General features: G+C 37.9%; 4 protein-coding genes and 2 non-coding genes across 13 annotated transcripts; all 6 read right to left on the bottom strand.

Annotated features, from left to right (window-relative positions):
* Positions 1-27,671: 27,671 nt before the first annotated feature.
* Positions 27,672-30,903, bottom strand: muc13a (mucin 13a, cell surface associated). The gene is made up of 7 exons (XM_066650287.1): positions 30,845-30,903; positions 30,710-30,754; positions 30,512-30,561; positions 30,129-30,184; positions 29,987-30,039; positions 28,041-28,483; positions 27,672-27,779 (listed from the first exon to the last, which is right to left on the bottom strand). Exons 1-6 carry the CDS (start codon positions 30,882-30,884, stop codon positions 28,401-28,403), a joined length of 327 nt encoding a protein of 108 aa, XP_066506384.1. The 5' UTR covers positions 30,885-30,903; the 3' UTR covers positions 27,672-27,779; positions 28,041-28,400.
* A 16,941-nt stretch (positions 30,904-47,844) lies between these two features.
* On the bottom strand, positions 47,845-69,622 carry LOC136687451 (mucin-2-like). Of its 8 annotated transcripts, none has more exons than XM_066661862.1 (20): positions 69,485-69,622; positions 61,645-61,703; positions 61,510-61,554; positions 61,312-61,361; positions 60,928-60,983; positions 60,786-60,838; positions 58,855-59,298; positions 58,482-58,595; positions 57,544-57,657; positions 56,416-56,529; positions 55,483-55,596; positions 54,549-54,659; positions 54,173-54,358; positions 53,677-53,825; positions 53,515-53,579; positions 53,267-53,406; positions 51,683-53,172; positions 50,628-50,689; positions 49,621-49,763; positions 47,845-49,534 (listed from the first exon to the last, which is right to left on the bottom strand). In XM_066661862.1, the coding sequence occupies exons 2-20, from the start codon at positions 61,682-61,684 to the stop codon at positions 49,407-49,409; spliced, it is 3,618 nt and encodes a 1,205-aa protein (XP_066517959.1). In that variant the 5' UTR covers positions 61,685-61,703; positions 69,485-69,622; the 3' UTR covers positions 47,845-49,406. The 8 variants fall into 8 exon arrangements, with proteins under 8 accessions (XP_066517959.1, XP_066517957.1, XP_066517955.1 ...); XM_066661860.1 differs by having other exon boundaries at positions 54,549-54,662; positions 55,483-55,593; XM_066661858.1 differs by having other exon boundaries at positions 54,549-54,662; positions 61,645-61,715; positions 69,485-69,574.
* Positions 69,623-87,754: 18,132 nt separating this feature from the next.
* Positions 87,755-87,837, bottom strand: trnal-cag (transfer RNA leucine (anticodon CAG)). The gene has a single exon. It is a non-coding gene; the product is annotated as a tRNA-Leu (tRNA).
* Positions 87,838-89,085: 1,248 nt separating this feature from the next.
* Positions 89,086-89,168, bottom strand: trnal-cag (transfer RNA leucine (anticodon CAG)). Its single transcript has one exon. It is a non-coding gene; the product is annotated as a tRNA-Leu (tRNA).
* A 1,514-nt stretch (positions 89,169-90,682) lies between these two features.
* LOC136687483 (adipose secreted signaling protein) lies at positions 90,683-105,690 on the bottom strand. Its single transcript, XM_066661937.1, has 6 exons — positions 105,590-105,690; positions 98,701-98,808; positions 97,570-97,706; positions 95,783-95,933; positions 93,813-93,938; positions 90,683-92,304 (listed from the first exon to the last, which is right to left on the bottom strand). Exons 2-6 carry the CDS (start codon positions 98,717-98,719, stop codon positions 92,207-92,209), a joined length of 531 nt encoding a protein of 176 aa, XP_066518034.1. The 5' UTR covers positions 98,720-98,808; positions 105,590-105,690; the 3' UTR covers positions 90,683-92,206.
* A 461-nt stretch (positions 105,691-106,151) lies between these two features.
* btr01 (bloodthirsty-related gene family, member 1) lies at positions 106,152-116,592 on the bottom strand. Its single transcript, XM_066661874.1, has 8 exons — positions 116,360-116,592; positions 114,358-115,011; positions 113,604-113,699; positions 112,357-112,590; positions 110,437-110,584; positions 109,571-109,612; positions 108,627-108,653; positions 106,152-107,800 (listed from the first exon to the last, which is right to left on the bottom strand). The coding sequence occupies exons 2-8, from the start codon at positions 114,982-114,984 to the stop codon at positions 107,256-107,258; spliced, it is 1,719 nt and encodes a 572-aa protein (XP_066517971.1). The 5' UTR covers positions 114,985-115,011; positions 116,360-116,592; the 3' UTR covers positions 106,152-107,255.
* Positions 116,593-120,901: the final 4,309 nt, after the last annotated feature.

Genomic DNA, 120,901 nt, shown 5'->3' with positions numbered 1-120,901 from the left:
ATGGTTGTTTTGTAACAAAAAACAATACATTGGTGTATGTATTATTAATAAATGTACATATTAAGTATGTTAAAAACGTTTATAAATATGATGGTGTGGAGCCTCCACAGTGTTCCTCAGTGGTGCAGTTGCCTACACACATAAACCCCACTTTTCTATGTCACATAGAGGTGGGCTCAAGACCCGAGAACGTTCATTATGTTGTTTTTATATAACAGCAACTGAAGCTCTCAGTGATGAAACACTGATTTCAGTAAAGTACTGTAAAGTATGTCGCCTCTTCTGATATATATTTGTAGTATATACCAACTTGATAACATCATTTTACACACACACACACATAAATGGTACAGTTAAGAGGCCAGTTGCACTCTTTTTCATGCTTTGTTTGAAATGTTGACCTCTGAGTGAGTCCTGTAGTAATTAAAAGTTTAGAGCAGGTGGGAAATCTGTGAGAAAACAACTGCTTTGTTTATGCCTTAATCTCACACTTAAAAACGATGGTTCTGCAAGGGTTCTTTAGTAAAGAAATTGGTTCTATATAGAACCCTGAACACTGGAAGAACCTTTGTATGATTAAAGGTTTCTTTGCATCATGAAAGGTTTCTTTGCATCATGAAAGTGTACTTGGAGAAAGTGTTACAGATGGTTCTATAGAGCACCTTGTAGAAAAGTCTTCTTTATGGCACCAGAAATGGTTCTTTGTTACAGGAATGCCAGTGCAGTGTATAGCTCCTCAGACCCCTAGTGTCCCTCACAGACAAGAGAGTAGTTAATATTGCTCTTTAATTTTTTTATGTACTGGTTGTATAATGAGTAACCTATTTCACTTTTATAGATCTTGAGTGATCCTTACTGCATCCAATTCCTTCTACCTATTCCCTACTTCAAAAAGGCCTCCCAACTCCCCCACAACTCCTCATCCTAGAGGTGGGGAGTAGAAAATGTAGTCTGTCCAACAGGGTTCTGCAGGAAAAATGATGTGTTGTGTATTAAGTGAGGTATTTAAAACCAGGGTTTAAATGGTGACTGTTTATTAAGACCAGGGTTTATATATTCAAATAGTTTTTGTAACTGTTATTAAATTAAATATAAACATTTAATGTATGTATATGCTATATTTTTTTCTTAGGTAAACATTATATATATATATGAGTACCCCCGTTGGGCTCTAAACGTGTGAACACATGCGCATTAACACGTTATTAAAAATTTGTGTGTTAAAATTTTGTGTGTGGTAAAATTTTGTCGTGATAATGAGACCAAAAATGACACGTTTACACGCTTCTTAAGGTTTTCGCCAATGGGAGGACCCATGGTACATCTTTGTATCTTGCAACTGCTTGCTGTAATAAAGGTTTTCCATTTTTCATCAATTTTTGAGAGACATCCCATTTTTTTCTACAATATGCATAATAGGGGCGGCACGGTGGCGTAGCAGGTAGTGTCGCAGTCTGTGAGGAGTTGGTGTGTTCTCCCCGTGTCCGCGTGGGTTTCCTCCGGGTGCTCTGGTTTCCTCCCACAGTCCAAAAACACACGTTGGTAGGTGGATTGGTGACTCAAAAGTGTCCGTAGGTGTGAGTGTGTGTGTGTCTGTGTTGCCCTGTGAAGGACTGGCGCGCCCTCCAGGGTGTATTCCCGCCTTGCGCCCAATGATTCCAGGTAGGCTCTGGACCCACCGTGACCCTGAATTGGATAAGCGGTTACAGATAATGTATGAATGAAAATGCATAATAGGACTTACATCAGACACTGTAGCTGACACAAAACATAAATCCTTTGTGAACATAGTCCCTATGTTTAATCTGAATTATTCATAATAATAATTTATACAATAAAAAAATAACAAAGTTATTCAAATAATAATGAGCTAAGCGCTAACCTATGGCTACATTGAGCCCTAGGTGAGCAGTGTGAAGACAGCAATACTAGTAAGCTGATTCCCATAGCAACTGGAAATTTATTTTTCACAATTAAAGGCTCTGGTGTTTAATACCTTAAAAATTGTAAACATGCATATTATATAGCGTAATTACTTCCGGCCACGTTTATTACAATATTGGAAATCTTAGCTAACTGTAAAAAAATAGAAGTACTTTACTCACTCAAATCAACATTTTTCAGGAGTCAAATATGTGTAGATTAATATCCAAGACTTGCTTGACTTTGAAAGAAAATATATTTTTTAGATAAAAACGCTTTTGTTTAAGTAGGTGTCAATACTGCTATGATTATTGGTGTCCCCTTACTTAAGCCACCAGCTTGTGACAGTCAAACGAGACAGTTGCTACCACATTCAGTGGTTTTGAGAGGTTCACAATGAGATCATGTTTGTCCTGTGTTGGTATCCGTACTCTACATGTAAGGATTAAAATGGCGGTAAATTTTCCCCTCAGAGAAAAGGAAGCTAACCGGTAAGCTAACTTTTACACAGAGGGAAATATCTGTCGCGAAATGGAAATGGGTTGTGTTCTACATGCAGTTTTGCACACAAAGAATTACAACACTATTAGAGATACTTAAATATTGTTTACATATGTGATTTCTTGCAAGACTGATGTTTAAATGCTCTACTAAGGCTTGAACTTATGTTTTATTGTTTTACCCAATGCGATTGGCAAAGAGAGAGCGAAATTGCACCATATACGGCAGTGGCCGGAATTAGGAGGAATACTGATAACTTCATAAAATGCTCTAAAGCTTTTCATAATTTTATATCAAACAAGCATCACTATTCTATCACACTATGTGTGTGACACATACTGAGGTGTAATTCATTCACATTGATAAATTATATACATTATTTTTATAGCATACTGCTAAACAATACAGTGTCAATACAAACCCATAGTGAAATGAACTTTCCATATCCTCCTCTCTCTGTAAACATGTATAATGTGTTTAAAGATACATTAATTAACTCATGATTTATTTAATTATGTATATCTACTTCTATATATACATTAAAAATGTGAGAGGATAAATCTCCCCTGACAGCAAGGAGAAGGAGAAGTTGGAGGTCCACTACTGTTGTGAACAGTGTTTTCTGGATGGACCGCTGGTGATTAAACAGAATTTTAGACAAAATGTATTAGTTTGTTATTAAGGGTGATCTGATATTTAGTGGGATTCAGTCTAACCTGGTTTAAAATAATTGAAAAACAAAATTGTCTACCTGCTTTTCTTGATTTTTGGCTGGCCTGCAGCTTAAGGTTTTACCAAATATATTTGCAGCCGGGACCGGGTGCTCCAGCTTCCTCCCACAGTCCAAAACACACGTTGGTAGGTGGATTGATGACTCAAAAGTGTCCGTAGGTGTGAGTGTGTGTGTTGCCCTGTGAAGGACTGGCGTCCCCTCCAAGGTGTATTCCTGCCTTGCGCCCAATGATTCCGGGTAGTCTCTGGACCCACTGTGACCCTGAACTGGATAAGTGGTTAAGATATCTTCAAATAAAATATAATATCTTGAACTTATTTGCCTTCTGCATTTCTGATATCTTATATGATAATTCTGGTTAGTCAGAATGTGATTTTAGATATTTTAAATTAGTAGTCAAAACGTAGCTGACTTACATAGACCATTTTCACACCACGTAAAAGTTTTTTGATTTTACAGTCAGTGTAGTCAATTACAAATACTTGTAGTTGTGGGATGCTTTTTGGGCTTATTTCTAAAATGTAGTTGATTTTGTGCTTGCTTCACAGAGATAATGTCCATGAAAATAAGCCAAACGTGTAATATTTCCAAGGTATGGAAGTCATGTTCATGTGTTGCCATCTATTGCCGACAGCATGCAATTACTGCACCATTTAATGTGGAACAGAAAATCCGAATAAGAAACCAACTTCTGCGTTGTAAATTTTTTTTCTGTATTTCCTCCAGTCCCTGATCATGTAAGTAAACTTCAAGATTTATGACTCATCAGATGATGAATTAGCTGACGTCATTAGACAACATTTTGACTAGTCATAGTATAATTGTAGATATCATAAATGTTCTTACTGTTCTTACCGACTGTTCTTACTAGTCAGATTATACAGGTATCTTAAATGGTGATTCTGACCCGTCAAAAACAATAGTCACTAGTCAAAACTCTATTGTACATATTCAGTATTTAAATAAAGATTGTCAGAGAAAGTGATTTAATGTTTAAACGGCTTGCCATACCATGCGTGTGTGCTGTGTCTGTGAGACAGTTAGAGATTGTGACATTATCAATGATGGTAGTTACAAACCAGATTCCAAAAAAAGTTGGGACACTAAACAAATTGTGAATAAAAACTGAATGCAATGATGTGGAGATGGCAAATGTCAATATTTTATTCGTAATAGAACATAATCTGAGTAAATGTAACAATTTAAAGGAAAAATATGTTGATTCAAAATTTCACAGTGTCAACAAATCCCAAAAATTTGGGACAAGTAGAAATAAGTGGCTGGAAAAAGGAAATTGAGCATATAACGAACAGCTGGAAGACCAACATGTCTTGAAAACATGACTGGGTATAAAAAGAGCTTTTCAGAGTGTCAGTGTCTCTCTGAAGCCAAGATGGTAAGAGGATCACCAATTCCACCATTGTTGCGCAGAGAGATACCCAGCGTAAAATAGCAAAGACTTTTAAGTTATCATCATCAACCGTGCATAACATCATCAAAAGATTCAGAGAATCTGGAACAATTGCTGTGCGTAAGGGTCAAGGCCGTAAAACTCTACTGGATGCTCGTGATCTCCGGGCCCTTAAACGTCATTGCACCTCAAACAGAAATGCCGCTGTCAAGGAAATAACAGAATGGGCTCAGGAATACTTCCAGAAAGCATTGTCAGTGAACACAATCCACCGTGCCATCGGCCGTTGCCAGCTGAAACTCTACAGTGCGAAGAGGAAGCCATTTCTAAGCAAGCTCCACAAGCTCAGACGTTTGCACTGGGCCAGGGGTCTTTTGGAGTGTAGCAAAATGGAAGACTGTTCTGTGGTCAGATGAGTCACGATTTGAAGTTCTTTATGGAACACTGGGACGCCATGTCATCCGGACCAGAGAGGACAAGGATAACCCAAGTTGTTATCAACGCTCCGTTCAGAAGCCTGCATCACTGATGGTATGGGGTTGCATGAGTGCTTGTGGCATGGGCAGCTTGCATGTCTGGAAAGGCACCATTAATGCAGAGAACTATGTTCAGGTTCTAGAACAAAATATGCTCCCATTTAGACGCCATCTCTTTCAGGGAAGACCCTGTATTTTTCAACAAGATAATGCCAGACCACATTCTGCAGCAATCACAACATCATGGCTACGTAGGAGAAGGATCCGGGTACTGAAATGGCAGCCTGCAGTCCAGATCTTTCACCTATAGAGAACATTTGGCACATCATAAAGAGGAAGGTGCAACAAAGAAGGCCCAAGACGATTTAATAGTTTGAAGACGATTGAAGAGGCCTATATTAGACATGAATGGGGGAGCATTCCTATTTCTAAACTTGAGAAACTGGTCTCCTCTCTCCCCAGACGTCTGTTGAGTGTTGTAAGAAGAAGGGGGGATGCCACACAGTGGTAAAAAAAATGGCCTTGTCCCAATTTTTTGGGGATTTGTTGATGCCATGAAATTTTGAAACAACATATTTTTCCCTTAAAATGATACATTCTGCCCTGTGAAGGACTGGTGCCCCCTCCAGGGTGTATTACTGCCTTGCGCCCAATAATTCCAGGTAGGCTCTGGACCCACGGCGCCCCTGAATTGGATAAGCGGTTACAGATAATGAATGAATGTATGATACATTCTCTCAGTTTAAACTTTTGATCTGTGATTTGTGTTCTATTCTGAATATAATATTAGATGTTAGCACCTTCACATTATTGCATTCAGTTTTTATTCACAATTTGTTTAGTGTCCCAGCTTTTTTGGAATTCGGTTTGTAAATGCAACACTTTAGTATTTGAATCCATTTTTCATGAGCTAACCTCAGAGATCTAGGACTTTTTCTCTCAAATATTGTTCACAAATTTGTCTACAGTTGTGTTGGTGAGCACTTCTCCTTTGCCAAGGTCATCCATTCACCTTCCAGGTGTGGCATATCAAGATGCTGATTTGACAACATGACTATTGCAGAGGTGTGCCTTAGGCTGGCCACAATAAAAGGCCAGTCTAAAATGTGAAGTTTTATCACGCAGCACAATGCTACAGATCACAAGTAATCACACCAGCCCAGGCCTTCCACATCCAGCATCCAGCAATCACTGCTCCGCGTGACTGTCTATGAGGAGTTTGGCATGTTCTCCCCGTGCCCGTGTGGGTTTCCTCCAGGAGCTCCAGTTTCCTCTCACGGTCCAAAAACAAATGTTGGTAGGATTGGCTACTCTAAAGTGTCCATAGGTGAATGTGTTTGTGTTCCTGCCTTGCTCCTGACCCATTGCATCTCTAAACTGTTACAGATATTAATATAACATAATTGTTACAGACAATGAATGAATGAGTGAATCCAAAAAATGAAAATATATAATTGTCCACAATGTCTTGCCTTGGTGAAGCATTAAGATTATTCTCCATTGGAACAAAGAGGACTGAACCCCTGAAAAACAACCCCATATTATTATACATGTAGGAGATAAAAAGGCTACAAAGCTATTGGTTTCCAAGAACTGTAATATGAATAAAAACATAAATAATATACAATAAATACAATAAAATAAGAATAAAAATAACAGATGGTGTGCAGTAGGTAGCATAAATATTATGCACTGAAAAATCCAATGCCATGTTAACCGAAAATATAAACAATAGTGTATTGTAAGCTAAGCAGTGTGAAAAGGGTAAGGTATAGAAAATGTGTTTGTGCAGTATAAACAGTGTCATTCACCTATAAAAAAATGCATATATATATTGCTGCTATTTTGAAAGCCACCATATTGAATTAGAGCCAAGGTTTTCCAATGGGAATGTGGTCATGTAAAAGAAGACCAGAATTGTCTCAGAAATCGACTGCTGCAAAATCAGAATTGCAATATCTCTTGTGGTTCAAAAGTTATGAACACAAAGTTTTAGCTGGTTAAAGGCTCGACCAGACCTTAAATGCTCAGCGCTACTTGACAATGTTAAAACAAACATGTTACCATCCATTCTGACAGAAGATGGCTGTTTCCCCTGTTATTTACAACAAGGTGAGGCTCCACAATACTACTTAAAATGGTATTTTACCTTTAAAGGGTATCCTGCATCATTTGACTGACCCTGTATATAAGTCTAGATAAAGTGGCAATGAATACTAATATTTAAATGGCCAGCTGAGGCTCAGTGAACCTACAGTGGTCCGGTGCCCAATGTCCTGGTTCAGCGAAGAGGAGTTGTAAAGTGTATTCGCTGTTAGAAGAGCTGAAGGTACTATGTTGTCAGATCTCTGGGTCCACCTCCAACCCAAAACCATCTGCAGAACAGTCCAAGACTGAGTGAGAATTCCTGTTCAGCTTGTTGTTGCCTCCCCAGTTGACTGCAGAAAAGAAGACAGCACGTGCCACAATAGACTGGTAGATGATTGCTAGCATCTTGCTGCACATGTTAAAGACCTTGAACTTATTCTTGTACACAGCTTCTGTGTTGGATATCCCGTCCAGTTTATGGTCAAGGAGGACACCCACTTCAAATTCTGACCCATGATGGCAACTACTCTAATTGTGGTTCCCTTCCTCCTGAATTTCACCACTATTTCTTTGGTCTTGATATCTGACTCATACTGGAAGTCAGTGGTGTAGAGGATGGAAATGAAGGGCAAGAGCTTGGTTCTTTGTTGTCTTCTGCTGCTAACCAGATTATCAGATTAGGTATAGGGATTATTAAATCAGTAACCTGCTGCACAGACTGTGGATGGCAACATTGTTAGTTTGTGACCAATCATGGGCATGTCCACCTGCATTTGCTCCATTTTATTTATTTATTTGTTTTTTTTGTTTGTATTATCATAGGGTGGCATGGTGGCGCAGCAGGTAGTGTCGCAGTCACACAACTCCAGGGGCCTGGAGGTTGTGGGTTCGATTCCCGCTCCGGGTGACTGTCTGTGAGTTGGTGTGTTCTTCCTGTCTCCAGGTGCTCTGGTTTCCTCCCACAGTCCAAAAACTGTTGGTAGGTGGACTGGTGACTCAAAAGTGTCTGTGTTGCCCTGTGAAGGACCGGTGCCCCCTCCAGGCTGTATTCCTGCCTTGTGCCCAATGATTCCAGGTAGGCTCTGGACCTTTCTTTTTTAATTTCGTTTTTTTTGCTCCAGCAAGACAGTTTAAATGGTAGTGAATGCAGTAGAGAAATAAAGAAAGTGATATAAAGTAAAATCCATCATACCACCATGTCTGAAGTCTGCCACCATCATTCCACTGCCCAAAAAGAACACCATGAGCGACCTTAATGACTACCATCCAGTCGCACTCACACCGGTTATAATGAAGTGCTTTGAGAGACTGGTTCTACAGCACATCAGAGCCACTCTCCCTCCCAGCTTCGATCCACATCAGTTTGCTTACAAAGCAAACAGGTCCACTGAGGATGCCATCAGTACTACCCTTCACACAGCACTCACACAACTGGAACACCAGGGAAACTATCTAAGGATACTTTTTATAGACTTTAGCTCCGCCTTCAATACGTTCATCCCTAGCAGACTGGTGACCAAACTCATAGACCTTGGACTTTCTCAATCCACATGCATCTGAATTAAGGACTTCTTAACAAACCGCACCCAGTCTGTTAGATTAGGCTGCCATCAGTCCTCCAGGGTAACACGCAGCATTGGAGCTCCACAGGGCTGCGTGCTGAGTCCTCTCCTTTGCGCACTCTACACCCACGATTGCACCCCCACCCACTCCAGCAACACAATCATCAAGTTTGCGGATGACACAACCATGGTGGGACTCATATCTGGTGGAGATGAGACCGCCTACAGGGATGAAGTCCTGGGACAGGCGGAGTGGTGTGCAGAGAACAATCTCTCCCTGAACTCCACCAAAACAAAAGAACTGGTCATTGACTTCCGGAGGAAACGCATAGACCCCACACCACTCATCATAAATGGGGACTGTGTGGAAAGAGTCCCTTCCTTCAGATTTCTGGGTATGCACATCTCTGAAGATCTCTCCTGGACCACCAACACCACAGCTGTGGTTAGGATGGCACAGCAGAGACTCCCTTCAAGAGAAGCTGCTGGTGTCCTACTACCGCTGTGCCATCGAGAGTGTGCTGACCTACTGCATCTCAACATGGTACAGCAGCTGCTCAGTGGCAGAAAGAAGAGCTATACAGAGAGTGATTAACATGGCCCAGAAGATCATCGGCTGTCCATTGCCCAGGCTGGAGGATCTGTTCCTCTTCCAACAGTTGCCCTCAGGAAAACGCTTCAGGTCCATCACATCCAGGACAAACAGACTGAACAACAGCTTTTACCACAGTGCTGTACGGGAACTGAACACACAAACCTCTTAAGCCACTCAGGGCCTGTGCAATACACAGCAAACACACGCACATTAATCTCTTCTACTAATCAGGGCTAGTGCAATAATTTGTTATTTATATTGTAAAAAAACTGCACGTTTCTACTGTTTTTGTTTGTTTAAGCACTTTAAGAATTGCTGCTCAATTTCGTTGTACATGTGCAATGACAATAAAGGCTATCTATTTTCTTATTTCACCTTAATTGGTGCAGTAGTTGCATTCTGTCGCCGCTAGATGGCAAAATACGAACACAACTTCCATACCGTAGAAAAAATACACGTTTAACTTAATTCCACGGATATTATCTCTTTATTTTCAAAGTGTTTCAACATTCTGAAATGCTCACTGAAGACACAAAATAACAGAGTAATGATATTCTTAAGATGAATACATTTTACAGTGGAAGTTTTATATAATTGCCCTATAAACATAGCACTGGACATGATAGAATGGGGGAAAATTGCTTATTTGGCTACATTTATTGGACATTATCTCAAAATTGTCAAAGTGTCCCAAAAATCTGAAAGACTCACTGAAGACACAATATAACAGACTATTATTATCCTGAATATGAAGAAGGGTAGACTCCCGACCACCGCGACCCTGAACTGAAATAACAGTATCAGACAGTGGTGAATGCTGGTCTTTCAAGGAGGGGAAGCTCAATTTCGGCCTACATCATAAAATGTGTCGATTTATTTATACGTAAATTTTACCCTCCGTTCATTTTAAAGAAAATGATCTGTGACCCTGTCGTACCAACAAGGCGTCTTTTCCAGGGACTTGACCCTTGTGTCCTCTCAATGGCCAGCAGAGCTAGACTGCTTAAACGGCCTTGGCCCATGTGAAGTGTGTCCGCCTGTGAGTGCTTTGTGACGGTGGAGGGGCTCAGCAGCACCCGCTGGACAGAAACTGCGATAGAAGTCAGAAAGAGTGATAGAAGCCAGTCTCCAAACACAAGCAGCTACAAAAAACCCACCAGAAATAGAAGCTCTATTTGTCACTAGTCGTTTTTAACAAAGAAAATGCCGCTAAGAGGACTTAGAAAGTCTTCAACTCAGAACAGAATGAAAATGTAATGCTCCCTCGGATCTTTACACCAAAGGATCGCTGATTCGCTCATTTCGCTGTCAATCAAAAAGGGATTCAGCCTCAGACAGATCATCCAATCATCATGCAGAAGCTGAGCGTCCGGGCCAGCCGAGGCCAACCCACTGCCCCATAGACCCCCAGAGACGCTGAGCATCCGATGGGCGGGACAAAGCCCAGCATTTATCCAATCACTCGTCTCGTTTCGCTGCACTTCACTGCTTCGCTATTGAACTCGTGGACGCTCAGCGTCCAGACTGTTTAAATCACTATGAAGGGAATGATTGAGAGGAAAGCCGCGTCTTTACCAGTGATAAGAAGCTGATTCTGAACAAAAGTTGAGCGCGTTGTAGTGCATATTTATTCAATGACATGTACATACAACAGTATATATTTGAAAACTTATTTTTTGACATTTTAGGGGAAGCTGAGCTTCCCTTGCATCTGGTATCAGACTATGATTGAATGAAATTTACAATTGTCTAATTTATTTAAGTAACATCAACTTCTGTCTCTTAATCAGTAGCTTAACATTATAACACCAGATACAACATTAACATCAATGTTAAAAAAAAAAAAAAAAACAGAAAATTGGCCTAATTATTAAACTGTACTTCTGTTTCTCACTTTTCAATCTGTGTGAAAATGAGCAAAGGCAGGTGCAAGGGCGTAGGAATGAGTTTGATATTGGTGGGGGAACATTTTTGCTGTTAGCTATAAGCTGATTCCTATGTGGATAAGGCAGTAAAATACTGCATTTATAATTATAATGATGTGGAACAGCATTGGATTAACGATAGAGAGCGAGGTCCCAACAACACACTATGGAACCTTACATACTACACTACAGAAAGCACCGCTAAGGGTGGCATGTGTGTGTGTGTGTATACAGAGTGGGCCATTTATATGGATACATCTTAACAAAATGGGAATGGTTGGTGATATTAACTTCCTGTTTGTGGCACATTAGTATATGGGAGGGGGGAAACTTTTCAAGATAGGTGGTGACCATGGTGGCCATTTTGGATCCAACTTTTGTTTTTTCAATGGGAAGAGGGTCATGTGACACATCAAACTTATTGGGAATTTCACAAGAAAAACAATAGTCTGCTTTCATTAGTTATTTACAAGTTTCTGACCACTTATAAAATGTGTTCAAGGTGCTGCACATTGTGTTGGATTGTCAATGCAACCCTATCTCCCACTCTTCACACACTGATAGCAACACAGCAGGAGAAATGCTAGCACAGGCTTACAGTCAAATCAAATCAAATCACATTTATTTATATAGCGCTTTTCACAACTGATGTTGTCACAAAGCAGCTTCACAGAATTCCAGTAAGACAAAGATTTGACATGAAATGTAAAAACAAATGTAAAACCCTCAAGTGAGCAAGCCAGGGGCGACAGTGGCAAGGAAAAACTCCCCCAGCTGAGGAAGAAACCTTGGGAGAAACCAAGGCTCACAAGGGGTGACCCATCCTCCTCTGGTCAATCTACTGGTGATGATAGTTAGTAGTCCATGAGAACTTCAGTGTAGGGACAGCTTCAAGGCACTTGGTGGTTGCTGGAGCGTGGGCAGCTGGTCTGAAGCATGGAGGAGGGTCTCGACAGTCATCCATCAGTGTCCAGACAGACAGGTGGGCAGTTGTTTACTCGGAAAGATGTAAAGGGATGGAATTAGTTTTGAACTGTTTTGTGTTTGTAAAGTAGAAAATATGAAAATTTCCAGAGTGTGGCTAATGACTCCGGCAGATCTGACTATGACAGCTTTAACTAAAAGGAGAGAACCAGGAGGACACACAGACACGGGAGCATCCTGAAACACTGGCATCCCTCCGCTCCACCGTCAACAAACCTGAGTGATCGCGAGAAGCGGCGGGACGACAGCACCAGCGTCTCAGTTTACTATAATTCCCTGTGTCCATGGACCCCCCGGATCTGCCGCCTTTATCTATGGGGGAGTATTAGCTACCAAAAAATAAACTAAACAAATGAGTTTTTAGCCTAGATTTGAAGATTGCGACTGTGTCTGAGTCCCGAACATTTTCTGGAAGATCATTCCAGAGTCTGGGGGCTTTATAAGAAAAGGCTCTTCCCCCAGCTGAGGCCTTCTGAATTCTGGGAACATTTAAAAATCCAGTATTCTGTGATCTGAGTGAACGTGGAGGCTCATAATAGGAAATTGTATCTTGAAGATATTCAGGAGCAAGCCCATGTAGAGCTTTATATGTTAATAACAAAATTTTGTATACAATGCAGAATTTAACAGGCAGCCAATAAAGTGATGATAAAACTGGGCTGATATGTTCAAATTTTCTAGTTTTAGTGAGGACCCTAGCTGCAGCATTTTGAACTAGTTGAAGTTTTCTTAAATTGCTGCTGGTGCATCCTGACAGTAGTGCGTTACAGTAGTCAAGCCTTGAAGTAATAAAGGCATGTATTAATGTTTCTGCGTCCTGAAGGGATAAGGCATTTCTAATCTTAGCAATATTGTGAAGATGCAAAAAAGCTGTCCTAGTGATACTACCTATGTGTTGATCAAATGATAAATCCGGGTCAATTATGACACCAAGATTTTTTGCTGCTGAACCAGGTTAAACTGGAAAGTCAGCTAGATTTAAAATTAAATCTGATAATTTATTTCTTGCCACTTTTGGACCCAAAAGCAGGACCTCTGTTTTGTTGCTGTTTAGAAGGAGGAAGTTACGCAACATCCAGCCTTTCACGTCTTTTACACAGTCCTCTATTTTCTTTAATCTGTGTTTGTCATCGGGCTTGGCTGAAATATACAATTGTGTGTCGTCTGCGTAACAGTGAAAGTTAATGTCATGGTTTCTTATAACTGTGCTTAGCGGTAACATGTATAATGTAAATAATAATGGTCCTAAAATTGAGCCTTGTGGAATTCCAAATCTTACTTTAGAATAATTTGAATTTAGATTGTTTACTTTTACGAATTGATAACGTTCCGTTAAGTAAGATTTGAACCATAATAGGGCTGTCCCTGTGATTCCAACCATGTTTTCTAACCTTTCTATGAGAATATTGTGGTCTATTGTATCGAAGGCTGCGCTTAGGTCAAGAAGCACCAACAGGGATACGTGGCCTTGATCAGAGGCAAGAAGAAGATCATTTGTTATCTTGACTAGAGCTGTCTCTGTACTATGATGTTGCCTGAATCCAGATTGGAATTTTTCATATATATGATTCTTATGTAGATATGAACTAAGTTGTTGGGCCACAGCTCTTTCTAAGATCTTGGACAGAAATGGCAAATTAGAAATAGGCCTGTAATTAGACAGTGTACTAGCATCAAGATTTGGTTTCTTGATCATAGGTTTAATAACTGCTAGTTTAAAAGCTTTGGGTACATGGCCCAGACTAAGGGATGAGTTTACTATAGTTAAAAGAGGATCAATAATAGCTGGTAGTACTTCTTTGAGCAACTTTGTGGGAATTGCATCAAGTGTGCAAGTTGTACAGTTTGCGGAGGTGATAATCTTCTCTAGTTCTAATTGTGGGAGTGGGTAAAAGGTTTCAAGTCTTTCTTTTACAGTTATATTATGTTTTATATCATTCACATCGGGTGGCAGCCAGGATGGATTTGATCCTGTGGCTTGAGTTTGTTGTCTAATATTCTCAATTTTATTATTAAAAAAGTCCATAAAATCTTTACTGGTGAGAGTTGCTGGAATTAGTTGTTCAGAACCTGCTTGATTTTTTGTAATTCTAGAAAACACACTAAACAGTGCTCTCGGATTATTTTTATTATGGGAGATCAGCGAGGCCAGATATGCTGAGCGAGCTTTAGTGAGGGCATTTCTATACTCTATAAGGCTGTCCTTCCAGGCAGAATGGAACACTTCAAGCTTGGTTGATCGCCATTTCTGCTCTAGTTTTCATAATGTTTGTTTTAAAGTACGGGTCTTATCATTATACCATGGTGCGAGCTTTTTCTGTCTTATACTTTTATGTTTAAGTGGTGCTACCTTTTCTAAAGTAGATCGACAGGTATTTTCTAGGTAATCAGTTAGTACATCTAGGTCCATTGGGTCTGATGGAGTTGGAACTGGGGTCGATAGTTCTGGTAGGTTTTCTATAAATTGTAGGGCGGTAGATGGTTTTATTATACGCCTTGTAGAATAGCGAGGGTTCTTACATATATTATGGCTAAAACGTAGCTCATATGAAATTAAGTAATGATCGGAGATTGCTGAGGATTGCGGTAAGATATTAATTTTATCAATGTTAAGACCTAGTGTCAGAACTAAGTCTAAAGTGTGGCTGCAGTAGTGTGTAGGCCCTGTTACATTTTGAGTAATACCAATAGAGTCTAAGATTGAGGTAAATGCCTTTTTTAGTGGGTCACTTTCCTTCTCAAAATGGATATTGAAATCTCCTACAATTATAACTTTATGATTGCACACCGCTAGGTTTGTAGCAAAATCGCTGAATTCTTTCAGAAATTCTGAGTAAAGCCCTGGTGGTCTGTAAATGTTGCATAATAAAAATGCGTCCTTTTTTGTGACCGGATTTGTAATAATAGTGGAGAGAACCTCAAAAGAAGAGAAGGTGTCACATTGTTTAAGACTAATTTCTAGGGTATTTTGGTAAATTACACATACTCCACCTCCTTTGCCTGATACTCTTGGGCTATGTGCATAATTATAGCCTAGGGGGGTGGCTTCATTTAGTGCTAAATATTCATTTGGTCTAACCCACGTTTCCATGAGACAGAAAACATTGAATTTATGATCACTTATAATATCATTTACGATGAGTGCTTTTGAGTTTAGTGATCTTATGTTGAGTAACCCAAATTTTAGTTCTGAGGTGTTGTGTATGATTTAACATTGTTTAGGTTGCTGAAACAGGCTGATTTTGTTTTTCTACTTTTACATTTAGTTCGGGGGAAAGACACAGTCTCAATACAGTTGAACATGGGTGACGCCTCAAGACAGTTCGCAGACGGTCGGTTTAGCCTGTCTGTCTGCGGCCTGGTCCCGGCTCTGGATTGTCAGCAGCTATCTACACTACTCTGTAGATCGGACACCGTCTGGGCCAGTTTAATCACCTCTGTAATATTACCCTTAGTTACCTCAGACTGCCGCAGACGAATATCATTGGCCCCTACATGAATGACTACCCTTGAATATCTCCTATTAGCTAAAAGTCTAAGGTTGCCACTAATATCCGGCGCTCTGGCTCCCGATAAACAGCTAAGTGTTACTGCCGGCGCCCCTAAAGGAGTAGCTAATTTCACGTGTCGAACAATAGAGTCTCCTATAACCAGAGCACTCTTAACAGGCTCCTCAGCGGGTGCTTCGCTGAGCAGGGCAAACCTGTTTGACACGCGAATCAGAGGAGCGTGGTGTCCCGGTGGGCTAGCTTTGGCCTCAGCGTTAGCATCAGCCTTAGCTTTCCGGCTATGACGTCGAGACGTCACCCATTCACCCCGCTGTGAGGGCTCTAACGCCGGAGTCATGGGGGTGCTAACACTCCCTAAGGCACCCGGAGTTGCTAACACTGAATCTCACTGTTTATCCCTTAACAATAATAAGCTCCGGATGCGCACTTCTAACTGGTCCACTTTATCCACCAGAGAGCTAACTAGCTGACACTTAGTACAAACACAACCACTATCTTTATCGCTAAAGGTGGAAAAGGGGGTTAAACTAAACATGCCACACTCTGAGCAGGCAAAACAGCCAGTAGTAGCCATGGAATTGCAGGTACTTACCGCTTTTAGTTGATTTTAGTAACTTACACCAAGAACGTTACTCCAGGGTCCGGTGGCAGTTTTAGTGCCTCTGTAATGAATATTCCTGTGGAGACAATCTAAAAGATAGATCTATGGATGGTTAGTAGGTTATAAAAACAGATATAAATATAGAAATAACAGTGGAAACGAGTAAACCGGAAAACCCGAGCGATCTACAGCACCTGAAACTACAGTATCCGTAGTTTCAGGTGCTGTCCCATCTAATGCTCTTATATTATGTTTAAATGCTATTAATGAATCCATTGTGAGTGGATGTTTTTTACTGAGTAAGTTTTATGGGCAAAACAGAAAGGCATTAAAAAAGACAGGCTCATTAATAAAGAAATGCTCTTTCTTTATTAATCTCATCTATTCTATTCTATTAATCTATTTCTTTAGATTTCTTTTGCCCCACCTGCAATACCTACACACCCCACACTTTAAGAAACACTGGGCTAAACTAACAACATACGGTGTAGTGGCACCATTATATTATATCTTTGAAATACGACTGATTTAACAATTTCTAATTGCGCATGCTCATTTTAAGGTCAGTCAGTCAGGCTACCTGAAATACCTTTCACAGTAATGTTATCTGAGATGGTGAAAAAGAGCACATGACCGGGGGGGGGGGTGGGGTTATGACCTCTCGACCCTCGCTGCCGTTGTATGCTTAGCTGAACCTATGTGTGCTTTTAGGTCCTTTACACATTTATTTGCTACACATGGGAAAACATGGGAATTTCTTTTTTAATTCATCTGAATTAGCTCTTTTAGCACATAGCTCTATTTGTTTTGCTGACAGCACGGTGGTGCAGCAGGTAGTGTTGCAGTCACACAGCTCCAGGGACCTTGAGGTTGTGGGTTCAATTCCGGGACTGTTGCCCTGTGAAGGACTGGTGCCTGCTCCAAGGGTGAAGTTTTTTTTTAGTTTTTTTTTTTTTGTTGTTGTTCTCTGTTAAATAAAGATCTGCTTGCGCGTATGTCTGCCTCCTCGTTTTCCCTGCACAGCCGTGACACCAGGGGTAATTAGATTGGGAATTATTACTGGTGGTGGTTAAACGCAACATATGTTGTCCATTTCTGCCAATGTGTTGTTAATTCATATATTTATGCACATTCAGTATTTGCCTTTGTGTTTCTTTAGCCACACACTCATATAAACATATTTGCCATCTCTTCAAAACAGCATCTCAGCTCTCAAGCTCTCACAACCTCAATTATTGTGGAACTGTGCAGTGAATCCAGTCAAGTCTATGTTATGGCTATGCTGTATTGAAGACAACTCAGTAAAGTCTGTTGTTCACTCTATATCCTGTCTCTAGACTCTTGTGTTAGCCAATGCCCCATGCTCCACAGGCTCAGAACAGATATGTAAATGTATTGTGGAGAACACAAGATGCAGGAGGTGTGGATGAACACATGCTACTGCCGAATGTAACCTGAAAAAACCATACCATCTTCTAATTTAGCATGAAATGCATTCTAAAGCCAGTAGAAAAGATGGATGTATGCTGAGCTCTGCAGTAGATAACTTTACTGGAATCAACCTACTGATTGCAGTTGATTCTGAAAAATAAACATTTATTTAAAGTAACTTTAATTGTAGGCAGCCTGGTGGCGCAGCAGGTAGTGTTGCAGTTACAAGCCTCCAGGAACCTGGAGGTTGTTGGTTTGAGTCCTGCTCCAGGTGAATGTCTGTGAGGCATTTGGTGTGTTGTCCGTGTGGGTTTCCTCCCACAGTCCAAAAACACACGATTGTAGGTGGATTGGTGATTCAAAAGTGCCCATAAGTGTGAGTGAATTGTGTCACCTTGTGAAGGACTGGTGCCCCCTCCAGGGTGTGATCCTGCCTAGCGCCCAATGATTCCGTGCAGGCTTCAGACCCACGATTACAGACAATGAATAAATGACAACTTGGGGAAATTACATGATTACTGTACATTCACTAACAAGAGCTGCAAATTACAATGCAATGTTTCCTCTTCTAGTGTAATGTTATTTCCAAAATAGTGCATCTCTTGAGTATACATTTCGGCTAATTAAAGTGTGTAACATATGTCTAAATGATGTATTTTCTTTAATTTTGTGTTTAAATTCCACTAATTTTCAGGAACCTCCATTCACAGACACCACCTCCCTCACACACAGTGGCATCTTAATAAAGATGTGCAGAGCAATAGCTAATGATGTCACAGATCAGCCAAATATTCAACCCTTTTTTAGGATCTAGGGACATTATGAGGTAGCATATGGAAGCAAATCTGTGTCATCAGACTTTGAAATATCACCACATTTGAATTTGTAGCACTGAATTTTTGCACTGAAATTATGCTTCTGAATTTTGTTGCTTTTGAATTTAAGTCTTCAGATTTCCACCTCTGAATATTTTGCTTCGCAATTATGCATCTGAATATAATTGTTCTTGAATTGAGATACTAAAGATATAACAATATAACAGACTATTAATATTCTGAGGATGAAGAAATTTTACAGTGGATTTTTTTTGTAATGGCCCTATGAACATAGCATGTGATATGACAGAATGTGGAAACATGAACTGTGGGGATACAGTCATGTGAAAATTAGAACACCCCATGAAAGCCTTTGTCTTTTAAAACATATTTAAACATATGTATATTTGACTTTCATTTGAATAGCACTGAGAGATGGAGCTTATACAAATATAACTGAAGAAACTACTTATAATCATTTTGAAACACTTTGTAAATAAATAGATAATGCCCAATGAATTTAGCCAAATGCACATTTTCCCCACACATTCTATCATGTCCAATGCTATGTTTATAAGGCAATTACTATTACATAAAAAATCCACTGTAAAATTTCTTCGTATTCAGGATATTAATAGTCAGTTATATTGTGTCTTCAATGAGCCTTTCAGATTTTTTAGACACTTTGAAAATAAAGAGATAATATCCGCGGAAGGAATCTAAATGTGTAGTTTTTCCACGGTATGGAAGTTGTGTTCGCGACAGAATGCAACTACTGCACCATTTATGGTGAAAGAGAAAATCCAAATGAATCGATTGCTTATCCTTTGTATCCCGGATGTGTACTCTGAATTTTTAAATTGTATTTTGGCATCTGAATTTGGTCAAATTTGAGCAACTTCAAAATATATTGTTTGAATTTTTGAGCTTGAATTTTTTTTTATCTGAATTTATTAACCTTGAATAATAACAGTGAAAACGTGTTCTTGAAAATTCACGAGTTCAATTCAAGAGCAATTATATTCAGGTGCATAATTGCAAAGCAAATATTCAGAGGTGGAAATCTGAAGACATAAATTCAAAATAAAAAAAAATGCATAATTTCAGTGCAAAAAAGAAAAAGTGTTACAAATTCAAATGTGGTAATATTTCAAAGTCTGATGAGACAGATTTGCTTCCATAGTAGCAGTTCTTCCCCCAAGTCATAGTGTATCAATATTTCATTATTCTATGGATGTGGAGACAGATAGCACAGTAAAATGTAAGAATAAGCAAGACTAAGGAAAATTTAACCCAATAGTGTATGTATGCCCCCACTAAAACAGGTCTAATGACATCAGTGTGACCATCATCTTATTTCTACTTTGTGTCTGGTCCAATTGTACAGCACAACACACCACCAACACATCAGTGTCACTGCAATGCTGAGGACAGACCAATAACCAAATCATACCTGCTCTGTGGTGAAATACATGTTGAAAGCAGGCAAACAAATTATGCAGAGCAACCGATCAACTCCAGATTGTAATGGTAGAACTTCAAAGTGCTTCTGTATGGTCAGTGGAGCACAGTGAGTGTAGAAACAAGAAGGTGGTCATAATGTTATGGCTGATTGGTGTAAATTATATAAAGGTTATGTAAATTCCTGACCATGATAACTGGCTTGTGTGATTTGTATTGTCGTATAATGCATCATGTGTAGATGAGCTGAAGAAGGCAATAAAATACATATTCCTTTGTCTGGATGGAGAAAAGATTCCCAGAAATGTTGTAGTTTCCCATCAAAAAAGGATCAGATGCATAATATATGTTATTTGTTTTATATATTACTCTGATATGATGCTTCTGTTCATCATACATGCCAGTTTTCACATCTTTCATTTTACCATTTCAGAAACATATATAGTCTTGGTTTTTTACATAGTAAATAGGACCTAAAGATCATAGCATTATATATGTCAGATTGTACCACCCAGAAATATAAAAATAAATTACTAATCACAGACTTATTACATATATACAGGCACAAAGGTTCAAAATAAGAGCACTGGTTGTTATGGACATATATTATTGCACTGCAAAAATTAAGGCAAAAGTAGCCTGAACACTTTCTTATGGTCTTGAACATCCAAGTCCAAAGGCTAGATGAGACTCAAATAATCACACTTCAATGCTGTCAAACTTGGTTCTACAGTACTGTTCTCAAAATATTTACATGGTATGTTTATAGTTTATTTATTTTGTGATGTTCTATAAGGGTAAAGCCAATTCTGTCTACACCTGTTTTATGCGACTGGAATAATACACCACAAGGAGGCATATATAACAAATTTGCAGCCACATCTTCTAGATTAAAGAAGATGAACAATAATAAACATATTTTTTCATCTTTTTGCAGAATTATAAAGATTCTTAATACAACAATCTAGATGCTTGAACTTGTTTCTTTCAAGGGTTAATGTTTTAAATTTGTTAAAATGTTATTATACGTTATTATAATTTTGCACAAACTGCCTCAATCCACATCTCATGGTTAAATTATTGATCTAATTTTGGGTTCAGTTTGGGTATAAAATCTAATGGCACTATTTCATTATATAGCATTTTCTGAAATGTTTCGAAGATCTTGTGGAAGCTCAGGGCAAAGTAAACAAAAATAAGCTACAAACTATTTGACTGCTGCAATTAGCTAAGTATTTCACCTAGGAACTATTTTTGTCCAGATCAGTGCTACATAATCTAAACGCTAAGACATGTCATGAGCACACACTCTATGGCCAAGAGTTTGTAGACACCTTGCCCAATATTTCTTCTGAATTCAAGGGTAATTATAGGGAATTGGTCCTAAGACTAAATATTTTTGACATTGCTCTGAGAACCTGAATGCATTTAACCACAAAAACATAAATGAGGTCAAATGCTGATGTTGGAGGACTAGTTCTGGATCATAAAACCCACCCAAAACTATCTCAAATTTGGTATGGAATTACACAATTTCAGAGAACACAGCACCCCTGATTTGTAGCCCATAGGTTTCATAATTGGCACTTGTTTTGTACTGAAGCAGAACAATCTGTGTACACATCTGAACACCTGTATAAATTAAACGAGTGTCCTTAAAATTAGTGGAGTTTACAAGTTAGAAGAGCATACCTTCATAAATAGTGTTATATACTTCTTTGACATGTTCTGTGCTACATAACAAATTTGGGAATTTTGATATTCTAATTATATGTACTAAAGGTACAATCTTAAGAATGTTCTATATATTTGTTGTGTTAACATACATTTGTTTAAAAAAAATAGGGGTTTTTCTTAATCATTCACTTTTTGGAGGTATTAAAATGGCACTGAATGGCAGTGAATTCGACTATATTATAGTCAGATCAGTACAGACTATATTAATGAAAGGTTATGTAATAATACAAATGCAGTTGCGACAAACAGTGCCAATGCTGAATAGATAAGCATCTCTGGAGAATTACTGGGACTGGTGGTGGTGGTGCTGCTGGTATTTAATGGTGCTGTGGGGAAAAAAAAACTCCATTATATTTACAGTTTTATACATTTCTTTTATAAAGCTGGGCTTGAACATGAAAAAAACACTTACGTGCAGTAATAGAGCCATTTACAAGATTTAAGCTTGTATGATTACCGAGCCAGGCATCCATCAAGGTTGAAACAATCGCGTTATTGGTAGGTAGAGTTGAATTGTCAAAGATGAGCTCTGAATCCACAACAACTGATCCTGGCCTGTGGGTGAAATGCAGTTGTCATGTGAATGGATTTGAAAAATAATAAAATATCTTGGGTCATATTACAGAAATTTATTTTGTCCTAACTTAATACTGGATGGTCAAAAAAATATATACATTTTCCAAATATTTCATATTAAAGAAACAAATCTTATTTATAATTTCCTAATCCCAAATTTAAAAAATGAATACAATTTAAAACTATGAATAAATGAATCAACATTAGAACAGCTTAAAACTAAACAGGTCATCATAAATAATTAAGGCTGGTGTTAGATATGGGCACGGGTGGGCTCATACTGGAAGCATGGCTTCTACTTATGATGGTTGGTGGACGATCCAAAAGAGGGTCCGAACCACAAAACCAACATGACTGATACTTTAGACTGCTTCTGTAGAAGTAGTAGTAGTAGTAGAAGAAGACACTACTAACCATGTCCCAATATTAAAAAAGGCTTTTGATACTCATTGTTATGTTGAAACCATATTTATGGTTATACACGATTTATGTTTTAAATCAAAAGCCATGAAGCAAGAAAATGTCCTTTTAGCCTGTCTTGATACAGATTCAGATTAATAAGCTGTGTTTACTATTGGTGTCTCTGGTAAAAGATCCTATAAGTTTCATTTACTATTTACACAGATCAGCCATAACATTGTGACCACCTCATAATTTCTACACTCACTGTCCAGTCTCTCAGCTCCACTTTTCATGCACCTTACAGTTCTACAGTTGAAAATAAACTCATAAAACTGAGGAAATATTGCTCTGTAATAGATGTTGTCCTAAACCTGAGCCTAACTAAATTCAGTAAACCTACAGTTAGGATATATCTGTAATATGGACCCTCAATTTAAAAATGTGTACAGATTTCCAGTTGAGATAGGATTAAAAATTATACTTAAATAAAGCCTCTGACAATGCACCGACTGTATGTTGAATATTGTGCAGAAACAATTATATTGATCTGATTGAAAGGTGAACATGAAATATGTTAGTGTATATAGTTCATGTGAGTTTACATACATATGTTATATATATATATATATATATATATATACATATATATATATATATATATATTAGTCCTGTTGATCTATTACAAACATTTAACTAATTTCTCGCACAATTTTCTGAAATTAATTGCTATTAAATCATATTGTCCCTTAATAATGGATACTTAAATGTAAAACAAATGAATCAATGTAATATCAACACAGAAATGATATTAATTAGTGGTGTCAATCTATTTAAGAATGTAATCACACCAATAATGTTAAAATGTTAGCACTTAAGGTACATAAATGTGTAACGTGATATGCATGATGACCGGGCAAGAGTGCAGTTTTTTGCACTTTATTATGATATGTCAGTATATATTTTGTGACGTTTGAAATAGAATCTTCTTTAATGTCAGAAAGAGTGTTCTGATATTTAATGCAAATTTCTGAACTCAAAAGTCGGGACGCTGTGTTTAAATTACCAGACAAAACCACTAATACATGTGTAAAAATAGTTAATTACAGTCTTAAAATTATGGTTCTTCAAGGATTCTTTATTCAAGGAAATGTTTTTTATATATACCCCTGAATATCACAAAGGGCTCCTTCAGCTTTACATTCAGATTGATGGAGAATGTGCTTTAGATGATTAGAGAAGCATTTGAAGTGAAGCTAGATACAATAGAAGAACTATTTTAGTGCCATACAGAACCCTTCTCTAAAAGGTGCCCTCTATATATATATATATATATATATATAAAACCCTCTAAAGCACATTCTCCATCAATCTGAATGTAAATCTGATGGAGCCCTTCATGATTCAAAGAACCCTTTAATAATTAAAAAAGGTTCTTCGAGTTTTCAAATTTCTGTATAGAACCATTTTCTTTATGTCACGCCATCGTCCTGTCATGTCTGTTTTCCCTTTCATGTGCTCTCTTAGCACATGGCTCTGTTTGTTATTGTCTATGTCTCCGCCCATGTCCCTCCTTTGTTCCTTCTCCTCGTCGGTGTCTCATTTGTTACCCTGTTTCTCCGTCATTGTTTTCCACGTCGTCGTTTCGTTTCCAAGTCTAGTCTGTCTCTGCTGTTCCTCGTTTCGTTTTCTCTGTCGTGATTTGTTTTCCAGTCATCGTGTTTCCTTTCTTTTGAAGTCTGTTTTTCTTTAAATAAAAGTCGCTGTATTTTTAGCGAGTGCGTCCACCTCTGTCAGTCCGCCCTCCGCGAGTCCTGACACTTTACTAAAAATCCCTTGAAGAACCATCATTTTACTTGTGTACAGGAGGAATTTGTGGCCAAATTAATTAGTATGAAAAAATTCAATTCCTGCATTCAATAAAGAGTGTTAATGGTGTTAATGCGTTAATAAATAAATTAATTTATTGTATGTATGTGTGTGTGTGTGTATGTATGTGTGTATATTTACCTGAATTTCAACAAAAATAGCTAAGGATATGAAACGAGGAGATGAGGGGTTTGCAAGGTCACTTGTAAACACCATATCCAAACTGAAAGTGAGAATGACCACTTTTTCAAATGGCAATGGAGGATGAATAGGCACTAATATTGTTGTACTAGGACTAGTTGTTGTTGTAGTCTTTGTCGTAGTTGATGATGATGGTATTGTGGTTGTTGGGGTCAGTGTAGTTGTTGTTGGAGTCAATGTAGTCATTGTTGGGGTCAGTGTAGTTGTTGTTGGGGTTGTAGCTGTGGTTGGAGTCAATGTAGTCGTTGTTGGGGTCAGTGTAGTCGTTGTTGGGGTTGTAGTTGTTGTTGGCATCAGTGTAGTCATTGTTGGGGTTGTAGCTGTTGCTGGGGTAAGTGTTGTCATTATTGCTGCAGTCACTGTTGGGGTCAGTGTAGTTGTTGTTGGTGTTGTCGCTGTTGTTGGAGTCAGTGTAGTCATTGTTGAGGTTGTAGCTGTTGCTGGTGTTGTAGCTATTGCTGGGGAAAGTGTAGTCGTAGTTGGAGTTAGTGTAGTCGTTGTCGGGGTTGTATCTGTTGCTGGGGCAAGTGTAGTCGTTGTCGGAGTTGTAGCTGTTTCTGGGGCAAGTGTAGTCGTTGTTGGAGTCAGTGTAGTCGTTGTTGGGGTTGTATCTGTTCCTGGGGCAAGGGTAGACATTATTGCTGTAGTGGTTGTTGGGGTCAGTGTAGTCATTGCTGCTGTAATGATTGTTGGGGTTGTTATATTTGTTGTAGATTGTCGTGCTGAGACAAAAAGAGAAACATTCAAAACTCAATTATACAGCTGACATTCTTAATTAATGTCATGTCATTCTTAAAGGAAACAACTTAGACTTACAAATATAAACAGGGCCATTTAAAAGTGTCAAGTTTATCTCTCGAGTTTTCCAAGCAAAGATCAATGTATTAATGATTTCCCCATCAGTAGGAATTTCGTTGTTAAAGACAAGTGTTGAATTCACAACAACTGATCCATTCCTGTTGGTAAACAGTGTAGACACAATTGATGATTTGAAACTGAAAGAAAATCTGTACTTAAAATGTTTGTCTTGAAAAGGAAGGGAAAAAAAAACATGATACACTCACGAGAAGCCAACAACATGGGACATTTTGTAGATCTTTGGGTAATGTCTTGAATAAGCAATGTTAACCTAATTGATAGAAACATATTTTAGGATACAAAGGAACTGTTACCTCCCCTAATAACAACAAATTGTTATTTTATCTTTCACATAAAAACATTTACCTGACTTGTAACATTACTCTCCAGTTCTTTAAAAAGATGTGATGTTGGATCCAGAAACTGAATCACAAATGTCATATTAAGACTGAAAATCATATTCACTGTTCTTTCAATAGCTGGCGATGAATTTGTGGCTGTTGTTGTTGTTGTTGTTTCTATAAAAGACACAAATGATTACAAAATTAGGAAAGCCTGCTGCAAAAACTAATTTCATTTGTTTAACTGCAATAATCCTACATCTATAGATATCAGTTTTGTGAATATATAGTAAGTTGTGATTCTGACTTAATTCATAAATGACAAAGGGTGCTAAAGGCACTTTTCTTATATTAATGATATTCAGTCACTCTGATGTGGATTATTATGTAAGAGTGGGCTCATGGCTAATTGCTGGAGAAAATGTGCTCATTGAGCCCAGTGAGGTCACTGGAGAAACTGTGGATATTGCTGTAGTTATTGTAGCAATTGGTGTCACCATAGGTGTTGATACGTCTGGTGTACTCATACCTGTGGTCAATGATCCAGTTAAAGTTGTCAAAATACTTGTTGGAGATGTTGCTATATCTGGAAGTGTTGAAGATGCTGTGGTGTCTGGACTTGTTGGAGATGTTGTATATGGACTTGCTGAAGATTCTGTGGAAACTTGCACTGAAGTAGCTGTGGAAATTTCGGGTTCTTGTGTAGGAGATGTTGCTGTTGTGACAAGAAAAAAGTCAAATAGTTTAAGCCTCCTTTTAAATATTTCAAATAATTTTTTCAAACATAACAGAGTTTAAATATCTTCCATATTCTTCATTATTTTTAAAATATTTTCTTAACTACTATTATCTTCCAATGATGATTTGCCACTGGCACTGCAATGTAGTCGAAGCAAGACTATAGACCATAGTACCCGGGCTTGTTGAAGATGCTGAAGTACCCAAGCTTGTTGAAGATTTTGTGCTTTCTGTGACTGTAGAAGCTGATGTTGTTTCAGGTTCTTGTGTAGACGAATCTGTTTGAACAGCTGTGACATAAAAGAAGTCAAGGAGTTTAAGTTATCTGTTATAATTACACAGTTCAAATATACCACTTAATTTTTTTTGTTTTGTTTAATATTTTCACATATGTAATATTTTTGTACAATTTTGGTGGGAGAAACACGTTATGACATTTTAGTTATACTGGGAATTTTGATCATTCTCACTATAACGAAAAACATTAATACGTCCCTAGGCTCTGTAAAAGTAGTTAATTACATTCTTAAAAATGATGGTTCTTCAAGGGTTCTTTATTCAAAGAAATGTTTTTATATATAACCTTGAACATCATGAATGGCTCCTTCAGATTTACATTCAGATTGATGGAGAATGTGCTTTAGATGTTTAGAGAAGAATTTGAAGTGAAGCTAGTTACAATAGAAGAACCATTTTTAGTGCCATACAGAACACTTCTCTAAAAGGTGCTATATAAAACCCTCTAAAGCATTCTCCATTAATCTGAATGTAAATCTGAGGGAGCCCTTCATGATTCAAAGAGCCCTTTAATCATTAAAGAAGGTTCTTCAAGTGTTCAAAGTTCTGTATAGAACCATTTTCTTTAACTAGAGAACCCTTGTAGAACAATCATTTTACGTGTGTACAGGAAGAAGACTATAGACCATAGTACCCGGGCTTGTTGAAGATGCTGAAGTATCCAAGCTTGTTGAAGATTTTGTGCTTTCTGTGACTGTAGAAGCTGATGTTGTTTCAGGTTCTTGTGTAGACGAATCTGTTTGAACAGCTGTGACATAAAAGAAGTCAATGAGTTTAAGTTATCTGTTATAATTACACAGTTCAAGTATACCACTTAATTTTTTTTTTGTTTAATATTTTCACATATGTTACATTTTTTGTACAATTTTGGTGGGAGAACCACGTTATGACATTTCAGTTATACTGGGAATTTTGATCATTCTCACTGTAACGAAAAATACACTCACAATAGAAGTCAACAGATATTTTTATTAGAATAACCACTTTTTACAATCAGCTGACTACTCACTGGTGCTCTCTGTGGCAGTTACTGTTTGTGGTGATGTTGGGGACACTTTCTCTGATGTATCTGTAGCTGCTGATGTAGGTGTTGTCTGTTGGGACTGAGTGACTGTAGATGTAATTTCAGCTGTTGTAGACTCCAGTGTAGCACTAGTGTATTCTGGGGTAACACTAACAGTTGTTGATGCTGTTGCTGTTGTTGTTGATCCTGATGCAAATGTGGTGTCTGGATTTGTAGTCTCAGTTGAAAGTGTTGTGACTACACTGTTTACCTCTGCTGATGTGGGGGTATCTGTAACCAGTGTTGTAATTGCTGGTGTCTGCATTGTGACTTTGGGTGATTGTGTTGTGCTGGTTTCTACTGGTATTACAGTAGTTGTCTCCCTTGTGGGGTGAGAACTTTTGTTGTGGATGAAGTTGTTGCAGGTGTAATCGCAGCTTGCTTTACCCCTGAATGAAAAAAAGCATTAAAAATTATGATAATAAAAGATATTGTCATTGTCCAATCAAAAACATGTATCTCCATTTTTTTCTCCATATGTGACTATGGTCATGTGCACATCGACTTCAGACACTGAGTTAACTTCTGATTATTCCTTATTTTCCCCCTTAAAAGTTAATAGCAGTTAATATTTTCCCCCTTAATAGCAGTCACTGGAATTTACCAATTTTTCAATCTGGTATTTAACTTTCAATATGAACTTAAATGGTGCTTCAAAGAAATTTAGGGACCTACAGAACTTTTCTCTTCACCTTAAATGGTGTAGAACTGTTATCAATTTTAGCTTAAATGCTGTATGGCTTAAGGTGGAATTGAACATTTTCACACATGGAGCAGATGGAGTTAGAGAAAATTAAAAATAATGAGAAATTAAGGTTGTTTGCAGCCCATAAAAATTCACTCTTCTCCGGCGCTGCTAACAGTGTTTGAAACCCTCTGAGCTCTATGAGAAGGGTGTGAGTCTACCCAAATGTGCAGACACTGACCGTCATGCCCGTGTCGTCTAATTTAATACCTTAGAAGGAACTCTGAGTTTAAGCTGTTTTTCTATGTAAGATAATGAATGAAACTTATCGCCATTGTATACCACAAGGCATGGCAGCAGCAATTTTACAAAAAAACGACATACAATTTTTATCGTAAAGAATACCTGCTCAGACCTGGATTTCCTTGTATAATTATGTGCTAACTACTACAGGGAAATATTCTTAACATAGCAGTGATGCCAAAATGGCAGTGGAACGTCACTGGGTGTTGTGCCTGAATGAGGGTAACAGGCACAGCAGCATTGCTGGGATTTTTAAACACTTCAGTGGCCCTAATGGGCTAAGAAAAATAGTAGACCTATCAAAGATTATGAAGATTATGCATAGCAATGATTTTGGAATCATGTCCGTTTTGACAGATATTTGCTTTTTGGAATCAGCAGATACACAAATATATCACATATGAACCCATATTACCCAAGTTCTTCCCCAAAGTGCACAGATACACTATCAGAAATTTTGTCACTGTGGTGGTACCTTTTGCTGTGTCTGTGGTGGTCCCCTGAAGGGCACATATCTGTACTTTTAATTAGGGAACATAATTGTACCTTATTTTATTATAATTGTATATTTTAAAATTGTGTTGGTTTCATATGCCTTATTTCATCCCCAGGACTTTTTATTGTTGTTTTTTTTTATATGACAGTTCTATAATGAAGAATTATAAACCTGTATCTCTTCTTATGGAGAAGAGAATGTAATGTAGCTTTAAGGAACAAAACTGGACTTTTAAACACTTGTTCCTTTAAAGGTACATTTACAAATTGTACCTTTAGTGACAAATATGGTACCTCTACCGTACCTTTTGTTCTGAGAGTGTATGGTAAGTAAAACAGATGTTCCAGGTAAACAAAGTGAATTTTTAATGGACCATTAAACAAGAAGTTCACTTAGAACAAAGCTTACCTAAAACAACAGTTGCATACCAATACCTTCTGGAAATCACATATGGTCCATCCCTAAATAAGGAATAAGAAAGAAATTATTAAAGTATATGTAAATCCTGCAAAGTGTTGTCATATGCTCAAGATCAGTAAGAGCATATTACCTAAAAGTTTGAACATCTGTTTGATTGGCCACAGGCCATGATTCCACTGCAGTAGTCTATAAGAGACAGAGCTCAAAAATTAATTTTGAAATATAATAGAGTAAAGATGTCCAGAGAAAACAGAGATATGCAACTTTGTGAAAAAAGTTTGATTCAGTGTACTGTTAATATGGCTAAATGACACCTCCACGTCTTTCATTATGAATAAATCTACATAGCATATTTTAATGTGAACTCCCTTAAGGGTCTAGGCCTCACTACCAGATCTAAGCATTTATATCATCTTTCATGAACTAACAGTTAATATATTGTGTTATTCATAAACATGTCTTTTTTTTTTGCTTTTAAAACATTTTTGGAACAAATAATTATAATTTCAGTACGTTTCTTAGGATCCGGATGACAGCTGGTGCTGATATATTCTGACTTGTATCTATGTATTGGGGACAAAAACAAACAAAAATTCATACAATATTTGCATTGACAATAATGTATTTAAATAGGGAGCATGAACAGATGAGATTTAAGACTTTGAACTTTTTTGCATCAACATTAAATATACTTAAGCTCATTTCTCTTACCTAAAATCTGTGCTTGATCTAATTGAGCCACCATCGCTAGTAGTCCTAACAAAATAGGGAAACATTCTTTATATTCTTGTGGTATGTAATAAATAAATGTATTAAAATTGTAGCATGAAAGCGACCTATTCTTACCTATTATAACTGCTAGGACCCTCAGGGGACCCATTTTCATTTTAGTGTATTCCTTGTTCCTGTAAAATGAGCTGTTATTAATATAACATGATTAGGAATTTTATATGGATTCTGTCAAATGTAAAGAAAAATTCTTTAAATGTCCAAAATTCTGTTGCCACTATTTATAATGAGTGAATTCTCTTTGAACACCTATGTTCAACTGTGCACACAGTCTCCACAGCAAAGCACCACCAATAAAATAGCATTCTCTGGAGCAGTTGCTCCTAAGGTCACCTTGTTCAATGCCAAGTGTCCCCCAGAGGGAACTGCCTATGGGCCAGTGTAAATGCACTCTCAAGAAAAAGACAAAAGACAGAACAAATCCTCCAATCTCATTACCTGCCCTCATCAATTCTGTCCTCACTAAATACCAATGAATCCTCAGGGAGATTAATTAGATGATAGTTGATGTCAAATGGAATGCTATTCCATATATATAAGATAAACCCGTATATATAAATTCCGTATATATGAGATAAACCTGACTTCTTTTTAAATATATATATATATATAGTTTTTAAATAAAAATGTTCATGTTTCATGAAAAAGTTCATGTTCAGTTTTTTTTTTATTATTATGTTAAGTTTAGCAAATGAATAGTAATCTCTCATTACGGTGTATACATTGTAGAAAATGTGAACTCATATATTTGCTCTGAAACTGTTAAAAACAAACAAAACATATTTAACCAGGGTGAACATACCCTTACAAATGCAAAATATATTTAGCTGTATTATTTAATTAATATTTTGAATTATTCTTAAGATTTCCAGTATATATACATCATTTAACCTGGTTAATATTGTAACTTTATGAACTAAAATAATACAGATACATTTTTGAAAAACTATAAAAAAATAATACTGATAAATAAAAAAGAATTGGCTTCTCTAATAACTGTCCTAGTGTGTGAATGAATGTGTGTGTGCCCAGATATGGATTGGCACTCTGTCCTGGGTGAAATCCTAGTGCCCGATGCAGTCCTCCATGCAGGTCGTTCCTGGTCGAGAGTACGCTGTGCGTGTTTGGCTGCCGCTTCTCACCAGTGTGTGTGTGGATAGAGTGTTCTGAGCATTCTGAGCAGTGTGAATTGTAAAGCGTCCTTGGGTGTTTAGAAAGGCGCTATATAAGTGTAACGATAGATAGATAGATAGAAAAGGGAACATGTGTTATGAATACTATGTACTATGTACAAAAATACCCTCACTGTCAGTTGTATAAAGTATAAAGCAAAGGGCACATTGTAAGTTAAAATAGACTTGGGTGACCTACATGAAATGTCTAGATTTGATGTCTGAAGTGTACTGTAAAAAAGCAATATGAATGTTGCGTTTAGCTACTTTAAGGTGCATGCATTATTGACAAAGGTGTTTAATTAGTAACACAGTGTGTATAATCTCCATTACAAATCCTGCTGATCAAGTAGATATAACCTTAAAAAATATTATGCTTTCCCTTCACTAGGTTATCAAAGGGGTACAATACAAAGTTCTCCTGAAGGTACTTGCACGTTCTTCTAAAGAACTCTTTCTGTTCTTGGGTGTTTTTGTATGTCTATCACTGTGGTAATGTAAGATGAACAGCATAACTTCCCCAGTGTCACAGCTAGTTGCCTTCCAATTACATGAATGTTCATAGTCCCATTTTTACAGAAATGTGACTTGATGATGGAAATATGGATAACTTTAATATTTGGTGCTGGACTGAGAAATCCTGTAACCCCTGGTTTCCTCTTTCTCTCTCATTAGATTTTGGAAGCTTTTTACTCTCACAAAATGTAAAATGTGACATTGATAGACATTATATTTCAGAGGAGAAATTAGTCTCAAGACCAAACAAACTTGCATTTCTCGCTAAGCAGTGATATCCAAGTGTTTAAAGCTGCAAAATATTTGACAATGCTGTCTATCAGATATGATCCAATGAGACAACTCAATTCAACACTGTTTACTTATATTTTGTACCTATCCAATACCGTACCCAGAATCATCGGGCACAAGGTAGGAGCACATCCTGGAGGGGGCGCCACACACACACACACACACACACGTGTTTGACATGAAATGTAAAAATGTAAAACTCCCAGGTGAGCAAGCTAATAGCAACAGTGGCAAGGAAAAACTCCATCAGCTGAGGAAGAAACCTTGGGAGGAACCAAGGCACACAAGGGGTGATCTATCTTCCTCTGGTAATAATATCTACTGGTAATAATAATAATAATAATAATAATAATAATAATAATAATAGTTAGGAGTCTGTGAAAACTTCAGTGTAGGGGCAGCTCCAAAGCACTTGGTGGTTGCTGGAGCATTGGAAGCTGGTCTGAAGCGTGGAGCAGGAGCTCGACAATCATTGCCATTGACAAACAATGCCTTGCTCAAGGGCCCTTCAGCTGTGGATTGAGGGAGGAGGACAGTTCTGTTCTTTCACTCCCACCACCTCCAATTTCCTGACATTTGTTAGATTCCCACAACCTTTCTGTCCTAAGCCCTCTTCTCTAACCATTAGGACACAACTGCCCACAAATACTGATTCCTTACCCACTCTGCGGTTGAGTTTATCATAGCGGTGTTGTGCCGAATTCAGCACCTCCGCCGCGAGATGCATCCCCGGTATATTTAGTCCTAAGGGAGGTTAATCGGCGTTTTATGACAAAACGGGCAAAATATCATGTTCATTTCCGTCAAAATAAAAATAAATCGCCTTTTCCCCAGTAGAAACACTCTAGATATTGAGATGTAAAAAAGAAAAGGTCGCTTGTAAATAATAAAATGATATAATCTACATGCAACACTGCTTTTTCTTTCGTGTACGTTCATTTTCTGACCACAATAAAACTCCTACATATCCTGTCGCAATTTTTATGGAATATTTAAACACTGGAAATAAATAGGAATATAGGACAAAAGCAGCGAATTGTAAATAAAATTACCACTTCATTACTGAACTTGCTAAAATGAAAATGTACACATGCTGCCACTGCCTGAACATAACTGCAATATTAACAGTTGAATTAGAAAGAAATGTACCCAATTTTAATTCTGGCTACATTTCTGTTTTTGCCATGGAACTTATACAGGTATTTTATATTGATTCTATAGGTGTACTGACAAAAACAAACCATATTTGTGTGTACAGAAAGAGAGTTATGATGGGGTGCTTTTTAAGGCAGTCCATCTACATGAAAAGGCACCCCCTCTTAAAAATGCTGTGTGTTTTAAAGTAGAAAGAAATAAGCACTTGATTCAAATAAGATATTTTTTGAAAAATACAACCACACATTTATTTTATAATATAAAACAATATATTATGAAAGAAAATATATTATTTAAACTGCACATGCAAATAAACATTCGAATCTAGAAACAAGTTCAAGCAAACTTGTAGCATAATAATATATTATTTTAATGACAATATATACAAAAACATGTTAATAAATAAAAAAACAAATATTTAAACTATTAAAAACTATTATAACAATCAACAGTTAAACAATTTTTTAATTATCTTAAAGTACTTTTATCTGAAAATGAACACAATACTGTATACATATATACATACCTTACATTTGCAAATAAACTAACTTTAAAAGATTCAAGTATATTTAACCAAAAAAACATGAGATGTTAGAAAGAAGAACACCCCTATTTGCATGCTGGACACATGTAGTCTCTATGCAGTGTAGCCAGAATTAAGCAGGGGTGCCTTTTCAGGCAGATGGACTGCCTTAAAGAGCATCCCCCTGTAACTGTCTTTCTGTACACACAAATATGGTTTGTTTTTGTCAGTACACCTATAGAATCAATATAAAATACCTGTATAAGTTTCATGGCAAAAACAGAAATGTAGCCAGAATTAAAATTGGGTACATTTCTTTCTAATTCAACTATTAATACTGCAGTTATGTTCAGGCAGTGGCAGCATGTGTACATTTTCATGGATGTAACATTTTAGCAAGTTCAGTAATGAAGTGGTAATTTTATTTACAATTCGCTGCTTTTGTCCTATATTCCTATTTATTTCCAGTGTTTAAATATTCCATAAAAATTGCGACAGGATATGTAGGAGTTTTATTGTGGTCAGAAAATGAACGTACACGAAAGAAAAAGCAGTGGTGCATGTAGATTATATCATTTTATTATTGTGGTATGGTTGACAGGGAGCGCTAAAGAGGGTATTATTGTCGCCACCTGGTGGGTTGGATAGGACGATAAAAGCCCCAGGATCACCAATAATTTTCACTTCCGCTTTCGATCAACCAAGGTGGTGTGTGTGGGCGTGCAGCGTCGTCGCGGCGGTGGAAGCTGAGTCGTATTTCTCTGGCTGAATTGGAAGCCAAGTGTCCGAGTTCTAAGCAGGTTTCTATCCTTGCTTGACTATCCAGCGAGCTATAGGGTAGATGGTGGTTCGAGGCCACGGATAACTGACTTCGCCGTTAAGGCTTACACTTGATTGCAGTTGCCTGAACGTCATTGTTCCGGTGCTGGTTGATCGCACTTTGCAGCAGCTAGTAATTGACCGCGGTGGCCTGAATGTCACACTTCCTGTTCCAGTTGATCGTGCTTTGCAGCCTCTAGTGGGGCCAGGCCTGGTTGCCTGTAGGCCACTTTTCTTTTGTTTCTTTTCTTTTTTTTTTCCTCTCCCTTCTTTTTATATTACTTGCTTGCCTCTCATGCCAAATTTTAGCAGTATTGTATTGTTTTATTGAGCCATCTGTACTGTTGTCTTTTAATTTTCTTCTCTTAGTGGACCATACGCCCACTACTTTTACTCAGTGTTACTAGGGGTTGCCCTTTATGCCCATTTAGTGTTTAACACGTTTGAATAAGTCTTAATTGTGATGGCCCTAGAGTAATTATTGGTGTTCTGCCCCAAGGTTTAAGTTTGAGTATTTTTGGTTTCTTTCTTTTTGTGAGTGGTTTATGTTTAGAGGTGTTTTCTTTGTTTTGTTTCCTTGAGGTAATTAACTGGAACTCCTTCATTACTCTGTGGGCATCTTACTACTAACTTTTTAGGTGTTGTCAGAGGTATTGGGCTGAATGGGAGTGTTCCTGGTGTTCACTATTGAATTCAAGACTCGTGTTAATGTGAATTGATTTTTATACTGTGTTGACTGAATAAAGTGCCTTTTGTTAAGCAGCCTTATCACTCATTTATTTGAGAAACCTGACAGGGGTCCCCATACCCTTTAGACAATTGGGGTGGCGTAGTCGTGGTTACTGTATGTGGCGGTAAGCTCTTTTATTTTATAGAGGGTGCATAGTAGTAGCCCCTGGAGCGTGCGCCCCGCCACATTCTTGGCGTAGTCGGCAGGATCGTGATTAGATTAAGGCTGTTTGACAGGTGTGTGGTCAATAGTATATGGTGGCTCAGTATTTGGCTTGGCAAGTAGAGGTGTTTGGAGGGAGAGGAGAAGGAGGAGGGACGGAGAGAGCGGTGGTCACGGCTGGACTGAAGCGTTGATGCCAACAGAAGACTTTCGCCATCCAGAAGGAGCCTGAGGACCTGGGGATTGGAGCTGAAGCCACTTACACCTACAGATATATATATATTTTTTTTTTCCTTTTCTCTCTCCTTTGTTTTTTTTCTTTTGGGTTTTGGTTATAGATTTAGTTTTCTTTTTTTTTTGAGAGAGTATATTCCTTTAAAAAAAAATATATATATATATATATAATAATAATGGCAGATGAGAATTTGGCAGATCAGCTTAAGGCCCTTACCGAGCTAGTTCAGCAGCTCAGGACAGAAAATACTAGACTCAGAGAGGAGGTAACTCAGAGACCTGTAGCCGCAAGGGTAGATAACGCGGTTGAAGGTACTTCCAGGCAATCATATACTTCTAGTTCTGTCCAGGGGAACTCTTCGATTGTGGGTGGAGTAGTAGAACGTTATGTTTATGTGCCTAGGGACAGAAAATGTCCCAGGTTTTCTGGAAACCCGGCAGTAGATTCCCTTAAGGTGGAGGAATGGATAGAAGAGGTTCGGCGGTATTTGATATTACGTCCTGGGTCTAGGGGTGAGCAGGCTTTGAGCGTACTTGACCTGTTGGATGGCGAAGCAAAGGCAGAAGTTAAGTTTCGTCCTGACTCTGAGAGGGAAGGACCAGAAGGGATTTTTAGTATTTTAAGTAGTGTGTATGGGTGTTCACAGTCATGCGTTAGTCTGCAAACTCAGTTTTTTCAGCGGCGACAACGTGAGGGCGAGTCATTAAGAGTTTATTCCCATGCCTTAATGTCACTAATGGAGGCTGTGAAGCGTAGGGATCCTTTATGTTTTGCCAGTCCTGACATTACCTTGCGCGATCAGTTTATTGAACATATACGTGATAGTTCACTGCGAAGGGAGTTACGGCGCCAGGTCCGTGTAGACTCCGAGGTGACCTTTTTGGATATTCGTAGCGAAGTAATTCGTTGGGCGGAGGAAGGCGAATCTTTCAGCCATCGCCCCCGAGTACACTCTTGTCACACCCATTTAGTAGCTGAGCGCGAGGGAGATGTAAATGCTGTTTTGGTTAACCGTTCAGGCGAACTGACAGACCTAAAGGAGAACATACGGAAGCAACAAGTCCAGTTGGATGCTATCATGCAGCGTCTCGAGTCTGCCCCTTTAGTCCCTAGGCCCCAAGGTCACCAGATTAACCGCCATTCACGGTATCGGTTTCAGGCCGACGGTAAGCCAATATGCCTACGTTGTGGTCAGCCGGGGCACATTGTTCGTTTTTGTAAAGCAGAGGCCAGTGTTGGACTAAGAGTGGGGGAAGCAGTAGACCGGGCTACCGTTCAGCAACAGGAAAACTAGTACCCCCCGATACAATAGCCCAGGTGTCGGGAGGGGAGGAACAGGGCTTTGGACTTTCAGGATCAACAAGGTTAGTTGGTGAATGCCCTACAGTGGAGATTGAGATTGGGGGAGTGGTAGTGCCTTGCTTATTAGATACCGGGTCAATGGTAAGCACAGTTACAGATCAGTTTTTTAATGAGTATTTACGAGGTCACTTGCAGCCATCCTTGCAGTCATGTCCATGGTTGCAGTTAAAGGCTGCTAATGGACTAGATATTCCATACTTGGGGTATCTGGAAGTGGACGTGTGCGTGGCAAGGTTTTACCCCGTATGGGTATTTTGGTTACTAAAGGTTCTAGTGAGTCTAATACTCTTCTCTCTAAGAACGCTATTCCGGGGTTGCTGGGGATGAATATAATTAGTCAGTGTTATAACGAGCTGTTTTTACAACATGGGCCGGCACTGTTCCGTTCCCCAGAGGTCCAACAGGCTGGTAGGGTGTGGCAAAGAGCATTTTCGCAATGTCAGCATTTGGAGCGTACTTGTCATGGGGGTAGGGTAGGCCTGGTTAGAATGCAGCGTGGCCCTGCTGTTCGAGTACCAGCTGGCACTATGAAGTTTGTGCCTGCCTTGTGCCATGGTGGTCTGGGGCGTGTTCTTTCTTCTGGGATGTTGGAGCCAGCATCCATTGTGGATGGCCATTTGCCCGGTGACCTTCTCATCCCTTCAGCCTTTTTGACTGTGGAACAGGGAGTGATACATGTGCCTGTGGTGAATGTGAGTTATCAAGATAGGTGGCTTCAGCCCAAGGTGGTGCTGGGGGAGCTTTATGTACCTAAATGTTTTTCTAGTGGTAGTACCGTGCAAGTCCAGAGAGATGAGCAGCAGCAAGTGGTGACAATTCAGTCTGTTCAAAGGGATGATGGGTTTGGCATTGATTTTTCCCAATGTACTTGGCCCTCTCTTTCTGATCAAGAACAGGAACAAGCTCGAGCGGTTTTGGAGAAGTATCGTGACACCTTTAGTCAACATGATGGTGATTTGGGATGTACTACACTGGTTCAGCATACCATCCCTCTTGTGGATCCTATTCCAGTGAGGCAGAGGTATCGGCGCCTTGCACCTTCGCAGTATGATCTAGTGAAAGCCCATATACAAGAACTGGTAGATCGTAAAGTAGCGAGCCCTAGTACAAGCCCTTATGCATCGCCCATAGTGGTTGTTCAGAAGAAGGATGGGTCCATCCGTTTGTGTGTCGATTATCGTCAACTTAATGCTAAGACGCGCAAAGATGCTTTTCCTTTGCCTAGGATCGAAGAATCCCTAGATGCTTTGAGTGGTGCTAAGTGGTTTAGTACATTAGATTTGGCCAGTGGGTATAACCAGGTGTCAGTAGCTAAACAGGATAGAGAGAAAACTGCCTTCTGTACACCTTTTGGCCTGTTTGAATTTAACAGGATGCCATTTGGTCTATGCAATGCGCCGAGTACGTTTCAGCGATTGATGGAACGGATTTTTGGCGACCAAAGTTTCCATTCCCTGTTGTTGTATCTAGATGATGTGGTCATTTTCTCTCCAACTGTCGAGCAGCATCTCCAACGTTTGGATATGGTACTGGGCAGGTTGCAACAGCATAACCTAAAACTGAAGTTACAGAAATGTAAGTTCTTTCAGACGGAGGTCGGTTATTTGGGGCATGTTATTTCCGCTGCAGGTGTGTCCACTGACCCGGAGAAGATCCGGGTAGTAGAGGACTGGAAAAGACCGTCGACGGTTAAAGAGTTGCGATCCTTTTTAGGTTTTGCCTCATATTATAGACGGTTTGTGGAGGGGTTTGCTCATTTGGCGGCTCCCCTGCATCGACTTGTGAGTGCCATACAGGGCTCTAAAAAACAACCCAGGCCTAGAGTGCAGGATCCCCTTGGGCAACATTGGGATGAAGCCTGTGAGAGGAGCTTTTTAGGTCTTAAAGAGCGACTTATAAGTGCACCTGTGTTGGGATATGCTGACTTCACTCGCCCTTTCCATGTAGAAATTGATGCGAGTCATGCTGGGTTAGGGGCAGTGTTGTCCCAGGATGTAGATGGGCAGCGACGGCCAATTGCATATGCCAGTCGTGGGTTGCGACCATCGGAGCGAAATATGTCAAACTACAGCACTATGAAGTTAGAGCTGTTGGCTTTAAAGTGGGCTGTAACTGAAAAATTTAGGGAGTATCTTTTGGGCAATAAATGTATCGTCTATACGGATAACAATCTGTTGAGTTATTTACAGTCTGCAAAACTGGGGGCAGTAGAACAGCGGTGGGCATCCCAGTTAGCATTGTTTGATTATGAGATCAAGTATCGCCCAGGCGTGGCCAATCGCAATGCAGATGCCTTGTCTCGGTTGCCTGTCCCTTCTGAAGCTTTTTCGGGGGGGTTGGTAGGAGGGGTTTCCATTCCCCTCGAGGTAGCTCATCAGGTAGGTGGCTTAGAGAGACGCGACCTGTTGTGTCAGACAGTAGATGCAGTCCCTAGTCGCAGTAGGGCTGACCTTAAGGTGTTGCAAGTGGCTGACCCATGTATTGCCGCGTTCTTGCAGTATTGGAAGCAAGGACGGAAGCCTACGGTACTAGAGCTAAGAAGGGAGACAGAGGGGTTGAGGGAGTTGGTTAGGCAATGGCCTAGGATTATAGAGAATGAGGGTGTTTTGTACAGACAAGTTAAATTTCCATCAGCAACCAACCCAGTCTTTCAGTTGTTGTTGCCTAAGGCACTGCAGGGTGAGGTGCTCACCGGGCTACATGACCATCACGGTCACCAGGGTATAGAGCGCACTACGGACCTTGTGCGGCAGAGGTGTTACTGGCCTAAGATGAGGCAAGATGTGAGGGATTGGTGCCTTCAGTGTGACCGATGTTCCGTGGCTAAGGCCACACGCCCTAAAGTAAGAACTTTTATGGGTAGTTTATTGGCCACTCGACCTTTAGAAATTGTGGCCATCGATTTTACCCTTTTGGAGCGGGCTAGTAGCGGACAAGAGAATGTGTTAGTAATTACAGATGTATTTTCAAAATTTACCCAAGCATATCCAGTGCCTGACCAAAAAGCCAGTACGGTGGTGAGGGTGTTAACCGAAAGGTGGTTCTATGTGTATGGGGTACCTCAAAGGATCCATTCAGATCAGGGTCGTCGCTTTGAGGGGGAGTTGTTGCGACGCCTTTGTGAGCTCTACGGCATAGAGAAGAGTCGGACTACACCTTACCATCCGGAAGGCAATGGGCAATGCGAGCGTTTTAATAGAACTCTGCATGATTTGCTTAGAACTTTGCCTCCTGAAAAGAAAAGAAAGTGGCCGCAACTGTTACCACAGTTAGTGTTTGCTTATAACACCACGGTGCACCAGTCTACCCATTACTCCCCATATGAATTAATGTTTGGGCAGAAACCACAGCTGCCCATTGATAGGTTGTTGGGGAATGGTTGTGAGGAAGGGGAGGGGAACATTGATCTTTCTGATTGGGTAGCCCAACATAGGGAGCATTTGGCTGAGGTGTACGTTAGAGCAAAAGAACATTTAGAGGAGGCAGCAGCATATCGGAGGCGTAATTATAATGCACCAGCACCCCTACTTGCTCCAGGCACACGGGTTCGTTGTAGGAATCATTTTCAAGGTAGGCATAAGGTACAGGATCTCTGGAGTTCTACTGTTTTTGATATAGTGGAGTGCTTAGATCATGTGGGGACTCTGTATAAGATTAGGCCAACAGGGACTGAGGAAGGTTGCAAAACAGTGCATCGGTCAGAATTAAAGGTTGTGACCACGGCAACAAATTCACTAACACCAGCCGAAAAGGTTATTGTAGAACCCGGGTTAGCTTGTCATCAGGAGGTAGGTTTAGATGATTCAGAAGAAGAGAGTGTATCGGGAGAGGTATTGGTGGGTGTAGGGCCCCCAGTAGCTGATGTGGTTGGGAGAGTGACTGAGCCTCGTTTAGGTCAGGTAGTGGAACCTATCCAAGAGCAGCAGGGGTGTACAGTTAGCGCATCTGCTATCCCCTTAGCTCCTCAGGTGCCGTTGATACCTGAACATCAAGGGCCGGAGTTTTTACCTGTTCCTATGTTGCGGCGTTCGGCTCGTAGCACTGCAGGCCAGCATCCAAACCCTTTCCATCTCCCTCGTGCACCTACATCAAATGGTGTTACTGGTTTAGTCACATCTGGCCCCGTTCTTACCATTTTTCGGCCATGGCAGTAGTGTTCTGGTGGGGTAACTAGTTCACCGGGACGATGAACTTTGAAAGAGGGGGGTGAATGTGGTATGGTTGACAGGGAGCGCTAAAGAGGGTATTATTGTCGCCACCTGGTGGGTTGGATAGGACGATAAAAGCCCCAGGATCACCAATAATTTTCACTTCCGCTTTCGATCAACCAAGGTGGTGTGTGTGGGCGTGCAGCGTCGTCGCGGCGGTGGAAGCTGAGTCGTATTTCTCTGGCTGAATTGGAAGCCAAGTGTCCGAGTTCTAAGCAGGTTTCTAGCCTTGCTTGACTATCCAGCGAGCTATAGGGTAGATGGTGGTTCGAGGCCACGGATAACTGACTTCGCCGTTAAGGCTTACACTTGATTGCAGTTGCCTGAACGTCATTGTTCCGGTGCTGGTTGATCACACTTTGCAGCAGCTAGTAATTGACCGCGGTGGCCTGAATGTCACACTTCCTGTTCCAGTTGATCGTGCTTTGCAGCCTCTAGTGGGGCCAGGCCTGGTTGCCTGTAGGCCACTTTTCTTTTGTTTCTTTTCTTTTTTTTTTCCTCTCCCTTTTTTTTATATTACTTGCTTGCCTCTCATGCCAAATTTTAGCAGTATTGTATTGTTTTATTGAGCCATCTGTACTGTTGTCTTTTAATTTTCTTCTCTTAGTGGACCATACGCCCACTACTTTTACTCAGTGTTACTAGGGGTTGCCCTTTATGCCCATTTAGTGTTTAACATGTTTGAATAAGTCTTAATTGTGATGGCCCTAGAGTAATTATTGGTGTTCTGCCCCAAGGCTTAAATTTGAGTATTTTTGGTTTCTTTCTTTTTGTGAGTGGTTTATGTTTAGAGGTGTTTTCTTTGTTTTGTTTCCTTGGGGTAATTAACTGGAACTCCTTCATTACTCTGTGGGCATCTTACTACTAACTTTTTAGGTGTTGTCAGAGGTATTGGGCTGAATGGGAGTGTTCCTGGTGTTCACTATTGAATTCAAGACTCTCAAGTTGACTGAATAAAGTGCCTTTTGTTAAGCAGCCTTATCACTCATTTATTTGAGAAACCTGACAGGGGTCCCCATACCCTTTAGACAATTGGGGTGGCGTAGTCGTGGTTACTGTATGTGACGGTAAGCTCTTTTATTTTATAGAGGGTGCATAGTAGTAGCCCCTGGAGCGTGCGCCCCGCCACATTATTTACAAGCGACCTTTTCTTTTTTACATCTCAACATCTAGAGTGTTTCTACTGGGGAAAAGGCGATTTATTTTTATTTTGACGGAAATGAACATGATATTTTGCCCGTTTTGTCATAAAACGCCGATTAACCTCCCTTAGGACTAAATATGCCGGGGATGCATCTCGCGGCGGAGGTGCTGAATTCGGCACAACACCTGTTCGTTCGCGACCGACACATCACTAGGAGGATCTGCCTCTCGCTCCGGCTGAGAGAGAACTCAGTGTTTTTACATCGCCATAACACTGTAACCTCAGAAATACAGAACAAAACGCGTCCCGTATCGGTCCCAAAGAGAAAGCAAATTTTAGAGTCCAAATTCAGGACGATTCCGTAAGTTACAGGATGGTTGACAAATCTATGTGTGCGTATTCTGTCAAGAAAGCAATACAGACCGATAGCCAACAGCGTCAAACAGCAGCAGCTACCCCAGGTCCTCATGCACCCAAGGTTCATTACAGTGTTAATATACCCTGCTGAGAAATCCAGCATAAGACCCAGTTTTATCTGGTAGCTGGTTTTAGATGTCTTGAGCTGGTCTTTGATGGTCAAGGTGGTTGGAAAGCTGGTCATTTAGGCAAAACATACCCTATATTGGTAAGCTAGCTGGCATTTAGTCCAGCTAAACCATCAAATATATATGGAAACATACCCTAAGCAGGTTAAGATTTAAGCTGGTTAACTAGCTAAATCAGCATGACTAGCTTGAGCTGGTCATGCTGTTTGTTTCAGCAGGGTATACAGAGAGAACTCTTGTTGAAAAAAAACATTTTTTGAAGAAAGTGATCTGATGCTTCTTAGCTATGTTCTCCTGCTACTGTTGACTTCATTGATATTGAAGAATGTTATTTTGTGTTAAGCGTTAAGTTGAATTAAGAACAAGAACTCTGTGTATTGTTTATTAGCCTTTGTAGCTAATTCCCTAAAATCTCCAGGTGTCACACCCTTGTCCTGTCTCATGCTTTCCTGTCCTGTTTTTGTTTTCCCCACCATGTGCTCATTATATCCCAGAATCAGTGATGTGTGAGAGACTCTATCTGGGGCCTAAGCTATGAATTCCATCATTTGTTCACTGTGACCCCTCTGAGTTTGCCAGGCTCAAGATTGCCTTGGAGAACTTACTGCCAGCGCATGCAACAGAGCTATTTAAATGGCAAGTGCTGGTAGACCACCTCAAGTTAAATGAGGCTTGGCTCATGGCTGAGTCCTACTAAACTCTGCCACACTTTATTCAGACACAATAAATGAGAAATTTGGTCAGCCACATCAGATAGCACTTCAGAGAATAGCAAAGTTCTTAGACATTCCTGATATAAGGCATGGTGACACTGAGGCCTTACAGCAATTTGCACTACAAATCCTAGCTCTTCTCAGCATGTTAGAGACTCTGGGTCCTGAAGGCGATGCAGAGCTGAAGTGCAGGTCACATGTAGGACATTTGCTAAGTAAGCTGCCTACTGAGTTGCGATCAGACTTTTGTAGACATCTGTACTACCAACGTGGAACAGTTTACACCTTACCTGACTTTTTACATTGGCTGCTGTATGAGGCCTGGTGTCAGAGCCATACCAAATTCCCACTGGCCAAGACTTCTGAAACCCAAATGAGACAAAATAGATGGAAAGATAAGCATCAGTCAGCCTCCTTCAGATCAGTCACAATTCTTCATGGTGCTAAAGCAATGACAGAAACACACAGGATAGAGCCTCACAGGCAAGCCTCAATCTCAAGTAAGAAAAGTGTTAAAGTGCAGCCGTATTGTCTGTACTGTGAATATTTAGAGCACTTCCTTAGCCAATGCTACCTGCTCCAGACGCTCAGTCAAGAACAGATATGTAGATGAATTGTGGAGAACATAACATGCTGGAGGTGTGGATGAACACACGTTACTGCAGAATGTAACCTGAAAATCCTTCATTTTAATTTAGCATGAAATGCATTCTAAAGCCAGTAGAGAAGATGGCTGTATGCTGAGCTCTGCAGTAGATAAACTTTACTGGAATCAACCTACTGCTTGCAGTCAAGTCTGAAAAATAAACATTTATTTATAGTAACTTGTGTTGTAGGCGTCATGGGACCTGGAGACTGTGGGTTCGAGTCCTGCTCCAGATGAATGACTGTGAGGCATTTGGTGTGTTCTCCCTGTGTCTGTGTGGGTTTCCAAAAACACATGTAGGTAGGTGGATTGGCAACTCAAAAGTGCCCATAGGTGTGAGTGAATGTGTCGCTCTGTGAAGGACTGGTACCCCCTCCAGGATGTTATCCTGCCTTGCACCCAGTGACTCCAGATAGGCTTGTGACCCTGAACTGGGTAAGTGGTTACAGACAATGAATGAAAAGTGTACACAACAATTTTATCTCATGTGAAATTCCATAACCACTTTTGGTTCCATAAAGATCTATTTTTGTTTAAGAACTGCATGTGTGAAGAACCTTCTAAAGGTTTAAAAATCCACACTACAAAAGGTTCTTTGAGCGGTGCTATAGAACCACCACCTTCCATAAACAACCATTTTTGCTGATATATTTAAATAGGTAAAGAACCTTAAGACAGGCTGATGGATTTTTAAGCCTTTAAAAAGTTCTTTACACATGCATATCTTAAACAAAAATAATTCTTTATGGAACCAAAAGTGATTCTTCTATGGCTCAAAGTACCTTTTGTAGCACCTTTATTTTTAAAAGTACAATCAAACTTGATGTAAACTGACCTGCAATAAAATTATGACTACACAGGGGCCTACCTAGAAATTAATAGGGGGCTTTGGTTGGGTGGGTAAGTCGCCCCACATAATAATAATACAAAAACACCCCAATTGTCCACATTATGAAACTGGCATATACATTTTTAACACATAGGACAACTTGGGGTGTGGCAATCACACAGTTCCAGGCACCTTTGAGCTTGGTGTGTTCTTCCCGTGTCCGCATGGGTTTCCTTTGGGTGCTCCGTATTCCTCTTTGTTCAGCGTCCTGAGTCCGTTCCTTAGTTCAGTCCATGTGTTCTGTCTGTCACCGTTTCGTCTATGTCGTCTCGGCGGGAATCATAAATACCTATGTGTACGCTGCTAGTCAGCCGTGTTGTGCTGTGTGTTTTTGTTGTGTATATTGAATTCTGTGTGTTTTCTTGGTTTTGACTTTGTGACATTCCTACTTCGACTACGAGTTTGTTTTTGCCCCTTTTGGTTACGGACGTTAGTTTGTCTGTTATTTGTAAAGTATTGTAAACACTGTGTATATATTTCACCAGAGCAGGGTTGTCTGCCGTGTTTATGGAGTGGATTTTGTGTGTATTTTTGTATATACATAGGGAGTAAGGTAAGACATTGTTTTTTGTTTCCTTTTTGTTTCACTTAGGTAAGTTAGAGTTGTCTGTGTGTCAGTCAGGTGGGGCGTTTGTTTGTTATTTTTCTATTCATTATACATTCTGTATTTCCGTTTGTGTCCTTTTTGTCCACATTCACATCTCTGTTACAGTTATTCCTTTCCCATACATTAATCCCAACACACACCTCATTCTGTTACGGCTCAACGCTAGACTGGGTCGTAACCGTGTGTGTCGCCCTGTGAAGGACTGGCACCGCCGCCAGGGTGTGTTCCTGCCTTGTGCCCAATGATTCCGTGTAGACCCGTGTAACTTGGGGAAATTACTTAAGTACTGTCCATCCACTAACAAGAGATGCAAATTAAGCAAAGCTACAAGCAATGTTATTTGCAGTATTTACACTACCCAAATACTGAGAATATTCATACTTTCAAATTTATATTCATACTATCAAATGTATGTTCTTATATTGTCAAATATTAACTTTTGCTTTTTGAGTAGGCTAATGTATTGTTCATTAATTATTGTTTCCTCTTCTAGTGTAATGTTATTTCCACTATAGTGCATCTCTTGAATATACATTTCTGTTAATTAAAGTGTGTAACAGATGTCTAAAGGATGTATTTAGGATGTATTAAAGGATGCACTCATTTTCAGGAACCTCCATTCACAGACACCACCTCCCTCACACACAGTGGCATCTTAATAAAGATGTGCAAGCGATAGCAAATATAGCCACAGATCAGCCAAATATTCAACCCATTTTTTCCAGGTTTTAGGGACTTTATGAGGTAGCAGTTCTGAATTATTCTGTGAATGTGGAGACAGATAGCACAGTAGAATGTGAGAATAAGCAAGGATAAGGAAAATTTAACGCAATAGTGTAGGTATGCCTCCACTAAAATAGGTCTAATGACATTATTGTGACCACCACCTTGTTTCTACACCCACTGTCCTCTCAGCTCCACTGTCCATAAAGGAGCCCTTGTGTCTGGTCCAATTGTACAGCACAACACACCTCCAACAAATCAGTGTCACTGTGATGCTGAGGATAATCCAATAGCCAAATTATACCTGCTCTGTGTTGAAATACAAGTTGAAAGCAGGCAAACAAAGTATGCAGAGCAACTGATCAACTCCAGACTGTAATGGTAGAACTTCAAAGTGCTTCTGTATGGTCAGTGGAGCTGAAAGAAGGCACAGTGAGTGTAGAAACAAGGAGGTGGTCATAATGTTATGGCTGATTGGTGTAAATGATATAAAGGCTTCCTGACCATGATAACAGGCTTATGTGATTTGTATTGCCGTATACTGTATCATAAACATGTATAGATGAGCTGAAGAAGACAATAAAAGAAATATTCCTTTGGAAGGAGAAAAGATTCCTCGAAAAGCTGTAGTTCATAATATATGTAATTTATTTTATATATTACTCTGATGTGATGCTTTTGTCCACCATACATGTTAGTTTTCACATCTTTCATTTTACCATTTCAGAAACATATATAGTCTTGGTTTTTTGCATAGTAAATAGGACCTAAAGATCATAGCATTATATATGTCAGATTGTACCACCCAGAAATATAAAAATAAATTACTAATCACAGACTTATTACATATATACAGGCACAAATTTCTAAAAAAATTCCATTGGTTGTTATGGACATATATTATTGCACTGCAAAAATTAAGATTTCTAAAGGCAAGAGTAGCCTAAACACTTTCTCATGGTCATAAACATCCAAGTCCAAAGGCTAGATGAGACTCAAATAATCACACTTCAATGCTGGCAAACCTGGTTTCATGGTACTGTTCTCAAAATATTTACGTGGTCTTTTTATAGTTTATATATTTTGTGTTGTTCTATAAGGGTAAAGCCAATCCTGTCAACACCTTTCTTATGCGACTGAAGAAATACACCACAAGGAGGCATATTATGTTCAACCAGAATGATCAAGCTTGTTAATACAACAATCTACATGCTTGAACTTGTTTCTTTCAAGAGTTAATGTTTTAAACCTGTTAAAAATATATAATTTTGCATAAACTGCCTCAATCCACATCTCACGGTCAAAATATTGATCTAACTTAGGTTTGGGTTTAAAATCCAATGACATTGTCTCATTATATAGCATTTTCTGAAATGTTTCAAGGATCTTGTGGAAGCTCAGGGCAAAGTAAACAAAAATAAGCTACAAATAAATTGACTGCTGCAATTAGCTAAGTACTCCCCCTAGGAACTATCTTTGTCCAGGTCAGTGCTACATAATCTAAAAGCTAAGACATGACATGAGCATACACTCTATGGCCAAGAGTTTGTAGACACATCCTTGCCCAATATTTCTTCTGAATTCAAGGGTAATAATATGGAATACGTCTTAAGACTAAATATTTTTGACATTGCTGTGAGGACCTGAGTGCATTCAGCCACAAAAACATAAATGAGGTCAAATGCTAATGTTGGAGGACTAGTTCTGGATCACAAACCCCTCCCAAACTTATCTCCAATTTGGTATGAAATTACATAATTTCAGAGAACACAGGACCCCTGATTTGTAGCCCGTAGGTTTCATAGTTGGCACTTGTTTTCTATTGAGGAAGAACAGTCTGTGTTCACGATTGAACACCTGTATAAAATAAACAATGAGTGTCCTTAAAATTAGAAGAGGGTACTTCTCTGAGGACCTAATTACTTCATAAATAGTGTTATATTCTTCTTTGACATGCTCTGTGCTACATCATAACTCAAAACATTTAAAACACATTTAAGAAATACACAACAATTCTGGGAATCAAATAAAGGTATCAGCTTAAGAATGTTCTATATATTTGTTGTGTTAACATAGATTTGTAAAAAAAAAAAAGGGGTTTCTCTTAATCATTCACTTTTTTGGAGGTATTAAAATGGCACTGAAAATTGTGACTATATTATAGTCAGATCAGTACAGCCTATATTAATGAAAGGTTATGTAATAATACAAATGCAGTTGTGACAAACAGTGCCAATGCTGAATAGATAAGCATCTCTGGAGAATTACTGGGACTGGTGGTGGTGGTGCTGCTGGTATTTAATGGTGCTGTGGGGAAAAAAAACTCCGTTATATTTAAAATTTTATACATTTGTTTTATAAAACTCAGCTCAAACACGATAGCAAACACTTACTTGCAGTAATAGAGCCATTTACAAGATTTAAGCTTGTATGATTACTGAGCCAGGCATTCATCAAGGTTGAAACAATTGCGTCATTGGTAGGTAGAGTTGAATTGTCAAAGATGAGCTCTGAAGACACAATGACTGATCCTGGCCTGTGGGTGAAATGCAGTTGTCATGCGATTGGATTTAAAAAATAATAAAATATCTTGGGTCATATTACAGAAATTTATTTGGTTGTAGCTTAGTTCTCGATGGTCAAAAACATATATAATTTTTTCAAATATTTCATATTAAAGAAACAAATCTTATTTATAATTTTCTAATCCCAAATTAAAAAAAAACTATGAATAAACGAATCAACGTTAGAACAGCTTAAACGTAAACAGGTCATCATAAATAATTAAGGCTGGGCATGTGCAGGCTCATACTGGAAGCATGGCTTCTACTTATGATAATTGGTGGACGATCCAGAAGAGGGTCCGAACCACAAAACCAACATGACAGATACTTTAGACTGCTTCTGTAGTAGTAGTAGTAGTAGTAGAAGACACTGCTAACCATGACCCAATATTACAAAAGGCTTTTGATACTCATTCTTATGTTGAAACCAATACCTCATTTTAAATCAAAAGCTATGAAGCAAGAAAATGTCCTTTTAGCCTGTCCTGATACAATAAGATTAATGAGCTGTGTTTATTAGTGTATGCGGTATAAGATCCTATAAGTTTCATTAACTATTTACACAGATCAGCCATAACATTGTGACCACCTGATTTTTTCTACACTCACTGTCCAGTCTCTCAGCTCCACTGACCTGATAGATGCACCTTACAGTTCTACAGTTGAAAATAAACTCATAAAACGGAGGAAATATTGCTCTGTAATAGATGTTGTCCTAAACCCGAGCCTAACTAAATTTAGTAAACGTACAATATTAGTACATATCTGTAATATGGACCCTCTAATTAAAAATGTGTACAGATTTACAGTTGAGATATGATGAAAAATATACTTACGCAAAGCTTGTGACAATGCACCGTCTGTATGTTGAATATTGTGCCGAATAAATTATATTGATCTGATTGAAAGGTGAACATGAAATATGTTAGTGTATATAGTTCATTTACATACATATGCTATATATTGGTGCTGTCTATTTCTATCTATTTCAAACATTTAACAAATTTATTGCACAATTTTCTGAAATTAAAACATATTGTCCCTTAATAATGGATACTTAAATGTAAAATAAATGAATCAATGTGATATCAACACACAGAAATGATATTAATTAGTGGTGTCTATCTATTTAAAAATATAAACACACCAATAATGTTAAAATGTTAGCACTTAAGGGACATAAATGTGTGACCTGGCAAGAGACAGCACTTTAAAGAGCACTTTATTATAATATCTCAGTATAGTTTTGGTGACTTTTGAATTAGAATCTCCTTTAATGTCAGAGACATTAAATACATATTTCTGAACTCAAAAGTTGGTACGCTGTGCATAAATCACCAGACAAAACCACTAATACGTCCCTAGGCTCTGTAAAAGTATTTAATTACATTCTTAAAAATGATGGTTCTTCAAGGGTTCTTTATTCAAGGAAATGTTTTTATATATAACCTTGAACATCATGAAGGGCTCCTTCAGATTTACATTCAGATTGATAGAGAATGTGCTTTAGATGGTTAGAGACGCATTTGAAGTGAAGCTAGTTACAATAGAAGAACCATTTTTAGTGCCATACAGAACCCTTCTCTAAAAGGTGCTATATAAAACCCTCTAAAGCATTCTCTAATGTAAATCTGTAGGAGCCCTTCATGATTCAAAGAAGCCTTTAATCATTAAAAAAAGGTTCTTCAAGTGTTTAAAGTTCTGTATAGAACCATTTTCTTTACTAAAGAACCCTTGTAGAACCATAATTTTACATGTGTACAGGAGGAATTTGTGGCCAAATAAGTTAATTAGTATGAAAAAATTAAATCCTTTCATTCATTAAAGAGTGTTAATGGTGTTAATGCATTAATTAATTTATTAATTTATTTATTATATGTGTGTGTATTACCTGAATTTCAACGAAAATTGCTAAGGCTATGAAACCAGGAGATGACGAGTTTGTAAGGTCACTTGTAAAATCCTTAATCAAACTGAAAGTGAGAATGACCACTTTTTCAAATGGTGATGGAGGATTAACAGGATTAACTGTTGTTTTTGTTGTAGCCGTTATTGATGTTGTTGTAATAATTGTTGTTGTCATTTTCGTAGTTGCTGATGATGATGGTGTTATGGTTGTTGTGGTCAGTGCAGTTGTTGGGGTTGTAACTGTTTTTGGAGTCAGTGTAGTTGTTGTTGGGGTTGTAGCTGTTGCTGGGGCAAGTGTAGTCGTTGTTGGGGTCAGTGTAGTCATTGTTAGGGTTGTAGCTGTTGCTGGAGCAAATGTAGCCGTTGTTGGGGTCAGTGTAGTCGTTGTTGGGGTTGTAGCTGTTGTTGGAGTCAGTGTAGTCGTTGTTGGGGTCAGTGTAGTCATTGTTAGGGTTGTAGCTGTTGCTGGAGCAAGTGTAGTCGTTGTTGGGGTCAGTGTAGTCGTTGTTGTGGTTGTAGCTGTTGCTGGAGCAAGTGTAGTCGTTGTTGGGGTCAGTGTAGTCGTTGGGGTTGTAGCTGTTGCTGGAGCAAGTGTAGTCGTTGTTGGGGTCAGTGTAGTCGTTGTTGGGGTTGTAGCTGTTGCTGGAGCAAGTGTAGTCATTGTTGGGGTCAGTGTAGTCGTTGGGGTTGTAGCTGTTGCTGGGGCAAGTGTAGTAGTTGTTGGGGTCAGTGTAGTCGTTGTTGGGGTTGTAGCTGTTGCTGGGGCAAGTGTAGTCGTTTTTGGGGTCAGTGTAGTCGTTGTTGGGGTTGTAGCTGTTGCTGGAGCAAGTGTAGTCGTTGTTGGGGTTGTAGCTGTTGCTGGAGCAAGTGTAGTCGTTGTTGGGGTCAGTGTAGTCGTTGTTGGGGTTGTAGCTGTTGCTGGAGCAAGTGTAGTCGTTGTTGGGGTCAGTGTAGTCGTTGTTGGGGTTGTAGCTGTTGCTGGAGCAAGTGTAGTCGTTGTTGGGGTCAGTGTAGTCGTTGGGGTTGTAGCTGTTGCTGGGGCAAGTGTAGTCGTTGTTGGGGTCAGTGTAGTCGTTGTTGGGGTTGTAGCTGTTGCTGGGGCAAGTGTAGTCGTTGTTGGGGTCAGTGTAGTCGTTGTTGGGGTTGTAGCTGTTGCTGGAGCAAATGTAGTCGTTGTTGGGGTTGTAGCTGTTGCTGGAGCAAGTGTAGTCATTGTTGGGGTGAGTGTAGTCGTTGGGGTTGTAGCTGTTGCTGGGGCAAGTGTAGTCGTTGTTGGGGTCAGTGTAGTCGTTGTTGGGGTTGTATCTGTTGCTGGGGCAAGTGTTGTCATTATTGCTGTAGTCGTTGTTGTGGTCAATGTAGTCGTTGTTAGGGTTGTAGCTGTTGCTGGGGTCAGTGAAGTCATTACTGCTGTAGTGGTTGTTGGGGTCAGTGTAGGCATTACTTCTGGGGTTGTTGTTGCAGGTTGTCGTGCTGGGACAAAAAGAGAAACATTCAAAACTCCATTATACAGCTGACATTCTTAATTAATGTCATGCCATTCTTAAAGGAAACAACTTAGACTTACAAATATAAACAGTGCCATTTATAAGTGTCAAGTTTATCTCTCGAGTTTCCCAAGCAACAATCAATGTATTAATGATTTCCCCATCAGTAGGGACTTCGTTGTCAAAGACAAGTGTTGTATTCACAACAACTGATCCATTCCTGTTGGTACACAGTTTAGATACATTTGTTAATTTGAAACTGAAAGAATATCTGTACTTAAAATTTTGTTCTTGAAAAGGAAGGAAGGAAAAAACATGATACACTCACGAGAAGCCAACAACATGGGACATTTTGTAGGTTTTTGGGTATTTTCTTGAATAAGCAATGTTAACCTAATTGATAGAAACATATTTTAGGATACAAAGGAAAACTGCTACCTCCCCTAATAACAACAAAATGTTATTTTATCTTTCACATAAAAACATTCACCTGACTTGTAACATTACTCTCCAGTTCTTTAAAAAGATTTGATGATGGATCCAGAAACTGAATCACAAATGTCATATTAAGACTGAATATGACATTCACTCTTAATTCAGTGGCTGGCGATGAATTTGTGACTGTTGTTGTTGTTGTTTCTATAAAAGACACAAATTTTTAAAAAAATTAGGAAAGCCTGCGGCAAAAACTTATTTCACTGGTGTAATAATCCTACATCTACAAATATCAATGATGGGAATATATAGAGTGTTGTGAAACTGACTCAATTCATAAGTGACAAAGGGTGCTAAAGGCACTTTTCTTATATTAATTATATTCAGTCACTCTGATGTGGATTATTATGTAAGAGTGGGCTCATGGCTAATTGCTGGAGAAAATGTGCTCATTGATCCCAGTGAGGTCACTGGAGAAACTGTGGATACTGCTGTAGTTATTGTAGCAATTAGTGTCACCATAGGTGTTGATAAGTCTGGTGTACTCATACCTGTGGTCAATAATCCACTTAAAGTTGTCAAAATACTTGTTGGAGATGTTGCTATATCTGGAAGTGTTGAAGATGCTGTGGTGTCTGGACTTGTTGGAGATGTTGAATATGGACTTGCTGAAGATTCTGTGGAAACTTGCACTGAAGTAGCTGTGGAAATTTTGGGTTCTTGTGTAGGAGATGTTGCTGTTGCGACAAGAAAAAGTCAAATAGTTTAAGCCTTCTTTATTTCAAATAATTTGTTTATTATAGTTTAAATATCTTCAATATTTTTCATTAGTTTTTTAGAAACATTTTCTTAACTACTAATATCTTCCAATGATGATTTGCCACTGGCACTGCAATTTAGTCGAAGCAAGACTATAGACCATAGTACCCGGGCTTGTTGAAGATGCTGAAGTATCCAAGCTTGTTGAAGATTTTGTGATTTCTGTGACTGTAGAAGCTGATGTTGTTTCAGGTTCTTGTGTAGAAGAACCTGTTTGAGCTGCTGTGACATAAAAGAAATCAATGAGTTTAAGCTGTCTGTTATAATTAAAGCTGACTACTCAGTGGTGCTCTCTGTGGCAGTTACTGTAATGTAATATCAACACACAGAAATGATATTAATTAGTGGTGTCTATCTATTTAAAAATGTAATCACACCAATAATGTTAAAATGTTAGAACTTAAGGAACATAAATGTGTAATGTGATATGCATGACGACCGGGCAAGAGATAGCACTTTAAAGAGCACTTTATTATAATATCTCAGTATATTTTTGGTGACTTTTGAATTAGAATCTCCTTTAATGTCAGAGAGAGCATTCTGATATTTAATACATATTTCTGAACTCAAAAGTTGGGACGCTGTACATAAATCACCAGACAAAGCCACTAATACGTCCCTAGGCTCTTTAAAAGTAGTTAATTACATTCTAAAAAATGATGGTTCTTCAAGAGTTTTTTATTCAAGGAAATGTTTTTATATATAACCTTGAACATCATGAAGGGCTCCTTCAGATTTACATTCAGATTGATGGAGAATGTGCTTTAGATGGTTAGAGAAGCATTTGAAGTGAAGCTAGTTACAATAGAAGAACCATTTTTAGTGCCATATACAACACTTCTCTAAAAGGTGCTATATAGAACCCTCTAAAGCATTCTCCATCAATCTGAGGGAGCCCTTCATGATTCAAAGAACCTTTAATCATTAAAAAAAGCTTCTTCAAGTGTTCAAAGTTCTGTATAGAACCATTTTCTTTACTAAAGAACCCTTGTAGTACCATCATTTTACATGTGTACAGGAAGAAGACTATAGACCATAGTACCCAGGCTTGTTGAAGATGCTGAAGTATCCAAGCTTGTTGAAGATTTTGTGATTTCTGTGACTGTAGAAGTTGATGTTGTTTCAGGTTCTTGGGTAGATGAACCTGTTTGAACTGCTGTGACATAAAAGAAATCAGTGAGTTTAAGCTGTCTGTTATAATTACAGCTGACTACACAGTGGTGCTCTCTGTGGCAGTTACTGTAATGTAATATCAACACACAGAAATGATATTAATTAGTGGTGTCTATCTATTTAAAAATGTAATCACAACATTAATGTTAAAATGTTAGCACTTAAGGAACATAAATGTGTAATGTGATATGCATGATGACCGGGCAAGAGATAGCACTTTAAAGAGCACTTTATTATAATATCTCAGTATAGTTTTGGTGACTTTTGAATTAGAATCTCCTTTAATGTCAGAGTGAGCATTCTGATATTTAATACATATTTCTGAACCGAAAAGTTGGTACGCTGTGCATAAATCACCAGACAAAGCCACTAATACGTCCCTAGGTTCTGTAAAAATAGTTTATTACATTCTTAAAAATGATGGTTCTTCAAGGGTTCTTTATTCAAGGAAATGTTTTTATATATAACCTTGAACATCATGAAGGGCTCCTTCAGATTTACATTCAGATAGATAGAGAATGTGCTTTAGATGGTTAGAGAAGAATCTGAAGTGAAGCTAGTTACAACAGAAGAACCATTTTTAGTGCCATACAGAACCCTTCTCTAAAAGGTGCTATATAAAACCCTCTAAAGCATTCTCCATCAATCTGAGGGAGCCCTTCATGATTCAAAGAACCCTTTAATCATTAAAAAAGCTTCTTCAAGTGTTCAAAGTTCTGTATAGAACCATTTTCTTTACTAAAGACCCTTGTAGAACCATCATTTTACATGTGTACAGGAAGAAGACTATAGACCATAGTACCCAGGCTTGTTGAAGATGCTGAAGTATCCAAGCTTGTTGAAGATTTTGTGATTTCTGTGACTGTAGAAGCTGATGTTGTTTCAGGTTCTTGTGTAGACAAATCTGTTTGAACTGCTGTGACATAAAGAAGTCAATGAGTTTAAGTTATCTGTTATAATTACACAGTTCAAATATACCACTTAATTTTTTTTGTTTAATTTTTTCACATACGTAACATTTTTTGTACAATTTTGGTGGGAGAACCACATTATGACATTTCAGTTACACTGGGAATATTGATCATTGTCACTATAACGAAAAATACACTCACAACAGAAGTCAACAGATATTTCTATTAGAATAACCACTTTTTACAATCAACTGACTACTCACTGGTGCTCTCTGTGGCAGTTACTGTAATGTAATATCAACACACAGAAATGGTGTCTATCTATTTAAAAATGTAATCACAACATTAATGTTAAAATGTTAGAACTTAAGGGACATAAATGTGTAATGTGATATGCATGGTGACCGGGCAAGAGATAGCACTTTAAAGAGCACTTTATTATAATATCTCAGTATAGTTTTGGTGACTTTTGAATTAGAATCTTCTTTAATGTCAGAGAGAGCATTCTGATATTTAATACATATTTCTGAACTGAAAAGTTGGGACGCTGTGCATAAATCACCAGACAAAGCCACTAATACGTCCCTAGGCTCTTTAAAAATAGTTAATTACATTCTTAAAAATGATGGTTCTTCAAGGGTTCTTTATTCAAGGAAATGTTTTTATATATAACCTTGAACATCATGAAGGGCTCCTTCAGATTTACATTCAGATTGATAGAGAATGTGCTTTAGATGGTTAGAGAAGCATTTGAAGGGAAGCTAGTTAAAATAGAAGAACCATTTTAGTGCCATATAGAACACTTCTCTAAAAGGTGCTATATAAAACCCTCTAAAGCATTCTCCATTAATCTGAATATAAATCTGAGGGAGCCCTTCATGATTCAAAGAACCCTTTAATCATTAAAAAAGCTTCTTCAATTGTTCAAAGTTCTGTATAGAACCATTTTCTTTACTAAAGAACCCTTGTAGAACCATCATTTTACATGTGTACAGGAAGAAGACTATAGACCATAGTACCCAGGCTTGTTGAAGATGCTGAAGTATCCAAGCTTGTTGAAGATTTTGTGATTTCTGTGACTGTAGAAGCTGATGTTGTTTCAGGTTCTTGAGTAGATGAACCTGTTTGAACTGCTGTGACATAAAAGAAATCAGTGAGTTTAAGCTGTCTGTTATAATTACAGCTGACTACACAGTGGTGCTCTCTGTGGCAGTTACTGTAATGTAATATCAACACACAGAAATGATATTAATTAGTGGTGTCTATCTATTTAAAAATGTAATCACAACATTAATGTTAAAATGTTAGCACTTAAGGAACATAAATGTGTAATGTGATATGCATAATGACCGGGCAAGAGATAGCACTTTAAAGAGCACTTTATTATAATATCTCAGTATAGTTTTGGTGACTTTTGAATCAGAATCTCCTTTAATGTCAGAGAGAGCATTCTGATATTTAATACATATTTCTGAACTCAAAAGTTGGGACGCTGTACATAAATCACAAGACAAAGCCACTAATGCGTCCCTAGGCTCTGTAAAAATAGTTAATTACATTCTTAGAAATGATGGTTCTTCAAGGGTTCTTTATTCAAGGAAATGTTTTTATATATAACCTTAAACATCATGAAGGGCTCCTTCAGATTTACATTCAGATAGATAGAGAATATGCTTTAGATGGTTAGAGAAGAATCTGAAGTGAAGCTAGTTACAACAGAAGAACCATTTCATACAGAACCCTTCTCTAAAAGGTGCTATATAAAACCCTCTAAAGCATTCTCCATTAATCTGAATGTAAATCTGTAGGTGCCCTCCATGATTCAAAGAACCCTTTAATCATTAAAAACGCTTCTAAAAGTGGTCAAAGTTCTGTATAGAACCATTTTCTTTACTAAAGACCCTTGTACAACCATCATTTTACATGTGTACAGGAAGAAGACTATAGACCATAGTACCCGGGCTTGTTGAAGATGCTGAAGTACCCAAGCTTGTTGAAGATTTTGTGCTTTCTGTGACTGTAGAAGCTGATGTTGTTTCAGGTTCTTGTGTAGACGAATCAGTTTGAACAGCTGTGACATAAAAGAAATCAATGAGTTTAAGTTATCTGTTATAATTACACAGTTCAAATATACCACTTAATTTTTTTTGTTCAATATTTTCACATGCGTAACATTTTTTGTACAATTTTGGTGGGAGAACCACATTATGACATTTCAGTTATACTGGGAATTTTGATCATTCTCACTGTAAAAAAAAATACACTCACAATAGAAGTCAACAGATATTTTTATTAGAATAACCACTTTTTACAATCAGCTGACTACTCACTGGTGCTCTCTGTGGCAGTTACTGTTTGTGGTGATGTTGGGGACACTTTCTCTGATGTATCTGTAGCTGCTGATGTAGGTGTTGTCTGTTGGGACTGAGTGACTGTAGATGTAATTTCAGCTGTTGTAGACTCCAGTGTAGCACTAGTGTATTCTGGGGTCACACTAACAGTTGTTGATGCTGTTGCTGTTGTTGTTGATCCTGATGCAAATGTGGTGTCTGGATTTGTAGTCTCAGTTGAAAGTGTTGTGACTACACTGGTTACCTCTGCTGATGTGGGGGTATCTGTTACCAGTGTTGTAATTTCTGGTGTCTGCATTGTGACGTTGGGTGATTGTGTTGTGCTGGTTTCTACTGGTATTACAGTAGTTGTCTCCCTTGTAGGAGTGAGAACTTTTGTTGTGGATGAAGTTGTTGCAGGTGTAATCGCAGCTTGCTTTACCCCTGAATGAAAAAAAGCATTAAAAATTATGATAATAAAAGATATTGCATCTCCATTTTTTTTCTCCATATGTGACTATGGTCATGTGCACATCGACTTCAGACACTGAGTTAACTTCTGATTATTCCTTATTTTCCCCCTTAAAAGTTAATAGCAGTTAATATTTTCCCCCTTAATAGCAGTCACTGGAATTTACCAATTTTTCAATCTGGTATTTAACTTTCAATATGAACTTAAATGGTGCTTCAAAGAAATTTAGGGACCTACAGAACTTTTCTCTTCACCTTAAATGGTGTAGAACTGTTATAAATTTTAGCTTAAATGCTGTATGGCTTAAGATGGAATTGAACATTTTCACACATGGAGCAGATGGAGTTAGAGAAAATTAAAAATAATGAGAAATTAAGGTTGTTTGCAGCCCATATAAATTCACTCTTCTCCGGCGCTGCTAACAGTGTTTGAAACCCTCTGAGCTCTATGAGAAGGGTGTGAGTCTACCCAAATGTGCAGACACTGACCGTCATGCCCGTGTCGTCTAATTTAATACCTTAGAAGGAACTCTGAGTTTAAGCTGTTTTTCTATGTAAGATAATGAATGAAACTTATCGCCATTGTACACCACAAGGCATGGCAGCAGCAATTTTACAAAAAACGACATACAATTTTTATCGTAAAGAATACCTGCTCAGACCTGGATTTCCTTGTATAATTATGTGCTAACTACTACAGGGAACTATTCTTAACATAGCAGTGATGCCAAAATGGCAGTGGAATGTCACTGGGTGTTGTGCCTGAATGAGGGTAACAGGCACAGCAGCATTGCTGGGATTTTTAAACACTTCAGTGGCCCTAATGGGCTAAGAAAAATAGTAGACCTATCAAAGATTATGAAGATTATGCATAGCAATGATTTTGGAATCATGTCCGTTTTGACAGATATTTGCTTTTTGGAATCAGCAGATACACAAATATATCACATATGAACCCATATTACCCAAGTTCTTCCCCAAAGTGCACAGATACACTATCAGAAATTTTGTCACTGTGGTGGTACCTTTTGCTGTCTCTGTGGTGGTCCCCAGAAGGGCACATATCTGTACTTTTAATTGGTGAACATAATTGTACCTCATTTTATTATAATTGTATAATTTAAAATTGTGTTGGTTTCATTAGCCTTGTTTCATCCCCAGGACTTTTTATTATGTTTTTTTTTTATATATGACACAGTTCTATAATGAAGGATTATAAACCTATATCTCTCCTTATGGAGAAGAGAATGTAATATAGCTTTAAGGAACAAAACTGGACTTTTAAACACTGTTGTTCCTTTAAAGGTACATTTACAAATTGTACCTTTAGTGACAAATATGGTACCTCTACCGTACCTTTTTTTCTGAGAGTGTATGGTAAGTAAAACAGATGTTCCAGGTAAACAAAGTGAATTTTTAATGGACCATTAAACAAGAAGTTCACTTAGAACAAAGCTTACCTAAAACAACAGTTGCATACCAATACCTTCTGGAAATCACATATGGTCCATCCCTAAATAAGGAATAAGAAAGAAATTATTAAAGTACATGTAAATCCTGCAAAGTGTTGTCATATGCTCAAGATCAGTAAGAGCATATTACCTAAAAGTTTGAACATCTGTTTGATTGGCCACAGGCCATGATTCCACTGCAGTAGTCTATAAGAGACAGAGCTCAAAAATTAATTTTGAAATATAATAGAGTAAAGATGTCCAGAGAAAACAGAGATATGCAACTTTGTGAAAAAAGTTTGATTCAGTGTACTGTTAATATGGCTAAATGACACCTCCACGTCTTTCATTATGAATAAATCTACATAGCATATTTTAATGTGAACTCCCTTAAGGGTCTAGGCCTCACTACAAGATCTAAGCATTTATATCATCTTTCATGAACTAACAGTTAATATATTCTGTTATTCATAAACATGTCTTTGTTTTTTTGCTTTTAAAACATTTTTGGAACAAATAATTATAATGTCAGTACGTTTCTTAGGATCCGGATGACAGCTGGTGCTGATATATTCTGACTTGTATCTATGTATAGGGGACAAAAACAAACAAATATTCATACAATATTTGCATTGACAATAATGTATTTAAACAGGGAGCATGAACAGATGAGATTTAAGACTTTGAACTTTTTTGCATCAACATTAAATATACTTAAGCTCATTTCTCTTACCTAAAATCTGTGCTTGATCTAATTGAGCCACCATCGCTAGTAGTCCTAACAAAATAGGGAAACATTCTTTATATTCTTGTGGTATGTAATAAATAAATGTATTAAAAATGTAGCATGAAAGCGACCTATTCTTACCTATTATAACTGCTAGGACCCTCAGGGGACCCATTTTCATTTTAGTGTATTCCTTGTTCCTGTAAAATGAGCTGTTATTAATATAACATGATTAGGAGTTTTATATGGATTCTGTCAAATGTAAAGAAAAATGCATATGTCCAAAATTCTGTTGCCACTATTTATAATGAGTGAATTCTCTTTTAACACCTATGTTCAACTGTGCACACAGTCTCCACAGCAAAGCACCACCAATAAAATAGCATTCTCTGGAGCAGTTGCTCATAAGGTCACCTTGTTCAATTCCAAGTGTCCCCCAGAGGGAACTGCCTATGGGCCAGTGGAAATGCACTCTCAAGAAAAAGACAAAAGACAGAACTAATCCTCCAATCTCATTACCTGCCCTCATCAATTCTGTCCTCACTAAATACCAATGAATCCTCAGGGAGATTAATTAGATGATAGTTGATGTCAAATGGAATGCCACCAACATACATTTTTTAAAAATTATAAAAAATAATACTGATAAATAAAAAAAGAATTGGCTTCTCTAATAACTGTCCTAGTGTGTGAATGAATGTGTGTGTGCCCAGATATGGATTGGCACTCTGTCCTGGGTGAAATCGTAGTGCCCGATGCAGTCCTCCATGCAGGTCGTTCCTGGTCGAGAGTACGCTGTGCGCGTTTGGCTGCCGCTTCTCGCCAGTGTGTGTGTGGATAGAGTGTTCTGAGCATTCTGAGCAGTGTGAATTGTAAAGCGTCCTTGGGTGTTTAGAAAGGCGCTATATAAGTGTAACGATACATAGATAGATAGAAAAGGGAACATGTGTTATGAATACTACTTACTATGTACTATGTACAAAAATACCCTCACTGTCAGTTGTATAAAGTATAAAGCAAAGGGCACATTGTAAGCTAAAATAGACTTGGGTGACCTAGATGAAATGTCTAGATTTGATGTCTGAAGTGTACTGTAAAAAAGCAATATGAATGTTGCGTTTAGCTACTTTAAGGTGCATGCATTATTGACAAAGGTGTTTAATTAGTAACACAGTGTGTATAATCTCCATTAAAACTCCTGCTGATCAAGTAGATATAACCTTAAAAAATATTATGCTTTCCCTTCACTAGGTTATCAAAGGGGTACAATACAAAGTTCTCCTGAAGGTACTTGCACGTTCTTCTAAAGAACTCTTTCTGTTCTTGGGTGTTTTTGTATGTCTATCACTGTGGTGATGTAAGATGAACAGCATAACTTCCCCAGTGTCACAGCTAGTTGCCTTCCAATTACATGAATGTTCATAGTCCCATTTTTACAGAAATGTGACTTGATGATGGAAATATGGATAACTTTAATATTTGGTGCTGGACTGAGAAATCCTGTAACCCCTGGTTTCCTCTTTCTCTCGCATTAGATTTTGGAAGCATTTTACTCTCACAAAATGTAAAATGTGACATTGATAGACATTATATTTCAGAGGAGAAATTAGTCTCAAGACCAAACAAACTTGCATTTCTCGCTAAGCAGTGATATCCAAGTGTTTAAAGCTGCAAAATATTTGACATTGCTGTCTATCAGATATGATCCAATGAGACAACTCAATTCAACACTGTTTACTTATATTTTGTACCTATCAAATACCGTACCCAGAATCATCGGGCACAAGGTAGGAGCACATACTGGAGGGGGCGCCACACACACACACACGTGTTTGACATGAAATGTAAAAATGTAAAACTCCCAGGTGAGCAAGCTAATAGCAACAGTGGCAAGGAAAAACTCCATCAGCTGAGGAAGAAACCTTGGGAGGAACCAAGGCACACAAGGAGTGATCTATCTTCCTCTGGTAATAATATCTACTGGTAATAATAATAATAATAATAATAATAATAGTTAGGAGTCTGAAAACTTCAGTGTAGGGGCAGCTCCAAAGCACTTGGTGGTTGCTGGAGCATGGGAAGCTGGTCTGAAGCGTGGAGCAGGAGCTCGACAATCATTGCCATTGACAAACAATGCCTTGCTCAAGGGCCCTTCAGCTGTGGATTGAGGGAGGAGGACAGTTCTGTTCTTTCACTCCCACCACCTCCAATTTCCTGACATTTGTTAGATTCCCACAACCTTTCTGTCCTAAGCCCTCTTCTCTAACCATTAGGACACAACTGCCCACAAATACTGATTCCTTACCCACTCTGCGGTTGAGTTTAGCATAGCCAGCACCAAAATCAGCCACCAGCACTGAGGAGTTGCTGACCCTCTTTACCACTGTCACAATAGATCTTCCGTGAAAAAAAAAACTCACACCAAAAGTACTAGAGATCAATATTGATCAATAATTTTCAATAACCTTAAAATGAAAATGATTTTCCTTCTTTAAACATTTGGACAAAACGCATGTGTCCATATAATAAAACATTTATTTAAAATGTAACGTTTCAAAGATATGTTCAGGTTAGAGTTGGTCACATAGTAATTGTGGTCAAGGTTAGGCATATCTACATATAATCAGTGATAGCCCCAGTAATTTCCTCTGACATCATGGAAACTATACTGTGTGCATGTTTACAATCTTTCCTGAACTATCACTTTCAATTAACAAATGCCCAGCTCGTATACAAGGGGGAAAAAGCCAAATGTTAAGACAATTGTTAATCTTTAAGAATTTAACTTTCTCTAAAACCATAATTATAGAAGTGGTGAGACAGAGAGTACTGGGAAATTACTCCGGTGATGGCAGTTAACACCAAGTGCAGTTTTTCAGAGAAGTAAGGAAATATCTTCAAAGTTAAGTCTTAGAGACTGTTTGCATGCCCTGTTTCTCATAAGCCAAGTATTCCCTAACAACTAGACAGTGAAGTCACATTCATATTTGCACCCGGAGGAAACCCACGCGGACACGGGGAGAACACACCACACTCCTCACAGACAGTTACATGGAGCGGGACTCGAACCCACAATATTCAGGTCCCTGGGGCTGTGTGACTGCGACACCGTGCCGCCCTAAACATATATGTTAATATAAATGTTGACAAAAAAAACTGGTGTAACCCAGTTAAAATGAATGTGTTTAAAATAATATTTTTAATTGTAAGACTGTATTTGTAAGTTCCACCAAATGCTGAAATGTGGCTGCTGTATTTAATGTTCCTATGATTTTACTTTTCTCTGGAGTAAATATATGTACTGTCCCTTAAAGAGGCAGCAAAAAACAACGCTACTCTGTGAGCCCCTCAGGCAGTGGTTTGCGAGGTGAGAGGAGGTCAGTTGTGTCCATCCCAAAAAAAAGTGTTTATCAAGTCTAAAATGATTCTAATACAGTGTTGGGTTGTTTAAAAAACAGGTGTACTAAGCACAGATTGAGTTAGTTATGTGAGAGTACCTGGAGGGAAGTGTTATTTTCTCTGTCTTATGTGAGACATGCTTCTGTGCGTTTTCTATGAGCATTCTCCGCGGCTAGGGAGCTGTAGGCCTTCCTTACAGCCTGCACGTTACTTGAGTTGCCGTGCAATTATCTCCAATTAATGTTTGCATATTGTCCAGGTATGTCAATTTCATGTTTTGTAAGGTCTTTTAGCATTTCTGCTGCTGAATTAATTGTATAAAATAATACTGGTGTGTGCTAAATATGTTTTTCCACATTGTGTAAAGATATCTTACCATTGAATGTATTTTGCCTATTGCGTTTAGTTAAATGTAAAGCGAAGATGGGAAAAACCTCCAAAACAAACCGAAAAAACTGCAAAGTGCAGAGGTCTTTGACATCTAAGATAATTATATGTATAAAATTTAAACTAATGCCTTCTCATTAAGTGTGTTGCTTGTATAAAGTTATATATAATCACAGTAAATATAAAAAATAATAATATAAAACAAATAAGAAATATAAGAATTTTTTTTCTAAAGTAGTAGGTGTGAGTGAGTTTGAACAATAATGTTTTGTTTAGATTCTTATTGATTTCACACATTATTTAATATCATTATTTATTAACCGGTAAAACTAGGTATTCGACGATAACCTTAAATAATACGGACTGCCACAAGGAGATATTTGGAAAAAAAATTAAACCAACACATTCACACACAGAATATCACATGTGTATAAATAATGTTATTTGGTATTATGTTAATGTTGGCTGTTATTTGTTGTTTGTTTGGTTTTTTAGCAGTCATTACCAGTCAAAAGATTGGACACATCATCTCATTAGTCATTGATGGAATAGGGCTATTCACAGTATAGCGCTGTTCATCTGCACAACCCAAGTTATGACACATTAGAAGGCGAGCAGTTCTACAAATGAATCCTTGACGAATTCACTGCAAACCATTCCGGGTGACAACCTCATGAAGCTGATTGAGAGAATGTCAAGAGTGGGCAAAGCTGTCATCAAACAAAGAGGTGGTTACATTGAAGATTCTAAAATATAAAACATATTCTGGTGTGTTTAACAATTTTTGTTTACTACATAATTCCATATGTGTTCCTTCATAGTTTTAATGTCGTCCATATCCATTTAAAAGGTAGAAAGATGACAATGAGAACATGAGATGTACAACGTTTTGACTGGTACTGCACATTAACAATATGTGGAAAATATAATCAAAACAAATGAAGCCCTCCCTGAGTAGATGTGTCCAAACATTTGACTGGTACTGTGTGTGTGTGTGTGTGTGTGTGTGTGTGTGTGAGTGTGTGTGATTAGTTGACCAGGTGAATTAGTTTAGTCTTGACTATTGGTTGACTGTGTTGAATTATAGGTAAAAATGCTCGAGTTGAGTGCCAAATTAACCACGCAAAAACATATATGAAAAGGTCTAAGCCATCAGCCAGTTTAGGAAAGAGAAAGAAGAAGAGAAACATGCAAAAATTTATGCAGCTGTTGTTTATCTCTTTATTTATTAATATACTTTTATACATAAGCTAGTTTAAAACTTATTTTGCCAATATTTCTGTGTTACTTGCTATGCTATGTTAACATAGGTTTGGCATTTTCATTTACTGTATTTAATATAAATACATTATTTAATGTAATGTATTTAAGGACATAACTACACAGTGTTCTTCAATGATATATGTGGCCTCTATCAGGAATTACTTAGCCTGCATCACTAATTAAAATATATTATGTATATTATATTATTCATTATATATTATCCAAAAACATGGAGGTTAGGTAAATTGGCTTCTCTCATAACTGTCCTAGTGTGTGAGTGAATGTTTATGTGCCCAGATATGGATTGGCGCTCTATCCTGGGTGAAACCCTAGTGCTCGATGCAGTCCTCCAGGAGAACAGTCGTTCCTGGTTGAGTGTACGCTGTGCGCTGTGAGTTTGGCTGCCACTTCTCGCCAGTGTGTGTGGGTATTGAATTTTGAGTGTTGATTGTAAAGCGTCCTTGGGTTTCTAGAAAAGCACTATATAAGTGTAACGTTAATAATAATAATAATTATAATAATAATAATATTGATTTGGTGAAGTGACATCAAAAGCGTTCGCTGTAGTTGTATTACTATGCTATGCTATTACTATCTGGTTGTATTACTCTGATAATATACTACTTAGTGAATATATTACGTTATGAATTATTTCATTGAAAATCATTGCAAATTTGGGGGTATTTCTAAATGATTTTGGAGCTGAAGCACCCTCTGGCACTGACCAGGATGAGAAGCCTTTAAACACACAAGTGTTTTCACAAATTGTTTCTGAGCTTAACAAATTACTTAATACTTTGCTATGTTTCCATGCTGTCCATAACAAAACGATGGGTTCGCCCAGGGCCTCACACAAGCTAGAACCTCCACTGTCTGTATAGTTAGGTATTAAACGAATTGGGAAACTTTAGAGTAGCTGTTCATACTGCTTAAAGCGTGGATAATGTCACCATGCTCAATGTCATAAATAGACTAGAGGGGCAAATCTCTTTTGTAAGAGTTGGAGTGGTGTTTGTCACTCAAAGCTAGTCAACCATCAGTGCCTGACTTCAGTTATGCTATCAAACCCTCACAGCTATATTCTAACATGTAATGAAAGGACCCTATGAGTCTTTTCAGTTTACCATTCATATGATTTAAACCCTCACATTATCAGCACTAATAACCAAGTCACTGTGATATTTATGCCTGTTATTATAAAATGCTGTCACTTCATCCAAAAACTCAATTTTAGAACAGAGTTAGGTTAACTGACATAAGGACATGCATTTTCTTTTATAAGCAATGAAGTCTACTGAAATAAGCTTTTATGGATATTTACATAGGTATGTATAGCTAAAGACAAGCTTGTGAAAGTGTCGAGTGGCCTCATGAACAGCCCTTCAGTAAAGTGCCAGTAAAGAGTTACAGAATGTCATTTGCTCTGTAACTTTAATTTAGCAGACTAACATTACAGCTGCATAATGGATTAAAAATCACATCTCGTTTGTGTGATCTAGTTACTCAATTATAACATCTCCCTAGCTAAAACAAATCTATCCCAAAGCAACCATCAATGCTATAATATTCTCACTGAACCTCCACAACACGTAGTCTAAAGGCTTCCCAAAAAGTAGAAGCTATTACTGCAGCAAAGTGGGAGTAGGTAATGGATGAGCAGAAACATTTTCTGGAGTATCCAGAAACATTTGATTATATGAATCATTCATGCAATAGTTTAATAACCTGTTACTCAGGTTGACTGTTAATTTATAGTTATAGAAGTCATTAGACAGAGAGTACTGGGAAACCGTGTAAGTGATAGCAGTTAACGCCAAGCTATTCCGTTTTAAAGATAAAAGATTATATTAACAATTTAAATGTAGGCGTTTTTCCAGTGCTGTGTGTCCACACTTCATTATAGCTTCTATTCTTTCAGAAGACATGCTTTCAGTTTTTCAAATAAGTGTACAAATATTTTTCCGATGAGCAATGCCATAGAAAAACACTTTTGGTTTCATAAAGAATTTTTTGCTAATATGTTTAAATGGGTAAAGAACCGTAAGATCAAGTGGTGGATTTTAAAACCTATAAAAGGTTCTTTACACTCACATCTCTCTTAAACAACCATAGTTCTTTATGGACCAATACTGGTTCTTCTATGGCATCGTACAAAGAACCATTTGTAGCACATTTATTTTTAAGACTACATATTAAGAGTGTGCCTTCAAATCTAAAAGGAACCTTTTTGACATTTTTAGTTTTCATCTTAGATTCTCTTCTTTGGTTTAACCATATGATGTCAACTGTGTAAGGCTTTGTCTTTAAAATGGAATTAATTGAGTTTTTGATAGTAGCAGACTTAGAGTTGATTACCAGTTGATTTGCAGTAACCACTAGTATTGTATTTAATTAGCGATTGGACCAAATATCAAATAGTTGATCATTATCAGTTTAATGCCTTATCATCATGAATTTATTGTTTTAATGCACTGAAATCATAAAATCAAATTCAATTTTCTACAATTTAAGATTGCAAACAGGAGGAAGACAAAGACGAAGAATAAATTAATTCATTCATTTTTATGTTTTCAGCCTCTGACACACATCAGATTCCTCCTTTAGCCCAAATGGAAAATAATGCTGAAGGATATATAAAATAACAATTCTTTTGAATAACGAGAAAAAATATTTATTAATAATTTAATCCTAGTTTATTTTTCAAAACTTAATATACTTTTAAATTGACTCTAGCTTTGTCTCAAGTGTGCTTTTTAAAAATAGCAGTTACATTCAAGAAGAACAGAAAGGTAACCAATGTTCTGAACTGGGAAATTAAGAAGTATTTTACTTTGTTTTATATCATATTAATACCAAAAAGAGACAGACAAAAAGGATAAACTGACATGAAACGAAAGAGCAGAATTTGTTTTAAACCACAGCAAATACTTACCTATAATCCCCTTTATAGCATGTATGCTATCAGTTGAAACCAGATAAAAAATTCAAACTGGGAGCAGGTGGATGTCGACTACTCCGTGCTTCTTTCAGAAAACAACATAGACTAGGAACATATCCGTGAGACGTGACGATAGCACCAGGAGCCAGAATATTATGACACATTGTGGAACTGGACTTACTTGTTTCAAGGTCCATGGGACTAATTGCATTTAAATTAAACATGATGATGTAGAGATATAATAGAAAAACATACCTGAGATGTCAACCATTTCAGCAGTTCATCATATCTGGGAACTCTTCTGTGCATGAGGAATAACAGGTTCTTTAACTCTTTCTCTTTCTGCTTGCTCAGTATAAACCCTCAGACTGTCTGTTTTATTATCAGAAAGAGAAATGCTTTGAGAATGACAGAATCAAAATCTGCGGTTGAATTTTATAATAATTTCTTGAGAATCTTGAGAACCTTAAGTTTAGCAAAATGGAAAATAATTCCAATCTGCAGTTAAATAAAACATTTTTTGACAGAATATTTTTTCCTGATTATATACAGTACTGTGCAAAAGTTTTAGGCACCAGAGACTATGAGATTTAAAAAGCTATTTATCTGAGCAGTACATGTTTATTTGCTAAAAACAACCAACAAATAACGCCTAACATTAGAATAAAACAAAATAACATTATTTATACGCATGTGATATTCTGTGTGTGAATGTGTTGGTTTAATTTTTTTTTTCCAAATCTCTCCTTGTTACAGTCCGTATTATTTGAGGTTATCATCCAATACCTAGTTTTAGCGGTTAATAAATAATGATTTTAAATAATGTGTGCTGTTGATTTAACAAATTTATGCAATCAAAGAGAATCTGAACAAAACATTCAAACTCACTCACACCTACTACTTTATAGAAAAACATCTTATATTTCTTTTTTTTTTTTATATTATTATTTTTTATATCTACTGTGATTATATATAACTTTATACAAGCACCACACTACAGAGAAGGCATTAGTTTAAATATATAAATATATCTATATCTTCAGTGTAATAAATAGTATATGATATTCAAAAAGCTGAGGGATCTCAAAAATAAGCTGAAATTTCAATTGTTTTTTATAACTGTAAGGAAATTAAAATATATTTAATATTGTTTTTTCTAAACACTGAATAAAACGGAGTAACAAATAAGACACGTGACAAGCTAAAAAAAATAAAATAATATTTCCTCATTGGCAGTATTGTCTGGTTTCCTTGTAACTCCATTGTCAGTACATATCTGTATCCGGATAAGCAATCAGATGTTTTCTGCTACAAATATGCTCCTGCTGTGGAGGATGAATATATACATGTGGAGCATCTAGCATGTATAAGGAGCAGGACTATATCCCTGCAGATTTTGCATTTTTGGTGAATTTGCACCCCCCCCCTCACTTTTTTTTTGTCCAAGTTCACTGAACACTTCCTTTAGTACTAACCTTAGGCTACACATAGGGTCAAAGATCAATCTTGCCCAAAATGAACAGTAGTGAAACAAGCAAAAATGTGTAATCACAGAAACTGAGATGAGTACTTAAGAAGACAAGAAGTACATAAAATGTGTTTGACAAATTACAATATGGTATGTAATCCCAAAGAGGTGGGGCACACATAGAGCATGGCATGACGTGATATGGTGCAATAGCTCTCAAAGGTTTTACTGCAGAATGTTTTGAGAGCGCTGCAAAGCTTTGAACAATAGGTCTTACAAGTCAATCGAAAATAGTACCTGGAGACTAAAGCAAAATATGTTGACCTAAGTTCTCTGAATTTAGGTATTTTGGCAAAAACTTAGTTTGCTATGATTCAAGCTGATGAAAATACCTTGCCATTATGCTATAAACTTGCTCAACTTGCTTATAACATTTGAAAAAAGGAATGCATGTGTGGGCTGTGCACAGATATCTCATGGCCCCATATTTTCCGTCTAAGATCAAGCTGATAAGAAACAAATATGTTCTGAGTAAACAGCTGAAAAATAATAAGTATAGTTTTGGTTTTAACCTCCTGCATCACATTAGTACAAGAAGCTTATATTAGTATGTAAGAACTAATATATAGGAATTAGTACAAGAATTGGTTTCACATAAAGCACACATAAAAAAGCACTTTGAATTGCTTATGTATGAAAGGTGCTCTATAAATAAACTTGCCTTGCCTAAATAATATAATGGTAATTTTCCATTATGTTCCCATATGTTGCTTGGCATAGACAAATAACCCTTGATAGGAACAGTTTTGATCAGAATGTGGTGGATGATGTAAACGTGACACCGCATTAAGGAAGACCCTTCTAAATTTGCTGAGATTATCTACGTATGATCTTTATTGGCTAGGCATTTTGAACATTCTTGCATTAGAAATTTAATCAGCAGGGACATCATTGTGAAATGCATGTGTTTCCAGGGTGCGAGCTTAGGAGAAACCGGTTTGGTGAAGAAAAATTGGGTATGGGTCCTGGAAAGGTGTGGTTGATGCAGAGCAAAATAAAATTATTTGCATTTTGTTCACAATGACGCTCAAGCCATGTGGTCCTTAAAGGGCAGATCTCCCTGTCCAAAACCTTAAATAATTTAAATGAAGATAATCATTTAAATTATTGTAACAATAAATTTATCATGAAATATGCACAGTGTAATCTAAGTATGAAAAAAATGCTTTCCTGAAACACTTCCCCTGTAGGCTGCCATGTCAATCACAGGAGGGAAGAATGTAAAGGGGCATGTCCGTTCCCGGCAATTACAAAATTCCCAGAACTGCAGATAATAATTATAATAATAATAATTATTATTATTATAATAATTATAATAATTATAATAATTAATTAATACATAAATAAATAAATAAAAAGCTTAAAGAGGTTTTAGATATTCACTGATATAATGCTGCTATTATGTTTTAAAAACCAATGGTAGGGTTTCCTTTAATGTCAAAAACAGATTTGGAATCAGTTTTGATGCTTATTAACATAAATAAAATTACTAATTCTGCAATTCCATTTGCATAATATTTACACTATAAATTCAAAGATTGCAGTGCATATACTGTGGGGTAAAATGGGTACAGCTGCACACACACAGCTTGTATATTTGGAAAAAGAGTAGCAAAAAAGACACACATGCAAATAAAAAACAAAAGAGAAAGAACTCTTCCAATAACATCATGAGTAATATACATATTTTGCCAGCTCATTTATATAGCATGATTAGGGCTGCAACTAATGATTATTTTGATAATCGATTAATCTGTCGATTATTTTTTCGATTAATCGATTGTTAATCGGATAAAAAGGAAGACAAGCCAAATTTGGTTTCCTGTCTGTTACTAGCATATTCAGGATACCATCAGTGAGAACAGCTGCTTGCTGTAGTGTGCAGATCTTCCTTAAAACATAGTCAGCAATGCTGGGCTGTTTTTTGAGGTGAGAAAGAAAGTGTAGATATGGACATACATCTTTTTTAAAGTTAATAATTACTGATCTAAAATGCAGACAACAATGCAGGCAAATTGAAATTACATAAATGGATATTGGGTGATGCTGCCATGTGCTGAGAATAAAAGGGAAATTAATCTAACACATGATCAGATATCGTTAAGATATTTAAGATTTTAGAGAACTAATGTAATTGTATAAAAAAAAAACACATAACTTACCATTATTAAAAATTAGTGTTTACATGAAGAATTAACCCAACCGTTACATTAATTTTATGTTTATCAATATTTAACACAGTGTATGTAATGTAATATACACTTGGCTGTGATACTCAAACACTAACACGCAATGCCAGTCAGAAAAGACCTTGAAAAAGGCTTTAAATATATTATTTTAAAAAATGTTTGGATTTTTTTTTTAACTCTGAATGTAACTGCCGCCACATTTAAGGTGGAACGGAAAACTTGCTAAATACAAGAGTGATATAAATTTACTTAGAATGAGACATCTTGTTTAACTACTCTAGCAGGCTCTAGTGACATTGAGTGAGAGAAAAACTAACGTCGCTAACATTAGCTCGACTAAAACTACGGTTTGTTTTGGAACTGCTGGTCGAGCTGACACATTTAAGGTGGAAGAGAAAACTCGGGGGGATGCTAAGGCTTGTTCGCTAAACGCGAGTGTAATATAAATGTACTAAGAAAAACAAATGTTGTTTAACTATTCTAGCAGGCTCTAGTAACATTTTAGTGAGAGAAAAAGTTGAAGTAACTTAATCTCTTTCACACATAGCTCCAACAGGCTTCATTTTCAAGTGCTCATGCAGTGATGTTGTGCTGCTGTGCCATGCGAGATCAACTGGGCACATTTTGCACCTAACGCTGTTCCTTGAAGGCGTTAATGTAAAGTGTTCCCATACTTTTGATGACTTGGGTCGTACATTTTTCTCTCTGCTTGTGCTAACATTGTCCTCTGCTGTGACTGTCTCCGCCATTTTTCAAACCCTTCTTCCAGAGTTCGTCACGTGTAGCAACTGTACCTATGTGTATAATAACTTAGACCCAACAAATCAATTATTAAATTAGTTGCCAACTATTTTAACAATCGATTTTAATCGATTTAATCGATTAGTTGTTGCAGCCCTAAACATGATATTATTTTATTATCTTTGGTTTCAATTGTTTTATTTTCTCTTAAATGAATTCAAAGCAAGCAGTCAGGTAGATTCACACACATACAAATGCTAATATCCATTATTTTGAGACCTTTTCCATTTGCACTGATACGAACATTGACATAGGCAGCAGCAGGGTGTGACACAAGTCAATCTGTCCTCACAGGTATAGAAAAGTAAAAAGAGAAAACATACCAGTTGTCAGTGGACAAGTCTTCTCAGGATAATCTTGACATGCATTGTTTATGTCACTGAAATTCACAGGGGATTTTTGGCTTTAACTCTTACCTGAGTTTACTGTACTTTTATATATTCCATTCTTTCATAAGCATTCACTGAACTCCAGGAAAAGTGAGAAAAGAATGTGTATGATTGATGTTAGGCTTTTTAATATATATATATATATATATATATATATTCATTCTCACCAGACCGGATTTCTTGTTCATGCAGTCATTGTTAAGTCTTTGACAAAATGTTAGCTTTGAAATTCTTCTTAAAGCCATTTTCCACTCATTTTTAAAGTTGTCCTACATTTTTTATAAACTTAAAGATATGCCACAGAATAAGAATCTAACCATATTTTATTTATTTATTTATATAAATTACTCAGAACACTTCCATGACATAAAATTGCAAAATACTATGAATATTCCACCTTTTATACTACATAATATCATCAAAAAAAGAATCTGGAGAAATCACTGTGCGCCAGGTTCAAGGCCAATACTCAATATTGGATGCTTCGGGCCCATGGAATGGGCTCAGGAACACTTCCAGATATCAGTTCCCTGTGCAATCCACAAATGCAAGTTAAAGCTGTATCATGCAAAAAAGAGGCCACATGTAAATTCGATCCAGAAATGCTTCCGTGCTCTCTGTGTTTATTTAAAACGGACTAAGGCAAAATCGAAAATGGTTAACCCTAACACGCTCCAGCCACCACCAAGTGCCTTGGAGCTGCCCGCCTTACACTTGAGTTTTCACAGACTGTTAACTATTATTACTATTATTACCAGTAGATTGGCCAGAGGAGGGGATAGGTCACCCCTTGTGAGCCTTGGTTCCTCCCAAGGTTTCTTCTTCAACTGAGGGAGTATTTCCTTGCCACTGTCGCCCTTGCTTGCTCACCTGGGGACTTTTACATTCGTTACCTTTATACATTTCATGTCAAACTTTGTCTTACTGGAATTCAGTGAAGATGCTTTGTGACAGCATTCTTTTTTAAAAAAAAACGTAGGAATTCTGTGAACGAACTAATCAAAAAATGAAATTATATTTTGGAAACTATGAACGGCATATCGTGTGGACTCAAGAAGAGAGGGACCATCCTGCTTGCTATCAGCACGGAGTTCAAAAGCCTACATCTCTGATAGTATATGGTTCCATTAGTAATACAGCACATTTTAGCTGTTTTTTTCTAAATACATTTAGAGATTCCATTAACGTAGATTAGTCTACAGGGTGGGCCATTTATATGGAGACACCTTAATAATATGGGAATGGTTAGGGATATTAAGTTCCTGTTTGTGGCACATTAGTATATGGGTGGGGGAGGACTTTTCAAGATCGGTGGTGACCATGGTGGCCATTTTGAAGTTGGACATTTTGGATCCAACTTTTCTTTTTAAAATGGGAAGAGGGTCATGTGACACATCAAACTTATTGGGAATTTCACAAGAAAAACAATGGTGTTCATAACTTTATTCTTTCATGAGTTATTTACAAGTTTCTGACCACTTATAAAGTGTGTTCAAAGTGCTGCCCATTGTGTTGGATTGTTAATGCAACCCTCTTCTCCCACTCTTCACACACTGATAGCAACACCACAGGAGAAATGCTAGCACGGGCTTCCAGTATCCATAGTTTCAGGTGCTGCACATCTCATATCTTCACAGCATAGACAATTGCCTTCAGATGACCCCAAAGATAAAAGTCTTAGGGAAACCTCAAGGCCACTGGATATGCGAAATTGCTACATGATGATGTGTTTCCCTCCTTTTGCACTGAAGCTGGCACGTTCCCTGTGTTTTTCCAGCAAAATTGTGCACCACCACATTATGGGTGTTAGGTCCGAGCATTCCTAGATGAACAGTTTCCTGGAAAGTGGATTGGTCGTCGTGGGCCAGTTGAATGGCCCCCAAAGTCTCCCGATCTGACCCCATTAATGAAGAATGGCGCCACTATCTTTGTACCCCATATACCACACCATACCATCAAGATGTGCACCATTATTTTTCTTGTGAAATTCCCAATAAGTTTGATGTGTCACATGACTCTCTTCTCATTGAAAAAACAAAAGTTTGATTCAAAATGGCCAACTTCAAAATGGCTGCCATGGTCACCATCCATCTTGAAAAGTTTCCCACCTACCATATACTAATGTACCACAAACAGGAAGTTAATATCCCTATATCCCTAGTTAGTATCCTTATAAATGGCCCACCTTGTATAAGTAGGATTCGTATTATATAGAATCAGTTACCTTATCAGAATTTGCTTCCAGCTTTAAAATTGTATGGATGTTTATAAAATATAATATACTTGTTAAAACAATGTTTCTTCCACTACTTAGGTGCCAGGACAGAAACAATTCTGCATGCTTGTATTTCATGCATCTTGAATGATGGTGGCTTAAGCCAAGCTTTAATTGAAACACAAAGGGTTCTTGGTACAGATCGGGTTTTGACCACAGTATGGAGTATGGAGGGGCTGTCCGCCACTTCAGGATCAGTTGCAAGGGTCTGATGATATGCATAGGAAGACCAGCATGTAGCGGGTTGCAGGAGTCAAGTCTTGAAATGGCAAGAGACGAATCAAGCATCTGGGTGACCTCTCTATAGAGAAAAGGTACAATTCTCAGGATGTTTTAGAGGTGAAACCTACATGACAGAGTTAGGTTTGCAACATATTTTGCAAATGCAGGGCAGCTAGTAGAAAAAAAATCCTGAGGCTGAACTTTTTTCCATGCTGGGAGGTGGGCGTGCGTGGGTGTTCTATGTATGCAACACACTTTTTTAGCACGTAGTTTGTTGGCCCCTGGGCCCAGATATATGAACATCCTGTGTATAACCCTGATCATTTTCATTGACAGAATTGAAGTAGTCTAAGTGCACCTCAGAGCTGGCGGGGGGTTCATCAACAAGAGCCGATGTGACTGTAGACTGATTTTGGATTTTGAGGCAAATGCAATCAATTTTATCATTAAAAAACCTCATAAAGTCATTGCTACAGAAATCAGAGGGGGCAATGTGGTTGATTTCCTTTTTGTTGCCAATTAGATTTGATACAGTGCTAAAAAGAAATCTAGGGTTGTCTTTGTTGTTTTCTATAAGGGAAGAGATGTACTGTGATTTGGCTTTAGATAAGGCATGTTTGTAGTCGGTGAGGCTGTGCAGCCATGCAATTCGGAAACATTCTAGTTTTGTGTGTCTCCATTTACATTCATGGTTACGAGCAGCCAGTTTTAAGGCACGCGTGCTCTCACTGTGCCATGGAGCAAGCCTTTACTCTCTAAACTTTTTGGTCTTGACTGGTGCAACACTATCTAGGTTTGTACACAGTAAAGTTTGTAGGTTGTTTGTAATGAGCTCAAGGTCATTAGGGTGAGATGGAAAAGAAATGGTGGTAATGTCTGGAAGGTTATTGATAAAATCACAAACTGTTGAGGATGTTATAGTGCGCTTTCTAATATAGCATGGCTGTTGACAGATATCAAAGTTTAATGCAATTTTATATATGATTACATGGTGATCAGAGATGGTCTCATGTAGTGAGAGATTGGATAGATTCTTTATATCAATGCCCAGTGTTAACACTAGGTCCAATGTGTGTTTGCATTGATGAGTGGGCCCAGTAACATTCTGAGTGAACCCTAGAGCATCCAGAATTGATGCTGAATGAGAAATGGATGCTGTGTGCCTCAGACCAAAGACTGACAGGACCACAAGCCGGTGCCCTCGGCAAAGGTAATTAATGCATAAAATACACTGAGTTCCTAGGGCAATATATGCCACTTGCAAGACAATGTGAAACAAAATGCTGCATAAAAGTTCTACATTACACACTGTAGTCCATCTATTACACTGCATACTTTATAGCCCACATTCACTCTGTTCTTCAATGGTCAGGACCACCAAAGGGAAGGTATGATTTGGGTGGTGTATTACTCTCAGTGCTGTAGTAGGTACACTGACATGATGGTTTGTTAATGTGTGTCTAGTTTTTAAATATTATGTCCATTCACTTTACAGTGACTATCTTACTGTGTTGGTCTACCTTGAAAAGTTTAAGTCAGAGACAGTACCACATCTGTTGCTGCATATTTTGTGTTGGTCATCCTCTAATCCTTTATCAGTGGTGACAGGATGTTGCGCAGATGCTGTTGACTGGGGATTTTGCACAAGTGGACTATTCTCGGTCCAGTAGTGACATTGAGGAGTTTAAAAACTCCAGAAGCACTGCTGTGTCTGATCCAGCACAACACATACTAACATATCACCACCACATCAGTGTCATTGCGGTGATGAGAATGACTCACCAACCATCTGCTCTGTATACACACGTGTACATACACGGACATTATATTTACTCATTTCTTTTTTGGCTAGAATTGAGGAAGTGCCGAATAAAAAAACTGCCTGTTTCATAGAACAACATGTTAAACAGCACATGACAACAGAGAAATAATACTGAATGGGCAGGTGTCCACAAACTGTTGAAAAAATACTGTATTTCAGTTTTGATATCAATATGGTACACGTGATTTACCCTAAACTAGTCCATTCAGGGTTCAAACAGCACTGCCATTATATGCAGCCTTATTGTTATCCCACATTCCAACAGTTATAGAGAAACCGAAAGTTATATTTGATATGCTTAAGCAAAAACCAATGAACCACTGTTTTCTAGAACCCACAGGGAGGAAAGAAAAATAAAAAAAAAACAACACCACAGTTTTGTCACCTTAGCTGGCACATGTTTTTCTCATTTCTATTTATGGTAATTGTAACTATGATTAGAATGTGGTTCTGCATAGAAATATACATGAAATCAAGCCATGTCTCTTGTCGAACATTTAATTATTCCTGTATCGTTTTTTAGCAACTAAAGGTCTGTGCAAAATTTTGGCTGCACTGATCAAAGTTTTGCTTTTATTAAGAAAGTGTACACATACATTAAAATATCCTCTACAATGAAAACATTCCTATAAAAACAAAGATTATTTATTTACTGAATTTAACACATTGAGGAAAAGGAAACAGTACACAATATTGACAGCAAACAAGTTATGCCATTTATCTTCCACATTTTGTAGTATGCTAAATTAAAAATTTATGGGCTGAGAAAACTGAAAAAAAGTTTTTGGTGAAATAATAAAGTTTGAGGGTGTGTTCACATATTGTAAAAAGGAAATCACCATAGAACTCCACCAGGATTATCCCAATTTATTGACCCTGAAAATTATATACTGACCTCTTTTCTACTGCACTGCCAAATGGTTTTAAAGGAAATTCCATGCTGTCGCAATTAGCAGATCCCTACATCATTTAAAGCCTCCTGCAAATCAACCATGCTGAGAAATCCGGTCACAGCACGATTTGTAAGCTTTTCTTGCAGAACAGTTTGGAAAAACCATAGAACAGTTACACTCCATGCTCAGAAACGGTTGGCCCTGCAGTAGAAAAGAGGCCACTCAGTAATTCCTCCTCTGGATCAGGGTTGAAAGTGGTACTTTGTGGTGTTTTCCTTTAGATTTACTGTTGAGTATATTTGTGTGAGCCTTTAATAGGACCAAGAAAAAGCAGCATATATATATATATATATATATATATATATATATATATATATATATATATATATATATATATATATATAAAACAGGTAAGACACATAGCACATTGCATAAACACCATAAAGAGATACAGAAACTAGTGTACATTATTCCATATAGCTCATTAATAGCCAAGTTTTATGGCTACCAATGTTCTCTTCATATACTAGCCCAGCCATTATATATGATATACCCAAAGCCCTATGGATGTTTTACTTATAATATCTAAATGAAATAAAACAGCAAGGACCAGATTTATTATAATTCCCAAACACTGTGTAGGTAAGTCTATCTTTTTGAAAAGCAAATAAAACAATCAAATTAAAACTGAAGACGTTTTTTCTGAAAAAGAGAAAGCAATCACCTTAAAAAAGAGAAAACAATAACATAGGCAAGGGAGCGCACACTAAAATACTAATATTTTAATTTTATGCTATACAATAAACACACATTCTCCCAGTTTTTCCAACACTGAAGCCCTGACCTGGATAAAGGTTAGATAAAGAATTAATTAATGAATTTATAGTAAAAACAATGCTATTTGATCTTCAGTGAGTCCAGAGCCTACCTGGAATCACAGGCTCAGGTGGGAATACATGGGGCACCAGTACATCACAGGGCACAGTCTCTAATTTAAATAAAAAATGGTAGTCTCTGATTGTATAAAAAAATTATTATTCACTAGTATGAATTTATTTTACTGTGAAATATATACCAAATAGTTACCAACTATTTAAAAAATTTAATGTGCAATTGCTTATCATTGTACAATGTAAATCGATATGTGTCTTCTGCATTTAACCCTGTGGCAGTGAATAGACACACACACACACTAGTGCACTAGGGGCTGTGAACACACGCCCAGAGCGGCGGGCAGCATTTTGGGGTTCAGTGCCTTCAGCCACGGATGTTCCCGCTGGTCCTGGGGATCGAACCGGCGCTCTAAACCCGGTCCTCTAACCATTAGGCCAAGGCTAATAAAAGAACAGAATGATGTTGATAGAACAAGCAACGTTAGAACTGAGTTAGATTCAGAGATACCCAAAAAACACAGAAATCCAGCCAAGAGCAGTTCTGTGTTCAGAAAGTGACCAGGAACAAGGTAACCCAGTGTAAAAGTTTACTCTTCCTCAAATGCTGTTAAATGATCACCATAGTAATTCAGACAACAAACAAAGTCAAGGAAATTTCTCTGTTCAACATTGTTGTTGCTTATCTTCATTGCATTCATACTTTCCATGTTTTTGTTTCTGAATTCCTGAGAATGGGTACAGACGCAAAGTAAATTTAGAGAGATTTTGTCATTTATTTTATCAATGGAATTAGACAAAATCAAGGCTTAGGATGTGATTTTACGTTAATGATTAGACATTCATTGTACGATTAGACAACTGATCCTGGGGAGCTGTGGCCTAATGTTTAGAGAAGTGCGCTTAGGACTGAAAGGTCGTGGGTTTGATCCCTATGACCAGCAGGAAAATAAGGGTGTTGGGAGTGAAGGAACAGCACTGTCCTCTTCTCTCAGTCCATGGCTGAGTTGCCCTTGAGCAAGGCAGCAAACCCACAGCTGCTGCCCGCTGCTCTGGATGTGTTCACAGCCCCAAGTGCACTTGTGTGTGTGTGTGTGTTCACTGCCACAGATGGGTTAAATGTGGAAGGCACATTTTGTTGTACAATGAAAAATAATTGCACATTATCATTACATTATACCTTATGGAAACATGTTATACAGTTGTGTGCAAATTATTTATCACCCCTAGTGGAAAAGAAATATATTTATTATATTTATTATTCTAAAGGACACTTTAATAAGTCATTTAATCTTCAAGTTTTCATGCATAACCTTATTTATTTTTATGTTCCTGGATATGAGATTATGAAAACACCATTACTTGTGCACTAGATGCACTTAATGTGGGTTTTTTAACTCCTTGAAATTATGTGCTAGTGCCTGCTAACATACATATACATACACACACTTCCTACAAATTGTACAAATGTTGAAAATTACAATTCTAGAACTTTCCAATTCTGAATTAGAATGAAATTCAATGTTTGTCGTAATAATGCATCAGAATGAATTACATTCCAGATATTTACGCAGGTCTTTATTTAAGTGAAGACAGAGGAATGTAGAACAATTTTTTTAAAGACTGTTTTTCTCCAAATATCCAGTTGTTAAATATATCTTTTTGACTTGTCCTTTCCAGATAGGACCGTTCAAAGGAAAAAAACATTATATATATATATATATATATACACACATACATACAGGGGTTGGACAATGAAATTGAAACACCTGTCATTTAAGTGTGGGAGGTATCATGGCCAAATTGGGCCAGCCTGGTGGCCAATCTTCATTAATTGCACCAGTAAGGGCAGAGTGTGAAGGTTCAATTAGCAGGGTAAGAGCACAGTTTTGCTCAAAATGCACTTATTACTTCCTGGCATATTGCACTCAATGTAAGGTAATTTATATAAATTGTACTGTAGTTTGAATTTTAGATCCTCTTTTGTAAGTTGCTTTGGATAAAAGCGTCTGCCAAATGCATAAATGTAAATGTAAAATATTGCAATGCAATATGGGTGACATACCAGAGTTCAAAAGAGGACAAATTGTTGGTGCATGTCTTGCTGGCGCACCTGTGACCAAGACAGCAAGTCTTTGTGATGTATGAAGAGCCATGGTATTCAGGTAATGTCAGCATACCACCAAGAAGCACGCAACACATCCAACAGGATTAACTGTCAACGCAAGAGGAAGCTGTCTGAAAGGGATGTTCGGGTGCTAACCCGGATTGTGTCCAAAAAACATAAAACCACGGCTTCCCAAATCACGGCAGAATTAAATGTGCACCTCAACTCTCCTGTTTCCACCAGAACTGTCCGTCGGGAGCTCCACAGGGTCAATATACACGGCCGGGCTGCTATAGCCAAACTTTTGGTCACTCATGCCAATGCCAAACGTCAGTTTCAATGGTGCAAGGAGCGCCAATCTTGGGCCGTGGACAATGTGAAACATGTATTGTTCTCTGATGAGTCCACCTTTACTGTTTCCCCCACATCCGGGAGAGTAACTGTGTGGAGAAGCCCCAAAGAAGCGTACCACCCAGACTGATGCATGCCCAGAGTGAAGCATGGGGGTGGATCAGTGATGGTTTGGGCTGCCATATCATGGCATTCCCTTGGCCCAATACCAGTGCTAAATGGGCCATCTACCAAGGACTACCAAACCTGGAGGCTGTGCCGTGTATCAGGATGAAAATGCACCAATACACACAGCAAGACTGGTGAAAGATTGGTTTGATGAACATGAAAGTGAAGTTGAACATCTCCCATGGCCTGCACAGTCACCAGATCTATGTGAGGAAGTCAGGAAATGTTTTCCTCCACCAGCATCACGTAGTGACCTGGCCACTATCCTGCAAGAAGAATGGCTTAAAATCCCGCTGACCACTGTGCAGGACTTGTATATGTCATTCCCAAGACGAATTGACGCTATATTGGCCGCAAAAGAAGGCCCTACACCATACTAATAAATTATTGTAGTCTAAAACCAGGTGTTTGAAGGAGGAGAGGTCATGTTCCAGGTAAGATATGTCTATTTCTGGACTGTGGCTCTGTTATGAATATTGAAGATTTTAATTTTTATTGTTTTTAGCAAAAGTAAAATTACAAAACCAAAACCAAAAATTACAAAAACACATTGGGGACAAAACCAAACGTGTTTAATAAAAGATAAAGATACCTTTGAGCAGTTTATATTTTATTGCTTAGGAAAATTATTCCAGTCCTGTATCTATGTTACTTAGCAATGAATTAACCTAGCATTTTACCACTTTAGCATTTTTCAAACTGATTATCTAATTGTTAAATACAATGCATATTTTATTGCACTATTATAAATAACAGCATTATTTTGTCTAATGATCTTCTCTGTGATATGGTTATTTAACGTGGAATTAATATTAGATTAAGAATTGATGTCAAGTTTTGTTGGTTTACATAATTTATGAAGTGAAAGAAACACCAGTAATTTAAAGAGAGTAAACATCATAGTTCATTCATTGTCTGAAAGCACTTATCCAATTCAGGGTCATGGTGGGTCCAGAGCCTACACTGGGTGCAAGGTAGGAACACACCCTGGAGGGGGTGCTAGTCCTTCACAGGGCGACACACACATTTGAGTTGCCAATCCACCTAACAACGTGTGTTTTTGGACCATGGGAGGAAACCATAGCACACCAAACTCCTCACAGTCACCCAGAGCAGGAGGCTCAAACAAGTCTGTTTCTCTCACAATGCATAAAAACTAACTTCTAACTACAAACTACTAATCCTAATGCTGCAAACTAAAAAGATTTTACAACACTATCCAGACCAGAAATGCTGACACCAGAACAGGAGAAAGGCCTGTTTAGGACATTCAAAGTATTATCTAAATACATAAATGGTTGTTTTGCCTTATTATTCTATATGTAGTTTGTAATGTTTCTGTTTTAAAAAAAAACATTTATTTTACATCTGTTTTCTTCTTTGTCTAGAGATGTTATTTGCTTTATGTTTAATATCAAGGGGCTGATATAATAAAATATTGCTCTAACTTATCTGAATAATCTTTTAGTCAATGCTGGAATGTAGAAGAGAGCCTTGACACATTACTACAAATGTATTCATTGTCTGTAATCCCAGACTCTGGAGCTGTGCGACAGAAACACCACTGTTGCACTACAGTGCCACTTATATTTAATAATAATTAAATAATTATAATTTATTGTATATTATTAATATGTTACCATTTAATAACCATGAAAGCGTATATACTAAAATACTTTGGATATTGTTGCTGGCAGTATTGAAAAATAAAAAGAAGAATGTCCAAGTGATGTGATGCCACCTTGTGGGCAACAGGAAAATAATATCCATTTTTTTCTTGCTATTGTGCTATTTGCTATCATAACACTGTTGTCAAAAATAGACTATAGATACATTAGATTATATACAATGCAATATATAATCTGGGTGCCCCTGGATGTTCACATTTAAAGATTTTAATGAAAATGTCCTCCACAATTATTTGCAATCATAAAAGTATTTGCTGAACTGAAGATTAAGCATTAAATGTGGCCATGTAAATTACAGAAAAATACCATGTCTTAGACAAAATGCTGATAAAACTACAAAAACATGCAATTTCATCTTACAAAGTATCGGACACACCCGCATGTGTGTGATGTACATCTTGTGACAGGATATCTGGATGTGGAATGCGTAGGATTTCTACACGTATCTAGACTGATGTGTCCTCATAAAAGGAAGAATTTTAAGTTTTGTTTTGCAATGCCTTTGTTGGCTGCTGCAGTTCTGAGTGAGTTTGATCTTGTCTAACTGGCTTCAGGGAATTAAGCTTTTCAGAGCAGTGGTTGCCATAGCACGGAAAGCACAACTGTAAATGCAAAGTCCATACATTTGTCAAAAAGCCTGGTCTAAGCCAGTCAGAATTCTCCCTGAACCTTGCCGAGGGCTACAGTGTCGAGGTTAGAGGCAAGGTTTAGGATATCTGAGGACAAAAGAAGCACTTCAGCCAATCACTTACATAATCAATTACATATGTTTTTATAAAAGAGGGTATACAACAGGTATTTAAAACATGGTCTTAAACCCATGTCACTCCTTAAATGTGAACAGTTCCAAACCCTACTTTTACTGAATAAAGCCCTATGTTGTGTTTAAATATTCTCCAAAAAGCATGCTTCATATTTTTTATACTTAGAAACTATATAATTTTTTATACTTATACTTTAGACTTATAAAACCATTTAAACAGAAATAGTCTCAGCATCCAAAAAGTCTCAGCATCCAATATTTTATTTTCATAGTTTCTTAATTGACATGAAGACTAAGCATTCAAAAGGACCTGAACTTCTGCATAGAAGCAGCACTGAAACTACAAAACACCCTGAGGCTGACAAAGAACAAAAGGACGATGTGAGGAATTATGTGAGCGATGCATTAGATATGCATGGCTAATCAGAGCATAAAAATTCTTTCCCTTATGATGTAGATGTTGCACAACATGTGACGAACGTTGAATATTAGTTTTAAGCCTTCAGCTCAGACTATAAAGGTCAAAAGACAATCATGACAAAGCAAAAAATGGTGTTATTCTAAGTGGTTCAAAATCTGTCAACATAGACACATTCTCCCACAAGTTTTTCTAAGCATGTGGAAGCTTAGCTTCTAGACGTGATTTAATGGACTTTTTTTTTTTTTTTTTTTTTGGGGGGGGGGGTTCCACTTTTGCTGTTTCTTCTTCTTTCTGGGTGGACTCCTCTGTGTAATGCTTTACAGCAGATGCCACATTAGCGTATTTCTTCTTCAAAGTTTTTCCTTGTTGTTTTACTCTTTGTGTTTCCTCACTTCTCATGTTTCATGGCATAGGTTACCCAACAAGTTGAAGTAGGTATAATGTCTAGCTTAAAAATAGCATTGTCATACTGCACATTCATGAAACTAAGTGATGCACAACCAAAGGGTTCATGAAAAATGTTATTATTTTGCATACTAACCATTGTCCTTAAGACCAGGAATTTTAATCCTTTGGAATCATATACATTTCTCACTTTATTGCAGGTTTTATGCAAAAATTTGCCTTAAATAAATCAGTCCTCTGGATTCTAGGTATCTATTATATTATATACTATATATACTAGGTATATTTGTGCCATTTCAAACTGGGAATTTAGTGAATTATCTGCTGAAGAAAGGATGAAAACATTGTTGGAAAATGATTAATTTCATATTAATTCAACATTTCATTCTTATACTATTATAACGTGTTTTATGTCTGAACTATTTTAGAGTTGTCTCTCCTGTTTACAATTGGTCTATAACCTTGATGCTTGGATGGGAGAAAGTGACCAAAAGAGCCACCTAGTAACACCTCTGTAAGACTTTACCATCTCTGTCTTTGAATAAATCCTACTTTCTCTCCTCACATGTGCGTGACTCTGTTTAATTTATTCTCAACACACTTACTTTAGTATACAGATTGTGACTAGTAGCATAAATACCTTCATTAAATTAATTTGATTATACAGTTTTCATTTAAATACTTTAAGTTCCAAAATTTTTTTCAACACAAATAATTGTTTTAAATGGAAAATATCTAAAGTTGTATGTGGGGGCAGGATATTGGTGCTGGTGTGGGTACAAGTGGGCCACAAATGCCAGTGATCAGTGGCCTTACTAAATACCCAAAAATAAATGTAGATGATTTTTAGGATAGGATTTTTGGTGTGTCAACACACTTTTATTTTATAAATAAACTTTATGCTTTATTTGTATGTTTCTTGTGGAACAAGTACCAGATTGCAGTTGTAGATGTTTAGTCATTTTAAAGAGTGACTCATGAAATCACTGTTTTTTTATGATTATACAGGAGATCATGGGGTTACGTCAGTCCCGAGTTACGATGTTTCTTGGTTACGACACATCTCCCATTTACTGTATAAAGCCTTGTTTCGACTTAAGTGGTTCTTGAGTGGTAAACGTCGTAACGCGAACTTCGTGTTTGGGGTGCGCGGCGGAAGAATACACGGTTACGCGGCTCGGGACCGAGGAGGATAGGTGTTAGGATAGGATAAGTGCTTATGTTATTTACGTACAGTATGTACGTATGTTCCAACTTACACCGACAATCGGATTTCGACGCGACGTAGGAACGGATCAACGTCAAAAGTCGAGGACCCCCTGTATTTGTCAGAAAACCTAGGAAAAGAGTACTGTCAGAAGTGGGATTCGAACCCACGCCTCCAGAGGAGACTGCGACCTGAACGCAGCGCCTTAGACCGCTCGGCCATCCTGACAGTTAGCCTTAACTGGATAAATGCTCGCAGCTAAACCTGTACTAAGAAATATTTCTATATTGGAACTATAGTAAAGCTCCATTTTCTAATAGAGTAAATATTAACTTGCTGCTGTAAAAATGTTTAAAAGCTTGGGTCTCCCAGTATTGGCAACTTCTGGAACTAACAACTTCTTAGCAAGCTCACAAGAAATATACCTAATCAACACTTTGGCAATATCATAATGCTACACAGCAAAAGTTTCCTTTTATATATGAACATCAGATGAAAATTTATTAATAAAATCATATCTGCTACTGTTCTCTGTTGTTCAGGACTATTGTGGTCGGTCATATTGCCTCCCTGTGGACAAAATTCTTATTGCACCACACATCTATTTTCAGTGCAACTGTTTAAGACTAAGCACCAGCTATATTAAAGTGTCAAACAAATAAATACAGTGGAATTTGAGTTCCTAACTTGTGTCTACTGATAGACAGAAAACATGTTATTTCTTACTAATTCAAAGAATAAGGTTTAACCCCCCCCCCAACGGTGTTCGTAAACTCTAATAGGCGTCTTGCCTGTGACGTAGATGGTGGACAACAACTATAGAAGCTGCACTTAATTTAATGCAAAATGACGAAAAGGTGTGTTGTTTTTGGCTGCAATCATTCAATGTACAGTGGGACATCTGTGAACAAATGGCTCAAAGATCCCAAAATATCCAGAAAATTGACTAAATTTGTCCATTTTAAACGGGCACTTTGGAAAGGACCATCCGCTCACTCCGTTATCTGTAGCTCATTTCACTGGCGCTTTTCCAACAATATGGACATGTAAGGACACCAATGAGTTCAAGAGCCTCTGTAACATGGAGGTAAACAGGGTAAGGACACTCACTTCGCCTGTTTTAGTTGGTGTTAGTTAACGTTAGCTTGACTCGCTAAACTCGGTGTCTCAGATTATACTCGGCTGCATTACGGAGGTTTATAGTGTCGGATGAATTCGAGTTCGACTTCGATCACATTTACAAGAATAACGGTACCTCTACATTTGAGTTTAACTTATTGCTAGGCTACTGTCATGAATAATGTTGGTTATTTAGCTAGATACTGTCATAACAGTCAGTCATAACGGTGTTTTACCGCGGCGTTGTTCAGCGGTTGTCCACCAGTGACGTCACGGTTGCGGTCAAGAATTTCCGTAGCGAGCTCGGGTTTTCCGTCAATTTAATAAAGGAAAAGGAAACATGGGGAAAAAAAGTAATGTCAGAAGTGGGATTCGAACCCACGCCTCCAGAGGAGACTGCGACCTGAACGCAGCGCCTTAGACCGCTCGGCCATCCTGACATGCCTGTACTATAAAATGATCAAATATGTGGACAATCTAATATATACAGTCAAGGACATTACATAGTTTCATGCTAATTATTTCCAAAAGTGAAACATACTTCACTGAAAAAACTTATCAATTTACTAAAGTATAAAATTGTTTTGTCAAAAGGTTGCATGGAATTAAATAATCGACAGCCAGATGTATCATTTTTGTACATGTATTCATTCTCAAATTGTGTATCTGGATATAGATTATTTAGCTTCATGCAACCTTTTGACATTATCAGTGTCATTTTTTCAGTGTGATCTGCACTTGCAATGTGTGAATGTTTTAACATTTAACCGTTGGCAAACGATGTTGCTGTTTCTGATGAAGCTCAAATTCATAATACACGTCCAGATTTTACAGTAGACATTACATTTGGAGGATACTAAGGTCTGTAAACGTTGGCACAGTAAGGTTATTTAATTGTATGAATTATATTGCTGTGTTTTTATGTGAAATACTACCTCCACGTGGATACAAAGTGTCACTGCAGCACACGTCTCCTCCGAGCTCCCCTCCCCTGAATTGCAGAGCTCCTTAGCCGTTGACTGTGTTGAGTGTTCCAAGCAATTAGATGGAAAAAAAATACCTCTCCGCACACTCATTATTTCGGTTAATATAATGTTCATTATCACTAGTGAGGGAGAAGACAGATCGACCATAAACATATATTTTTATCAACAGTTGGTTAATAATGCAGTTTTATTCTAGAAATCATGGCACTCCTCATAAATCCCATAAGACATTTGAAGCGAATTGTTGCCACTCCTGTTGTGTTTGTTCTCAAAAAGAATAGGAAATAAATCTTAAAATACTATCAACTTTACTTTTTATGTAAATATACTGCCAACCGTGCCACAAATTATAGGAGTATTGTTACAGTTAAACAAATACTTTATATCATTTATTTATTCAGGTAGCAGTGAAAGTACTAAAACTGCACAGGTGAGAAGATCCCATACCTCCTGATTTCAATATAGCAGCCTTTAACCTCATCCTGGGATATTACCAGCTGTCTTGTTTTTGGTACAAGTGAATGAATCTGTGAGCAATTTTGAAACAATAAATCCCTAGAAAATTCACCAGAGGATTTGTTCTCATTTTGAAAGAACTACAAAAACAGTTAAATGCCCTGAAACAACGCTTTGAAACAGTACTAATATAAACCAGAATGTATGTAATATATATTTATATATATATATATATATATATTATAGGATTTAAAGTCTTAACTTTTTACATTCTCCATCATGGGACTTATAACTGTAGCCTTTTACACAACACAAACACACCGTTTCACCAGTAAAAAGAAGCAAACGAAAAGAAAATGCTTTGCAGTTTCATGAGTTGCATATATTTACAGAAGTGATTTAGCCACAGAATACCACCAAGTTTTTATGAGTTTTCCACTGAGTTACCATTGACTGTCAGAACTCTAAAACCCAGAGTAAGGACACCGAGTAACAGTTTAAAAGTTCTAGATTCTATTTATTATTATATTACCCCACTGGGATATTTCTTTTTTTTTCAGCATACACTTCTTGATACAATTCTGATTAATTAATCTGAACATTCAAACATCAATCAACAAAATGTACAGTTCAGGCAGAAACAGGAAATACAAGAGCTTTTTTAATGGATATACACTGACAAAGTGCCAATATGAATATGTGATATACTGGATTGGTGGCTTATAATTTATTAATCTTGAAATAATAATAAAAAATGATAGCAAACTAATATTTAGAAAATTTCAGAGTGTTATAACATTGGGAAATTTACAAATTATGCAGTAAATCACAGGTTTGCTAGAGACCACTTAATCAAAATACACCCTTCAGTTTTGAAGGACAGAATTGAAGCATAAACACACCGTAAAAGCAGTGTTTAAAGGAAAGTGCCATGAAAACTTGAAATTGATTGCTAGTTTGTAGTTTGTTTAGAAATTGTGCTTGACAGCTACTTAAACATCCAATCCAGCTGAAGATATAGTAGGATTTAAAGGATAAATAAATAAATAAAATGTAGTTAAAAATGCAGCTAAACTAAAATTTCATTTTTTCCTTCTCTTTAAAACAACTTCTTTGTTGAATGCTATGTTTCATTCTATCTTTCACAACTAAACTGAAATGTAAATCTGTAATGCTTGTTATTTTAAATAATCTCTCCAAGGTCCTGACCTTATTCCTGGTATTGACTAACGATTGCAGGCCCTAATATTCTGACACTGTGCATCTGCCCACTGGTGCTCAAGTGGACAGCAGTCTTTTCACTGACTGTTAATGTACAACAAATTATTTTGCCAGAAATATATGCATTATAAATACAATTATGTGAATTTAAATATTCAAGTGCATTTCATTAGATTATTTATAAATGGTGTGAATAGGGAGGAAGCACATGAACATGTAGAATATGTTAAACTCTCCTCCACATATCTCTGAAACGCAGTAACGCAGTAGTGCCCTCTATACACCTAGTTGTTATGTGAATTCAAAAATAAGCCCACAAAATGCAGCAAGACTGATGATAAAGCTAAATAAACCTGCTTAGGACAAACACTTTCATTCCTACCTGAAGACAACCACCCAGTTTAGATTTAACACGGTCGTCTATAACTGAGACATACTTAGCAAAATTCAAAAAACAGATGCTCCTCAGCCATTGATTTGAACTTGCCACAGTTCGTATGTCTTTGGCCAGGGGACTTTAATATTGCTTGTAGTTGGTTCTGAAACTACACTGTTTTCCAACTCCAGCTCCAGTGATCCACTATTTAATGAGCCCCTCTGTGAACTGGAACATCCCAAACATGTCAGAAGTTGGCTAAAGCATAAGCTTGGTGACATTAAATTCCAACCTCAAAAGGCCAAAGTTCTGTGCATCGCTGAAACTGGAGTTGGGGCTCACCAAGGTTTGAGCACATACTGAGCCACATGCACTGTGTTCCTTTCCTTGTCTCAGTCCATGCTGATAAGATGATAATAAAGGAAGGAAGCAGCTGTGGTCAGATCTTCTTTCTGTCATTGGTTTTTGTAGGTGTCTCTTTCTCTGTCCCCAGGCACCGCACACCCTCCAGCAACATCGGGGTGCCATGGTGGCGGTCTGTGAAAATTCAGATGAACAGTCAAAATATGTCTGAAGTAATACATTAATTAAAAATTAGAAATTTTGCAAACGTTTTTGTCCATTTCTTGTTTTTATTTTTTTCAGAATTTATTTGTGAATAAGTTAAATGTTAACATGTTAAAAATACGCTAAACTCAGAAACTATTAACTGAAACATGGCATATAGGTTTGCTTCGTGTAGACTCTGGCAGCAATCACTGGGGTTAGGATTATATTGTAAATTGTCAGACATCTTACAGCTGGTATTGTGGTTTAAAAAGTGAAAAGGTTGTTGTCAGAAGTGGGATTCGAACCCACGCCTCCAGGGGAGACTGCGACCTGAACGCAGCGCCTTAGACCGCTCGGCCATCCTGACAGCTACATGTCAAAGGTGTAGTTTTGAAACTGTAGATTGACAGACACTGCAGTTGTGAACTTGAACCACATTCAGATTTATAGAGTGGTTGTATTTCACAATTTACAATTTTATTTATTTATTTTATTTAAATTCGTGTTTTTGTCCCATTCATAGCCCCAGTTTGTTCAGTTTTCCCAAGTAAAAGTCTCTCTCTGTGTTTTTAAACTAGCAAAAAAGAAGGAGACATTAATGTGGAAACTTATTCAGTTGTGCCCACAAATTAAGAAAATGTGCTCACAAATTGCACTATGCTCCCTCAAAGCAGATTCAGCTCTAGCCATGCACATTCAAACATACAGTATCTGGCACTATCTTTCACCATATCTGATAAAAAATTAATATATAGCAACCCCCAGTCACGTTTTATAATGAGACAAATTGCTGTATGTGCCACAAGATGGCGCGGTTGTGTTGTTTATTCAGAAATGGCCTGACTTGTACGCTGTAGTACTGTTCACGCAGTTCAGATGAAAGTAGTGGCGGAAGTCCAAATGTCACACAGGATTATGATGAGCTTTCTCTGACGAAGGACAAAGAACATGAGGAACAACCAGATGGCGTTTATACGTGTGTGTGGCCATGTTTTAAATATATGTGGGGAGATCTGGTTGCCTACAAATGCAATTATGCATTTTTTTAAACTAAAATAAGATAAAATAATAATCTGGTTTGTTGATATGATGGGGAACATGAAATAGTTGGTGTCGGCCCATAGAGAAACGGTAAATAATAAGGCCCCACTCACAAAAACAAAAAGTAAAAAAAGCAGTACTCAGGTATTACTGGGGTGGTAAAGTCAAGGGTGTGTTTTCAGTTGGTTTAGATAGGGAAAGTAAATGTATAATATCACATTGTACTTGCATAAAGGTGTCTAAAACCCTGCCAATTGAAATGATGTATGATCCTCTAAGGGACACGGTTTGACCTTCAAACCATGGTTTTATTTTTAAGACTAAATTTACCGTGTACCTCAACAGTTCAATGATCCAACGAAGTTGATCATAATGCATCACAAAGTTGGGAATACAAATATGCGAATACCTTTACTTTGCTTCATGTTATGTAAGACTGTGTGTGTGTTTCTCACCCATCACCCGGGCCTGGACTCGAACACGAACACTGCTGTCCCTTCTGCTTCTGTTCACTAGGGTCAGCTCCTCTTGTACCACACCTTCCTGAAGTGCACTGTACTCACACACCACTTTAACACCACCTACACACACACACAGAGACAAAGAGAAGGAGTGGGGAAGGGCAGAGAGAGAGGGAGGGGGAGGGAGGGGTGGACATGAAGGAGTGCAAATGGACAGACAGAAGAAAGGAACATTCAGAGACAGAGAAGAATGGTTATTCCAGAGTAGCACTATGCCCAGCTCTCAAACCTTAGGGTACTCAAGCTCCAACTCTGTCATTTAAATGAGTTTTAAAGGTACAGGATTATGAGGCATGACACACACACAGAAGCTAAAATTTAACATAAAATAATGTTTGTTGTCACTATATAATCATAGACTTAAGTTGTTTTAAAGTGCACCCATTTTGGAAACAGACAGTTAAATTGCGTGTACACATTCTGGGAGGGGTATAAAGCCTGTGTTCTGTAAAGTGATGGAGCCTAATCCATAATCCTTTGGAACGAGATTGACTGGTGTAAATTATCTAGAAATAATAATCAGTTCCTGATCTCAGTAATTTCCTCATGATTGAATGCAGTCAAATTATCACAAAAATGTTCACAAATCCAGGGTAAACCCCCCCAAAAGAGTAGATGATTTTACTATGGAAAAGGGGTGAAAACTACCTAAAAATGCATTTGATTGTAGAAGAAATATTGATGTCCACACAATATTAGCTATGTAGTGTATAACTGCAAAAGCTATGGTAGTTATGTTACCTAAGTGTGTCAAAATACAAAAGACAGGATGCAATAATAGCCTGATAAAGCCTACAGCCATTTCCCAAATTGATAAAGAGTGAAAATGACATGGAAATGAGTCAAAGCATCAGGGAATAGGAAATGTTAAAAAGGCAAGTGCACATTAGAAAAGAAAACCAAATCCTAATAATCAGAGTTAGAATCAATAGAAAGAACATGGTTATACAAAATATATATTGAAGCAACCTGTTGACCATGTACAAATATCTGAATATCTAAATATGATCAGTTCTTAGCTTTGAAAATGTTGTTTTATTAATAATGAATAAATTTTCTCCAATTTGTGTCCCTTCAAATCCCTCTGTAACCTGATTCTATACTAATTCCAATGTCAAATTCCATTATAAATGGTGCAGATTTAACACTGTCACCTTTGCAGGCATCAAATCATAATTACTGCAACATTTAATGTGTAATGGGCATTTAAATAAAAACCTAACAGCATTTGTGTTACAGTTTTAGCCTGAAAAGCATGCAGACCAGATGTTTATATGTTTATTTTATGACTTTCGTTTTATTCATTCATCTAACACGTCTTTATGGTAATAAAAGAAAGAGAGAGGCTCCCTCCTGCTGGCTCACAGCCATCAGTTGGAGCACCTCCAGCCAATGTGATGAAAGTATTGATCCACAGAAAAATGATGCTGCCGTAAATACACATGCAGTATTCCTGCTAATGAAGGGATCGATGGCAGTGTGAAAGGTGAGTGTGGTTATTGATCTGTCTCTGTTGTACAGCACTTAGGTGGATATCTGAAGCACTAACAAGATCTTAGTCCCATGTAAACAGATCCAGATGCAGTATTCACTTAAAGAGTCATGTCTAAGTCCAACTGGTGTCAGAATATAGATGGGAAACAATCTAAGCTACCAACTCCTGAATGATCATGGAAATATGGAAAAACACACTTGAAATCAGCTAAGACCTTATATGTAGTAGTATGTAGTTTTAAAAGTTATGTCCAAAGGATTCTTATTGGTATAATAAGGATTATCTACCATTTTTTTTAAAAAATGGGTAAATATGGACTAAGGGGACTGTGTTATGTATATGTTTTGCTAAGGTGAGACTTTGTTTTCCGTCTGTGATTTGTCTTCTGTGTCAGAGAGGAAAAGAGTACCTTCAGTGCGTGGTATGATGCGCGTGGCACGCAGTCGTGGTTTAGCGGTGGTCCTCAGGGCTGGGGAGAGGGTGGTGTCTTTGCCCAGATTGGGAACTTGTGAGATAATGAAGATGATCTCATACTTGTGCTGGATTCTTAGGAAACCGGCCTGAAAAGAAAGACACAGTGCTACACAATAGTTTCCTGTAACTTTTGATTAATGCATAGAGGAATAAAAGCTATTGTAAGTAAAAAGGTTTGGAGTCACTTATTTTGTATACCTTACAAGTAAAGCAGAAAGACAAGAGAGCAGAAAAACAAGCACTGTGAAGCACATGTGCTCACGTTCTGAAGCTCCGATGTCACTTTTTACAGCTTTAAAAACCATGTTTGAGTGAATTACAACCATGGTATTTGTTTAAATAAAATAAATCAATAAAACTAAATTGGGCGGCACGGTGACGCAGCAGGTAGTGTCACAGTCGATTCCCGCTCCGGGTGACTGTCTGTGAGGAGTGTGGTGTGTTCTCCCCGTGTCTGTATGGATTTCCTCCAGGTGTTCTGGTTTCCTCCCACAATCCAAAAACACACTTTGGTAGGTGGATTGGCGACTCAAAAGTGGTAGTGTGTGTGTGTTGCCCTGTGAAGGACACAGGGCACTGGTGCCCCCTCCAGGGTGAAAATGCTTTTGTAGTGGGCAGTGATCAAAGAGCGCCCCGGCACTTTTGAATCTTTTCCCGAAGCAGTTACGTGGCTGTTCGCTAAAATGAAACAGTGAAGCGAGCGCGGAGCTACAGGAAGCGAGCACATGTGCTGCACAGTGCTTGTTTTTCTCTTGCTGTTGCTGTTTTTTGCTCCATTTTCTTGATTCTGTGTGCTCGTTGAGTTTGACTTGCTCGATTTAATGTCATTTTTACGCTCTCATTATTTTTAATTTAGGCAGTCCACAGAAACTTTTGTAGTTTATTTCTCTGCATTTGACCCATCTGTGGTAGTGGACACACAAACACACACTAGTGAGGAATTATTCACAAACACTAGACGCAGTGAACACATACACAACAGGCAGGAGCAGGGGTCTGCCAACCACCTTGGCGCCCAGGGTTAAGTGCCTTGCTCAAGGTCACTTCAGCCGTAAATTAATTTTTTCCTTGCTTATCCCTGGAATTGAACTGGTGACCCTCCAGCCCAAGTTTTAGATTATAAGACCAAGAGAACCAACACTTTAAGTAAACATTTGGAGCTGCATTCCCGATAGCAAGGAGACGGTGGACCACTGTTGGCCCACTGAGGGCAAAGTTGGAGGTCCACTAGTGTTTTGCACAGCGTTTTCTGAGCAGACCACTGGTGATTAAACAGAATTTTAAACAAAATGCCACATTTTACCACTTTTTCATTCACAGGGCAATTGACATTTTTTTCTTCATTAGGTTCTTTTTGTTATCCTTTATAAATAAGATTAGTAAATTATTCTAATCCAGCACAGTGTCAACATTTTTATCATAATCATTTTATATCAGGCTTATACTCATTATTATATCTCTCATAGTTGTTGGTAATATTTGTATTAGTTTGTTTTGCAGAATAAAAGTCTGTGAATTTAAAATCTGATTGAGGAGATTAAAAATGAGTTATATCCTGTACAGGACAGTAATCTGAGTGGTCTACAGTCAGTGGTGTGCCAGCCAGTGGACTGATATATGCTCACTGTCTGGGATATTGCTGGTACACTGAGTGAAATGAAAGAAATTGTGATGTAAGAAGAAATACTGGGCAGATGCTGTGTTTGCTGACCCCTTGCTCACCTTGACCAGGTATGCTCCGTCCGGTTCAATCACAGCAGAAATGACCTTGTCCTCCTGTGTGTCATCGCCACTCTCACTGAGAGGATCCTCCTCCGCATCGTCAGGGAAACGCACGCCACCCCCTTTCGATGTAGAGCCTGTTAGAGCAGGGGAAGGTGGGAGGAAGAGAGAGAGAAAAAGAGGTATAATCAGAGAGAATGAATGGAACAGAGACACATGCAGAGATGATGATACACATTTGAGATACTCAACTCGATGTGTGGGAGAAGAAAGAAAAGAGAACCTTGAAAATAGGCTTAGAAACTAATCTACGGGTAATATTTTATCAGTCCATTCATCGAGGAATTTTCACACAATGTGAACAGCTCAGCTGATGTTTTCAAATTGAAGTAAAAATTGATTATTTAAGTACTCATTGTTACTTTTTTACTATTTTGTATTGGATTGTAAGGGATTGGTGCCTGTGCAAGGAGGGACCAAAAGAATCCTAAAAGAAATCTTCAGTGGCTCAAAAAGAAGACAGTATGGAGGAGTGCAAAACTTTCAGCCATTTTACCAGTATTGGCTGCATCTGAGCTCGTATTAAAGCCCTCTGCCGAGGTGTAGGGCATTAACCTTGATTAGCCCTGGGATGTGCGCACTGTGTGCCAAAAAATAAAAGTTCTTCCTCCTTTTGTTTTTTTTTTTTCAGTGTCCCTTTGATAAAGAAGGATGTTCACTTATTTCTTTTACATTTTTTGTGATAGCCATCCTTTCCCTTGGTGTTGTTTGTTCCTGTTCCTACATAAGACCAAACCTAATAATCAACATTGTTTTTCCATCCATTTTTTAGGCATCTCCTTTTAAGGTGTATTTTCTTAAGGGCTTTCCTGTGGATCTCGTAATGCTGTGGTAGAGCACAGGAACAGCTCCAGTACAGCCTGGCTTCTATAAATAGTGTAAATATTATTATTATATTTAGAGTGATCCTTCCTTTTTGCTTAGCACTTGGGTCTTTTAAACCCCTGGTGGCTACCTTGCTGGCCTAACCTCCAAAGCCTGATAAGCCACCACGGTTACATTGATGAACAGACCAATATGGTCATAAAATCACATGTATGTATATACACACACACACACACTGATACTGACTTTTTCTTCCTGTTGCCATGTCAACATAGGGCCAGGGAAGACCAGTGGTGATAAAGGATGTCAGTGAAATGGCATCTCTCTAATGACCAGCCAGTCACTCTCAGGGTCCTGTCAAGAGAAAAGATACAGTAACCTTTCAGATCTGATCCTTCACTTTTTTTAAAAGACTCACATTGTACATTTTATGTGTTTTTTTTTTTATTGTTGTTGTTGCTGTTTTTTTGTTTTTTTTTGGGAGGGGGGTTGTTTTTTTATCAGTAACATCTTTCAATAAACCTGTAATTCAAATTTACAATATTATTTTATAATTAGTCTGTTTTTAACATTAATTTAATTGAATTACATCTGTCCTGATTGGCTGCCCTGTACTGTGCTTCATTCATAAATCATAAGGGTGAAATACGCAGAAAAAACATGTTACGTTTATACATAAAAGGTAAAGTAAGATAACACTTTGAGCAGAGTCCAAAAGAGTAATTTTGAGACATGCATTTTTAATGTCTGTTTCTTAAAGATAGCTTGACTGACACATTTGCTTCCTGACAGACAAGAACAGCACAACATTTAATTGCTTTTCCCAAAACATTCACCCTATGGACTCTGCTACAGACTGTGTGCAGTAACAAAACTCCTTATTATACCTTGTTGTGCCTCAGAAGGCTAAACTATTTTATGCTGAATGAGTGGAAGCTGTTCATTTGAGACTGATTTTTAAAATAAATATGTTTTATATTACAAATGGTTTTCAAAATGAGGATTTATGTGTCCCCTTTAAATACAAGCTTCAGTGACTTGAAATTGCAGCATGAACTGGCAGAAACAGCTAACTAGCAGTGCTGCTTCCTTCATCTATTTTTAGTTTCAACAACAGAGAATGGGAGAAAACACGAACAGTCTGGACAGTCAGATTAGTCAAGCGCCATGTGTGCATCAAAAAATGTATAATCATTAAATAAGAATCAGAGAAATTTAGAGAAAACTATATACAAGTGAAAAGGCCACTTTTCACATCACATCAGTGATGGCTGGCTGTAGTGTTTAGGCCCTAAGGTGGCACTGCATTAAAACAGACATGGTTCCATAGTGGAAATGATTGCATGGGCTCAGAAACACTTCCAGAAACACTTTCAGAAACCACCCAGCATGTTAAAAGCACACAGTTCAAAAGTCTGAATCAATGATAGTATGAGGGGACATTAGTGGACATGGCTTTGGTGACTTGCACTTATGTGAAGGCACCGTTAATGCTGAATGATATATAAATATATACAGGTTTTGGTACAACATGCTAGCATCCAGACCTCATCTTTTTCAGGGAAGGCTTTACTTATTTTTGCAAGACTACACCAAACCACATTTTGCATTTATTTATTCATTGTATATCAGAGCAAAACTAGTTTAGCTGCACTGGAATAATGTGGTGCATTATTACATTAAAATTAACTTGAAATTAAATGGGATGCTCTGCAGCACTTGCACATGCTCAATGCCATGCGATGTCTAGACTCCAACGTTGGGCTGTAGAGCAATAAAAGCCATCTCTGGAGTGATGGGGCACAATCCAATACCTTTGGGATGAGCTGGAATGGTGTTTGTGTTTAGGAACTCCCGACACCAGTGCTTGACCCCACTAATGCTTTCATGCCAGAAAGAAAATTAATTCCTCACAGCAATGTTCTAACGTCTAGTGTAAAGCTTTCCAATGAGATTTTAAGTTTCACATGCATGAAAAGGGGATCACTACCTATTGATCCCCTTGATTTCAGATGAAATGTTCAATGAGTATGTGTCCATAGACTATTGGCATTACAGAGTATTTATACATGAGAATCACCCTGGCTTTATAAAATAACACAAATCCCATGAGATTAATAATATTCACCAAGGGATAAACCACCCCAAGATCATTTGAACTTCATTTGAATGGGTTTGAATCATGAATGCTGATGACCTTCTGAAAGTCAGGGATGATCTCACAAAGCCTCTGGGAGCTGGAGTTCTGTGTGTGGATCACGTTTGCTTTTTCATGGCTGAGTTGAGATAAGGTTAATACTGAACCCAGATCAGCCCTGCTGCTCAGGCTGAAGAGTTATGGACTTGGATTAGGCTCAACATGACTGACACTCGTATCAAGAATTACTGAGAGTTGGACACATGTCTGAAGAGATACTGCTGGTGCTTGAAGATGAACAAAAATGTATACCATAACTGTATAAAATATAAAAGCCTTTGGCAGGAAATCTTTCCTCACAAAAATTACATGACTATTAACAGCACCTGGAGGTACCGTAATGTAGTCATTTCATATGTTAAGGTGTCCCAGTGTCATCAGTGTGTATAAAGGCATTCTATTGGTAGTTACAGACAAAGTAAAGTCAGACCTCAGCAAGACCAGTTTACCAGTGTAGATGGATGTGAGTTCACTATTTGGCAATTAACAGGTCACTGTTATGCCTTCTATTATAAATGATCACTAACTATTTTTAATGTGTTTACAACCTAATTTATATCCATTGACAAACAAATTTTGAACCACCCCTGGAGGAGACCCAGACAGACAGGGAGAGCACATCAAACGTCTCAAAGACTGTCACCCAAGGTGGAGATTGAACTCACATCCTCAAGATCTAGGAGCTGTGTGAAAGCAACGCTACCAGCAGCCCCTCTATGCTGCCACCAGACAAACTCATTGACAATAATCCAGTATAATAGCCAACTGATCTCTTAAAAATGGAAATACTTATCAGTTCTGGATCCGTTTTCCTTTCCACACAACTATGAATACTTAGTTCTGAAAGTCACGTCTGTCACAGAGAAAGATGGCTTGATCATTAATAGCGGAATATCATGTAGAAGCATAACAGAGCAGTCTTTAGCCTCCTGAACAGGAAGGGGTTTGTAGATGGCAAAAGTGAAAAGGCAGAACAATGCTACATTTTGTGGCCAAAGGTTTGTGAACATATAGTTACCCGTTATTTCTGAAATCACGGTTATTAACATAGGCTCGTGAAGCTCTGCCATTCTGCTGGTAAGTGCTTTTCTAATGTGTCCATAAACATTTGGACATATAATGTAGCTTAGTAAGATAGCAATTTAAAAGCATAGACTTGGATCACTCCATTTCTAGATTAGAAGGGACCTTTAAGCTGTGTAAATGGATTGATTTTTCAGAAGGACATAACCTACATCAAGACTATCAGTTATGGCCATCCCAGTTCCCAAGAGGCTATATAGCTCCATTCTGTAATGTTCAGCTTTTAGCAGCACACACCATTACACACATACAAACACGACTCTTAACAGGGGTAGGAGAGCAAAAGCAAGAAATATGCTGCCATAAATACTGTGGATAAACTAAGAAGACAGTGGCTATTTGTCAGTTCTAGGCTTTTCGCTCATTCACACTACAAAGCCACACCTTACCAACAGCTAAGCTATTAGCTTAGCTGGAAAACTAAGCTATGAATATTGGCTTTTAAACATAATTCCACAGGATAAACACTGCAGGAGGAGAGCCTAGGACTTTGGAATTAATTGAGACAACATGCGACGGAACCAGACCTCCTAATTATTTATAAGATGCAGTGAAAGCCACCATGGGACCATTCACAGTAAATGTATTAGTGTGTTCGTTAGTATCATAGACCATCCTTCATTTCCAGTCCAGGCAGAAAGGAGAAGGTCATAACGCAATAAATGGAAAAACTAAAGTTAAAAGTGAGAGATCCTACCAACCATGCAAGACAAATAAACAGAACTTTAATTTTTGAGAAACAGGGAAAACACAAAGCTCCACACTTTGCTTCAGATCTGAAAATACCTACAGTTATTTATTTATTTATTTATTTATCTTGGATCTTCCTCGACTGGGAGACAACAACTCAGTGCTAATGTGTCTGAAAGTATGTGGAGCTGTCAAGATGATTTTACAGGGAAAAGGAAATGGACATAAAAAAGTAGCTAATCAAATAAATAAGCCCCAGGGCACAGACCTCAACATCACTGTATGCGTTTGGAATTATTAACATCATGAAAAGCAGAACACGGCAACAAATTCATCTCACATCACACATTCGCACACAGACACACCTGCACAGTTAATCCACCTACCCTTGTGTTTTTGGACTCCTCGCAGACAGTGATTTGAGGTAGAGTTTGCACACACATCTCCAAGGTGCATATATTTGAACGTTAGGTGTGAATATTCATCCATTATCTGTAACCGCTTATCCAATTTAGGGTCGCGGGGGGTCCAGAGCCTACCTGGAATCATCGGGCGCAAGGCGGGAATACACCCTGGAGGGGACACACCAACTCCTCACAGACAGTCACCCGGAGCGGGAATCGAACCCACAACCTCCAGGCCCCTGGAGCTGTGTGACTGCGACACTACCTGCTGCGCCACCGTGCCGCCCTAGGTATGAATAATTAGACACAAATATAAAACAGCACAGCATAGAAAACAATGTGAAACTATAAGATTTCATAACCCCTGGCTTTAGAGAGTGATATATTTAATAGCTTTTAAATATAGATTTTATTCCGTCCTGAGACCTAATTCTCATCTCAGGAAGCACACAGGAAGGAATTAATAACTAAGCAGCCCTACTGACCTGAAAATCTTTAGGGTTTATCTGTGTCATTATACTAGGACAGCTGTGTGCTTGGAAATTCTCAGTGATAGCAGGAATTACATATGAATCAAAGAGGCTTAAGTCAACCTGAGCTAAAGCTGGAGTAAGGAAAGATATTCTGGCCTTTTAACAGTGTCTGAAATATCTCACACAAATCTGCTGTGACGTGCTGAAGGTAACAAAGAGGTTTTATGTAACTCTCGTCACTAGTGAATGGGGAATAACAGCTGCAGACGAAATGCAGGTACACAGAGAATAAAGCGTCAGACATCCCAGGGGCACAATGATTTGACAAAGAGGAAACTCCATGAGGTGAGACAAGTAGCGTCCAGGCATCATTCACATTCATAAGAGTGTTTCCAGACACAGGTTCTGGAATTTGTTAAGGTCTTAAATTTAAATCTGACTAATGCTTACTGCATTATAAATATAAAAGGTGGCAAAATGGACTCTAAGGAGGATTGGCCTAAGCCCTGTTCTGACAGAATACAATTTACATGGGGGTCCTTGAATCATATCCTCTATTACTTCGTTAGTATTCCTCTGGGATTTTACAGCCATCTGGATTTCCATCATAGTGTTTTCTCCCTATTCCCTGAGAAAGTATTAACTTGAATTAAGTACAAAAGCTTTTTGAACTTCCACTAACAAAATATCATTGGACAGCTTACCAGTCTTGGAGGAGAACACTTACAAATCGGGGCTTGGTTTCACAAAAGCATCTTAAAACTAAATAAATTCTTAAGTAGTAGAGTGAGCTTCACACTGAACAGTAAAGAGATACAGATCTCCCTGTAAAGATTGTGTTAGCACTAAGATATTTTAGGGAAACAGGGCCCAAGGAAGAGGGCCATCCTAGAAATTCAGAGAATTTTCATGCTCCATTTGGGATCAAACTGAGAATCTGATGATCGATCCAATGCTTAGAAAGTCACACCATTTAGAAGCGCCCCAATGGACTTTTAATATTGGCTACCCATTGCATTTAACTTATAACACTGCTATATTTCTTATGGTTTTAAGGTGCCACTCCTGCTTCTTTTAGCCTCAGCTTGCTCAGTGAGTGTCTGGACCACAGAAACTCTATAGCTAATACTGACTGTAGATAAATGTTGACTAAAACATTTTACCCATTTGCCGGCTGTTCTTATAGCTCCATTATGTCCATTTGAAACACACGAGGGGCTTGTTTATGAGCAGATGACTTGGGTGAAGTGAGATGGGGCAGAGAAAATACACTAAAATGTGCAGAATAGGGTAACTTAAGGATCTGACCCTGGAGGCACTGATGTATAATTCACCAGAAGCACAACCCAAGAGAATAATGTTTAAAAATAATGACAATCATTTTAGGAAAATTGCTGTGGGTTATTATAAAAATTGCAGGCTTATCTTGGTATGCCAAAGCTGCAGCACAAATGACAGATGCAAGGGAGCGACGGGACACAAGATGCACAGTGGGTGAGCCAGTACGTGTGGACTCAGAGGATACGAATTTTTGGCCTGGTACTGCTACTGAACTCATGCTGTGTCTGTCTCCAGTACTGGACACACAGTCTCTCTTGGACACCTTGTAAACTACAATAACATGGCAGGAAAAATTTCATGACAGCCAGACCTGGATTTGGTTGCATTTACCTTAGAAGAGTAGGCTGCTCATTTTGGATTATACTTTCTGGATCACAAATACCACTCCAGCACATTTTTAAGGTATTGGAAGGAGCCACATCACTCAAGAAAACACAATTGCATACCTCCACAGCCCATAGCTTGGCTTTTGAGGCTCACATACCACTGCTCCCATTTTACTCCATGCTTTTCTAAAGAAACTATACAAAATTTGTGTATACAGTCTGAATAACTGCTTTACTTGTGCCAATAAGTAAAAAATATTTTTAAAGGATCTTTAAATGGAAGTTAATGAAATAAGTAAATGTTTCCTAGGAATTTTAGAGCATTTCTACTGCTCCATTCAACCTGACATGTTCACGCCTTGTGAAGAAAGGCTGGCATTTGCTAATACCTTGAAAATATGAAATTAACCATAAATTAGACGCATGATTTTGCAGCAAAAACAACGATACCTTCACCAAGAAAACTGTACTTGCAAATAAGGCGAAAAGGCACAGAGAGAAAGAAAGCCCATATTACTCATATTCACACACATCTTTAAAGGATCTGGCAACCATCCTGATTTCTACAAGTAAACAAGCTGTTCGAATACTGTTGGATAAATTATAAAACATGTCACTTACTCTTTCTTTGAGGGATGTGTACTGACGGAGGGGTGTGCTCTCCCCTGCCCACTGTCTCTGTTGCTGTCCCTGTCCTAGACGCAGTGTACAGTGAAAACCGCACAGCAGCCTATTCCTTGAGCCACCCGTTTCCGCCATAACCCGCCCCTTGCACGCTCCTATTGGCTGAAAGACTCATCCTTACGTTGTGATTGGCTCGTAGTCTGGGCGCTCTAAAATATACAGACATCTGACGTCCCTGCTTTGGTGGATTTTTTTTTATTTCTACCTGTTTTCTGTCTCCGTGCTCTGATTGGCCTGTATTTAGTCTCCATTAATTTATTAGTTCATATACTCATGCAATAGATAAAGTATCTAATCACAAACGAGGTGGGCTGCCGTCTATCTATTTATCTGATTAGCTATGCATCTATCTATTTAGTGGTCTATCAATCTGTAGGCATCAGTCTGTCTATTATTCTTTCTCTGCCTATGTCTGTCTGTCTGCCTCTGTCAGTCTGGTTGTCTGGTAAAGCCTCTCTTATCTGATATAAACCGCTTTAAGCTCTTATTTGGTGTAATTCACCTTTAATGTTCTTAGTGATATACTTTGTATCTCATGATTTTGTACAACATTCTTCATCATATGTCAAATATACATTCATGCAATACATTGTAATAAATTGTACTTGTAATAAATGTGCATACGTAGATACAAACAAAGCTCACAGTATTTGGCTCAACTGCAAGAAATAGCAAAATTATAACACCTTGAGATAGTAGAAGGGAGAAGGTAGGTATGCTAGCCTAAGAGTTCCCAAAATGCTTTAATAAGTCAATTGGCACTATCCCTTCATTCACAAATATAATTTTCTACATGCTTGTTGATATACCTGATTTACACATAGATCTGTTTAAGCACTATTATTCCTATAAATCACAAACATGGTTTGTTCTCCCTGAGGCTGCTAAAAATCCTGCTTTATAAATAGGTTGCTACTGTTTACTGCACTAGTGGTAGTGTTACACAGCAAACTTAGCAGTGCTAATCAACAATATCAATGTTAAATTAACATTTGGAGCATTAAAGAATGTTAAATATTAACACTAAATAGTAAAATAGTGAATAGATCTTATTTAACTCTGGTGAATTTACTGTGTAGGATTTTTTTCCCAGTTAAGTTTAATGCTAACATTAGCTAGCTTGGTAGCAAGTGTCACGTGTATAAAACAACAAAGTTCACAATAGGTTTTTATTTTATGTGGACTTCTCCCACTTTGGTTTTGTTACTGTGTCTTTTAGACTTATATATGTAAATGATCTCTGCTCTGATTGGCTCCCCTTAAGTTGTGCTTCATTCAAAATCAGTCAGCAAAAGCTCTCTTCTTAATTTCGACATGAATGGGTGAAGCTAAACAATTGTAGGTTGAACAAGAACGATATCTCTGTTGATTTTTGTGACATGCCAACTTTTTAAAAAGCTGTTTCAGGGTCATTTTTCATTCTTTGAGTTAGAAGTGGAGGGCTGTATCTGTCCTTTTACTCCATTCACTCTATCATTAACTACAACCCTCTTTTGTAGATATTTTCTGTCTAGTTCATATTTAAAAAAATGTACTGGGGCCTGCACATAAACTGTAAGATGCTGAGACAACAAGATACTCTTTGTGTGCTGCAGTTATACCCTCAGCTTTGTGGATTGGTGCTACAAATGATCAGGGGGTCCTCATTCCTGCCAGATTTGTTGGTGCATGGACTGAAGAAAGGATGCAAAGTGTCAGTAAATGTGTCCGTATGGGTGTAAATAAGCATCTTGGCATCTCCGTCATAGAAAGAAACTTGGCCTTTTTCATAGTCAACATAGATACCGATCCTCTTAGGCTTGATGTTTAAAGATATGGGTGTAGGTGGATCACTGCGAAAGGCGTATTCGCTCTTGTCCCGCAGGCTCAGGAACCAATAGCCATTAAGCGGGCTGACTGATATTTTCCCTTTTCGGTTGATGGAGCGTTTGGCCACACCCAGGTCCCAATCTGTCTTCTCTCCCACTTGGACTTCCCAGTAATGGCAGCCAGAGTTGAAGCCTTGGCGTCCCAGAACACAAACCACGCGGTCAAAACGGGCAGGTGTGTCCGTTACCGTAGAGCATTGTTCACTACAGCACACTTTCTTTTCGTCTGGGGAGATCAGCAGCCTGGGGTGTGCTGTGTCTCGGTCCAGAGTCACATCCACTGAGAGAGCAGAGGTAGAAGGGGTTAGACAGGTTTCAAAATAATGCCATGTAAACTGTAAGAATTTTCATACAATTGCAAACAAAAGCAAACTTACAACATTGTTTCAAAATATTTTTCTCAGTGTGGTGTTGCTTGATAAAAAATCATTAAATTCAAAATATATTTTGGAGACTTTTTATATGCCATATGACAGACAAACATGGATTTGCAATTCTATATAGTGATATTCTTTGTTACGGCTTTATACATGTTTATATAATTTTAATGTGTAGCAGTGTTCTCATACTACAAACACTGCATGCATTAGACAACATCTGGAAATTGATGCAGGGCTGAGCTACATGCTAATAAATGCAGCCTCCTGAGCATTTGTATAACTTGACAAACAAAATTTACAGTAGTGATATTATCTTTATTCAATACAAAAATGAATTCCATTGGATGACGGCATTAAATTTTCAACAAGAAAAAAATTAGCTAAAAGTAACACATTATCTAGAATGAGAGCAAATGTGCTAATTTTAGCTTTTAGCCTGTTGTTCTCCACATTATACCGCCAAGAAAAATAGCATTGAAGCTAAACGTGCATTTGGCTTAAGATATTGCACAATGCTCTTGGTATATCTGGAGGATCTTACATTTTGCAGACACAGCACAGTAAATTCACCAGTGTTAAATCAACACTATTAATGTTAACTTAAGACCGAGAGTGTTAAATGATTACACTAACAGTTTTAATTTAAAACAAATAATGTTGATTTAACACTGGTGAATTTACTCTCTGCAAAGTAATTAAACGAAAGTAATGAAAACAAGTTCTTACATGTATATTCCTGCACGCTCCGCACTTCTAAAAGCAAAAAAGGAGAGATAAGCTAGATATTAGAAAAAAAATCAGACCAGTGCATCTACAATGTATGTTTAAACATTAAAACTTAAGACCATTTTAATAGAGAAAACAAATGCAAAAAATGAACAGAGATTCGCTATAGATTAATGATTTCGTGGCCTACGCTTTAACCAGGGGGTATGGGGTAAATGCCTCATGGCAGCAAATTTCTTTGACGAGGTACAGATTAAGCAAAGCCACAAGGAGCTAAGATAACATTAGTTCTATTTAAAGCAGAACTGTACTTCCCAGTGTTTCAGCGCCACCACAAAACAAAGTGCTGTACTAGGCAGTGTGACTCCATTGGCTGCACACTGAATGATGGACAGATAAAATTGCTGCTGATTGGCTAATTAAAGTGACGACCAATGAAAAGCGAGTTCTGTTTAGGAGCCGAATCTGCCCCTTGCTCCGGCTGAGAGAGAGGTAGAGAGTGTTTCAGTCTTAAACATAAAAATGTAACCTCAAAAATTCGTAACAAAACGCGTCCCGTATCGGTTCAAAATGCATCTTTTAGTCTCCAAATAAGGGACTGTTGGCAATACGTATTCTATCAAGAAAGTAATAAAGACCGATAGCTGGAGGCTGGGCATATCAACATTAATAAAACAATACTCAGTAATGTAAAGGGAGAATACACAAACACAGTAAATGTGTGTTCATATTTTGCGCACTCTTCATGTTGCTGTGTTTTGTTTAACGTGTTTTGTTCACTTTTGTGTTTTGCCGCCATATTACAACACACAACATACAATCAGTTGTGTGTTTGTCTTTTTAAGACTTCACATTTATAGTTATCATAATCATAATCATCATCATCATCTTTTCTGCTTGTCAGGGTCACAGCATTTATAGTTAACCAACTCTTAAAAACCTACTTGGTTGGTGTTTAACAAGTTGATCCTGGTTTGGGCGCAAACCTGCACAACACAACAATGGGAAAAATCATGCATTAAAGCAGCATTAGCAACAAAGCAAAGAAGTGGAGAAAAAAAAATGAAACACTTGTTATACATCAGAAACCAATTAAAGCCTCATTATCAGGCTTGTTATGTTCAGTGTGCATGTGTTCACAACAGTGGGCACATTCAATGTTATCCATGTATTTTCTGAAAAGTCACTGTCACAGAATTACTGATGTTGCTCTATGATAATAATCGTTTCACACTGTCACAAAAGAAGAGTAATTGCCTGGAGATTGATGACATGGCTTTCATAAGCAGTGGTGAAAGAATAACAGCGAACAAAGCCTGACTTATGTTAATATTATCAATTCATATGATAATAAACTTGCTCGCAACATAAATCATGATGATCAGGAATTTGTATTTTAGTAATTTATTTAAAGAAAAAGCTAACAAACTCTTCCACTGAAACTGAAATCTTCATGGAACCATTTGAATGTGTGGATCCTTTGTAAGACTCTGGTATAGTTGCTTTCTTACAGCCAGAAACTTTTAATTAAATACTGCACATCATGCTTTCCATTGAAATTGCTGCATATTCAACATTGCACTAATAATAAACTATGCATCATTTTATCAAGAGTGAAAGGACTAAGATTCTGGCTAAATGTGGGCAGTTATATTGCGACATGTTCGGTGTTGAGACAGTACATATAAGCCAGCACGACATAAACTGTAAACTGAGTGCATTGACATGGATAAAACTAATAATTTATAAAAATAAATTAAAATTAAGTTAAATAATAATTGGTTGAGTAAGTTATGTGGGAATATGTTACAGAGCTGTGGCAGCCTCTTCAGCACATCCTGGAGGTTTTCCACCATCTGAGTGGTATTCTTTAACACTGCTCCAGCTATGGGTTCAGGGGTTAGTGTAACCTCTGTCCAGTTCTTAATCTGAGGAGGATTACACAGGAATGGGTAGGTCTGCCGGGAGAGAGAGAGAGAGAGAGAGAGAGAGAGAGAGAGAGAGAGAGAGAGAGAGAGAGAGGAGAGCAAATAAAGTTATATGAAGCATCGTTTACAATTTTAATAAAAAAGATAAAAGATTCTGAGGAGCTTTCCTCGCAATGTGCTAGCTCCCCACCCTGTTTCTGCCCTGAAAAAACATTCTAATGTGTTTACAAAACCCCAGTGTCTAATAAATGGCTAAAAGGGTACAGTATGCCAGGCTTTGTGTGTGTGTGTGTGTGTGTGTGTGTGTGTGTGTGTGTGTGTGTGTGTGTGTGTGTGTGCACGCACGTGTGTTTTTGTGTCTGTGTGTGTCACAGGTAAGAGCAATGAACTACAACCATATTTTAAAGTCTTAAAATCTAGACAAATGAGATGGAGTATTTTATTTCAGTTTCCTTCCATTGCAAGGGTGCTCATATTAAATGTGAGATAATTAAATGATCCAGGACAATAAGCCACATTTAGAAATAAAGACAGAGGGTTAGGTAACAGTTTTAATGAGCGAACAGTAGGTAACTACACTCTCAAAGTCAAAGATTGTCAAAAGCTAAAGGAATAAATTCTGTGAGTAAATATCCCAAACATTTATGCTAGTGTTAGTGAAATTCTCAAATGTTTATGAAAGGTTGATTGCAGTCACTGTTTCGATGATTGTCTGTGATTGACTGAGGACACTGATTAACTACTTGATGTCTCTAAAGACTCAAGACTGATGTACAGGATGAACTTTTTAGTCACACAGGCTTTACAATTAATGTACAATGGGCACTTGGACTGAAATAATCAAGCATTTGAAAACCATTTATCTGAGATAAGAGACTTATTCAAAGCATTTGTGCTAGCAGAGGGTGAGTCATAAAAGCCACCACTTTAGAAGATGAGAATAGATAATCACACAGCTGAATTTAACACTGTACAAACTCTTTTAACTTGAGAAAACCTCTAAGTAAATGAACTAATGGTAAAAGACACAGAGGCATCTCCAATATTTTCCAAAGATTTTTTGTTTGTATGTTTTAAGCTATTATTATTATCCATTCATTCATTGTCTGTAACCGTTTATCCAGTTCAGGGTCACAGTGGGTCCAGAGCCTACCCAGAATCACAGGGTGCAAGGCTGGAACACACCCTGGAGGGGGCGCCAGTCCTTCACAGGGCAACACACACACACACACACACACACACAGTCACTGACACCTATGGATACTTTTGAGTCGCCAATCCACCCACCAACGTGTGTTTTTGGACTGTGGGAGGAAACTAGAGCACCCGGAGAAAACACACTAAACTCCTCACACACAGTCGTCTAGAGTGGGACTTGAACCCACAACCACCACTAGAGCTGTGTTACCATTGTGCCGCCCATTATTATTATTATTATTATTATTATTATTATTATTAACATTGAACTCTCTTATTGTAAAGCAAAACTATTTATTTTTGCATGGTCGTTTGTGGGTCCATCTACAAACAGATTCACAGAACTCCACACAGTAGCTAGACCTCTCCCATATTACACAATACTACCAAGGTCAGGAGGGAAAAGAAGGGCCATCCTCCTCACTCAGAGATCTCAATTTAGCTGTGCTCTCAATTCTGGTTCAATATATATAATTCATAACCCCACACTCCTATGACTGCATTCATGTAGGATTCCTTCTGACAGGAAATTAACTCCCTCTCACTGCATCCATCCAGAAAATACAAGCATACATCCCCCACATTGCTGTCAAAAAGGAACTGACCTTGAAGAAACTGATGTGGTCAGTGGACTGTGCAAGCTGTGTCAGGGCACTGCTCCTCTTCCTCAGATCTGCTATCTCCTGCTGAAGGTCATGGACAAGGGCCTGGGAGCGCAATTCTGCAGTCATGTGGCCCATCTGCACCACCTCCAGCAGCTCAGCCTGACACCTCTCCATAGCGTTGAGTAGGAGACGAAACATACTCATTGTGACCTCTACCTCTTGCTGGGCATTTGCCTGATGATTGGAATTGAATATTGTAGACAATGTCCACATGGTTTTTAAGTATATAAACATGTATGTCAGTCTTAAACACATGGCAATGGAGTAAGCAATATTAATGTAATTTAATAGTAATTAAAGGCATCGTCCATGATTTTAATCAAAACACACTTTTTATAAGATTCACAGGAGGTTTAGTCGAAATTTGCTAGCTCTCTACCCTGCTTGTTCCCTGGAAAACATTCTAATGGGTTTACAAAACCCCAGTGACTAAAAAATGTCTTAAAGGGTTCTTGGTACGGTATGCCAGGCTTTCTCTATCTCACTGCTCATGGCATCTGGAGAAGTTAAGGCAACAGAGAAAAGCAGTAACTGAGATGAGGACATTGCTCTATTCCTCCTCCATAAGTGGGTAATATTAACGTATTTTTGCTGTTTCAAATAACTTAAGGTGGAACTGACCCCACATTCAGGAGACCATTAACGGCATGATCATAAACACAGGCAGTTGGCACAAGTAACAAATGAGTTTCTGTGGTAATTTAAACAGTGGATAAAAACTTACAGACAAGTAAATTTAAGCTGCATTCCACCTTAAAAGATATAGAGCTTTGGAACATAAAAAACCAGAGAGAGAAGCACTTCCCCAGAATCATCAACGTTGCATTTAAATGCTCCAAATGAGGCAGAAGTGTCAGTGTGCCAAACATATTTTAAGGATTTTTTTTCTGCAGTAATTCTAATGCAGTCTATGTGCTTGAGGAGTCTAAGTATCATTGGGGAGAAATGTAAAATCGCAGCCATCCTTCTGAGAAACTCCTCCAATCCCAGTATGTCTTTAGAGTCTAAACGAGTTGGAACGCCGTCTCAAATTCGAGGTGAGTGTGTAAACGTAGGTAGCTGAGTGAAATTGACAAGAGTGATCAAAACGATGAGTTTAAAGATGACTTTGCAACATTGTTTGACCCTGCAACAACAAATGTATACAGTGTATGTATATACAGTAAATATGGGGTTGAGGTACTCACTTGAATATCTTTCAGTGAAGTTTGAATTTCTTCTATCTTCTTTTCTCTGGCTGTGATTAAACCCTGCAGTTCTGCCTCCATGATTCCCAGCTGAGACTGAGGAAATTATACAAGGAATATAAACTAAATTTCAGACACTCCTGAATTCAGAAATCACACCATAGTACACACATTCTCAAGAGGTATCACACAAGTGCATCCCACTCCCATAAAAATCATATACTGCACACTAGGTTTCTAAATATAGTTAGGCCCATATCATATGGTGAGAGATAATAGTTTACAATACGGTTAGTGTTTAATCTCTTTGTATGTTTGTTAGACAATACCTCAAGTAAGTATGTGATATAAGTATTTTTTCATGCTACCATCTTGACATACTGACTTGCAAAGCTGAGCTCATAGAGGTACTTCTGTCAGTGTCTGTGTCATACAACCAACACAGTGAATGTTCTAAGAATAGTTTTATTATAAAATCTACCCTGATTGGCTGCCCATCCAGACTACTCTATCAAAGCCTGGTCCAAATATACAGATCCAAATAAAGCTGAGATTGCAGCATATTATTACTATTATTAGGCTGTTATTGTGGTGTGCTGGCAATGCTCCACACTGGCAGGTTATTTCCTTGATCTTATCTTGGCACCTTAGAAGTATTTCTAGTTTACCAAGTGTCATATAATATGGTTTATATTCAAACAGTGTCCAGAACACGCCTGTTATGAACACACACACACGCACAGTGGACACTGACCTTCTTAATATTCATCTCTCGCTTAGCTGGGATCACCGTATGGCCGTGATGTTCCTCCTCAATGCACATCACACAAACACATGCTTGGTCATTTTTGCAGAACATATCTACACAAACTCCATGCTTGGCACATGGTGGTCCTGTCGAGCCACTCGAGTTGCCCCCACTTGTGCTGAACCTTCTTGGGCAGGCCTCATATGGTGGTGGCGATGCCAGCAAGTTTCCACTGGATGATGTCCTGTGGAACCTGCTTTTCATCTCTGTCAGCAGGCCTCCTGGCAGCTCCCCTGGCCGAGGTGGGACAGCTGGCTTCTGATCAGTGCCAGCGGGTACTTGAGGGTTCGCAGCCACAGCTCCAGAGGCCACAGCTCCAGAGGCCCCAGCCATGCGCTTGAACTGCTCTGTGATGTCCTTGAGCGTGTGGTTGATGTGGAGCTCGGGTCGCTTGCGATAGCTCTCCTTGCAGAGTGGACAAAGGAAGGACTTGCCCCGACTGTCCCAGTACGAGGTGATGCAGGACAGGCAGAAGCTGTGGCCACAGGTAGTGGACACAGGGTTGTTGAAGATATCCAGGCAGATGGAGCAGGTAAACTGCTCCTCTGACAGGAAGTCTGCAGGAATAGACATGGTGGATATTGCAGAACAGCTGAGGAACTGTGGGACAAAAGAGGAGCAAGATTTAGTAGAATGATATATTGGACAAACTGTTGTGCAAATCACAAGCCAAAACTATGAAAACTTGACTGAAACTGCATCAAATTAAGAAGTGATCTCAGACCCTGTTCACACTTGATGTTGAATCTCCAAAGTAAGTAAGAGATGTAACTGTTTACACCTTGCATTTTGTCACTGTCCAGTTTTACCTTTTATTAATTTACTACATCATTTGAACACAGGCCTTTAAAATTTCTAAACATTTTATGATCAATGGACCAATAGACATGCTCCAAAACTATTTAGAATAAAATATTTTTGTATTGTCTTTGAGTGATATTTAAGAACATTTTATCCTTCTCCTATAAAATTAATTTTTTTCTTTGGACAGCAAGGATTTTCAAGAGGCCTCCAATGGCACATGTTTTGGAATAAGTTACTGGGCACATATACTACCTCCGTTTTCTAGCATTTTTCATGTTAATGTACACATTTACAAATATTTAGATGCTGACTGGTAATAAAATCCAATTATAGAAAATAGAAGGACTAGGTTAATCTCTGTTGTAGGTTCATTTTCATCTCTGATGTGATTAGCCAGTTACTAAGGTTTTCCCCCTGATTAAAAGAAATAAGACTGAGGATTAGGGAGGGGGAGAGGTAGCAATAGGTTGAAACTCTAGTGTCAGGATCAAAGGTGAGCCTTAGGCATGGTCCTCCTCCCACACCACATTTACTTCGTATCTCCATTGTGTGTGTCCCTGACCACATCTGGTGGTCTGAGAAATCAGAAAGTATCCAAGACACACTTGACACTGTGGCTTATTATAATATCCTCCTATATATGAAAAACACTATTTAGGTCTGAGACAAGCATGTGGTTTATTCATGTATTGTCAATGATGATAAGCTTGTGCCATTTATCCAATGTAAATGCCACAGAAAGTCAGACTTTAACCAAATTGTTGTAACAAACAAAACACAGATTTCTTTTCTTGGCTTCATTCAGTGAAAACACGCCTCAACAAAAGTTTGAGGGAAAAAAATAAAGACAACTCTTTAGAGTTTCTTATGTGTTGTGAAAACTCTGGAATGAAGCCAGACCAGTCACAAACTCTGCATGAAAGAGGCCTTAGCACTAATAGAAGGTCAGTCTTTTCAGCCTATGAACAAAAACTGATCTTAGATCAGTGGTGGGTGTATATTGCTGCTCACAGAGCATGGGGGAAAAGTGCTAAGTCATGCTGTTGATCAAGTTAGTGAATTTAATTAGAAACGGTAATTCATAATTACTTCATAATTTAATATAATTTTAAAGAATTTAAAGAAGCCAAAAAGAACAGCCTACCTTTACTTAAGCGCAGTTGCAGTGTATCTCCTCTTCAAAAAGTTTTTTTTATGCTTGGATAAATGTTAAATGCCTCCTACTCCCCACTTCAGTATATTTTTACTCTTTCTTTCTTACTCTCTGTTATTCAAACTGTTGAGAAATGACATCCTTCTGACTGTTTTTGGTTCAGTTTCTGTCCGGTCTCTGAGCCGCTTGTCTCTCTTTCTCTTATCACACATTCTAGACCCTTGTCTGTCTCTTCTGGTTTGTAAGTTCCTGGCTCATGTTTAAGAGACTGTATGAGTGAGGGTGTAACCATATACCTCTGTACAGAGTACACACACACACACACACACATACACACACACACAACCACACACCTGATCACCAGTTCAACGAGTTAGACTGGCATAACCATCCAGGAGCAATTGAGCAATTTTTCTTAGTTCTGTCATTCTTTCCAGTCACTCCATCTTCAAGGCATGAGATGTTAGTACATGGATAGCAACATGTGCTCAACATATTTACAAAAGAGAATGTGTTACTGGCTATGCGAAAAATAAAGTCAAATTTTTGATTCTCATTTAAACCTGGAAATAAACAACACATTTGGGTGGGGGATGGGGGGGTTGATGCCACTGCTCTTCATGCCCCAGAGCAGAGAGAACAGTCCTAACCAGTCCTAACCAACGTGGCCATCAAACATAACTGAGTAGTTTCTGTTCTCCTTCAAATGTGTTGAAATGTCCATTTAGGTTGCGTTAACAGAATTTCAAAAAGCAGCCGATGATGCTCAAACATATTTAATGAAGCATGAATTAGTCTTCACCATCCTAGATTGGTAGCATCAAAATATGTCAAAATGAGGTGTATTTACAATATCTTCTTTAGCATAATAATTCAACATCTGGGTTGAAAACTGCCAAAGACAAACAACAAAAATAAAGAACTCACCACCTGATAGGACTACTGATTTATTTTTGAAGTAAGGTTATAAAACAAAACCCAGAATAGTTTTGACATTGAGCCTGCCAAAAACAATAAACAACATGAAGATAAGTGAAGCAAAGATGAACCAAACTGGACCTCACAGAAAAACAAAGCAAACAAAAATACATGTAAAATAGTGCTCTAGTGCTCTCATTCATGACCTTCCAGAAGCCCCAACCAATCGTTCCTGACAGGTAGGATACAGTTGGCATACAAAGCAGAAATTTCAAATAGCCTGTGGGTTCCAAACCAAGGATACAGGTTATTCCATAAGATAAGTAATTCTATTTATTAATAATATGTACTGGGTCTCCATAATAAGCTATGGTGAACATATGTTGAAAAACACAAATATATAAATGTCACTAATCAAATTTAGATGATGAATGTTGGTTTAGATTATTACATTATGGGACTTGGATGAAGGGCAGTTTTCCAGCCCTGTGGAGGTACAGGAAGGGCTGCACTCAGCTGCCAAAGAAGCAAACGTTTACAGCTATGGAATACACGTTTCACCGATAAGTCATAGCAGACACCACTGGCTTAATCACACTTACCACAATAATGGGCATGTAATTCACCAGCAGCTTTACCAGAAGCAAAATGATAATAAATGCTTTCCTTTTTAAGAGGGCACTCTCCACGTTATGCACTTTTGCTCCCATTGAGTTTCCCAGACCCGGACACTTTAGAACCCAGAGAGTGGAGAAACTGCAAAAGGACATGGTACAAATGACAGGGATCAAAACGGCCAAAAGAGTGACAGGATTGTAAGTGAAATAGTGGATGACTTAAAAAATCACTGCTACCACCCAAGCCAGACCCAAGCAGGATGTCTTGTACCTGAAAGATTTGTACTTTAGGAAGACAATAGGGTGGACCACCACAAAATAGTGCTCTACACGCAGAGAGCACTTGAACAGAGGCATGCCATGACATGCCAAAGACAGCTGATAGAACACTACCCCCAGTGTGTTCAGACTCTGTTCACACAAAACATAGTAGTTGCAAAAAGAAAATATGTTCAGAAATACACAGGCGATGACCAGGCAAAACAAATGGAGCAGGAAGATTTCAGCCTCCAGTGAGAGACACGTTTTATGAGCCAAAGAGCCCAGGATCCACTGGATACAGTCAAGATCCAATTCATTATCATCATAACTATAATAAAATAGGTCCAACTGTAAGTGAGCAAACAAACATCGCACTTGGTGGAAGCCTTGAAGGACATGGTGTTTTCAGTGTTACTCATTTTTCTCAGTTCACAAAAGATCTGCCACGGAATGTATCAGAGGTTTTTCAGAAATTACACCCATAATTTATTTTACAATACCATTTAAAACACTTTCATTCTGCCTTCCAGTTGAACAGTTTTTGTAGATTATTATTTTTATAGTTCCCTGTACAGTCACACTGCCTACACCTGCAGACAAGTCTGAGTGAACTGAGGGAAAATTTGTTCAAAGGTTTTGGATGACTATCGAATTCTATTGTTCGTTAGCACATTTAAGACCCATAGCTCCAGCACTAAACTTAATCCCCTGTATGTGGAAGATTAAATCATTTCACTGAACAATATGATTACATGCCATAATTGTTTTGACTTCAATACACATCTCTATCGATATTTAGATGAAATCGATTTCAGACACAATAAACAAGTTTAAATATTTAATTTTTAATTTACTGTTATTGTTGCAGATGATTTTATCAGCTGACGGTGTGGCGGAGAAAATAAATACAATTATTAAGAATTTAAAAAAGAATTTAACAGAGCATTTGTTAGATTATTATGTGTATTATGAGTATTATGTGAATGAGGACATATAGGTAGTTTATACGTCATAACCATAAGATAATCACTCTAAGTTTCTGCAAGCTTAGCTTCCTTAGAGACATCCCAGGTTGATATACAAGATAAGGGACAACGTTTTGTTCTGATAAAGCACTGACCTCGAAACTGACCTGACATACACTTAGTTTCTGAGTTCTGTTGACGGAAATGAATATATAGACAAAACAAGCAGACAGGGTCTTTCAACCGAGACATATAAAAATTTCCATTACAGAAAACATATTATAGGCATTATAGCTATTTCAAGGCCTAATTATTTTTCTCTTAACTTTAACAAATGAAAATGTTGTTATTATATACGCACAGTGTGATTTCTTTAACACACCAATAAGAAATTTCTGCAACAATGTCAATTCTGAGTAAGAGCAGGGATTATAAAATACATACAAAAATATATGTTTGTAAAACTCTTCCCATTATTTCATTATTTTATTTATTGTACTTTTTGAAAGATTATATTCAAAGCAAAGGATAAAATTCTTACTTAAAATTCAACAAGTTTTGCTGACCTGTTCAAGAGCATGTCCCAGATTTAAGTAGTTAGAGATGGTGACTGTCTAAATGGACAGGAAAATTCCTTTTCATGGCACACCTGCTCTGAAACATAGGCCATTTCCATTTAAACAAATGGAGAAAAATGTGTAAACAATAATTATACCCGCATGTGTTATTGTATAGTTCCAATTGTGTGTTTGTGTGTGTGTATAAAAAAGATAAAGAAAAAAAGAAAAAGAAAAAAAATAGCTAAACAAAGAGCTGTGTTAATACGGCTAGCTAGCATGGTCCTCCTTTCAACAATTTTATAAATACTACTCGGTGCTATATTTTCTGTCCTTGTGTCTACTGAACTGACTACACGGCTTTTTGAGCATTAAATGGATTTTTATATTTATTTTCCAGCCATTTTTGTTTTAAACCATGCTAGCGCTAGCCGTGTTAACACAGCTCTTTGTTTAGCTAGCTATATTTTTAAGCTTGTGTTTAGTTGTAACAAACCATTTGTTGAACATTATTTCTTAAACTGCATTAAGTGAAAACAGTTCTCTATCTAAATACCGTGACTTTTGTAAAAAAGTAAATAAAATGTTAAATTCTCATGCTTAAATATATTCAACATTTTATTATTATTATTATTATTATTATTATTATTATTATTAAATGTGCAGTGTTCTGTTGAGAGTGTGTACATACATTCACTACAATGAGATAGTTCACAAAGCAGGATTTTTCAGTTTAACCAGATAACTTTCGCCCAACCTCAGACCCAGCCGTTACAAAATGACCTGAGAGACAGCCTTATTGGAAAATGCTTAATTTTGGGCTTAAGTTATCTGTCTAAACGAGAAATGCTGCTCTGTGTAATACCCAAAAACGCTCATATTTTTACACACATCTCTAAGGTAAAGTTGTTATTTATTTGTCCACAAGATGGCGACACTCTACAGATTTTTTTTTCTAAGAAACACGCTGAAGTTAGCAGTGATTTAAATGTTAATTTTCTCTGAATTACTGCAGTCATAATTTCAAGTGATGTGGAACAAAATTAAAATCTAGTGGTCTTTAGATTTTATATTGAATTTACTTTTCTTTCAGTTGAACTATATTCTAACTTTTTTTGTATATTCTAAGTTGAATGTGTTTTTTTTAAATAAATACCTGATAAGTACATTTTTGTTGTTGTTTTTTGGATTTTACATTTTTTTTAACGAATGTTT

The sequence above is a fragment of the Hoplias malabaricus genome, chromosome 2, assembly GCF_029633855.1.
Source record: "Hoplias malabaricus isolate fHopMal1 chromosome 2, fHopMal1.hap1, whole genome shotgun sequence".
Lineage (NCBI taxonomy): Eukaryota > Metazoa > Chordata > Actinopteri > Characiformes > Erythrinidae > Hoplias > Hoplias malabaricus.
The sequence above is the reverse complement of the archived record's forward strand: the minus strand, read 5'-3'. Positions and strand labels throughout refer to the sequence as shown.

Bases quoted from the DNA above. Each gene is read 5' to 3' on its own strand.
- muc13a (XM_066650287.1), bottom strand. From the start codon at position 30,884: ATGAAAATGGGTCCCCTGAGGGTCCTAGCAGTTATAATAG. The intron at 30,755-30,844 runs GTAAGAATAGGT...CTATTTTGTTAG, and splicing joins GGTCCTAGCAGTTATAATAG to GACTACTAGCGATGGTGGCT. The intron at 28,484-29,986 runs GTAAGCTTTGTT...TTTTTCATTCAG, and splicing joins GTATGCAACTGTTGTTTTAG to GGGTAAAGCAAGCTGCGATT.
- LOC136687451 (XM_066661856.1), bottom strand. From the start codon at position 61,684: ATGAAAATGGGTCCCCTGAGGGTCCTAGCAGTTATAATAG. The intron at 54,663-55,482 runs GTACTATGGTCT...TTTATGTCACAG, and splicing joins AGCATCTTCAACAAGCCTGG to CAGCTCAAACAGGTTCTTCT. The intron at 54,359-54,548 runs GTACTATGGTCT...TTGTCGCAACAG, and splicing joins AGCATCTTCAACAAGCCCGG to CAACATCTCCTACACAAGAA.
- LOC136687483 (XM_066661937.1), bottom strand. The intron at 95,934-97,569 runs GTGAGCAAGGGG...CTTTCTTTTCAG, and splicing joins ACGGAGCATACCTGGTCAAG to GCCGGTTTCCTAAGAATCCA. The intron at 92,305-93,812 runs GTGAGAAACACA...GAATTTTCACAG, and splicing joins AGTCCAGGCCCGGGTGATGG to ACCGCCACCATGGCACCCCG.
- btr01 (XM_066661874.1), bottom strand. From the start codon at position 114,984: ATGTCTATTCCTGCAGACTTCCTGTCAGAGGAGCAGTTTACCTGCTCC. The intron at 110,585-112,356 runs GTCAGTTCCTTT...CTCTCCCGGCAG, and splicing joins ACCACATCAGTTTCTTCAAG to ACCTACCCATTCCTGTGTAA. The intron at 108,654-109,570 runs GTAGGTTTTTAA...TTTTGCTTTTAG, and splicing joins ACTTGTTAAACACCAACCAA to AAGTGCGGAGCGTGCAGGAA.